The sequence below is a fragment of the Trichogramma pretiosum genome, unplaced genomic scaffold (assembly GCF_000599845.2).
Source record: "Trichogramma pretiosum strain Unisexual culture from Peru unplaced genomic scaffold, Tpre_2.0 scaffold3, whole genome shotgun sequence".
Taxonomy (NCBI): domain Eukaryota; kingdom Metazoa; phylum Arthropoda; class Insecta; order Hymenoptera; family Trichogrammatidae; genus Trichogramma; species Trichogramma pretiosum.
This window is the reverse complement of record NW_019641698.1, coordinates 2,737,592-2,881,770: the sequence shown is the minus strand read 5'-3', so window position 1 is coordinate 2,881,770 and position 144,179 is coordinate 2,737,592. Positions and strand designations below refer to the sequence as shown.

The 144,179-nt window shown below is 39.2% G+C and overlaps 12 protein-coding genes across 14 annotated transcripts; 3 read left to right on the top strand and 9 right to left on the bottom strand.

Annotated features, from left to right (window-relative positions):
- Window positions 1-4,543: 4,543 nt before the first annotated feature.
- On the bottom strand, window positions 4,544-6,372 carry LOC111694397. The gene is made up of 2 exons (XM_023462425.1): window positions 6,185-6,372; window positions 4,544-6,112 (listed from the first exon to the last, which is right to left on the bottom strand). Exon 2 carries the CDS (start codon window positions 6,023-6,025, stop codon window positions 5,054-5,056), a length of 972 nt encoding a protein of 323 aa, XP_023318193.1. The 5' UTR covers window positions 6,026-6,112; window positions 6,185-6,372; the 3' UTR covers window positions 4,544-5,053.
- Window positions 6,373-25,814: 19,442 nt separating this feature from the next.
- On the bottom strand, window positions 25,815-60,530 carry LOC106650314 (BMP-binding endothelial regulator protein). Its single transcript, XM_014368243.2, has 10 exons — window positions 59,951-60,530; window positions 37,589-37,756; window positions 35,053-35,138; window positions 32,920-33,019; window positions 31,112-31,471; window positions 30,776-31,035; window positions 28,124-28,283; window positions 27,473-28,049; window positions 26,784-27,382; window positions 25,815-26,695 (listed from the first exon to the last, which is right to left on the bottom strand). Exons 2-9 carry the CDS (start codon window positions 37,686-37,688, stop codon window positions 27,043-27,045), a joined length of 1,983 nt encoding a protein of 660 aa, XP_014223729.2. The 5' UTR covers window positions 37,689-37,756; window positions 59,951-60,530; the 3' UTR covers window positions 25,815-26,695; window positions 26,784-27,042.
- A 6,891-nt stretch (window positions 60,531-67,421) lies between these two features.
- Window positions 67,422-67,961, top strand: LOC106650313. The gene is made up of 2 exons (XM_014368242.1): window positions 67,422-67,511; window positions 67,587-67,961. The coding sequence occupies exons 1-2, from the start codon at window positions 67,422-67,424 to the stop codon at window positions 67,959-67,961; spliced, it is 465 nt and encodes a 154-aa protein (XP_014223728.1).
- A 12,051-nt stretch (window positions 67,962-80,012) lies between these two features.
- Window positions 80,013-111,125, bottom strand: LOC106650312 (protein PTHB1). The gene is made up of 10 exons (XM_014368241.2): window positions 110,587-111,125; window positions 106,693-106,781; window positions 87,527-88,078; window positions 85,743-85,873; window positions 83,277-83,745; window positions 82,951-83,196; window positions 81,657-81,961; window positions 81,035-81,205; window positions 80,797-80,937; window positions 80,013-80,306 (listed from the first exon to the last, which is right to left on the bottom strand). The coding sequence occupies exons 1-10, from the start codon at window positions 110,922-110,924 to the stop codon at window positions 80,070-80,072; spliced, it is 2,679 nt and encodes an 892-aa protein (XP_014223727.1). The 5' UTR covers window positions 110,925-111,125; the 3' UTR covers window positions 80,013-80,069.
- On the top strand, window positions 92,487-100,704 carry LOC111694393 (glucose dehydrogenase [FAD, quinone]-like). Of its 2 annotated transcripts, none has more exons than XM_023462382.1 (2): window positions 92,487-92,571; window positions 98,789-100,704. In XM_023462382.1, the coding sequence occupies exon 2, from the start codon at window positions 98,806-98,808 to the stop codon at window positions 100,702-100,704; it is 1,899 nt and encodes a 632-aa protein (XP_023318150.1). In that variant the 5' UTR covers window positions 92,487-92,571; window positions 98,789-98,805. The 2 variants fall into 2 exon arrangements, 1 of the variants encoding a protein (XP_023318150.1); XR_002763617.1 differs by lacking the exon at window positions 98,789-100,704 and adding an exon at window positions 94,318-94,403 and having other exon boundaries at window positions 92,491-92,571.
- A 1,707-nt stretch (window positions 111,126-112,832) lies between the features above and the next one.
- LOC106650311 (glutamate receptor U1-like) lies at window positions 112,833-115,869 on the bottom strand. Its single transcript, XM_014368239.2, has 9 exons — window positions 115,783-115,869; window positions 115,391-115,705; window positions 114,723-114,838; window positions 114,471-114,644; window positions 113,975-114,198; window positions 113,687-113,895; window positions 113,268-113,542; window positions 112,955-113,149; window positions 112,833-112,879 (listed from the first exon to the last, which is right to left on the bottom strand). The coding sequence occupies exons 2-9, from the start codon at window positions 115,520-115,522 to the stop codon at window positions 112,849-112,851; spliced, it is 1,356 nt and encodes a 451-aa protein (XP_014223725.1). The 5' UTR covers window positions 115,523-115,705; window positions 115,783-115,869; the 3' UTR covers window positions 112,833-112,848.
- Window positions 115,735-116,570, bottom strand: LOC111694378. Its single transcript, XM_023462324.1, has 2 exons — window positions 116,202-116,570; window positions 115,735-115,943 (listed from the first exon to the last, which is right to left on the bottom strand). The coding sequence occupies exons 1-2, from the start codon at window positions 116,356-116,358 to the stop codon at window positions 115,735-115,737; spliced, it is 366 nt and encodes a 121-aa protein (XP_023318092.1). The 5' UTR covers window positions 116,359-116,570.
- LOC106650310 (60S ribosomal protein L14-like) lies at window positions 116,423-119,771 on the top strand. The gene is made up of 4 exons (XM_014368238.1): window positions 116,423-116,434; window positions 118,981-119,081; window positions 119,280-119,475; window positions 119,550-119,771. The coding sequence occupies exons 1-4, from the start codon at window positions 116,423-116,425 to the stop codon at window positions 119,769-119,771; spliced, it is 531 nt and encodes a 176-aa protein (XP_014223724.1).
- An 875-nt stretch (window positions 119,772-120,646) lies between these two features.
- LOC106650592 (cyclin-A1) lies at window positions 120,647-126,695 on the bottom strand. Of its 2 annotated transcripts, none has more exons than XM_014368702.2 (6): window positions 125,490-126,695; window positions 123,325-123,804; window positions 123,032-123,255; window positions 122,757-122,961; window positions 122,439-122,686; window positions 120,647-122,349 (listed from the first exon to the last, which is right to left on the bottom strand). In XM_014368702.2, the coding sequence occupies exons 1-6, from the start codon at window positions 125,658-125,660 to the stop codon at window positions 122,277-122,279; spliced, it is 1,401 nt and encodes a 466-aa protein (XP_014224188.1). In that variant the 5' UTR covers window positions 125,661-126,695; the 3' UTR covers window positions 120,647-122,276. The 2 variants fall into 2 exon arrangements, with proteins under 2 accessions (XP_014224188.1, XP_023318144.1); XM_023462376.1 differs by lacking the exon at window positions 125,490-126,695 and adding an exon at window positions 124,716-124,950.
- Window positions 126,696-128,806: 2,111 nt separating this feature from the next.
- On the bottom strand, window positions 128,807-133,140 carry LOC106650378 (rab proteins geranylgeranyltransferase component A 1). The gene is made up of 11 exons (XM_014368339.2): window positions 132,626-133,140; window positions 132,027-132,093; window positions 131,768-131,959; window positions 131,522-131,696; window positions 131,221-131,458; window positions 130,788-131,010; window positions 130,506-130,712; window positions 130,312-130,436; window positions 130,071-130,234; window positions 129,819-129,998; window positions 128,807-129,752 (listed from the first exon to the last, which is right to left on the bottom strand). The coding sequence occupies exons 1-11, from the start codon at window positions 132,672-132,674 to the stop codon at window positions 129,579-129,581; spliced, it is 1,794 nt and encodes a 597-aa protein (XP_014223825.1). The 5' UTR covers window positions 132,675-133,140; the 3' UTR covers window positions 128,807-129,578.
- A 788-nt stretch (window positions 133,141-133,928) lies between these two features.
- On the bottom strand, window positions 133,929-136,809 carry LOC106650325 (RNA 3'-terminal phosphate cyclase). Its single transcript, XM_014368254.1, has one exon. It carries the CDS (start codon window positions 135,048-135,050, stop codon window positions 133,929-133,931), a length of 1,122 nt encoding a protein of 373 aa, XP_014223740.1. The 5' UTR covers window positions 135,051-136,809.
- Window positions 136,805-139,792, bottom strand: LOC106650324 (lipase 3-like). The gene is made up of 6 exons (XM_014368253.1): window positions 139,293-139,792; window positions 138,119-138,347; window positions 137,896-138,010; window positions 137,571-137,817; window positions 137,245-137,494; window positions 136,805-137,154 (listed from the first exon to the last, which is right to left on the bottom strand). The coding sequence occupies exons 1-6, from the start codon at window positions 139,395-139,397 to the stop codon at window positions 136,859-136,861; spliced, it is 1,242 nt and encodes a 413-aa protein (XP_014223739.1). The 5' UTR covers window positions 139,398-139,792; the 3' UTR covers window positions 136,805-136,858.
- Between the last annotated feature and the right edge of the window lie 4,387 nt (window positions 139,793-144,179).

Here is a 144,179-nt window from a genome sequence, read left to right as displayed (position 1 = left end):
ACGTAAAAATTTGGTATTTTTAACTTTTTTTCAAGGAGCCGAAAACTGCTATGTTACACTTGAAAGATTAAATTATGTTTTAAATAGTTTGGGACTTTTATAAATTGCAAACAAAATTTAGCAGGAGATACACGATGTATCACCAACAATCCGCTCACTGATCGCGACCGATCATAATACAATTCAAGACTTGTATTGTTTGTTTTTTATCGCTCTATATTGTTATCAGGCAAATAATTGATTGTCTGTGCGGAAGTGGGAATCCGCAAACCTCAAGTAGTGTCGTTATAACATTGCTTAGTGGATAACTCGAGGATTACTTTGTCGCTTCAATGAACTTATTCATATCTTTCGACGGCTTTATATCGCCGCCATTATGATTTCTTTTTCATTAATATTTAAAAAAATTAATGAGAAATTTTTTTGACTTCTTGGACAACGAGGCCATGTTGTGGGGGCGTCAAATTTTAGAATCATGTTAAATAGTACATTTTGCACCTAGGGAGTGAAAAACTGGAAAGTCTCAGAGCACGTGTAATACCATGAAGGTGTTCCTCCTAGTGGAATTTGTTGGAGAAATTAGCGGTCGTTGATGAACGAACTCGGCATCTGCGCGAGAAACTGTCGGGAAGATTTTTCCAGCAATGGGCCGTGGAATCTTTCTCCGAGCTGATATGCCACCGCCTGACAATCGAGTGAGCTGTGATATCATCATCGATGGATTAATGAACCAAGATCTGTTGAATATTTGCTTCGCGGCTTGTTGAAACCAAAACTTGCGATGACTCTTGCATTTCGTGTAACCGCATTACTATGAGAATAACGAAAAATTGTATACACGTTGGTAAAAAGGCATTGCAGCAAGGCTAATATGCGTATCCGTATACGTATGGATGATTGAAAAAAAATCATTGATATAAACTTGAGCTTCGATTACATAAGTTGGTATTGAAATATAACATTAATAATAACAATCGGACCGATGAGTTTTACAAAAAAAAAAATATGTAAATACAAAATAACTGCTTGTGATATTTCTTAATTTATAATGATATTTTTTCATAAAACAAGCCTTATTATTGTTAATGGCAATCCAGACGCTTTTAATCAATAGATGGAATAACTCGATAAATAATGCACTGATAATATATATAATAGGCCTATTTTTCGTTTAAAAAAGCTACATGTCTTATAAGTTTCATTATACTGTAGCTTCGCTTATTGCAAACTCATATGCAATTGAAAAAATAGCCGTATTATTTTTTTTTTTTTTTTAATTATCGGATAAAGAAATGTACTCATACCAAAGTTATCTAGTCATCTCAAAGTATATCTCCCATTTTCTTTCAAACGGATTGCTCATTAGAAAAAATATACACGGGAAAAGGTTTTGCTCTCGAAACGCGATGCAGAGTACACGCCAAAACCCGGTTCGAAAATAACCCACAAATAATATTTAACACGTCTTTTTGTAAACTCATTGTGCTTATAAACATATAATGGAGTAAATGCAGTTGAATAAAAACCAAACGTGTTGCTCTGAAATTACAAGAGTTTTATTTACAATATTTACAACTTACAATCTAAATAACAAATTAATCTAAAAATTACCTGAAATTACAAGAGAAACAACATTTCAAGCCTTTATCTCGCTTACTAAACGCTCTTCTCTCGTTCATTCAATCGTACACTCATACCTCCCCTCTCCACACTCTATTTACCATCACTCATACTACTTTCAGTACGCGGTAGGGAAACCGTTAAAGGAAAGTCCTGACAAATACACACTTGTCAGGCTTTTCTTTACATCTCCCCCCCTCGAAGAAAAACAATTGCATATATACAATTGTTTAATTTACACCCGCAACAGGACTTAACTTTGTAATATGAAATTTGTTTGATTCAGGTTTCTTGTGTCCTGTATCTATTTCATATATCGATTTTGATATTCGTTTGAGTACCTTATATGGTCCAATTCTCAATTCTTCCAATTTTTTCCTGTTTAACTTATTTCCATTTTCAACATATACTTGATCTCCAACCTTAAGTTCCAATATTTTCCTGTTTTTGTCAAATCTTTCCTTGTTGCTATTATGTGATTTAATTGTATTTAAAAACGCTATTTCTCTATCTTTTTCTAAATTTTCACCTGAGAATATAGGCTCTAACTCCGGTGGTAAAATTTCCAACTGTTTTCCTTCCAACAAATATCTAGGTGTAAACTTTGTAACCGTGTGTTCTGTATTGTTATACATTTCTACGCATTGTTTCGCTATCGTTGTCCAAGCCAATTTCTGGTCCTTTTCATTAATCTTACACCTAATTTTATTCACTAGTGTTTGGTTTAGCCTTTCATTTATGCCATTTGAAAACGGTGCATCCACAGCAGTAAAAATTAATTCTATTCCCTCACTATTCACATATTCCTTGAATTCCTTAGAATTTATACCTGGGTATTGATCTGTTAAAATTGTTTGTATCTTATAGCTTGTTAATACTTTGTTAATTAATTTTTTAAAATCTCCTGCGTTTTGTGTTTTCGATGTCAAAATATAAGCGAATCTCGTAAAATGATCGACCAGCAAGTGTAAGTATTTTTTTGTTGATCTTGATCCGCCACAACCGCCAATAGTATCTATCGACACTATCTCAAATGGTTTTTCAGGTGGTCCCAATTGAGACATTAAACCATATTTAGGTTTCCTCCTCGTTTTATTTCTTATGCAGACTTCACAATTTTCACAGAATTTTTTTATATTTGTTAATACATTTTTCCCACAATAAACTTCTGTTATTTTATTTTGCATCTGAGTCTTCCCTAAATGACAAAATAGTTTGTGTACATCTTCAATTATCTTCTTACCTAATTTCTCTGATACAATAATTTTTTCTTTCTTTTTCGATTTTTTCATATAAATCCCTTCTCGTACTATCATTCTATTATTATTCCTTTTGATATCTTGATTTTCATCTTGATCCTTTTTTATCTCTTGAATAGTAGTCATATTTACAACTTTTAAACAATCTTCTTCATTTTCATGTGGTTCTAAGACAGGGTTCCTACTTAAACAATCCGCTTCTTGATTAAATTTTCCTGGATTATATATTATTTTAAAATTATACTGAGATAAGTAGAACATAAGATCCCCCAACTCTTCATCTGGTCTAGCCTTTATATTCATATTCTCGAGTGGTCTATGATCTGAATATATCACAAACTCTCTACCCATAAGCCAATGCTGCCAATATTTGACTGCCTCTTTAATCGCTAAACATTCTAAATAAATAGCTTTTCTTTTCTTTTGATAATCTTTCAATTTTTTCGAAAAATAAGCTACAGGTCTACTTATTTCTTTTTCATCTTTTTGCTTTAATACAGCTCCTAGCCCTTCAATACTCGCATCCGTGAAAATTTCAATCTTCTTTTCTGGATCAAATATTTTTAGTATCGGTTCTGCACACATTAACTCTCTGATTTTTTTAAATGCTTCCTGACATTCTTGCGTCCAATTAAAACGTACATCTTTTCTTAACAAATTATGCAAAGGATCCAAAATAATAGCATTCCGTGGTATAAACTTATTATGAAAATTTATCTTTCCCAAGAATTGCCGTACGTTTTTCTTTGTCTTCGGCGTTGGGAACTCTTTCACAGCTGCTAGATAATCTTTCAATGGTTTTATTGAATTATCACTTATTATGTGACCCAGATACTTTGCATAATTTCTCGCAAATTTGCACTTCGTAAATTTCAATCTGAAACCTTCCTCAAGAATAGCTTCTAATAGTCCCGATATATGCTTTAGATGATCATTGAAAGTTTTTGAAAATATTATTATATCATCGATAAAATTAACTGCGTTATCATTAAGTTTATATTTTCTTATTATGTTACTCAGAATCCTCTGAAATATCGCTGGTGAAGTTTTTAAACCAAAAGGAAGACAAGTCCATTGAAAATGTCCCTCCTGAGTAACAAATGCTGTTTTATATCTATCTTGTATTTTTAAGGGAATCGACCAGAATGCAGAATTTATATCCAATGTCGTGAAATACTTACAATTTACTGTTTTTACCATCAGATCTTCTATGAGTGGGAATGGTTGAGATTGTGGCACGACTATTTTATTCAATTCTCTGAAGTCTATACACAATCTTGATTTTCTATTATCTTCTTTCTTGTAAGCTAAAGTTATTGGAGCTGCAAATGGACTATAGGAATCCTCAATTAAACCTCTATCTAGTAATTTATCTATTTGACTTTCAATTTCTCTTCTATCCTCAATTGTGCATCTGTATGGGCGTTTATAACAATATTTATCTAAAATTAATTCAATATGTGCTTCGTAGTCTCTTACTGTACCAACATCGTATTTGTCCTTTGCAAACACCGTTTTGTATTTTTCTATTAATTTTCTAATCTCTGCTTTTTCCTGTATATTTAAATGACCATATTCTGCATCAAAAGTATTATTATTTATATTTTCATTAAAATTCACTTCATATTTGTTCTTTTCCGTAATTCTATTTCTTTCTTTCTTTTCCTGATTTTCTTCATTCTCATTTTGACTTATTCTTCCATTTTCATCTTGTCTTAATTTAAACTTATAAATACAATCCAGACCGATTAAAAATTCATAGAGGAAATCTTTATCATCCACCACAAAAACATTAATAACTTTTTCTAAATTAAAAATTTTGACCTTTAACTTTACCATACCTCTCGTCCTTTTTACACCATTAATAGTTTTTAGTTTTACCTCTTGTACCTTTTTCTTTTTTATTATTTTTATTAACCTCCTGTTTATCAAGGATACGTTGGCACCAGGATCATACACTCCTGACACTTGCAGCTTATCATTTAGCAAAACTTTAATTTTTATTAATGGTGGCGGTACTAGTTTTTTTGGTCTTCTTCACTTAATTCTACCTCCAATTGAGCGCTATTTACCGTTCTTGCTTGTTTGTTTCTTCTGAATCTCTCGGTTTTTTCTTTAAACCAACATTCTGTCTCCGGATGAAATCTTTTACCTCTGTTTGCTTTCTCACAAATTTAACATGGTTTCTTCTCTTCGATCTTTGTAAATTTGCTGGTTACGTAATTTCTTCCTTTCTTCTCACTCATATTTTTTCCAGCTAAATTTTCTAATCGCCCTATTTCATTATATAGATCATGCGTCTTTCTTATATTTTCTCGGTTTATTTTATCCGCTATGTAATTTGGCAAACCTATTGCAATAAGATCAATTAGTGTTTCTTCATCAATTTCCTTTCTCACCTGAAGTAATAATTTTTCTTTTTTTAACGCATAATCTAACAATGATCCTGTTTGGTATCTGAAGGTAAAGGCATATCTTATCGGAGCCCATCCTTTATTTCCAAAGGTCTCACAAAACTTCTTCTTCCATTCTGTCCAAACCGACTGCACCGTAAATTTTATAAGCATGCAGCTATACCAATCCGCGCTGGCTCTCTCAAGAAAAAACTTCAATATTTCAATTTTTCTCCTATCTTCCACCACCACACACCTTTCACATTCTTCTTCAAACTCCTCCATCCATTGATTTGCGTTCAAATTCCTCCCATCAAATTTCTCAATCATAAAATCCTGAGCTATTTTGCTCAGATTCCGAACTTCAGAGTTACTTGATTTTTCTTCCATCACCTTTTCCAATAATTTTTTTAGAGAATCATCTGCTTCACTCACACTTTCTTTATCTTCTATCCACTCCTCCAAAAGGATATCATCGAAAATTACATTCTCTTCTTTATCCAAGTATACCTCTTTCAAATTTTCCTCCAATGTTATCCAAACTTTCCTGTATTGGCCTCTTTTCTTCAGTGAATTTTTTACTCTTCCGTATGCTGCTGTTTCACATAACACGCTGTGTAGTTGGGCCGATTGATATTCTGTTGGCAATACAAACGTCTCTCCCTTCTCCGTGCCAATCGAGACTAGCCATATTATTGTTGACTTCTGGTCTGCTGTACTCTTTGCTTTAAAATCAAATCTCAATTTCTCCATCCTTCCTTCGTCTCTCTACTTCTTATTGGCAAAAATGTTGTTTTATAATGGAGTAAATGCAGTTGAATAAAAACCAAACGTGTTGCTCTGAAATTACAAGAGTTTTATTTACAATATTTACAACTTACAATCTAAATAACAAATTAATCTAAAAATTACCTGAAATTACAAGAGAAACAACATTTCAAGCCTTTATCTCGCTTACTAAACGCTCTTCTCTCGTTCATTCAATCGTACACTCATACCTCCCCTCTCCACACTCTATTTACCATCACTCATACTACTTTCAGTACGCGGTAGGGAAACCGTTAAAGGAAAGTCCTGACAAATACACACTTGTCAGGCTTTTCTTTACAAACAAATAAATATTTAAGAATTGAACGAATTATAGAAAATTTATTTTTCGGGTAAGATACGCGCTTTTTTTGTTAATCCCAATGATGCACCCAACAAATCAGCCTGACGTTTAGCTACATTTTTTCTAATTTTACGAAAGAAATAGATGTTTGTTTGGATAAAGGTCCAAACATACGCGCACCCTACTGGATATGGTATTTGTAAAACTAACATAAACTTAAAATTAAAGTCTATGGCCTCAATCAAAAACGTAAAAGAGTATATATTTTTTTTATCACTGCGTGATAACACGTTATTTCTCTCAATTTTCCGCAAATAACTACATACGGCTGAGGGCTGTTGATACCGTTAGCAGTGTATTCTTCGGCACACTTGTCGACTAATATGGGCAATTTATCATGACTCTGAAAATATATTTAAATATAAAACATGTACTTTACTAAAAAAAATAAATAATTAAACGATTAAACGAACTTACTTGTAAGTGAAGTTCTATCGTGATTGTATAAGCGCCTCTTCCGAAATGATCAAACATGTAGTACCCCCGCTTCTGCCGATGTCGCCACAATATTCAAAGTATAAAACAAAAGTTAGGCCCCTTGGCCGCACGTTGGCGCTCTCGCGCTGGTGTCCGTCTACCGGCCCTTCTTTCGTCATTTATTTGAAGTATCGTCGTAACATAATTTAATACTCATAGGGTTTCAATTGAAAATGGGAGAATTAGGGTGGGATTGATCATTTCAGAAGAGGCGCTTATACAATCACGATAGAACTTCACTTACAAGTAAGTTCGTTTAATCGTTTAATTGTATTTCGCGCCTCTTCCTTTATGATCAAACATGTAGATGTTCAAAGTTAATTATGTTACGTTAATAAATAATCGAATTTTTTGTAGATCTATTTATTATTAAACGTAAAGAGAGAACAATTAAGTGACATTTATTTTTTAAACTGTCATTACAGATTGATACATTTTGATTTTTATTTAATTACAGCTTTGGCAAATGATTCTCTTTGATCTTTTAGTTTTAAGTTATAGAATTTGGCAAATACTTCCGAATTTTTTGACCAACCTGCCGTCTGGCGCAAAGTGTCAATATCGACACCGTTTCGGTTTGCTGTCGATGTCGATGCGTGACGTGTGGAGTGTGCACTAAAAATATTAGTGTCAATTCCACTGTTATGGAGCGATTCTTTGACCCAACGTCCCAATGTCTGCGACGTTACGGCGCGGTATGGTTGTTTTAAAGATATAAAAAGTTGGAGTATTTCCAAGCGAATATTTTTTGTTTGATTAAGATAGCAGCATAGAGTTGAAGCTGCACAAATCTTTTTATTTTTCTTAAAATAGGGCAAAACAAGGACTGGCTGAGTCCGTCCTGGAGCTGACGTTTTGATCTGTTCTGGAATTTTTATTTCTATTCCTGATTTTTCATATTCTATGTTCTTCACATTTATTTTTGAAAAAGTTTGCATCCTGTGGCCCGTGGTCAAAGCTAGTAGTGTTATTAGCTTTATCGCCAATTGCTTGATAGATAATTCTTCATTTTTTGGCAATGATGAAAAATAGTCCAAAACTATCTTGGGGTCCCATGTTGAATTGTATTTCGGTCTTGGCGGTCTTAGTTTTGATACGCCTTTAAAAAATCGTTTGATGTTGTCATCCTCGCCTAGTTCTGATCCAATAAGCAACGCAATTGCAGACCGGTGACAATTTAAAGAACTATATGCCGCTCCTTCGTTATATAAGTCGTTCAAATGTTTTAAAACATGGCTAATCGACTTTTCGAATGGGTCTTGATTATTGCTTAAACAGTACCTCCACCATTTCTTGAAGCATGTGTTGTACTGTTTGAGCGATGAGCTGCATAGCGAGGACAATGAGACTTCTATACATTCTTCTGGGACTCCTCGATTACTTAGAGCTTTGGCGATAAGATCGCGGCCACCAGGGTAGTTTTGCTCCATACCAGGTCTGTTTTGTTGCTGCAAAAAATAATACCATTTTTAGCCTCAAATTCAAATGTTTCTGATCTTATAAGGCTTGTAAATAAAGGATACCATGGTTGTGATGGCCATTTAGGTACAACCATGATTCCTTTGGCTTGCTCATTTTTTATTTTTTGTAAGGTTTTTAAAATGACTGAACATGGTGGAAAGGCATAGAAATAGAATGAATCCCAACGAACTGTAAATGCGTCGATTGCTATCGAGTTTGGATCTCTTTTCCATGAGATATACTTTTCACATTTCGAGTTTTTTCTACTCGCAAATAAGTCTATCTCTGGACTTCCAAAGATCTGGCAAATTTTTGTAAAAATCGACTCTTGTAGCTCTATTTCGGTATTTGGTTCCAATCGGCGTGATTCTTTATCAGCCATCACGTTTTCCTTCGAGGGTATATATGTGGCAAAAATCCAAATCTCTCGTTGTTCGCACCACTGCCATATTTGTCTGGCAATTTCATTTAAGTTCTTATATTGAACACCCCCCATACGATTTATGTATGAGATGGCAGTGGTGTTGTCAATGTGAAGAAGGATTTGGCAATTTTGCAGGTCGTTGGCAAATATTTTTAAACCGAAAAATGCTGCAGTGAGTTCTAGATGATTAATAGAGTACGATTTTTCGCATTGTTTCCAGTGCCCGTTTACGGATTTTCCATTCGAGTAAGCTCCCCAGCCACTTTTCGAAGCGTCACTAAATATTTCTAAGCAGTAAGAAGTATTTCTTATTGGTAGTGCAGCTCGTTTATCGATTTGCTTCCACCAGTTCAGTTCATTTATGACCTCTTCAGATAGTAACATATTTTTATTGTAATCATCATTGTTGGCTAAGAGAGCTAAAAACTTTTCTCTTTCCGAGATCTTTGTATAAAGCCAGCCATAGTTAACTGCTGCACAACAGGATACTATAAAGCCTAGTATTTTTGCAAATTGTCTTATCTTAATAGATTGTTTAGGTTTAAAATTAATAATCTGTTTTAGTTTTTCCTTCTTTTCTATAGGCAATTCAACTTTCATTTTTGACGAATCATAAATCATTCCCAAGTAAAGCTGCCTTTGACTTGGAATTAATTTGCTTTTTTCATAGTTGATAATAAAGCCTAAGTCTTCCAGCAAAGATATTGTTGTCTCTGTGTTGATCATGCAACATCTTTGTGTATCTCCAAACAGTAGGAGATCATCCAAATAGATTACTGAAAGTAAACCTGTTTTGCGCAAATAACACATGACTGGCTTCAAAATTTTTGTAAAAATTAGTGGTGCAGTGTTTAATCCAAAGGGGAGACACGCGAACTGAAACATGTCTCCATTGAAGAGAAATCGAAGATATTTTCGAGATTGTTCATGTATAGGTACTAGATAATAAGCATCTTTTAGATCTACCGTTGACATGAAACAGTTTTTTGTCATGAGTTTTACAACTGTCCTTCCATCCTCCAATTTGAAATGATTAGCATTTATGAATTTATTTAATTCTTTTAAGTTCAGAATAAGCCTACTAGATCCGTTTGGTTTGGGAATTAGAAAAATATCAGAGATAAATTGATCTCTAGAGTGATTGCATTTTTCAATTGCCCCTTTAATTAAGAGATCATTTATTAGAGTAGGAATTTCAGTCAGCTCGTGTTCACTCCAATGTCTCTCCTTTGGAGTAGATGTTTGTACTGGATTGTTTATAAATGATATTTTGTATCCTTTAATCCAAGAGTGGATCGTCGAATCAGTCGTAATTCTTTTCCATTTTTCGGAAAAAAAACTTAATCGACCAGCGATAAAACTTACATTTTCTTTTAGCGCCGATGGTGTCGATTCTCTGCATCCTTCTTCTTGTCGTTCCGGTTCGACGGTTTCCGTGATTTCTGCCCGCCCGACGTCGGGTAATTTCTCCTCGGAGGCTGACGGGGCGGGTTGTTCAAGTTTTTTGGTTTTGGTGTAATTTTCTTTGGCATACGTAAGTCCTTGACCGTTGCCTCTACAGCCTTTGCAGTTTTAATGATCTCGTCCAGTTTTTCACCAAATAAAAATTCGCCGCATTTTGTGTTTGTGATTGTGTCTCGCAGAGAGGTATTTATGTTTGCTATTATTAGCGAACGACGAATCATTGATTCATCTCTGAGTGTATCAGCAAGAAGTTTTAAAGTATCACTCAAACACTCAATAGCGGGAAGATCCTGGAGGTCTCTGCCATCTTTGGTTAAAAGGCCGAACAGTTTTGAAATTGCTGATAAACAGGCTACTATTTTATGCTGTTTGACCACAATACGGGTATCTCTGCTGATAATCGTTTGAGGAACCACCGTTTTAATTTCGGCATTAATTTTTGGTGGGTCACTGAACTTGCAGTTCTCTGGGAGGTTATATTTTTTCATTATATCCTCTTTTTCCTTGTCAGGTAGGCCCTCGTCAATAACATCCTTCCACCGCGAAACTATTTCTTCGCGCAGTGGTGCCGCAAAAACTCGTTCTTGATTTAAACGCTTTCCAATTGCGTTTAAGAAATCTTGATCTTTCTCGGCATCCTTGGTATTGGTGGAGTCTTTTAAAGGCGTCCGATTATCGTGCCTTGAACGAGATGCGCTTCGACTGCGACTATCTTCGCTTTCGTCATGGCTGCGACTGCGACTGCCACTGCGACTGCGACTGGCACTACGACTGCGACGATGCCTGCAGCTCTGACTGCGATTTCGACTGCGATTCCGACTGCGACTGCGACTGCGACTTTTTCCTGTTCAATCAGGGCACAATTAGTTATTTTGAGTTAGAGCTCAAAAATAATTTATTGTGTAACTATTTAATGTTAATCATATGATTATATTAGAGGTTAGCGCCTTCTAATAACATTGATTGATATGATGCCTTGTGTGCGCATCAGTCGCGTCATAGTTGCATGCGTTTTCGTAAATATACGAAAAAGAATGTTTTCAGGTTAGACCTTCGAACATAAAATGCGCTAGCAGGTTACTCGCGTATGCGTGTGTATTACACCACTTTGTTACAGGTTAGAGCCTGTGCAAAGATTTTTAGCATACTTGGCGTATGTGTGTGCATTGATACCACTTTGTTACAGGTTAGGGCCTGTACAAAGATTTTTCGGTATACTTGGCATATGTGTGTAATATACACATTCGCCATTACACGAAATCTATACAGGTTAGAGCCTGTATGAGATTCTTATGCACTCGCTCATCGCTATATGCGACCGTCTTGGGAGTTGGTTAGAGCCAACTCACCATTTTGCATGTTTGAGAAACAAAAAACCATTGCTTACGTGCAGTAATCTCTGATGCCGTTGAGCTGCTAGACTCGCTGCTGTAATGGCGTCTTCGCCTCCTGATGCGTTTCTTCTTATCTCTGTAGCTTTTACATTTGAGACGTTTCAAACGTTTCTTCAATTCTTCTACCTCCGAATAATCGTCATCGCTCGATTGACTCTGCTCACGACGTCTTTTCCGACTCATAATTAATTTTCACTTAAACACTTGATTGTTCTCGATGTGGCTTTGTCGGCACAAAGCGAAAGAATGACGAAAGAAGGGCCGGTAGACGGACACCAGCGCGAGAGCGCCAACGTGCGGCCAAGGGGCCTAACTTTTGTTTTATACTTTGAATATTGTGGCGACATCGGCAGAAGCGGGGGTACTACATGTTTGATCATAAAGGAAGAGGCGCGAAATACAATTTGTGACTTTTACCAGAACATGTTGAAGAAAAGAAGTAATTTTATCATTTTTAGAAATTGTCCAGGTTCATCCCTTCGGATGCTCCGTTTTGCGAATAGAATGATCAATAGTCCAAGGTAAACAGAATGCGGCAATTGAAAATTTGGCAGCTGCGTTAAAACAATTTTACATTTATAACAATTGAAACAATGATATAATGGATTTCTAAGGAGTAAAATAAAAATTAACAATTTAATATTATCATACCTGAATCCGTTGGAAAAACGTCCGAACTTATCAAAATATTTACAAATGACTTTGGGTCGAGTAATGAATTCTCAAAGTCATAGCTTTGGGAAGTAGTTCCTTCTGTAATTTTGGCGTTATTTTTTGCTGCGATTATAATTCCTTCCTGAATTGATTGCCACTTCGAGTTCAATAGCTGGATGGTCGGAATTTCATGACCTGAGTATTTTTTATGAAAATCTAAATTAATCTGAAAAGTATAAAATACACATGTAATCAATAATTTTAACAAATATATTGTTTAACAAAAATATGTTCAAAATCGATCAAAAAACTCACAAATTCAGGACATATAAAAGTTGTCAAAATGCAGTAATCATCTAAAAACTGAATCCCATTCTTTGAAAATTGAGCTTGTCTGTAATCAAAGCTTAATTCCCAAGCTTTTCGTACTTCCGTCAAATCTTCATCAGGTTTAACAATTTTTTTTAAACAAGATAAGTCAACAGTAACCTCTGATGTAGTCAAATCTGAAAAACGATTTCGATTAATGTAACAATTATTGTCACCAATACATTCTATAATTAAATACCTTCGGCAGGCTTTGGGTTTTTCTGTGCAATTTCCAATAGGTATGCTATATGAATCAATGTATTATGTTTTTTTAGATACGTTCGATAAAGAATGCCTGTTGTGTTGACTCTCTCTTCACTATCAGTGTTATGTCCGTGTTCATAGTATAAAAATTCGGGCTCGTCTGTAAATATCTCTAGTATTTCTTGGTTTAATCGTTCGAATTTTGCGGTACTTATGCTGGAAAAAAGTCATATTAAATTAGATCGAAAAAGAATAAAATAAAGTATGTGATGTACACTTATGAGAAATATTTAGAGAATTTTTTTACTCATGTTGACATTTAGTGATCTAACTAGAGTCTATCTCGAGTCTTTTAAAACCTAATTCTCGACTATAACGATGTATGAAACAATTTAACTGACTGACTTCTGCTTTTTTATTATTTTGAACATCTCAAAATTGTGGAAATAGAAAAATTGTCTTCTGCACTTACGAGAAAGGATTTGGGGATTTATAATTAAGAGCAAATTCTTCGTCTATTATAATGCTGCATAACATGTTTCTGAAATTAGTGAGATCTTGATAATAAGCCCATCGGTATAAAATAACATTACCCCAAAAGCATTTTCTGTCATCTAGCAATCGAAAAAGTCTTTTGTTTTTTGTAACTAAATACAAAGGAAATACAAAGAAACGTTTTTAAGTTTAGAACATATATTCAGAAACAGGAAGTTTCAATAAATTTGTTTACTTTCGGTGTATTTTTCTTGATAACTAGATAAATTTTTTAAATTTTGCTTAACATCATTAGAAGGATTAGTTTCATTAACTTCGACTAAACTTATTATTTTCTCTATATCTAGATCTTGAAATTCATCCATATTTACTTCTGAACTTAAGTTTACTTCCTCGACCTCTACTGTAGAGATAGTGCTCAAACTGAGTTTATAAAATTTAAAAAATTCTTTAAATTTATTTCGAGCCTCATTCTCATCTATAATTTTGTTTATTTCTTCCTCCGTCAATATAATAAAATTTTCATAAGTTACATTATTTTCCAAAATAAATAAAAATATTAATCATTAAAGTAGATCATATAAATTATTTTTATTCATTTATAAAATTTTGAACTTGAAATAATTTTTTTCGTGAGTAATTAAATAATTAGAATTTATGTTTAGCAAATTTTGATAACTTCAAAAATTAATGCAATTGTATATACGAAATATGAATGTAAATAATAATCACTTTTTTGTACGTAAAAACCATATCAAACTTCATTGTCGACTTCAAAATTTCACGAAAATAATAAAATAGTAGTAGCAATAGATAAAAGTTAAAGACTCAGAATAAAAAATTGTTTGAATTCTCTGATCACGAAAATTACTAATAGATAATATTGATACATAAAATAAGGAATTATTGTTGTTTTTCCCTTCCATTGAAATAATTCAATTCGAGTTCGACTTAAAAGAGTTGTCATAAGTGAGATTTCTATATTAATATAGTTATAACCATCAACAAAATGTTGACTACACCTCTTCTCTTTTTTCATTACAATTCATTAGCATAATTATCAACTGTTAACACTCTCACATTCTATCAACGATTTCATTAACTACTTAACGTTATCAAACGATTTTTTCTAGTATAGATCTCGCTACATCGACAATTTTACTCTCTCCACTTTCGATCGCTTTAGTTACAAAGGTCAATGTTTTTGGCTAAGTTAGGTTAATATCTTAATACTTTCAGCAATTGCACTCATTAATTCTACAAATAAAAGTGGCATCAATACCTACCATAAAACTTGTAGCAAAGGTGTTCTAATTTCCAGTTGATTAACAAGGCATTCACTTGAGGGTCCATTGCAAATGCTTTATAACGTACAAGTAGCCAACTATTCGTTCGAACGTGCACGACAAAAGACGGTGCACGCACAGAAATGCGTGATGCCGAGAGCATCGAAAAACATAGAGCGGCGACGCATCAAGTCGTAACGTGCATGCTACGCGAACGCTGGTGCGCGCGCGCCCTCTTACGACGCCTCAATATCGTGCACGACGTTTTGTGAGCAAAACCTTTCCCCGTGTACTTTTGCTGCGCATGTCTAATGCGCCGAATCTAGTGAGCGATGCCTAACTTTCTCTTTCATCTTGGGAAGGCATCAAGCTTCGATATCTAATAGAATCTAAGCAGTTCAACTCCACACGTTGCGTCGTTCAAATCATTTTACGAATACATAACCTATAAAAGAGGTCTCATCGACACGTGTTTTCAAATTAGTGAAAAAATATTAAAATTTGTAATTTTTAGTGTTTTTTTGGCGTTCGCGAGTGCGTATAAACATGTCCAACAACGATTCCAGTGTAAGCTATAATAATAGAAAATATTTAGAAGTGTACGGACACTCGTCGAAAAATGTCGCGGGAGATTCAAGAGGATCAACGTGAAATTCTTTATCAACTCGATGCCGTCATCAAAAATTGGAAAGGCCAACTTCCAAATCTTCTAGACTTCTTCCGGAAAGAAGTGATTTATTGGCTTTTGATGGAATCCGCCACAGACGCAGATGAAGAGCGCTTTTCGAGACCGCTTTGCAGGAACACGCTTGTTTCCTTTCGCCGAAGCACTACCTCGAACACCATTGTTCAGTCCTCACCGAACGCGCATACACATGTACAACTGCCAAACATGAGACAATCGCGAACGGGCGAGCACGCGCGCGAAGTAACTTCAATTCTCAGAAATACGATATGCCAGCCGGCTCGCGTTTAGTGTAGCATACGTACGATGCCCAGTTCGCTCATGGTTTAGATCAACACAATGATTCACGCACACTCCCCTCTACTTCGCAGTTGTACAGTGTATGCGTGATTCCCAGCATCAACAGGCGCTGTCGTTCGGCGGCTCTGAGCTGCACTTACAATTCGCACAGCGCACGGGGTGTAACACATTCATTCACACAGTGCACGGCGTGTAACATATTCATTCGCAACGAACATAGCGTGCATATACACAACCATCCAATTTTTGATTCAGTTTTAATAAACAGAGGTTTTTTTACATACTTTTCCTCTTAATTCTGAGTGTTTTGTTTTTCATACATCCATATTTTTAAATTACGAGATTTCATATGTAAATGCGAAATTCTCGACGAAACAACCATTATCACTGTGGACACTATTGTTTTTAGCAATTTTCTCTGTTTCTGGCACATTTTCACTGACCCCGCGAATTTTAACAATTTTTTGCCACGAGAACTTTTCTCGGACGACATTTCGACGTTGCAAGCAGAAAAGAGAGAAGAACGGGCAACGTGTTGCACTGAGCAAGGACCAACGACGACTGAAACGTGAAATTGCGTAATACCTTACGGATATTTGCGACCTCATCGTCAATAACAATATATGGTCGCAACGTATTGTTAGTACAATTGGTACAAAAATTTTCGCATGGCAAAGCAATATGGCCAGCATTTGCAAAATATGTTTCAATATAATGAATACACGTTGTTCTATTTTCAATCAAAGCTATAAATTCGAAAAATTCTGTCGTACAAAACAATCTCCTTTGCATATGAATACCTCGATCGATACGTTTTGCGAATTTATCACATCGAGGCTTCAGTAACAACATCTTGCATTGTTGATAATCGCTAAAACTATAAAGAAGAACAGCACTAGAAAGTTGACCTGCACGGCTGCATCGACCTATCATCTGTGCATATAAACTAATTGAATCCGTTAAATCAAAATGAATAATCAGAAAAATAACCGAATTGTCAACCCCCTAATCCGAATGCACTAGTTGCAAAAATTATTGTTTTTATTCCGACCATCCATTTGGACATTGAAGCTCTGTTTTCATCCTTCGACTGAGTACCTGTTTTTTGTGTGACTGCGATTTGATGTCGAATGATCAGTGCGAACTTTGATTAGTGAGAGATCCTACGTGGAGAAACTATAAATATCGTTCAGCGAATCGATGGGGCGTTACACACCCGACGGGCGTTTTATCAATTTGTCTTATAGTCTTACCATTAAAGAACTTAATATTAACAATAATATGTATCTAGTACATTTTGTTCCGCATATTGTTTCTAATATCAATAATGTAAGAATCTTAAACTGTTATGCTTAGCTTGAGGTTGCGTTGATGGATAATGATCCATCAAAGAAAATGAAATGACATACAACTTAGTCGTGTCATGCAATCACTTAGAATCTTACGGCAAATAGTTTTGATATCCTCAATGCTCATCGCTGAAGGGTTATAGGCTGATATAAGTTAATTTAAGTGTTTGTAAGTATTTAACTGGACAAAGTACTTTCAAATGGGGTATTGAAAAAGGCTCTTATGCCTGTTTTCTGAATAAAATTTTTTTCCATTTTTTCAGCTTAATACTATAAATAGAAATATATAATTACTTAAGCCCCCTTTGAGCAGCTGTATATAGTTAGCAACCGTTAATTAAACATCTCTATCGTCTTCTATCGCTTTCTATCTTCTGAAAATTAAAAATTTGTGGGTCGTTACTAGGGAGTGTGAAAAAATGAGATTATATAGTTTTTTAAAGGATTAATTCAATTAATTACAAATCGCTATTATTTCATCCGGATAGTCTCGGTGAAAGTCCTAATACGCAGTAATATTTGTCGTCACAAAATGCTCTGATAAGTGCGACATAGATAGCAGACTACAACTACGCGAGTTTGTTGATATTCTTCCTGAGTTTGCAATTTTGTTTTGTAAAATGAAACGATACAATTGCATACAATTGCAATATATAACACTCAACGTGAGTATTAGTAAACAGGTAAGTTTTTGTTTTCATCTTTAATTTAAGGAAACTATTCGTTCTTTACTTTCTTTTGATTGATATGTTTTACGTGGAAATTGGAGAGGTTAATAATTAACCACTTTACAAAAATCGTATCATCATTTATTTATAATAATACAATCTTTTCAATTTTTCACGTCTAGGTAGAAAGAAATATTATACGCGAGTCTGTTACATATAATTCAATGTAAAATGTGATAACTTTACAAGTCGTGAAATGGAATGAAACTTGAGCCACATGAATTTGAAACATGTAAGTTTTAAACACGTAATTTATAATATTATGCAATAATGCAATATAAGGACTGGAAAAAAATTTAACTTTCTAACTATATACAGTATAACTTCGATAATTCGAAATCCTAAATACAGGCTATAATTTCGAGTTATCGAGAATTTCGAATTAACGAAGTTCGAATTAACGAAGTAAAAGAAAGGCCAAATTAAATGAATTTCGAATTATAGAAAAACGCAGGTATTTTTATTTATTTAATATGTTAACACAATTCTAATTAAAATAAGAAGTCATTTTAGATTGAACTAACAGCTTTTGTTTTTTTTATTAGAAAGGATTCAACTTTTTGCATTACTTCACTCGATACAGGAAGGATTTCTCTGGTACTTTTTTCTCCTTCTTCGTCATCATCATCAGATGATTCCTCATTCAATTTCCGTATCTTATTAATAATATCAGCAATTATTTCTTGCTCACTTAATATTAATACTCCAAATGTTGATACATTATCATCAACAGAAACATATTCTTCCCAATCCCAATTTTCATAAATTTCTTCAATTATCTGAATGAACGGTTCAAATGTAATTGTAAATCCAGCCTTTCCGAAACAATGACGTATCGTTTAAGGCTGGACTTAATGCGGCCGATTTATAGTTCACACTACCACTTTCTCCGTAAAATATTGATTGAACTCAACATCAGTTCGAATTATCGAAGTAAATTTATATGGTATCTAGACTCTAAATGCAAAATTTCATTTCGAATTTTCAAAATTTCGAATTATGATATTGTTCGAATTATCGAGGTAAATTAACATTGAATTTATATCGAAAACGCTAAAAACAGAGCTTGAATTCGAATTATCGAGAATTTCGAATTATTAAAGTTCGAATTATCGAAGTTTTACTGTACAGCTCCTTTGAGCTCTTAAAAACGCACTATTACCGACGAGATTTACAATTTTTGATGCTCGGGTAGAACAGCAACCTTTAGAAGACACGCTCAACTGTGGCATTCATGCCATTCTGAATTTGATGGATATTTGAAGATACCCGAAGAAAGAACAACAGAAAAACCGTGAGGCAGTTGCTGCAACTATGAGCAAGAAAGATGCCAGGCAACGAATTTTAACTCAAGGTGGCCAAGAAACTTTCGAATCTTATCGTATAGAGTTTGCCGAGGTATTGGAAAATTCTCCGGCCTACGACATTGGCTCAGGCTTCGTAAATACGGAGGTGTAATGCTTTTTTAATTACTTATCAATCATGAATCTTTGAAACTTAGAGCTGATAATTTATATTCTAATTGCGCTTTAGCATCGGTAAAAAATCGTCTGCCCCATCGAGTTCACTGCTGACAGCTTGACTTCATCTGAAGAAAAATTGCTCGATTTTGAACCACCTACGCTGACGGTTGCACGGCCAGACGAGTTCAAGCCAACTTCGGCCGAGATGTCGATGAGCCGCCAGGCTTCGTCATCTTCCACACCTCAAGTGGACAAAAATAAAAACACCAATGAGTAGGTTCTTTGAATGCCTCTGTTGACGTTGACTTATCTCCTTTTTTTTGTGCCAAGACCTCGAACGCTACACATCCCCACCGGCCTCCCCCCTCCGCTATTTATTTCACGTTCTTTGATGGTTACCACGTTACCCCCACTTGGCGTCGCTATGGCAACGAACAAAGTTGCTGGTGGAGACGGAAAAGAAGGGGAGCAGAATAGTATAAATACGGCGGTCTTCGCGCAAAGAGCATCAGTCACTCGCAGCAGCTCAACCATGGATGACTTCTTGAAGACTTGGCATCTAACGAAATTGGAAGCTCTACTAGAAAAGGCCCACTTACCACTAAGTGGCATCGGGACTTTCGCCTTCGCTTACTAGTATGACAACCAACATCACCGCAAGTTTTACTCCATTAAAGTCGAGGACGTCTGTAATTATTACGCCACATGGCGAGACCGCTACATGTACGAACTCGTTTTCAATCGTACTTGCATCTATTTGGATATAGAATACGATAAAACCAAACATCAAATCGGAACTTCCAACGTTGGCGACATTGTCTTGGAGCAATATCTATACAGTCACGAGGAATATCCCGGCTTAACATTAAAGTCCTGCATTTCGGACCCAAGTAACGACTTCAAATTTTCACAGCATATTATCGTTCGCTTATTCAAAGAAGAAACTGAATACATTTTCGCCGATCCTGACGGTAGACCACTGCAGTGGTTTATGCGCGGTTTTAAGGACTATCTGCAAACAGTCGCCGCAGATCAAGAACATCCGCTCTATATATTGGTTGGATCCTTAAGTAAATATTTAAGAAATCAAGTTTTCTACGCGGACGACGACGATTGAAATTTGGAAGAAGTTGAAAATAAAATTTGTAAGTAACGACTTCGAAATTTGTAATAAACTTCTCTTGTAAAGAAGTAGACGGCCAGTACAGGGTCCGGCGGTGCTCCTTCCTTTTACCCTTATCCTGGACCCGGGTCGAGAGAGAGAAATACGAGTATCGCGAGCCCGATATGAAACTTGGGTCGGCGCCGTTTACAAGAGCGCCGAATCTGTAGCGAGAGACGCGCGACCCGTGTGTAAGATCCGCGCGCCTGCCGAGGAGAGCAGACGAAAAGCTGTCACAGAAGGGAGGCCTGATTTGACTGACGGGCCAACGTGTGAGAGACAGCGCGAGCACTCTGTGCTGGTCCGCGCTTAGCGACGCTTCTACTGTGGTTCTGCGTCGAGTTCGGTTGTGTGTGTGCGTACGAGCTACCTGTTGCGGATCTGTGTCGCCTGGCTTTCCTCTCGTCTGCCCTCGCTTCTTCTGCAATCAATTTGGCCTGCGTTACCTGCCCAACAATCATCGTCAGCAAATGTAAGTCGCCAACACCTCTCTCGACGTCGTACCCGCTTAGCCTAAACTCACGACCGCCGTATTTGCCGTGTCTAGCCGCGGTGGCCTAATCTCGTGTGCCTATTGTAACGAAAGGATATCCTATGTCAAACGCATGTTCGAAACCCCTTTAATTGTAATTCGTCGATTCATTTAATGTACAATATATTCAGGCGTCACATTCGTGACTGGCGCCCTTTCCTATAATAAATTCAGCCTCATTGTATTGTTACTGTTATACATGATCGAGTGGATTCTTTCGACACCCAGACTTTCCTCCTTCTTTACAGCACATAAAGATCTCGCCGAATCATTTGCTCGCGTCCCGAGGGCGAACGGTTACACTCTATAATCGCTCATATTACTTTAGGTAACCACGCGCTAGAACGTTGGGAGGAGGCTCACACGCCCTTGTTACTGTTACTACCGAACAACTTGATAATAGATTTCGAGGTTTACAAAGCTGCACAACAATTTCGGATATATGGTTCGAAGAAGCGAATTAGTGATAGACCATTGGAATTCAAGTGGGCAAACTGCAACATAGAAAATATCTTGCACTTTACATTTATTACGATTCCCCAATCGAACAACAAGATATATATATATATATCACGGAGTTAGCGATATAAAAGTCAGCGCCGAACTACAACCATTTTATCGAAGACCAGCAATCGAAGGCGTAATTTTGAACTCGCGTGGTTTCGGCATCGGAACCACGTTGACCAATCATAAAATGTCTTGAATTTCTTTCAATAACCCGTATTTTTAATTATTTGAGAAAATTCCCGAAGGTGCAAACCTGGGTGGAATGGAGCCTATTTAATTTTGGTGACGATACAATCTATGTCCTGTTTGGAATGCAGGCTAATTTTAGGGGATTTAAACTAGTATCAAGATATAGAACCATAATCCACAAGGCTGCCGAGTTGATGGATACCAGCACCACAACCTACAAGAGGGGCAATGATGACCCTTTGACGGAAAAAAAAAGATCTATCAATGAACACTTAACGATATGTCCATTACTTATCAGCATTGGGATTAAAAATTTTTTCAGATTTACAAGAATGACTACAAAGAATTCATTACCAATTTAAAAGTGCTGACTAAGCAGTATTTGGCGGATAAGCACCAGTACGTACTGGAGGTTATGTTCTATAAAGTCGTCCATGGTAGCAAGGGCAAAGTCAAGGATGGGTTGATAAAGTTGGGAGGCTGTCTCATCCAGAAACCGAAATCCATCGTGTCCATTCAGATACACCATGGATGCACAATCAAGGCCCTGAAGGGATCGTACACAGTGCTGAATTATGACCGCGTGTCCAAGGTATTGGGGAATGGTTACGTTTCACACCACTAGGTGGCGCCTGCCTGCGAGCGTCGCTCCCATAAGCGACCGAGCGCTGGTGAGCGTATATAGGCAGGCGTCTCCTACCGTGTGATCGATTGATGCAACAGCTTCTAAGAAGCAGAGTTGACACTCATATGAGCGAGTAGTGGTCGGTGAGCCATCACAGGTCGCCACGAAGCTCAACGAATAGCCGGTCGTGGGTCTACCCTAGGTCGCCGTGCTATTTGGAGAGAAAGACGGTCGCGAAGCAATAGTTTTGGTCGCCGTCGCTCGTCATAGGAGTGATCAGCTCTACTTAGCGCTGTTTTTTGTTATAAACAATTTGAGGATTCGAAGAGTCCAAGACAGTTGTATATAATCGGCAGTTCCGACAATAGAAGTTTATTGTCATTGAAGAGAGTCTGCCACATAACTTATAAAAGTTGTAAAAGTTATTGTGGTAAGACAAAGATAATTTTTTGGTTTTGTTAATTTTTGAACTTAAAGCAATTGTTAATTATTTTTTTGATTGAGTCCCCTTTGACTGCCATATTAAATTATTGATATTATATTATTGAAATCTATACTTATTAATAAAGACTTGTATATATATTTTAATCACTTTCTTTTGATTTTTTCACCCTTCCAACAACACAAGCAGATCAAGTAAAATATTTGAACGAGGTTTATGTTTTTGATTCGTATTGCAAAAAACAGGGAAACAGTTTGTGAAAGAAAATTAGTATTTTCTGAAACAAGTTGGTTTCTTTCACGGCTGCAGATGCCCGAGAGGATACCCGAGAGTTGCGTACGTTCACATCGACTCAAGTAAGAATCTACATATATTACTATGTATCTTTTTTAACCACTATTTTGAATTGTTTACCTAGTTCTTTTATACAGGCTTCTCGAGGCATAGCAGAAACCATTTATTGCTCGGATATTTTCTGACCGACAAATTTGCCTACGAAGGACAAATCTCGGAAGAAAGGAAGAGCAGCGAAAGGCATATTGCCCAACTAGCTACCTGGCTCGATAAGAGTCAGACATCGATGGACTGCAGGTTGGAGATCGTTCAGGTCATCGACAGTCACGAAGACCTATCGGTGTCCAATCATGTAATTCGGCGATGGTGATGCATGAAGGGGGAATGTGATTAAACAAGACTCGGAGACAAGAGAGCACTAGGCGGGGACATGTGGCACATTATGCGCGATTTGGCTCACGAGAGCTTCTTTCTTCTGATTCGAGGTTGGGAGAGATATGTGGACGTAATCATGCGTCCACTGGTAAATGTCCTCATCAATATGAAGAAACACTCTGTGCTGGGGTTGCTCCGTGAATACTTTGCTCTGGCGTACGGGTGCAAAATACTTTCAGCGTGCTTCGTGGAGGGTATGACCGAATGCTACGATCGCCGATACATCAATTCTCTATTGGAAAAAGACGACGGAGTAGTACGTACGTACAAATTAAAAAGTCACCTGCCAAACGACTTTTTCCAAGAACACAAGTACTACTTTTTATACATACATGGTACCGGGCCTGAGTTGCTGAGCTTTTTGTATTACAGCTTGATAATTTCTCTTTTGGATAGACACATGACATCTGGCGGTCGATTCGTGAACCAATACTACTCATGCTCGACGAGCTTGACTAATTTCACGATCGGTCGCTTGTACGTCCCTTTAGCGGTTGCAACGGTAACAGTGCGTACCAATCCATCACTGCCAGGGTGTACTCCAGCTACTCTGGCGAGTGGCCAGCGAGAGCAGGGGAGAATCTCGTCCTTTACTAGAACGATATCTCCTAGGACGAGGTTCTTATTTACTCTTAGCCACTTGGCTCTTTTTTGTAGCGTGAGTAAACATTCTGGGCACCAACGTTCCCAGAAGGCTTGAGTAATATGAGTTACTCGCTTCCATCGCTCCAAAGGGCCCAATTTTTTGTCTTTGAGCGAGGGTTCGTTGAGCACGATCGACGATTCACCGATGAAGGGATGAGCTGGTAAAAACACAGTGTTAGGCTCGAATCCATCAGGCGACGGAGTGAGCGGTGGCGGATTCAAGATAGCTTCGATCTGGGCCAGCAAAGTCGAAAACTCTTCGTATGTGAACAAATTATCACCAACCATTTGTTCAAGTAGTATATGACCGACTTGACTCCCGACTCCCACAAGCCACCAAAGAACGGCGCGCTTGGTGGATTGAAATGCCATGCGGTGCCGTGCTTATCACGCAGTTGAGCGCATATTAAATTGTAGAAACCAGAACCTTGACAGTGTAGTCATCTGAGTTCAGCATCGGCTCCCACGAAATTCGTGCCCCAGTCGCTGTACAGATGTCAACAAGGACCTCTTCGAGAGATGAAGCGGCGAAAAGCTGCTGGTTGGCCCCGAAGGTCCAGCACTTTTGCTCACTTTTATGATAGTGAAATCATCCCATCACGAGAGAGTTTTACTAAAGCTATTCAAGATTAATAATATTTTATATCATATGTTTGTTTTCTACTATTTGCAACTATTGGTGTGTGAATAAATCATATTTACTTCATCTCAATCGCAGTGTAAAAGTTTAACATTTGATCTCAAGAAGGTGACGTGAAATACAATTATTGAATAGAACCAACTTTGCAAGTGAAGTTCGATTCCAATTGTATGAACGTTGTCTTCGAAGAGATCAGTCCCACCCCTAGATGCCAAGACACTTGTAGATACCTTTAACCCTGAAGCTACGGTGATTCTTTAAAATAAATGAACACTCAGCGCACGCCAAGCGACGAGGAAGATGGAATTGTTAGTTTTTAGCTTTCAAAATTCAAAATTTGTGGCAGCACTAGCACAGAGCAGAATACTACCATTTGATCTCTTCAAAGGTGACATTCATACAATTGGAATCGAACTTCACTTGGTAAGTTCGTTCTATTCAATAAAAGCTAGGAACCTTACATCTAATCCCATCGGGTGTAAGGTCTTTTCAGATAATACCAGAGTTAGCATTGGCTCAGCCACGATTCAGAGGCGCTATTCCGCAGTCATATTCCAATAAAGACATACCATTCACCTTCACTCGGAGCTTGCTTTTTTTACGCCTTTTAGCCCTTTCCATCATTGACGAACGCGTGGGACGTCGCCGGGAACTCGGACGCAACGGAGCATCCCGGGAGTCTCCAACAGATGGGTTACAAACTCCGGAGAGATAGAGCCTGTTTTCGTTACTAAATAAAGTTCTTTTGTTTCAACTTATCATAGTCTACGGTTATTTGGAAGAAACCCGAGCAATCTCTAACGGTTTCGAAAAGTTTAAAAAAGCTCATTGAATAATCAAGAAGTTCATTATGATCAGTTTTCTCTTGAGCAAGATTGAGACTTTTTGCATGTCTTTTTTAGTTTCAAAGATTCACAATTGCGTTCATCGCAACTTACGGTATCACTTTCCTCGTTTACTGCCTACTACTAAAAAGCATAAGTTTGATTCCAATTTTTATTATCCAACTTATAAATCAAAGCCCACAGGAGGGGTGAGGTAACATTTTTTTTACATTGGAATTCTTCGTGTAAAGCTCATGTCCAAAACAGGCTTTAGGCTCGATCATACAAATGAAATCTATGGTACGAGAAGACTTGCAGCTTTTTTAGCTTTTTAAAATTTGTTCGTTGGGAATGAAATTCATATTAATTCATATTTTATTTCATTTATTTCAAAATGTCTATATATGTTCTAAGGATAACACTCATTACAGGAACAATTTATATTTTTTTCCTAAAAAAATGTACAATATATACGAGCAAGTACAACTTGTATCGGTATCTATAAGATCCATTAAGTCATTCATGATAATAATAATAATACTATACACTACAAAGAGAAAAGAAACATTAATTTTACATAATAACAGAAATATTTTATGAATACATGCATATATCGCGAATTTATTGTATTCATCATGCACGAGATTTATATGCTGTCCTGACACAGTATTCTAAATAAGCTTCCATTAGAAAATGATCATTCACTAGTTTCATATCAAATTACTAAAACAGTTTACTATAAATGAGCGCCAAATATCGCAGATCATGCATGACTATGCCTTTAACATAAAATGAACACCATCTCAAGTCAAAAGTTCAAAATTTAATATTAGAATCGGTTGAAAAAATGAAGGAACTATAATTCTTTTGCATTGCTGCAATGATTCGTGCTAGTTTTCATTTCTAAAACAGTACTTTTGTACTCATTTTTTCAGTTTCAACACGAACATTTTTTTTTACAATAAAATTGTTATTACTGTTATTGTAAATCCCCTACACTTATCATCAAATTAAAAAACTACAACATCAGACAGTAGCAAGTAGACTTTATCAGTAAATTCATCGAAATCCTTATTCAAGTAAGAATAACGATGATCAGCTGTGTGTAGCAATAGATTTTCTGTACAAGAAGTGTGCATTGCAATATGCTTGCCGAGAGAGCCTGCTCTTCGGCTAAAATACTGAAAGGTGTCCTCGAAATAATCTGCAAAAAAAAGAAAGAGAATACAAATTTGCAAAAGATCGGGTCAACAGCACGCTTGGTGCATTGTATTCCTTAAATTGATGCTCACTGTGAAGGCAATAATTGTGCGCAGAGGCGCCGGCAACGTACGGGCCGACCATCGTCTGTATTGTACGTGTAAACGTATTGAATAAAATGACTAGCAGTGATATAGAATAAATCTCTCCTACGCATCAATCGGCCGTGGGTCCTCGTCCTGAGTTTCGTCGTCGTCGCCGTCGGCCGCTGACTCTCTTTGCGCGAGTGTAACCGCGCGACGATTCGAGCGATGATTCCACCGTATAAATGACACATGACTCGTCGGGACACTAGCCCGAGCGCCTGCGATGCGTCAAACTACCACTATTGCTGTGATTGGCCGGTGACATTGGAGCGACGGCATCGTCGAAAAAGATCAGCGGCAGCTCCGAGTGATGATGAAAGACCGGCGTCGTGTCCCAGACCGTGCGGCACCGAGTCGATTTGCGCCAGTGCGGAAGCTGAATACCAAGACGCTGACAATCATGCGCGTACGCCATAAAAGATTCGCAGTAGCAGTTCTCGCTCGGACACTCGCACATGTCCTGCAGGCAGGCTTTGTAGTACATGGCTGGATTGACCTTCCGATGACAGGATTCGAAGATCGTTGAACGCAGCCGGTTGCACAATCTATCGATGCAATGAAAGTATGTAAGTGGACGTGACTGGTAATAACAAAGGCAAAATAATCGATCCAATCGAAGTGTAAGAGATACTAACCGGTGGTCCTTTCGTAGCTTGCATCCCCTTTGCACTGTGTGATGCTTAGTCCTCGAGCAAACCCTCTTGGTACCGACGGCCCAGGAATTTCCGAAATTCACCGGATCCGTCATGAGCTTGCCCTTACGATTCAGCATGTCGTCCTTTGGTACAGAATTGAAATTACCGCACAGGCCGCAGAGCTTGTTTCTGTAGGTGGTGGGCGCCGAGACCTCCAGAAAGCTGATGCCATCCCACAGTATCTTGATGCCCAGGAACGTGCTGACAACGATCGAATCGAGGGTGCGGTTTATGTCCACGCGATTGTTCATACGGTAGGGCACCTCGACTCGCTGTCCGTTCACCTTGACTCTCATTTTTTGACCGAGATTGACCTTGAGATCACCGATTTTCAACGATATCGTCTTGGTCCAGGCCGAAAGCCGAGTCGATCGAGCGTCGTTCGTCACTCGTATGCTGAACGTCTGATTCGCGCAGTCGCTCACCAACTGGTACTTGCAGCTGCCTCGAAACGTGAAAAATTTGCCGTCGAACGTACGGTAATGCGGATCGCCGAAAACCGTGCAAACTCCGTCGCCTAAAATTCAGATGAATGAGAATAATCATAATGTAACTGGTACTATATTGACTTTATGAAAATAATGAGCTTACTTTCAACGCATCTGGGACAGCACTGGCCTTCGGGCAGCTCCAGTCGTGAATTCGGTGGACAAGGCGTCGATAGAGGCGGACACATGGACATGGCACAGCGCACCTTGCCCTGCTGGCAAGCGCACGACTTGCACGCGTCTAACTTCCAAGTCTCGCCATCCTGCCTAGGAGAAATTCAAACGTTTAAACCCCGCTCGTCGATTCAATTCGTTCCCTTCTTTTTTTTTTCTCATTTTTTTTGTGTGTTTCAACGTTAGTATTTAAGCATGAGTTTTATGAGACATTGAGTAATACAAATACAAGGGAATGAGATGCTGTTCATTATACTTTATTAACATTAAAATGTTTTGTGCTTGTTAGGTGACATGGATGATTCGAGCGAATTGTTCATGTTTTTTTTTAGTATTTATCGGTTTATTTTTCAAAGTTCAGAATGAAAGAACTAAATTAGTTGCTGGGAAGCATGCTTATCAATAATGCTAAGTACAACTTTGTAGGAACAAAATTTAAGGAATTGATTTCATACATTTAGCTTATACTTAAACTTATCAGTTATCAGTATTGTGTTATGCAAGTTCTAAATACCCTATATCAAATTCATTATCCTACATAAATTTTTGTACTTAATGATCAAAAAAGAATTTCTCAATATACAATCATTATTTCGAAAAACGTATCCATTTGTTCTTGCAACATTTTAATAATTTTATATAAATATATCTATATATCAATATATTTGCAGTGATTTATAATCTTGTGATGTCATTCAAAATATATTCAAATAAATACACAAAAAATACCATGAAATTATAATACTGTATGAAATTTATCGGTTCTACTGTCATGATTGTAACCGATTTGCGGTGCAGATCATATTAGTGATGTTATTTATTGTTTAAATTCTATTAGTAAACATAAGTATACGCAGTAAATTTTTATTTTCTAATATATCAAATATTCACAACCTCAGGTTTGAACGCTTTCGTGCACATTAATCCGCTGATACGGAGTCATTGGCTCATCTCGACGTACGTGACATCATCGTTCGAAAAAAATCAGTCTAAGTTTTGTACTCATACACGTATATCTAATTTTTATGACACTTGGGGTCACAAATAAGTACAATATATACATCTCGTATAAAATTTCAATAGTATTTATAGAAATTATTATTTTAAATAAAACAATAACACATAAAATGACCTAATCGTACATCATAGCGCCTATATCTTACAAAGCTCTAAATATCAATTGCATTCAGTTATTTATCATTTATCAAAGGCTTGAAGTGGATAAAGCATTGAGATTTGCTTACACCAAAAGTTGCTGAGAGAAAATAAAATTTGATGAGCCTGGAAGACTGTAACAAGAACGTACTCGAAATATTTTACATGAAATTACAGCTAAAAATACTGGCACTGTAAGATAACGTGTCCGGTGTCACATGAAGTAATAAGCTAATAGTATAAACAAAAAAAAACTAATTCATCGAAAGCTTATTTGTGGGTCGCATCGTATTAACTATGATGGAATCAAAATTGAAGTTCATCTGAATACTTTACATTCAAAATGTAGAGAAATGTAAAGATTCTTACAGTTTTAAAGTTATTTTTTTAAATAAATTTGTTGCATACATCGTGAGAAAAATTGTGAAATTTACATTTTTCAAATTTAAAAAATTTTTTATAATCTTAAAAACAGGCTTTTTAAGCGATCAAACTAAAGATAACGAGTAAATGGCTCTTACTCGTCAAGTGCTTGAGCCAAAAGAAATCGTTAATTTAAAAGGAACAATGAAACTTTTTTTACAATGACATCAAAATCCGATTTGAATTTTCTTTAATGTTCATTTGTTTGCTCTATTATTTCAAAATAACAATGGGGTTCGTGCTATTTCTTGTTTTGCTAAAAAAACCCATAACTGTAATCGTTGAAAAATATACTATTTCCCGATTTTGAAAAAAGTTATTTTAAGCTTGTTTGGATTTTACATTATTCGAAAGAGGTTCAAAGCAGTCTTAAATCTAGCTCGTAATTTTGAATTTTCATCGTATCAATTTTAAATCTTTCATAGTTTACGCGCTACCAGCCATAAACAAATCGATATACAGCATATATAAGGATTATTAATAAGCTACATGAACATCGGAAGAAAGTCACATTTGGATGGATTTGAGATTCTTAAGTAACTTGACGATTTTACTAGTGCATTGACCATTGAAATGGAACTACTTTCATTGTAAGCCATGTACGCTCAGAAGCACGCATCACGAGCTCGAGTCAAATCGGCAGCACCGTGACCACATGTACGCTCACCCAATCACGCGCAATAACATACACACGTTACATATGAAACAAATGAATTAATGATGCAATCTTGAATGAGGCATATGTGAGTGCAGCGTGTAAGTGTATGTGTCGAATGAAGCAGGTGTTAAATGTATGTAGGTGTTACGATGATGATAATGATGATGATGATGATGATGATGATGATGATAGCGATGATGAACGAAACTATGGCATTGATTAATTGCTGTTTACTGCCCGTTGGCATAAATTTGTTGTTGTTGTTTTTTATTCTGATTAAGCGCGAAATAGGTACGCAGCAGCCGAGACGTGCAGAAGCAGCAAGAGCGCGATAAAAGTACTCGCCCCGTAAGTTTTGCCGGCGTAGGTGCAGGCCGCTCGGCTCTCCTCGATCAGCGGGCACTGGGGACAGCAGCGACCCGGCAGCTTGGTCTGGTACTCGCTGGCGCACTCGAGCACCGGGCAGGTCTCCTTGGCGCAGTGTATGGCCGCGTCCTTGCAGCTGCAGCGCGTGCACTCGTCCAGATTGAACTTGGAGCCGGTGTTGTGCAGGGCCGTGCCGAGCATGCAGGCGCCCCGCGGCGGCAGCAGATACTTGCCGAAACCTGCGATTCGTTCATTCGTTCGTTGCAGTTTTTGAAATGTATGAGACGCGCGTAATACGAATTGCCTTGCGCTTACCTTTGCACTTGGGACAGCAGTCGCCCGGCACGTACTGTATCCTCGAGGCCGGGCAATGGAGCACGGGGCAGGCCTTCTTGGCGCAGGTGAGCCGGCCGTTGTTGCACTTGCACGTGACGCAGGGATCCTCGGCGGTCATGACCGAGCGCTCCTCCGTGACTTTTTGGCCGTTGACGCGGCAGCCCGAGCAGGTCGAGCAGCACTGGCCGGGCTGGGGTGGCGTCGGGTTTGAGCACGGCGTGTAGCAGCGCAGCCTCGACTCCGTGATGACGCCGGCGTTGCACGAGTATATTCGGCACGGGTCGTTCGGCTCGGCCCACTCCGTACCCGACGGATGGTGAATGTTGTTTTTCACGCAACCTGCGACCAATCAAATTTATGAATTACCTGCGATGCTTCAATGCTTAAAGTAACTTCGATGTGCCGACGAAATGCATCGAACGTTAAAGTGCTTACTGCAGTTCGATCAAACTTTTCTTAAGCTCGAATATTGGATTATTTTTTTATAATTGCTTCGACTAGTCGAAACTGTCACCAGTCATTTAAGTCAACGTGACGTCAAGGGCTCGTATGAAAAGAGAAGAAACATATATCAAGAAAATTTTTCCTGTTAATGTATAAACTTGCATCTGGATTTAAGCTGCTTCTAATAACTATTCTCGTGATTTTATTGAGCGATTTTGGTCAAATTGGTATTGGTTAATAATTAAAATATGACCATAAAAACGCAGTACCAATTAATTTTTTCAACAAATGTGTATGATTAGAACCACTTTAAATACAATAATACCACTTTAGGCCTCTACCACTAGATGGCGAATTAATTTATCTTCAAATGTACCAGTAACAAGTAAAAATTATTTTATCGGTCAACGCCCGGTTTTAAATTACAATACAGATTAAATCCTTTTATATTTCTACTCTAAAACTAGATCCATGGTTTTTTCATGCTACTCTATTGTATTTATGATATATTTTTCCTATGATCCAAAAAATTCCTCGTGTTTAAAGTTGTTGGTGAAGCGTTTACTTTTTAAGTTAAAATTTGCTAAAATAAAATAATTTTAACCGTCGATAGGTTAGAGCGTTCAAAAAAATTTATGGGGGGAACCAATAAAATGTAAATCAATTAAGGGACACACTTAATACAGTATTTATATATCATCATTGGTTTATTCGCTCTTCTCTTTCTATCTCTCTCTTTCTCTCGTAAATACCCAGCTGTCTACGTCACAAGGTCGTTCAAAGGCCAGTCCTCTTTTTCATCTCTCTCTCTCCTTCTCTCTCTCGCACTTTTCTCTGTCCCTTCGCGAGGGAACTTGTATGTTTGTATGTATACTCATGCGCGTAGATCCGAGGCTTCCAATACGATTACTCGGTAAACAAAGTAAAAAAAAAAAGAAGGAAAAATAACCACCCGTACGGAGTAGGTAAGTACGTATACGCGTATATATTCTATTGCCTCATCTTGTGTTTCATCATCATTATCGTTATCTTCGTGATCTTCTCTTGGCATTGCAAGCGCGAGCGAAAGAGAGAAAGAAGAAAAGACTACAGACCACGCGGCGAATGAAAAACAAAATGAAAGAGGGAAAAGTAGTCGTTGACTATATAAATGTACGTTTGATCCAGCTGTGCAAGGCGACAAGGCGCCATGCTGGGCACGTGCTCATATAGGCATGTAGAAGCAAATACCACCCGATACGAAGTGTGACTCTATTAGTTTTTATTATTTTAATTATTTTGGACTTTCCTTCTATCGCTTCGCCACTGCAAATTATTATAGAAGTCAGTGTTGAAAAACTCACCCTTGCATTTTTGGCAGCAATCGTCCTTTCTTGGATCAAGGAGCATGTAGCACCCCTCGATGCTTGGGCACTGCTGCTTCAGACATTCCACAAAGCCATTCTGCAAATTATATTAAAAGAAGTGAATGAAGAGTATGAATAAATACATGAGGAATCATTTACTCGAGACTTTTCGACCACATCCATCAAATTCCAACTATAGTTTAACGGTCGCTATGAATTTTTTATCAACTTATTGGTAAAGTACACGCGAATCACGTATTTTTCGGAGGACACGTATTTCTTCAGACCACCGCTAAAACCACGATTTTAGCTGCGTTGCAATGAGCTCGTACGTGAAAAAAAACGATATTCGTAATAATTGAAATGCAAAAATTAACGACGATCCTTGAAAAATCGGTCATTATTATCGTCTCTACGGAGTTTCCAACCATAAACGAGCGTAATCAGAAATCTATGCAAAGGCAAGTTTTTAATTACGTATTTGCTCGATGTTTATGGTCTTTGGTTGCGCACAACACACCAGTAGCAGCTATATAGCAATATTTTTTGCTAAGAAAAATATTAGCAATGCGGTTATTTTATGCTTCTATTTTCTCTCTCTTTCTCTCTTTCTAAGCCTGCGTGTCTTTTAACTTTGTAGCCGCTTAATATACGCACGTTTTACACTTTGTTGACGAAGTAATAAAAATTTCCTCGACCACCGTCGGGTTTACAACAATGTTTTAATGTATAAGCTTTATGCGTCTCACGCGTTTGTTTGTCTTTTAATTTCACAAGCTCCCGTCGCGAAGTCTAGCGCGAGCGTAAGCAAATATTGTAATAGTCCTCGTGCGTGCGCACGCCGAGATCAAGTCAATCGAGACGTCAAAGTCGCGCGCGGTCGAAATCGAAAAACATCGAGCGAGCTAGCGAGAAAAAAAATCAGGTTGCGCGTCCTGAAAAAGCCAACGATCATTCGTATGCATGAATTATGTCACGAGTCGCGTGTCTGAAATATATATAAATGCGAACGATTCGCAAAAGTCGATCGGGTACGATCGTTAGTGGCAGCTGATCGGCTGCAATGGGATGCGCTTGGCAGCTGACGATACATGAACTATAAACGACCAGTTATTGTTCGCTATATAGCTGCGCCTCGTTCTCGTTCTCATCAATTCATATCTGCAAAAGCCACGTACATGTATATCGTAGAGGTGAAGCACATGTACAAGCAGTTCGTTCGAGATGCAGAAGTTCAAGGTCGTATATACCGATGAGAGCCGAGCCGCTTCTCGCTTGGCTTGTCCCTCTTCTGGCAACCAGAGAGAATACTCAATTCTTACGCTTGCACGTCGTAGGTGGAGTAATGATGTCTATATAATAGATTACTCGCGAGGATAAGCAGTTTGATTTTCTCCGTCAATAAGTTTAGTAAACTTCTTCTCTTATTTTCTTTTAATCGTGTTACTTTATATATTGTAAAATAAAGCTCGGGCTTTGAGCTCAAAATTATGAAAAATGAATTTTGTAAACTTTCTCTCTTATATGAAGAGATTTTAGAACCAAAGGAGTTTGAACGCTCGAAAACAAATGCACATGTCTTGACTTACAGACGCGTTGAAACCTCCCAGCGGCACAATTATAAGTATGCAAAAGATGCGGTGATTCGCGCGCTTTTATGGTTCACACTCGAGTCACAAAGACGATCCGCGATCGATGCTCGCATGTGTTATCATCTCGCACGAGGCGGCACAGCAATACTACAGAGAGTGAGAGATGATGAGTCTCGAAAACAAATCTTCATCTGTGTATTTATATGTAGGCTCGATAAATCTCGATCTTTGACATCGTTTTCCATTGTGTCAGAGTGCCGCGAAGGAGAAAAAAAATCACGCGTTGCGCTAGTTTCGCCCGACTCTCGTGTATAGCCATATCGCGATTCGTATACGTAATATATTTTTGTGTTTGTATAATCAATTTAAACGGAGCTTTGCTCACGCACTATTTGCATTGAAATTTGTTTCTCTATCTCGGTTACAAGACGAGAAAGAGGAAGATTTAGAGAATTCCGGTTTTGTCCTGTCCAATGGCAATTATTCACGCGCGCGAAAATTCAAATTAAGATAAATGATGCAAATGTTTGTCTTTTACCTTGCATATACAGTTGAAGCATTTGGTATTTGGAATTTTGTCGACGGTAAAGTCCTCGCCTTCAACGTCGCAGGTCTCTCGGCTACCTGTAAAGAATCAGCGACAAAAAAGCGATAAGTCATCTATTTATTGAAATACACTAAAGGTTTCAAAAGTATGAATAATTACGATCGCGATTCAATTGTCAATAGCTTAACGCTCTTGCACCTGCGAGCATACAGACTAGAGTACATGAGAGAACGTGCCTCGTGCATATGTATATAATGCAGCGATCGCCTCTACATAAACGCATTTGCGCGCGTGGTATACACAAATGTACTGTACGAGGCAAAAGAGCGCGCAGTAGCGGTAGCGGTGACATTTTGTTTGAGATTCTTATCTAGCATACGACGTATTTAAGGCGTATACAGCGGAGATTAGAATGTGTTTCAGTGCATATATACACAGAGCTCGAGGATTACTGTCACGTGCAGTCTGTGTCATGTACGCGCCCGTTTAAAGTGCTAATGTTGCAGCAGGTAACTTGCAGCACGAGTCGTGCACACACGTATATGTACTTGCGCGCGTTATTTCTCTCGCAGGTTCGTAAACGCCTGGGCAGATTATAACGAGTTCTTATGTACGCATCGTTACGCAGTATACGTGTTATTAAAGCCAGCCACGAAGAATGTTACCCGAAAATCTATGTGGCATGAATCGACAGATCTCGCCTCGATTCGTGTATGACCAATATAACTTAATGACTTTTCGTCGAGTTATCGTAGCAATTATAACAAAAAAAAAAATAAAAACAAATTCCTCGCGACAATATCTTCTCGTTTCGATCAATCAGCAATTGATTCGACTCGTTAAGATCATCATTAACGACGCATATTTGGATTTGACTCGAATTAACGTAACGCTGGACATGACACACGAAACTGCATCTGCGAGCACCAATAAATTGCAACTTTTTTAACTCATTGTGCAACTTTTTTCGAGTCTAAAGGAATATGTTAAAATTCTTAGTTATTCGTATGTGTATGTATGAATTGCGAAATTGCATCGTTCGAATAAAATATTTTACGCAGTGTGATAAGCGATTATCGCGTACGAAATCAATTGAAGTGCTCATCATTGTGTACATATAGACGTGCATTTCATTCCATTGTGATGTAAATAGAAATTTCGTTGAGAGAGAACCTCATTGAAATAAAATATCTTGTTTACCGTACTGAACCATGCGACGGTATTTAAGATAATTCGATTTGAATAATTTTCAAGTTTGATAATCGGAATTTGATTTTGATTTGCCAATCAAAAAATTATTCTTTATGAAGATATCACATACTCAGCTCCAAGCTCATTTTATAATTAATTTATTGTTTTACTAGCGATCAGTCTAGAATCAAAGCTAAGGTATACAACGACCTCTCGTTATCTAATGTAATTAATTGCAATTTTGTATATGAAGGCCCGCTAATTAAACGATATATACAAACTGCACCCATCACAAAGTTTCATAACGCTGATAGCGTGCGAAAGCTCGTGTTTATGTATGCGCGATTGTGCTTATAAAGTACGTAATAAGAGAATCCAGAAATGTATATAAATAAAAAAATAATTTTGAATTTAAGGGGACCTTACACCTCAAAACTGAAAAACCTCAACGGATAATGCAATGAACAAATGAGCTCAAAATTCAACCCATATTAGATCTTGAATACTGCCGTGTATATGTGCAGTTGCTGCCGAGTCAAAATATATTATACAATATATCTTCACATAGGACCAATTCTCTGTCAACGCACCAGGTCAAAACTTTTTTCGTGTATCTGAAATGATGAATATTATTTTTGTTAAGTACACGTACAATTTTTGAATCTCTATGAGTTGACAAAGAATCAGCCATATATATTATAAATGCTTATGAACATACATTAATAATAACAACGCAAATTAACAATAATAATAACATGTGAAAAACATGTCCACATATTGCACATGTTCGTGTACTCGAGTGTAGCAAATGAATATAATTATTATCATCAGTATCGTCGTCGTCGTCGTCGTCGCCGAGGCAGCATAAATCGAGCGCAAGCCTTTCATATTATTATACCTGTCGTAATAATGACAATTATGAATTTCAGCTTAAAGCAAGTCGAGTGCGTGTGTACGTGTGCAACGATTCTGCTTGTAGTATTATGCTATATATGCTCATGCGCACGCGCGCGCATATTATATGTATAAGCAACGCATTTATTGAATCAAGTTGCTGCTGCGTACCTGCGCGCAAATATGTATGAATACAGTGGCTCAATTGTCGAGGACGAGAAAAGCGCGAGAGCTCGTTTGCAATTCGCTGCACCGTATAGCACACCAACACACGCGAACTCGATGAAATACGAAAAATTGTTCAGCTGTTTATCTGCGCTTACGAAACAGGTCGATTTAACTAATCTATCACGACTGGATCAGCTCGTGTCTCACTTGGAGCTTGTGCAGAAAATCAAAAGTTTTACCAAATACACAAGATGTTTTGATGTTTGGTACGAACCTTTGATACTTTCGGAAGCTGCAACGGATGGCCGCGCGCGAAACGCGAGCAATAGCAGGATCAGGGCCAGATGTAACGTCATTCTGGCTGTTGGTTCCATTCTGCTGCTGCTGCTGCTGCTGCTCCAAAAACGCTTCCGAGCTCTTTCGTGGCATGTAATTCACTTATCTGTGAACAAGGAAAAATAAATTATTATATTATCCTTTATCTAATTCTTGCATTCATTGAGCTATTTATTTTCTTAGAGTAAGATTCTTGCACCTGTGCTTAGTCGAGTGAGCATTATATGCACTAGTGGACGCGTACGTAGGTACGAATAAATGTTATAATATGAAGTGCATAAATACATATCATAAATATCGCTGAAAGTGATTGTCACGAGAGAGAGAGAGAGAGAGAGAGGGCAAAAAATGTATCTCCGTCGTTAATAAACTAATTCAAATTTCAAAAATAACAACCGTATCGTATCTCAACGCGTTGCTTATAAACATGTATATATTAATGGAAAAAATGAGGTAATGTAGATTACGAAGTCTTGGCTCGTTTTGTATACACCATACGCTTGCGTAGGGTATAGGCTCGCGTGGAGCTCAAGTATAACACGAACACGACAGGCGCGATTCGATGCGAGTCGCACGTATTATAAACTGCACTGAGAATGCCAAACTGCATTATAGAATGACAAAGATTTATGATCTCGACAACGTGGGCTCGTGCACTGCCAGTGTGTCCATTGATTTGTGACAGATCAAATTGATCTCAGATGTGTACGCCTGCTTGGTTGCAACCGTCGATGCTGATTTTTGGTGAGTTTCGGCAGCTCTACAGGAGACTCGTGCGTGTAACAAAAAAATTGTATATCTTTCTCGCGATTGAGTAACTATTCGATTAGAATTAATGTTGAAGAAAGGAAGAGATCCTGTAATGAGTTTGAAATTAAAAATTTTACTCTGAGTAGACAGTGACGGTACGAGCCCTGATTCATTATCAGAGATGTTTCAATATACTTCTAATTATCCATGTGAGTGTGTATACGTGTGTGTGAGTGTGCCTTTCTATTATGAGCGTGTTTCCAGAAATTGTTTTTAAAATACGCACTCTGTGCGGGATATTTTACTTTGATAAAATCGCGTCTTGTATAATACAGCACGTTCGTTTATATATAAAATATTTTTTGGAGCGTCGAGAGAAGTGGATGAGCTCCAAGAAAGACGACTTTTGGAACAAGCTCACCCAAGAAGCTATGTTCCAAAAAAAAAATAACCGAACATCGGCAGGCCTCAAGCAGCATTTTGAGGTTTACCTTTTATACAGAGCATTCGAAGAACGAGCTAGTGGTAAAAGCATCTGGAAGGTAAAATTATAACTTGGATTTAATTTTCTTTAGATTAATTTTATATTGAATGTTTCAATTGAGTTCCAGGAAACCGTACACTGCAAATCTACAATCTATTATTGTTGACTACTTAAGCGCTCGCGGGCGCACTTTGCTTGCGGTTGCCGGCGCTGCGCCACCTAGTGGTCACTGGCGAAGCTTCTCAATGTAGAAGTGGGCGAGGAGGCTTGGAAGAGAACGAGAAATAAGAAGAGATTGTTTGCGGAGAAACAAAGTTAGTTTTTTATTAAAAGACTTAAAAGAAGAACTTTTCAGGTCCGGGTCATGGATTTGCTCCAAAATTTTTTTGCGGTCTCCTGAGACCCAATACTGAAGCTCACTGTGCTTAGTTTGATCCAATGGGCCTTAGGGCCCATTTATTAGAGGATTTTCCACATTATAAAAAAATCTTTGTTATTTTCTATATCGATATAGAAGTACTTAAACGAAAAAAATGCAATGATCAAAAGTTTTAAAATTTTTCAAAGAATCTGCTTGAATTATTTCAGAATTTTTGGGACCATCTATCTCTTAATTCAAGAAGCCCAAATTTGACGTTTTTTTTATAGATTCTAGGACTTCTTAAAGAGAGTGGTAGATGGTCCCAAAAATTCTGAAATAATTCAAGCAGATTCTTTGAAAAATTTAAAAATTTTTGATCGTTGCATTTTTTCGTTTAAGTACTTCTATATCGATATAGAAAATAACAACGATTTTTTTATAATGTTGAATTCCTCTAAAAAATGGGCCCTGAGGCCCATTGGATCAAACTAAGTACAGAAAGCTTTAGTAGTGGGTACCAGGAGACCGCAAAAAAATTTTGGAGCAAATCCATGACCCGGACCTGAAAAGCTCTCCTTGTTAGTCCCTATCCAGCCAACAACCTTGACAACTCGAACGCGTCGAGTTGTAGAACGTCTGGAAGTCAGAGAGATTTGTGTAAACTCTGAAGATCCGGGAGAGAACACGTCACTTGGGTCTTGGTGACTCTGGGTAAGAGTGCCGCAATTCTCCAGAGATAGCCGGGAGATGTGCTCAGCGCAAGAGCTCACGAGCGAAAGCGCGGGACGGCGACGGTGGTGGGGGCCGCCGCTTGAGTCACGTCTGAGAAGTGGCGCCGATCACAGCGAGGCTGAGAACCGGCGCCGATCCGCAAAGCTCGGCGTGATTTGGAGTGCGCATCTATAATACGCGACTTGGCGTACATCAATCGCTGAGACCGGCTCTCGAGAATAAAACGCGNGGGGGGGGGGGGGGGGGGGAGTTATGACGTGGTAAGTCATATAGGCCAGCGTGACGCGCCGAGTCAAAGCGGAGTCGAGCTCACAATCGGAGCAAAGCTTTCGCTTGAACCCGGCGATCTGCGGCGGGCCGAACGGGTAGCTCGCGCGTGGGCCGCAGAGAGGGGGAAGCGCGAGCGGCCTCGCGTGGAACCGCGATGCGAGTAGCAGTTGAGTAGTTGACCAAATGCGAAATCAATCGGACGGTAGCCCAAATCGAAGCGTAGAATTCATAAGCAAGTATGATAGCTCGATGGATGTTTAATAATTACTCACTTATGATTTTAATAAAATCCAATTCCACAAATTATTCAGATTATACACTACAAAATAACTCCCTTGTGATATTATATATTCAAATATAATATTTCTTTAAAACAATGTTTCAATTATTTCCTCGTTTGAAATTTTTTACTTGTCTAAGTTCGCACAGTGATGATACTTTTTTTTCAAAAAGTACATTTGTAAGCAAGTATGACAGTCTGATCCCTGTAGTTCAAATCATAATTATAACTATAAAATGTCATTATCACATGTACAAAATAACACTCTAATGATATAATTATTTTATTATTTACCTATGATTATTATTTTTATTATGTACATTATTTTATTTCGTACATCGGCTATTAAAGGATAGGAGTGAAATTACGTTATATATGTGACACATAATTAATGACCTATGGAATAAATGAAATCAAATGTTTTTTGTCAAGTATTCAAGCAAAATTTTTTTTTTACAAATTCATTTTCCCCGGTTTTATAGTCTAGTACATTAATTCAACTTAATAGGGGCCAACATGTAAAATTTTATCGTTACAATAAACAGACATTGACTAAATTTTAGTTCTAAGCTAGTGCATCGAGCGAGCCGTCCAGGGCTATTTTCGTACAGTGATATTGCCACTTCCTGGGGAATCATCATTGATATATGCCACATTTACGCGACAACGTGTATATCGATCGATATATTAATATATATTGAATATACACAAATGTGAGACTACAATAAACATGAGACTGCGAAAAACGTGAGACCACGGTAACTTGAGGCCTGTACTTCAATTACCATCTTCAGAAAATTCGATGATCCGATCTGACGATTGAGATAGCAAATTGCAGAGCGCTGTAGTATCAAAACACCAAAAAGTAGCAATGCCAGAAATAATAACACGCAGTGTAAGAACACAAAAACATGAGACTAACAAAAACGTGAGACTACCAAAAAAAAGTGAGCCCTGTTCTATAATTGCTATTCAGGCAGTCGACAGTTTGAATTTGTTATTTAATAATGCAAAATTGTCTATGAGTTGTACCTTCATAACACCAAAAATTCAAAACACCAGAAAATTATAACGCGTAAACACGCACCGTTAGAACACGGAAACGCGAGACTGCGAAAAAACGTGAGACCGCGGAGAACGTGAGAACTGGAACTATTTTACCTCTATATCATCCATAATGTGTATTATTCGGATACCCAAATACGTTATATCGATTGGATTTTTCCGACGAATCTAATAGTGCATTCAGATTTTCGATATCGCTTATCTATTTTCGAAGAAAACGTAAAAAAGAAAGTTAAGGTTCTGAAACACGAAGTATATAAGGAGAGCGTGTCAGCGCTGCTTTTTCTTGAGTTTTTTTGATTATATATGTTTTACAACTATACTTGCCATGTGGAGCGCGACACGAGCTCCTCGATATATTGAAATTCAGCTTTTTCTCTCGTGCTTCCCCTCTTAATATTTTATTATGACTTGGAGCCTCTATATCAATGAATGAATGAGAAGCGTCTGTTGCTGTCTCTTAAATGCGATGATTTGGTCGTTCGCTTGATTCACGCTTCTAATCTTTCTTGACAGCCTCTCGCTACTTCTCTGCCGAAAGATATTCCGTTCTTGTTTTTTTTTTTCTTAACATTCCTCATTAAATTGTCGAAATACGTTATTGTCTCTTTGTAAAATGTGTAGAAAACTACCATAATTTCACAAAAGCATTTTTATCTTCTCAAGCCAAAAACGCTATAACGTACGAATATAAATAAATAAATGTCTCTCGCGCCAGACGTTAAAATATTAAAGCTCGCAAAATCCACTCGACATGGAAAATTCTCCGGAGGACACCGTTGTGGCACAAAAAATCGACGTCCATACCATCGCGTTTTTATCCTCAAACGTGTTTAGCGTCTAGTCGAAAATTCACCAGCTGAATCCTTGCCAAAGCTCTAAGAGGTTTAGCTGGCTTTCACGCAAAAAACCGCAGTGCCGCATTTTTGCCTTTTGTTTATTTATACGCTCTCTGATGATAGCGTGAGCAGCTGTAACGTCTGCGTGCGGAGTAATACATTTAAGCGAATAATCGTGGAAAAGACGTTTATTGAACTGGTCATTAGAGTAATAAAAATTAAAAAAAAAAGAACTTCATAAAAATGAAAAATTCTCGTATACTTGCAAATTAATGAGCGCTTCGCGAGGTGATAAGTTAAATACGCCGTTGGTGCACCAGCATATATGCATGCAAGCGTGTATCTATAATTCGAAAACACGACCAACACAAGCAGAAATAAGAAAGAGAAGCAGTAAGCAAATCAAGAAAATGATGCTTAATCTTGTTCATATTAGCTAATTTATAAGCACAGATGTTTTGCGCTTGCGGGTTCATTGCAATGTATACTTCTAAGTAATTATGCATAATATTGAAAAGATCTACGAGACAATGGACAGAGAAAATAATACGAATGACGTTCAAAATTCAATAATTTCCAATTAATAATATGAAAATATTACTTAAAATGGTTTTTGTAAATAGCTGTGTGCTTTAAGACATATATTGTTAATTTCCAAATTAAATCTCTAATTTTTGCATTTTTGAATCTTTGAGTGATGTTACCCCTTGAGACTGAATCTATATCCAAATCAATTCTCCATTTAAATGCTAATAATAATACTACTGGTACACTATATAAGATGTTACTGTCATCGCATACAATCTTTATATTTAAAGACAAATGGTCGTTTACTGGCTGCAACCTATACACTATTTACGATCGCAAGCGAGCAACACGGTCGAGTATGGGCGATGAAGAAATCAATAAAAAATCAATTAGTTTTCAAATTGCCTATTCATTCATATGCTGTGGGCTAAATCACGTCAAATTATCTGACCGAAAAATAAAATGGCAACAGACACAGTTCTTAAACATTCTAAACACGAAACAATGTATTTTTGCTCATTTTCATAACTTTTACATTTTTTTTTCCATTCTTCGAATGCTCTCAAATTTTCGCTGTCATCTATTTAATTTTAACTATTTTTCATCTAAGAAAATAATGACGGTGGGGGCAAAATGCATAAAACGAGAAAATCAAAGAATCAGCCAAACAGTCCGTATCCGGAATTTTCCGAACAATTCCATCCATGAAAGTCATGTTGCAACATGACTTTCTCAACTAGCGAACGTTTGATTGACCATATTGAAGATTTTTAGCTGGCGAATTTTTTCACGTTTCATGATCAAGCAAACTGAGGAAAAAAATTTCATGCAACTTGGGAAACGAGGGACATCCTAATATATAGCTCAACGATCTGTGCAGTTGCAAGCACAATGCAATAAACGGCTTTCTGCTCGCGCGCGATTTTCGTGTCAAGATCTTTTGTCTTGCTCTCGAATTCGCGAAGGCATTTATAGACTCGAGCCGCGAGACAAAAGTAAATAAAAATAAAAAAGAAGGAAATAATGAAATAAAAGGAGCCCAAAACGGAAAAAGTAAGGAGGTGCGTTCAGTAGCCAAGAGTGTGTGTAAGAGTACGAATGCGCGAGAGGAAGGCGAAGGACGCTTTGGATATCCCCTCGAGGTCGATCGTCTCTCTTTCTCTCTCGCACACAGACACACACAGACACACACACACACACACACACACACACACACACACACACACACACACACACACACACACACACACACACAAATACAAGCAGACACAGAGACGCAAAACACAGAGGCACGAGAGAGGCTGAGGTGCTCGCGGGAATCTCTTTATATATGAGCCACGCGTACGTGTGTGTGTATGTGTGTGTGTGTGTGTGTGTGTGTATGTGTGTGCAACTCTGCAGCGCGCGGAGAGCACATAGTGTCCAATTAATGGCGCGGCGTGCATACGTCGATTGTCGGTATATAACGCGAGCGAGCGAGCGCGCGCGCCGACTCTTTTAATGACTGCATAGCTCTCCGCTCTCGATCGTGCTCCTTATACGAGCTCTCCTATATACAAACACACATGCATGTGCAAATTTTCTTCTTCTTCTTCTTCTTGCTTCTTACCTCGTTCTTTTTTTTTTTTTTTTTGTCAACTTTTATATGAGCTTTGTTTGAATTGCGCGACTTGACGATGGTTAGCCGCGATATAATACGAGTACATAGCGATGAGCCGCGCACTCCGAGGGATATAAAACGCAGATTGTCGTGTGCACTTACTAAATTGCCAATCGTTCTTTTCATCTTTTATTTTTCGACCATACAACTGGCTTACTGTTACAAAGATCCGATCTTTTAACTTGCAAAGCAGCGAGCCACGACTTTTATCGATTGATATTTCAATTGGCCTCCATGCCGCACAGCTATTACGCATGAAGCAGCGAAAATTATCCCCAAGTTTTTGCGCTTCATACCTCGCATGCAAACTTAAGAAAATGCCCCAACGTCACCAGGTGAACGCCTTGAAATCCGCAAAGCTTCTCGAGCACTCGTTGATCCTCGAGCGCGTAAATATATTAATTTATATAAATGTTGCAGGTCGTTTATTGTCGCGTTGGCAGCAGCAGCAGTTTTAATATTTAAAACGCGTACCTTGGAATGAGAATTCGAAATTTATCATCGTGGGCGAAAGGAGTGAGTGAGCAAGCAACTGCGCGCTAGAACCTGATAAACATTCCATACTCAGCTAAACTATATATTTATGTACACGACGCGTTCGACGAGCAATAGACTAAACAATTTTAACGAGGACATAAACAAATCTGCAGCATATTATTGTATATGTATTATATACGCGCACTACTTGGGGTGTGCTCGATCGTCGTGCGAATTGACGATTTGTCATCAAACTCGATTCACTTGCTACATATTTATGAAACTACATCAATTGTACCATAAATCCACAAATCGGATGCAATATTGCTTATATTTAAAGAGCTTTTCCTCAATATCGAGAATCAAATACGTTGTGATAAATATTCGAATGCTAATATTTTTGCCTGTAATGGGTCAGCAATTCAGTTGTGGCAATCAATTCGAGGGCAGCACGATTAAAATTATAATTTTCACCTTGTTGATTTAAAGTATATAACAGCTGGGGTTTTATAATGGCTCAAGACCTATAGGTTTCTTCGACACCATACATATGTAGTTGCAAATGAAGAAAATAAAGAAGGACAGAAAGTCTGATCTCTAGCTCTGCGACTAGATCAGCGCGACTGGTCTCACGCAACGACGACGCGTGTGCAGTGTGCACTGCAATGTATCATATTGTAGGTACGATATTGTGTCTGTGCATACGTATTATAGGCGCCATTCATACGCTCGTGCTCTTTTTTTTCAACTTGGTCTCGCATTATACATATGGGATTTATCGTGTCAACTGCGACAGCCCTAAAAATAGAATCTGATTTTTTTTAATTAAATTTTTTCGAGGTTTTAAATATAATTTTTACCATTATATTTGAGTTCATTTAAAAATTCCAAGCCTTTTCTGTTCATTGCCATTTTTCGTTCAAGCATTTCGTCTATTTCGAAATTAAAAATCGTAAAGATTCATTAATTATACAGAAAATTATCTTAAAAATAGGCTCCAAGAACAGGGAGCTTCATGGTGGTTCCCTTGTTAGTTTATATTTCAATTTTTGGACTATTACGCAGTTAACATAAAATACCCCGTATGTATGCAGAGCTGATGCAGCCGCGCGAACATGCATCAATGTGCAACGAGTCCAGCCATGCACGAAAAATGCAGAGAAGCGCGTGGTTTACATTGTCGTTACAGCGGCTATTGTATACATTTATGTACTGTGCACACGCGTGTCGTTTTAACGCGTTCATAAATATCTTTTATATCTATTTTTCGCGAGACAAGAGCTTGAATCGCGAGTAAATGTACATACTTCGAACATACGCTTTCTTTGAGAGTGCGCGTAACGACGTACACAAGTGACAGCGTGTCTAGCATCGGTGTAAAAAGTCAAAATTGTATACGGATCCTTTTTTTATACCCACATATCCGTCATATTTATTGCCTTCTTCTACGATTTCTTTCGAGCGTAATACCGAGACTCGGGGTATGTGTATCGTATGAGACGTGGGTATATCGAGCTCGAATCATCGAGTCAAGTGCGCACGCATTTATGTTTACAAGTGCACTTTTCGCTCGATCGACTATGGAGATCGTTTATGTGCTTGCGATCGGCAATACATTGAGCTTCAGACGTCTTCTTTCATTATTACATAATTTTGACCAAATATGGGCCATTTGAAGAAGCTGACTTTCACTCTTTGAATTAAAGAATCACGCGAGCGCTTAGGATCGGTACGCACCTGTCGTTGCGAGTTCATTACAAACGTGTACGAAACTGCAACACTGTGGGTCGCATATCGTGCCACACACAACACAGATACACATTCGTCGAGTCGTATATTTTAAAAAGTAAAATCAATTAATATATACGGCCGCACGCGCGCGCGAGCACAACTCGCTCATAATAACGCACACACACACACACACACACATACATATATTCTTATAACTCGCGATTATATCAATCAACGTGTGCATGTGCCCCGTGCCGATCGCGACTATAAATACGACAACAGCAAAATCCGGACTTTCCAGTCGTGTAATTGCCAACGATTGCAAGTTCAATCCAGCTTGCGCGCGCGTGTGCGCAACCGATCCTTCGGTGTATAATTCTTTTTTTTCAGTCCCTCTACCCCCTCCCTTCCTTTTTTTTCTTAACGCGCTGCGACCGCACGACACACCGCGCATGGCTACCTCTGGGGCTTTCACCCGTGCATACGTGCAGTACGCAAAATAGTTCGGCTTTTCTTTTTTTTTCAGTAGTTAAAATAATATAAGCATGCGTGCAAAGCGCACGGAAACGTGTTGAAAAATCGCGACGGACATTTTACTAAATTTGTAGCGCACGTTTATGAATGCCAAATTTTGTGGATGAATGCGTGGATGCTTACTTAACTTAAAGAGCTAGTTTAATATGTCAAATTGTTTCTGATGGTAAGCGATTACCAAAATTTATCAAATCTGTTATGGTCTTTCAATGACCAATGACCTTATTTCAATTCTAAACTATCCTAAGGTTAGACCTAGAAAGCTGAAATTTTTAGGATTATCATTTTCCAATGTATTCTTTAAGTGTAAGTAGTTGGTTTGTATTGTCTTCTTTTAACTGTCAACACTTTTATGATATGACCTACATTAAATTGCATTCGTTCAGATTTAGAGTACAAAAAAGAAATTATGTGGTATACGAGTGAAAAATTAGTCATCACAGATTACGCCGAAAATGTAATTAGCGTGCGATTTCCTCTTTTTCTCCCCTGTCAATTGTCACGTCAAATATGGCCTGTAGACAGACGTCCAAGATAGCTATATTCGCATCGTCGAAAAAATTTCCAAATATCTCGATCGTTAATACACTCTAAATTGAGTATATGAATAGAGACGTGTAACATATGCTCGCTCAAGCTAACAATGGTGGCATGTTATTAATTTAATGCTGCGCCTCTCGACTTTTTCATATTAATTAATCAAAAAAACGCCCTAAATGGAGACAGCCGTATGCGAGATAGGCGAAAAAATACACAAGGTATCATTTGAGTCATCTGCTTATCAGGCGCGCGCAGACTCGCTCCTGCAGAGCTTTTTTTGTACCCGCTCATACACGCAGCATTGTGTATATAGGGAACACATTGACATTTGCCGCGCGTTTGTCAGCACAAATATATGGACGACGAGTACGTCGATCGTCAGGTATGCAAAAAAAAATTTTTCTTGCAAGTACCTCGCAAGAAAGAGTATGTAACATACTGAAACTGCTAAGACAATGTCTCGCTCTGTTTGCAGAGGCGCGGAATATTTTCAAATATATATCGCAATTCCCCCGAGCATTTTTTATCCATAAAAGAGACGAGAGAGACGACCAAATTCGATCATCCTGGCAAAGACAATCTCACTTTTTGAGAACGTTCATTATCGCAGTCTCGCGTACACGCAGAAGCGTTGATTCAGTATCTTGTCGCGCGTATACCGACTACTCAGTTTTATGCGTCACACAGGCACAAGACACAAATTGATAATATGCCATTGGGTTTACGTAACTCGTCGTATTTTTTTTCTCTCGCGCAAATTAATAAATTCGATTGGTTCGCTCATCGATACCTTGAATTCCGCTAACAAATATAAGTATACGGTCGCGATCGGCAAGGACGAACTTTTGTATACGTGTACTGCATACAAACGTGCGCGCGTACACGCGTGGAAAGCCACGGCGTGCGTTACCATCGACGCCGATCGATATATAAACTCGTATCGTCGTATGAATTTTTTTTTTTCCTCGCGAAACCGCAAAAGCATCGATTTGAGAGCACACGTGTAACATGCAAGGATACGCCGTCAGCAGCGGCAGCAGCAGCAGCGTGACATTATTCAATACGTCCGTCAAGTCTTGACTTACTTCTATACGTCGTACACCTTTCGTTTTGCACTGGACCGCAGCACCTTCGGCTCCTATCCCCGTATATGAAATGTATCGAATGCAAGAAGAGAAACTCTCAAGTTGAGACCCGTACGTATCTTCGTACTCTTCGGCAACGTATCGTTTCTACTTTGTTATTTTTCAACACTCTACTTACTCTGCTGCTGCTGCTGCTGCTGCTGCTGCTGCTGCAGTTGCAGCTACCTCGAAATGAAGATTCCTATCCCTTCACTGCGAGGCACGCGCGCGCCTCACAGAGCAATAAAAGCAAAGGCAAGGGACAGCGAGGCGCCATACGAGTATACATACAAGCAGCCTGAGAACAAACTCGTATATATAGAGCATAAACCACGTGCAAAACGAGTATTAAGCCGAGTGGTAAATATAACGCGATCGATTGCGTTGATTTAACGTAAATTCAAGCAGGGATAGCAGCAAAAGTATCGGAAATTCCGATAAATATTGTAAATTTCGTTAGGCCGTTCCTAATATACGGTCCAGGCAGTTTATGCATTTTATTATGTATGCGTAGCCGTCGATAAAAAATTTTCAGATGGCGATAAAACGAGCCATTCATTTGTCGATTTCGATACGCGAGCACACACTTTATCTCGCACCCCTTCTTTTTTTTCCTTACGCTTTTTTGCACGCGTATTAAAGTCAAAAAGCCGTAAACGTGATGTTCTGTATATGTGCAGATCTTAATATAATAAAGCGCGCTCGCTTGGGTATATACAACATTCGCATTAATTCGCGTCTCGGATGAATTTGCCAAGTTAACTTTTGTACCTTTATTTTTTCATTAATTTTTTTGTTTTTGTTATTTTGATTCTTAATTCAAGAGAGCGAGAATTTCAGGAATGCACTATAGGCTTTTGAGAGCCGCGCGCGACATCGCCGCGCCGCACTGCAGTGATAAAACCGAGACTTTTAGATTACGGTATACGTTACAAGCTTATATTATACACGATAATTTATAACAATACAAACGAATTTGGCGTAAGTACGTATGTGTGTGTGTGTATGTTTGTTGCAAGCACAGACCACGTCGTCGCGTCCAGCGCACTCAAAGGCTCTCGCGTGTGAAATTAATATTCTAAATAAATGAAGCTCTCGCTCGCGGCCGCCTCTTATATGAGCCGCTGCGCACAGAGAGAAAGAAAGAGAGAGAGAGAGGAGAGATCGCGGCCGGGGGAAATACCCGTTGGTCCGTTGTCGTGACGAATATTGTACATAAATAGTCGCTACATACCCTGTCGCTCTTTCTCCCTGTACGCGCAGTGGATTTTCCGGCTCAAAGTGCACTTGGCTCGCGGCTTCTTTAATTTTTTTTTTCCTTTTCGAATTTTTCCCGATCGAGCTCTCTTTTTTTTTGTTTACCTATACGCGGTAGATAACAAAAAGCAAGCACCCTAAGTTTTGCATTACATGGACCCAATAAATACGAGAGCGAACATTGTATAAATCTCGCGTCTGATAAATATACTCGCGTATTCTTCAACACGTATAGTATAAGAAGATGATATAATATAAGCGAGTACAGAGAGCAAAACGGGAGCACGTACGTGCAAAACACATGGAAAACAGATTCGCGAGCTGCAGTTCAACTTGCGCCGAACTTGTAAACTACCCACAGCTCGAGCACACGATGAACTAACGGGTTTATTCGAGTGCAATCATAATTATTCATTAGAAAATTATAAAAAAAGGAAAAAAGGTTTATTACTGGCTTATGAGCCCGAACTTCACGTTGAATGTATCTTCTACCTTTGGGCCTCAAACAACATCTACTCAACTATTGGGGAGAAATCAAACCATCCATCGGTAATGTTTGCCCTGTTATCTATACGATTAAATTGCGATCGTTTAGCTGATTTTCCTTCAAGTATACGGACCGAAAAATGACAAATTTATAAGCCTCGAGTACATCAGTTAAGACAAAATTATCATTTTTTTTTCACCAACATCAATGATATATGTGACACGTTATAACTGGAAATCACATTTTAATGTCGAATATTCAAGCCGATCTAGCCTCAACGAATTTATGAAACCGATGACGAGATTAATTGGTGGTGTGCCTTATAAATTTAAGTTTTCAACGTGTTGGCAAGAATGAAAATAAATCGTATTAATGTTAAACACAAAAATACGATTTATATCTTACCGGATACGGGGCTTATCGAGTATAATTAATTAATCAATTTCGATCGTCGACACAAGCGCGGCCAAATTTTTGTTTCATTTTTTTTTTCTTCGAGCAATTTAGGTAGACGCGCGCGCGTACGTAGGGGCGCTAAAGAGGGTCGGTGTGCGAGCGAGCACGACTGTGCGCAGATCGAGAGTCAAAAACAAAGGTGCCGAAAAAGATACTCGCCAGTATACGGCGCTTTTAAAAGCCCTAATATAAGCATGCCATATCGCGCTGCCGCCCGCGTACATATAAATATATTAAAAAGGAAATGAAAAAAAGAGAGATACAGCGAGAGAGAGAGAGAGAGAGAGAGAGAGACGTATCAGGTAATGGAATAGGGCAAAAGAAAAAGAAAAACTTGGAAAGGACCGAGCGAGAGATATACGAAAACATTATAAAGAGCTATCGAAAGGCTATATCGTAAGCTTTTTTTCGCTCGATGCGGCCTGTGCTGCTGGCTTTATTTTATTTACCCAGACGTGCGTGCATCTCTCTTTCTCTCTCTTTTTCGCTCGCGCTCGAGCCTAATATTTCAAGTCCTCTCCAAGCGAGTACGCGTATCCTGCGTGTATCTTTCTCCGACCATCTACTTAACCATACATATCTAATGTGTAGCGCTTATGTGTGTGTGTATGCGAGTCTCTCTCCGGTCGAGGACTTCTTTCTCTATTTCACTGGCCGAAGCTTTGTAATATCTTAACTCTCTTTTTCTCTCTCTTTCATATGGTCATTCGACCAAAACGAGACAACTCTGTTATACAGACGCGCTTTCGACTTTGGCCTTTTGTTCTTTCCTCTTCGTGGCGCACGTATTCGCTGTAATACGGCGTAAATCCGCGACTTGCAGCCCGGTTCTAATCTCGATACCCGTAAATATAAATCAATCCGCGGTCTTTTGGGAGGCTCGACGATTTCGAGCGGCAATGATCGTCTTTATCTCTGCGCGTCTGCCCTTAACTTCATTTATTATATGCGTTTCTCGTACTATCGAACAATAATCGAGTGCCGTATGCGTAGTGTATACCTTGTGAACGCCACGACAATAACTCTGTCTTGACAATTTTAACGCACAACGGGGTTTAACGCGAACTCTCTATTTTTTTGCTTATTTGAATTATTAAAAAACATTTATATTTAATTCCGATTTAGCGTAAACTCTGATATCAAAATCAAAGCAACCGATACTGAATTTTATTTTTCATGAAATCTTCGTTGAAAACGAATGCATCAGTACATATGTTAATTTTAATGCCAACATGAACAAAACAATTTATATCTATAATTCAAAGTCAAATTAAACATTTCGATTGAATAATGATGTTTTAATATTAATTTACCTTTAACATTAATTAAGTAAAAAAATAATTCATGGAAATTCAAACATAATTAATACCATCCTTCACCACTAGATGGCGAATACCTATTATCTGTAAATCTGCAAGTGATAAAGTCAAAATAATTGTATAAGTCAATGCTAGATATTAAATACAAACTAAACGGGCAATTTTGCATTTTCCTATACGAAAATGATAATTCTATGGGGAAAACTAGTATCACCAGACCCCCTTTCTTGAGAGCCCAACCAATTTAATCTATACCACAAGAGAGCAAGATTTTTGGTCAATTATTTTATCGTAAAATCAAAAGATTCATCGCGTCGTTACGTTGTCACCCTTGCCGATCACGATGAACGAGGATAATACGCGAAAGACGTATTATCTTCCGAGGAAACATGTGTTCGCTCATTGAAAATGTATACGTGTATAGAGCATATAAAACGCTGAGCTTCAACAACCATTATCTTTAATAAACAAGTATAGAATAAAATATCCAGCTGAAGAATACACGATTACTTTTTTATTGACACGAGATTACGTCATTGAAGTACAGTGAAAAAATTGTTTTTCAACGGATCTTTGCCAAGTAATAATGGGAGGACATCCAAGCGCACCGAGAAAGGCGTCTACTACGAGCAAGTGCATCGTTCACTGGAACGTGACAAAATCGAAGAAACACCTTTGACAGAAGCAGTTCCGTGTGCATGTATCAGGTGATGAACGCGAGCGTACTCGTCCGTATACGCGACGAGCGAAGATCGGTTGCGTCGACGGAGCTATCAAACGTCGCAGACGAGATCCGTTGTCAAAGACTCTCTCAGCAGCAGCAAAAACGAAAGAAAGAAAAAAGAAGCGAATTCTGCGAAAACGAACCGTGTATATAGGGTGCCATTGCCCGGAGCTGCAGCGCGGTGCAGTTTCTTCGTCATTATTTGACACCCGATCTGTGTTATGGTCGATAATTCGCCAAGTGTCACGATCGACTTGTCGCCGTAGCTGCATATAATCGAGAGCCGTATAATGCACGACACTATTCCGAGTGCCGCTTGCGGATCTCGAGCGTAATCTGGACGAGACGTTTATTGGATGCAGACGCTCGTGTATGGCTACGATGCGGCATATTATTTGCGACGAGTACATTCGTCAAAAGTTTATCGCGACACGAGCGTCGAACTTACAATACGATGCCCGTAACACATTAGGGAGTAGCCACAAACGACGATGCGCTGGTCTATGTAATCTGCGTGCGATAGAATCCATCTCGAAGTAAAGTTTAAAAAAAACGCCCGCGAAGAAAAAATAATCTCTGCGCGCGACACGCAAATAATACTATCTGCCGTATGTATAATGTTCGTATTGATTTCGTTCATTTGGAAAAGGACGTCACTTACCCGGAATCTCTTTCTTTGGCTTCGCAGCTATTATATTATTAGGCGTGGACGCGCGTGCCGTTTGCGCGAGTATAAAATCTCCCCGCTGCTGCTGTTCATATTCAAATTATTCCCAATTGTGTGTTATTATAACAAAGGTGCAAGATTACGATTTTTTTCGCTGACACGACTGCAGGATCCCTCGACACACACACTGCTACGTAAACTCGAGCCTTATCAGCGCTGGCTATAATACGCGTGACTTGTGCTAAACTATATAACATTGTATACTTGTATATGTCACGTATCCAAAGGAAATGCTACAATAATATTCATGCCCGTGGAATATCAAAATATCGAGACCTTGTGCGTGTACGTATCGAGTTTAATAATGAAAAAGAATAAAAAACAAAACAAGAAAAAAACGAAGCAATAAAAAAATGTTTAAAGGATGTTGTGTGTAGCGCTACACGCGCCGATCGTGATGCAAGTGTGGAGGAGACTAAGTTAATAAAGGCGTACGCGTATGTGTGTGTGTGTATGCACGTATTACGTGCAATGTCGTGATTTTGCTCGCCGATCTCGACGTTCGCACACGCGCGATCATGAATCATTAAATACGATGCGAGAAGTAATAGCACAAAATCGCAGCAACAGCAGCGCAGTGTGGCACCGACGGCGCTGGTGACGGCTACGGAAAAAGATCTTTGCTCGCGCGCCTCTGTCTGTCTATAATATCTGCCTCTGTGTGTGTGTGTGCGCGCGCGTGCGTGTAGACTTACGCTGACATAATTATGGATTAACTAGCGGCTAATCCCTTACTGAATCGAGCTACCGATACACCTTATATTACCTCGCTTAAACGCGAATTTATAACGAGCACTGCTGTGGCGCGCGCGCAGATGAACGAGAAAAAGAGGATTACAAAAAATCAGCTTTATGTATATAACGCTTGCGACGCTTCGACTGTGCACCGACCGAGTGGAGGATGCAAAAAAAAAAGACAGAGACCATATCCGAGATATACGTGCCATATATGAGGCGTCGCGTGCTTCGATGTATATATCCTACGTATATAAAGATGGCACCAAAAACATACACTGCAGCAGCGATCGCGACGTATATATCGGTGTATAGTAATAATAATCCTTGGTCGAAAAACAAGATTTTTCGCAAACACGCGAAAAACCCCGATGGCGCCAGAGAAAATGTACACAACTGCATTGTGGATATGTGTGTGTGTGTGTGTGTGTGTGTGTGTGTGTGTGTGTGTGTGAGCACGTTTATATATGCATATTACACGAGAGAGCGACTCGAGTGAGTCAAATACCAAAAAAAGGAAACCAGAGTACTATACTCTTCTCTCTCTCGCATCTGTCTCTCTTGAGCATTGCATCGCGATGTGTGTATAATTAATCGACCAAGATTTTTTTTTCTTCTTCTGCTATCGCCGCGCACTGTGTCACACGACCGGGAGTTACATGTGTTTTATTTACACACACAGCACATACAAGTGATACGCAATATCCCAAATTTTTTTCTTCCTCTCTAGCCCACTTTCTTTAATTTGCGATTGGCCTACATGTAATAATTTACACGAAAAATGCACGCCGCGCTGCTCGGTTCTCTGAATGGATCCCATTCGCGAACGCGCGTAAAATATTTGCAATTTGAAATTGATAATACACGCTGTGCAACGGAGTATTTTTATAAAGCGTATGGATTAAAAGGGACGTTAGCTCGGCCAAAAAAATTCTTCGGACGCAAGAAAAGCACAACGGGAACTTGTCGCAGTATATCCCTCGCTGAGTTTACGATTCTCTATGTATATTTTTATATTTGAAAAAAAAATACAAAATTGTTCAAGAGCTGCACGGATGACAATCGGTATTTCATATACAAATTTTGCGTGAAGTATCAAGCCCCGATGGCTCGTCCGTAAAATCGTCGTTTCATTTAACAAATTGGGTGTACATTTTTTTTGACAAATTTTATAACTGCGGGCTCGAGATAAATTGTCCACCGGAGCCGTGTGTCCGATTGCCACCGAGTCGTGTGTATAGAGCGCGATTCCATATATTTTGTCTTTGCCGCGCGCGCAGAATTCGATTCGTCGAAAAAAATAATAAATAAAAAATGAGAAAAAGCTAGAATGAGAGACGGAGAGAGAAGGCATTTAAAATCGTATGAATCATTACCATATTGTTAGACGAGTAAACTTTTTTTAAACGGCCCAAAGACGATGTTTACGAATGATATAGAGAACCGAAACAAAAATATATGTGTACAGCACAGGGAGAAATAAGGAATTTATATCCACTTGGCAGCTCGCGCGCGTAACGCACTTCTTATAATATGGCCAGTTCCGATATTCCGGCAAATACGCCCGCCTATGCCATATATTAATACGATTTTTATCTAAAATCACGCCTGAGACAAATTGTAATTTTTGCTCGTACATTTACTCGTGTATGACATAATAACACTTACGTACTCGAACTTTTTTAACATACGCATTATTCCGAGTTCCTAAATTCCGTTATTTTCAGTTTGAGATGAGGATTGAGAATGAGACAAAACCTCGATCGAGTGTTTAAATAATTCGTCATCTGATAAAAAAATAAAACAGCCAAGAGATGAGTTGTTTCGCACGCGACACCCAACGATCGGTTGACTCGCGACTTGTGCAGCCAAGCTAGTATAGGTACATCAAAATATTCAAGTTGACTCTATAGACAAGTGTTTAGAAAGTTAATTTCTATAAAATCACATCGTAGTTAAGGGAAGCGATTCTCGCATTGATCGATCGATTTGTTCATCATCGTCTTTGTCATCAAACGTTAAGTAAATTCGCAATTTTAAGTACATTTATAATCCTGTAATAGTTATAGGCAACGCAGCCCGATTCCTGCTCTTTTTCTATCTTCACATCGCCATTCTATTAACATCATTGACAAAGCCATTTGTATACACAGACATTATTTTCGAGAGGCACTTCGATAAATCATGGCAAAGGTGGATTCGAAAGAAGCTTCGCTACGCTGTAGTGTACACGCGAGTCTGGTATATGAAAAGGTATCGACAGGAATGAGCCTATTAATTTACATGTACAGAGCCATAACAGGCCGTGCTCACGCGCGCGCGTTACGCGATGAGCTTTTTATCCTCCTTTTAATGTGTGTATATTTACACACAATCGTCAACAGATTATTCCATTTGCTGCAACTGCTACTGCTGCCGATGTTGCAGCACGACACAGCATCGTCGCGTGACTCTTCTTTTCTCTCCCTCAGTGTTATTTACTTTTTCGCTTTTTTTTTCTTTTCTCCATTGCAAGTATACTTTTTACGATACCTTCAATACGCCGCTTGCGAATCGAAGAATTCATATATCGTAATAAAGTATTGTTTTCCTCGCACGCATGAGCTTACAAAAAGGCAATGAAAAAATTAACGTGTTTATATAGGCAAATAGGAGAATGAACAGCGGAGCCGTGAGTATAATCGTAAGCTTTTTTTTCTTTCACTTTTGCTACGAACATCGAGCGTTAAACCGTATCTTTTGTTAGCCGCAAAGGCACGAGATGACAAAAGAAGACAAAATCCTGCAATTGTCTCGGTGTATTTACAAATTACGAACACAAGTACATCGGTCGAGCAGTCGATTTTCTCTTTTCAGTGTCATTTTACTCTAAATATCTTAAACCCAAAAGAAAAAAAAATAAAGATGTCGGTAGCAAGCGAATGACTGGTTTACTCTCGCCTAGCCTCTGAGTAAAATGTGACTACATCTACATCCTAGTCTAGGAGCATCGTTATACTCTTCGCGTATACGTCTTGTATTTTTCATTTCGTCGCCCCAGCGCAGGAAGGTATCTATTTCCAAGCTGCAGCAAGAAGGATACTTACTCGCGCGCAGAGGCAAAAAGGTATCTAACTCGAGCGCAGCGGCAAAAAGGTATCTAATTCGAGCGAGAAGCAAAAAAGTAGCTTATTCAAACGAAGTGGCAAGAAAGTTTTGACGCGCCGAATTTAGGTTGGCAACGGAGCCGTAAATGATAAAATTTTGTTTCAACATTCAACATTCAACGTTTAATTCAAAGCTATATGTAAAGCCGATAACTTCTACTACTCTCAGAACATAGAAAGTTCTCCATAAGAGGCATATTGAGTCGAAATCGCGGCGAGATTGATTTGTTTGCTCGCATTTCAAATAGATGAAACTCATTACACTAGCTCAAATGTTTTTCCTCTTTTTTGCTCTAATACAAAACAAAATTTTATCATTTACGGCTCCGTTGCCAACCTAAATTCGGCCCGTCAAAACTTTCTTGCCACTTCGTTTGAATAAGCTACTTTTTTGCTTCTCGCTCGAATTAGATACCTTTTTGCCGCTGCGCTCGAGTTAGATACCTTTTTGCCTCTGCGCGCGAGTAAGTATCCTTCTTGCTGCAGCTTGGAAATAGATACCTTCCTGCGCTGGGGCGACGATTTGAATTTTCTCGTTTCATTATAAAGTTCGACAGGATGATTTTTAGTCGCTCGCGAGCCCGTGAAATATGCAAGTGCGCACAATTCAACTCGCGGACGATTGTTCTCTTCTTTATTATTACAAATGTTAAAATTTTTATTTGTTAGCACCTCTTTTGATTCATACTGGATGAATCGTATTAAATAAACGCTTGGGCAGTCGCGTTCAAATCGATTACCGTGTATTCTGCATATTTCGGGATAGCTCGAGTGGGAAAAAACGATTTGCGTATGCGTATGTTTGACGGAAAAATTAGCTCACGCGTGAACATGGTTAAACTTTTGCGATACAACCTTAAAAATACACAACTCATATAGAGCTCGTATTATTTTACGTATAATACTTTGAAAATGTTCGGATTTTGTGGAACCAATCAGTCATCGTATTCGGCTCTGTCGCTAGTTTTTTTTTTTTTTTTTTCGAAAAAAAATCATGGATATATTACTTGAAATAGTTGGCTCGTGCCTATAAGCGATCTATGTGAAACAAATCCCCGTCTATTAGTATCGTGTCCCTCTGCACGATGACTGTATCGCGTCGCTGACTTTTATTATAATAATCTAATCTTTCCGAGAGTCGGTGAGCGAGCGCGCGCCAACAGATCGAAGATCGAAATCGCGGACAATATCAGCTGTAAATTGTTTCGAAGTTGGGCAGTTCTCTTTACACGCAATATCAATCAAGCCTCGTGAAACGACTCTGCAGCACATCTCTCTCGTTATACGCTTATGCGTGTATTATTTGCCCATACGCACGGAGGGCTATCGTCGATCTTTTTTTCGTTCGCTCGCTCGTTCGTTGGCTCGAAGCGATCACTTCAAGAAAGAAAGAGAAAGAGTGAGAAAACAATGAATCGTTCGATTCCTAGAGATCGTTAATGGCCGTGCTCGACGTTCGCTGCAAAATATCGTCACGTCTTATCATGCGAAAACAGAAGCATGTGTGTCTGAGCTGGTGGTGTGCGTGTACAATACACGTCTCGATCGGAGACGAACGTATCGCGTATCGGTTTTCAAGTATATAAGCGTATGCAATATTATATATTGTGTATTTGTAACATCGACAACAATACGCGGTGGCGTCGGTCTCTCGAGGTGCAGTGACACACACTTACGTATCGCACACTAACACACACACACACACACACACACGCGCGTAACGGCAACGGCGCGTCCAATAATCGGTATCAAAGATCGAGCGCTAAGAGGAGTGAGCGCTTAGACGTCGCTTCAACAAACATTTGTTATTATTCCGCCGATCGTCGGAAAGTTCCTTCCTCTCGCTGTACATTTTACGTGTAATGCGTTAATATGTACGCGCTTTTTAAAGAGATAAACGCGGTTTTAGCGTATAAGCCGTGGCACGCGCGTGCCGCAATCGACCCCGATGTCTTTTTTTTGCCGACAATAATAATCTCGCGTTACAAGCAGCAGCAGCAGCAACAACAACAAGAACAGCGAAGAAGAAGAAGAAGACGAAGAGGAAAAAATTGTTTCTCCGTCTCTCACTCACCCTGTCGAGTCGGCCGTCGGATTTGCCTCCGTCGCCCGCAGTTGTGTATCACTCCTTATAGCTGCACTTGCTGGAATTCAACCGATGATACTCACTATTAACGAAATTTTTCTACTCTCTTGAATCAAACAAAATAACTGGCTTTACACACGCGGATGCACTAAAAACCTCGATCGCAGTTACTACCACTGCAGCGCACGATTCTTAGTCAAATTGGATAATGATAATAAGAAATGACTGTCCGGCGCAGCGAAGCGATCGATCATGGCATCGATCGGCAACTAAATCAGCCTGGAACGATGAATGAATTCGTCAGGCTGTCTCTTGCCTAAATCGCATCAAGTGGTGTCGACTAGTAAATGCAGCGGCGGCGGCGTTGACGCGGCGCAGAGCGGCCTGATCATTGCACTCGCGCGGGGTGCGCATATACGAATGTGTGTACATACACTATACAAGCAGTTTTGCGTGCAGCGTTATGTATTTCTCTCTCTCTCGATATATGTGCGATATATAGTAGTAGTTGTATATATAGCACAACGACTGAGTGACTCCGGTTCCGCGAGTCGTGGCGCGCGCGCGCTCTCGCTCTCGCTACACGAGTAAGACTGCAACTCGGACGAGTTAAGAGAGACTATAATATACAAGCTCGATCGTCGTCGTCGTCGTCGTCGTTGCGTATGAGCGCCCGCCTCGCTGTGAGAGTGAGTGAGTGTGAGTGTGAGTGAGTGTATGTGTGTTTGTGTGTGAGCGCGCGAGTGGAGTGCGTGTGGCGGATCAAAGCTGCGCGTGCTCCGCTGCTACTGCTGCTGCTGCTGCTGCTCCATATAGATGTATATGGAAGTGTCTCGCGCGTCAGCTGCGCCTGCACTGGCATCGGCAACCAGCCACTGCGCCTTCTCCTAGTGTTTTTCTCTTTCTCTCTCTCTCTCTCGCTCTCGCTCTTGGCGCACACTTATACACAGACAGACACAGGCACACACTCGACGAAGCCGAGCTATCTACCGTTTGGAGCGCGTGCGGAGAGTTGCCGCCGCTGCTTGTTGCGCGATCCCGAGAGCGCGAGAGATCGAGAAAAAGAGAGGGAGGAAAATGTTTAATGTACCCGATCTCTCTTTCTTTCTCTCTCTTGCTCTTTCTCTGTCTCGTTCGATTCGAGGCTGATGCACGAGTTCTGCGCGAGACAGAGAAGAAGCTATACACACTTCCGTAAAGGGGCAAAAATCTTCTCTGTCTCTCTCTCTCTCCCACTCTTTCTTTTTAAAAATGACATTTGCTATGACTATATTCGACGGAGTATACGCAGTCCAATAAGATCCTTTCTGTGGCACGAGCGAATTATGTATACATGTTCGGGCGCGTGTATACAAGCGTACGACAATTTTCGGAGCAGGGGAGCGAATCCGGTGAAACGAGGGAGCAGAGTCGGGGAGCCGAGCCGATCGGAACGATGACGAAGATCGCACTTGATTGTGATATCCGCGCTTGGCTTTTATGCCAACGCATTACGTGTTCAACTTATTCATACATACATATAATAATGCAATCACACAACACGTTTCGTAAAGATCCGAGGGGGGTAAATTGTCGCTATCTGCGACACCGACTATTTTATCCCGCTGACTTGCTCGCGAGTTTCAAATGAGTCAAAAACTAACTTCAGTTGATCGATATAAAGCTAAAAAGTAAATTCAAAAAAAATGTATTGTCCTCTGAAAAAAACTATTTCAGTCAGATTTTTTACTTTGAATTTCTTGCTTTTTCTGAAAAAGTCAGTACTTGTGACATCGCAGCTCAAACTATAAGCTCTAAAAATTGCGACACAGTGAACGCATTTATAGAAAAACGTAAAATACCAGAAAACGCGAGTGAGGAAAAAATGCTTCACGCAGAGTATAAGAAAAAATCTGACTCCAACAATTTTCATTTTACGAAGAAGTAACATTTCTAATTTTAAGAAGAGATTTGAATATATTGTTAAAAAATTATTAAATTATAAAAAAAAATTCCTACAGCTTCATTATGAAAAATTTCCAAGCCAAAGGATGTTATTCATTGACAGTCATGCACTCGTTTCCTGGGGTGAATCTTCCCTCCGAAACGCACAGCACTACTTGTGTACATGTCAAAAGCGCTTGTCGCTCCAAAGTCATTCGTTGAGCTATAATCCTACTCACACTCTGGGTACATGCACGAGCATGCCCAATGCTTAATACATTTTCAGGCAGAACCAAAAAATTTATTTACTGACCGTATTCATTTAATGTATACAAAGACGCACCATACGAATATAATCACATGAATTAAGAGCAATACTTTTCGTAACTTATTATGAAATTTCGCACGGTTATAGTAACGAAAAGATAGAAGCTGCGATAATCATGAAAATTTTTTTGTGAAGATTCTATAGGTTATTTCGATCTCATACATAATTATATTCTTATTTTCGTTTGTTTATCCATGCACGTGAACTATAAAGAGTAAACATTTAAGTTACATTTCCTAGGGAGATATTTACTTATGCATCGAGATAGTAAAAAACAGAAGACCAACTAATTTTCTCCCAAATTCAACGACGAAAACATGTGAAGACTACGTAGTTTTATTTTTCTTGTATATTCACTGCAGATGTATTTTATTACTTGCGGGTTGACGATGCGACATCTGTAGACGATGAGCTAACTATAAAATGTATGGCTTAAGATATTGACGAGCACGAAATGCTGTGCGAATATGATTCTTCAAGTCGCTTTGTTTACTTTTACTCCTGTGCTAATCTCAAAATCTTGTAATAGACAGTGAAAGTAACGAACTCGTACGACAAGTCAAATTTTATAATAGTACATTACTTAGCTTCTCGTATTAGTAATAAAATGTGTTATACGCACCACATTTATTATTATGTTTTTTATTACATAATCAAGTACTAAAGAATTATTTTGCTATACGTATAAATTTGATTTTAAAATTATTATGAACAGAGGAATATTTGTTATGGTGTTATCATTATTTTTCAATGAAAAGGGTTCATTTTTTTCATTAGATGTTGCAATTCATCATAATCGTAATTTTTATTTTCACTACACAAATTTTTTCGTAAGAATTGAACCTCTTTAAATCAAAAGCCACTCGTATGTATATGGTATTCATATAGGTGCACTTGTATATGCAACACGAGTACGTTACAGAGAACTTCAACTATGACTACCCTACATTGAAAAAAATCTTAGGTGTACAAATCGAGCTGTCCATTATTGTTGGATTCGCATCTTCAATTTTTTCAGACGAAAACCATCAGATATACCGATAAATTGACCTTAACTCTGCGAGGTATAAATTATCAATCGTGTCACATTTATAAAAGTTTTATTTTTTTCATTTTATCACGTTTACGCTCATCGCGCGCATGCAGAAATCAAAGAAGTACTAAAATCAAATACACATAAATTATCCCTTAAAAAAAGTTGAAAACGCGACGCTGCAAAAATTTTTGCTGCTAACGCACGGTCTCCAAGGATCGCGCGACAAATTAATCGGGCGAGCGGGTACACGGGCGCTCGTGCCTGAGAGAGATATTAAAAATGCATCGATCGATCGAGGAGGATACCCATCTCTCGATGTAATTTATACGTTAAGGCAGCTCTCAGCGGCTGTACATCGATATGATGCAAGTATATACCGGTAGCTGCGACTCGTTCGCGCTTATAATTATTACGTCGATGCATTTTATGCACGCGTAAAATATTCTGCCACATGTAAAATCGGATCAATGTACATTTTGTCCTCGTGTACATCGATTCCGTCAATCGCGCGTATTATACTGGCGAAGTTTGGGACAGTCAATGGTATAGGTCGCCCTCGCGCCCTGTTAATTACAATTATAATCGCATGGACTCGATACGTCTCGAGTCCTCGTGGGACTTTTTTTTCATTATTAACACGTAATACGTTCTTCCTGTTTACACATCAAGAGTCTTATATAATGTATTCGTCCCGTACACGCATATACTTGAACTGCATTTATACGCAGCTGCAGCGGCACACGCACTACTGCGCCAAGCACAGAGAGAGAGAGAGAGAGAGAGAGAGAGAGATACTAGCTGCGCACTACTAAATCTCTCTCTCGCTCGCGCGAGATATAGTCGAGCATTTTTCCTTCTTCCTTCTCCCTACTTTTTTTTTTGCGTCTCTTTTGTCGTTGCGTTTACTTCGCTTATACAAAGCTAAAGTGCATTGGCACTCGAGAGGACACTTCTTCTTCTTCTCGTCGTCGTAGTCGTCGTCGTCTTCGTCTCGAGACTCGCGTACAGCACGCAAAGAGAGAGAGAGAGAGAGAGAGAGAGAGAGAGAGAGAGAGAGAGAAGGACAATTGCGCGAAGAAGCGCTCTCGTACGTATATATACCGAGGCGCTCCGCAGCGAATAATGCACACGCGAGAAAATGCATATATACGATCATCGACCATATAGCTGCGCGACGCAGCGACCGAGGCACGACGACGATGGCGGCGCATACGCACATACATACGCGCAAACGCACGCACACTTATGCACTTAAGCTCGCGAGACAAATCAAACGTCGATATATGCGCGTGCGTCTGTGGCCCGCGCGCAACTATGCTAACGCACGCGAGGCACTGACAACTTTACGCGCTCGTACAACGAAATTGAATTTATTCATGAGTCGCTGTGTGCAGCAGTGCAGCAGTGCTCGGCAGCTGCGCTTAAGCGAGTATGCGCGCGCGCGCGCGCGGAATACCAGATAGATCATGATTCATGCGCGCAATTCTGACCAAAGGGCCAATTTTCGCTTGATATATTGGTATACGGACATTTTCCCGAAGCGCTTTTCCCGAATAACTTTTTTCCCGAATGACTTTTTTCCACAATTTTTCCGAACGCGTATCCCATGTATCGAGCGCTTATCATATACATCGCTCATATATATTGATTGGTTACCTTGGCGACTCTGCGTGATCTGTCAAATTAGTCGCGACGCGAACATTCAGTTTACGAGTCCGCGTTTATTTACAAGTTCGTGTTGTATTGTGCGTGTTACTTTGTAAGTACGTGTTGGATTGTGCCATGTGTAAAAATTACAAGTGCGCGTTGTATTGTGCGTGTGTAAAAATTAATGCTAGGTTGTATGGACAAATCAGGAATTGTTTGACTCAGCTATTCTCCAAGAATTCGGTCATCAGGTCGTTACGAAATTCGGTTCCGTTGTCCGTCAATAGCACGTCAGGCACGCCGAACCTCATGAAAATTCGGCTGTATAGCCTTTGTGAAATGGTGGCTCCGTTTGCCTTCTGTATAGGTATGCTCTCGACGTATCTTGTGAACATATCCATAAAAATCAGAAGGTATTTATTTCCTGCCGAGCTGGGGGGAAAAGGGCCTGTTATGTCGGCCGCTATTATTTCCCACGGCTGCGTTATCTGCCTGCGGCCCAGCCGCCTGGTGCGAGCTGTTCTACTTTGCACTGTTGACAGATGAGACAGTTTTTCACATATTCATTGATGTCCTTTTGCATATTCGGCCAGAAGTATAATGCTACTATTCGCAGGTATTTTTTCCTGCTGCCCAAGTGCCCCGATGTGAGTTCATCGTGTCCCTCGTATAAAGCTTCTGCTCGCTTTTCTTTGAGTAATACGAGTTTCCACGCTTCTCCTTCGCCCATTTGCTAGTCATCGTCTCTGCTGGGCTTGTATCGGTATAATTTCTTGCCGATTATTTTCCAGTCTGGGTAGGCATTTGCTTGTTGCTGCACTACTGTGTACATTCTGTCGTACCATGGGTCATTGCTTTGCGGTTTTTCTCGAATTGCCGCGACTTCGCGAGATAGAAGTTACGTGCCAGAAGCCTATCAAACAGCGATGTTACCCGGTATCGCAGAGGATGGAAGAAATAATGTATGAGCAACTCGAGAATATGCTCAAACAAGGGATTGTTACGCCATCAACGAGCAGCTGGTCAAGCCCGATAGTAATGGTAAAGAAAGCCAACGGCGAATATAGATTCTGCATAGATTATCGGAAGCTTCGGCCGGTGCGAATGGATCACCTTGACCAAATTAATTTCATAAATAACGAGTCATCGTTAAATGTGTTAACACTAGATGACATAGAAAATCTGGAGAACACTCGATTTTTAAAAGTATCAAAAGCAGATGAAACCTTTTCCGTCCAAGATAATGTAAGGGATCAAGATGGATTCTATGAGAAATGGAGCATTTTTGATAAAGTCTCGAATATGAATATCCATTCTTGTTGTGAGTATTATCGGAAGATGCTTTAGAGGATAACCAAGCATTCGTTGAAGCAATTAGAAACAGATGTCATTCATCAATACAGGAAATTAATCGATATGAATCTTTTGAATTTAATTTAGAGATTGATGAAATTGCTCCAGCCCCATCTTATATCGCTTATATCCACCCAACTCAACTCACTCGCTTGCGGGTGCCGCCAAAGCGCCACGCCGCCACCTAGTGGCAAGAACGCGAACATTCAGCGAAAGGTCTTGCGAACGCCGGGTGTATACATAGGTAAACGAAAAATTCCGAGTCGCACGAACTGATATTGTATTAGGACGAATATCCGCACGGAGCTGTAAACCGATAAGTCAGACGTCGCGTCGCGAAGTATAGCAGAACACAGTCGATTCGTACATCGCGCGCGTACAACGACTGTATATATACCCAGTAATGCACAAGCTGCTCTCAAAGAAATTAAAATACACCAACCTCTGCTGCATGCGAGAAAATCCAATGACATCTTCGGCATAGCTGATAAAAGCTCTTGCCTGCACCGCTTATTATCAAGAACTAGGTAACAATATTCAATGACTTTGTCGATTATAATTCTTGCCTATATAGCAGCGACGGGCGGCGTTGAGAGGAAAAACGGACAAGTAGATGAGCGAGAGAGAAGGAAGAAGAGAATTTTTCGCGTGGCGTAAGGGATAGGAAAATAAATGCAAGCAAGCCGGACGCGACATGCTACGAGAAGCTTGCAAACATGGCTGTACCCACGCGCGCAGCGGGAGTACCAGCAGCCTAGTGCATAATGCTTACTACTAGCCGTTGCTGTGCACTATCAAGCGTCTACTCGAGCTCTCTCTCCTAGCTCTCTCCGCCTAAGCTGACGATGAAATTACGCGCAAGGAGGTAGCGTTTCCACTCGTGTATGCCCTATTGTCGTCAAAGGAAGAAAGCCAGTACACAGCCGTCCTGAGCGCAATCTTGGAGAGTGCAACAAATTTCAACATCCAATGCGGACCGGAAATCATCATGACGGATTTCGAGATGGCTATCATCAATTCATGTGAAGAAATATTTCCGGATGCAAGGATCGCGTGCTGCTTCTTCCACTTGGGACAATCTCTGTACCGGAAAGTCAAAGAGCTTGGATTTTCAGAGGCTTACTAGGACGAAGAAGATCGAAGCTTCAAGAAATTCGTGCTGATGCGTTCCTATGACTGATGTACCGAGTGCTATGCGGTCATTGAAAAAGTCGGATCCGAACTCATTACAGGCACTGTACCGATACTTCGATGAAACCTATGTAAATATCACAAACTTCGCTTTGTGTAGTATTACTATGATGTCGTTACTGTGCTAATTATTTTCCATTTTGTAGGTGTCTGGAAAACCACGTGCTTCACCTCCACGCTATCCCATCAAATTGTGGAATCAGTTCGTGGCGACCCAAAAGGGAACACACAGAACTAATAACATCAGCGAGGGATGGCACAATAGATTTTGTCTGATGATTGGCAAGAACCATCCGGACTTGTATTCGCTGCTTCTAGGAATCCGCGATGAACAAGCTGACACTGAGAGCATGGTGGTTGAATTAAGCATCGCGAAAGCGGTGAAAAATGCACCCAAGACAAAGTGGGTGCAGCATCAACAACGCTTGCGAAGCGTCACAAATGATTACCCGAGATACAAGCGGGAGAAGAACATCGTACAATACCTCTCAGATATAAGCAGCAACATAAAACTATCATAAAACCACTATCCCTGCCTCAATAAAACTTTTAAAAAAAAAATGCCTCCAAATTGAATTATTCGGGAAAAAAAGGTACTCGGGAAAAAAGGTATTCGGGAAAATGGCTTTTCGGTAGATAAGTCATTCGGGAAAATGACCAGTAATCGATATATTATACATATTTATTTGTGTGCGAGTGCGGTACAGCTAAAAATGATCACCTCCCAATAGAATCCGTATCGAGGCACTTGGAGTTTTTTCATCCGATTGATCATCCAACTGCGAAATCATCTCGTGACACGATGGAAAAATACCCAAGATATCCGTTAACTCGTACTTTTTGGCTTTCCAAAAGAGAATATTCGACCTTTTCGAGGTACTTTATTTTATGCCACTCGAGTATCGACATTTTCATACTTCATATAGCAACCGACTCATAGATCATGCGCGTTGTCAACGACGAAAAACCGGCGCCACTTGTTAATCAGATATTATATCGAATTTTGATTGGATAATTTCAACTTTGAAGCGCTGTAACGTGGCAATTATTCAGCGCTAAGACGCTTTATCATTCAGTGGCGCCAGACTCGATGCGCTCGCGCGCGCGCACGTTATTCGTGCACACGCGATCGTACCGCGCACAAAGTCGCAAATAGTTTTTCGTCATTGCGCGTGAAAAATCTTTAAAAAAATCCATACTAGATTTCCTTTTCATTTTCTTCTGCCAGCGAACAGCTTATTAACGTTTAGCGACGTACAAAAAGTATACCTGCACATGCGATCGAGGCATGGCGATTGACTTTTAAAGCTCGATGTCTTTATTGAATTTCGGAAAACATAATGTAGTATAATATATAAGGATCGGGCGAGCGATCGCTGCACGTAATTCGTTCAATTAGCGCGGATATCGTATATGATTACGTGGGACTGTAATTCCGAGGATAGCCGATTTTTAAGTACGTTTCTATGAAGAATCGTCGGCTTCACGAATTCCTCTGCTGCCCGCGCGAGCATGCACATATATGTAGGCTGCATCTACTCGCGCAGGCATTTCGGGTCAGGCACGCGTTTGGGCTAAAAATTTTGGTTTTAATAAAAACTTTGACTGGAACGACGCAGGGCAGCTTGCAGACGCGCGCGCTCGCTCGAGCATATAATTGAGCACTAAATACAAAATCAGCATACATATATAATACAGAAAAGAGGAATCCGCAAGAAAAGAGAGAAAGAGAGGCTAAGGGACCAAGAAGAAGAAGAAGAATAAGAAGATGGAGAGAGCAATTTCATAGTTTTGTGAGAAAAGAGTACTAGAGAGGTGCAGCTATATAAACTGAAAAGAGCGAAACCAACGAAAGCGAGTGAGTATAGGCAGCATGGGGATCGCAGGTAGAGCAGCAGCAGCAGCAGCCCCGGCATGCCATCTCAAATTAGTCCGGTGAATCGTTGCTTCGTCGATTTAGTCATCGATTATCAGTCATAACACGAGGCTTTTATGCACGCTTCGAAATATAATGCACGACACGGGCTGCGCGGAGAAAGAAAGAAAGAGGCCGAGAGAGAACTGCGCTGTATTAAAGCTCCCTCGAGTGGACTCGAAGAGAGGCCAAAAAAAAAGAAAACGAGGCAACGAGCAGAGGGGAGCTGGAAAAAAGTCAACAGCATCATTGTCGTGGTCGTCGTCGTCATCATGGTCATCATCATCATCATCAGCATCATCATCATCAGTATCGGAAGAAAAGAGAAGCGCAGTTGTCTCGAGCGAGCTCGAGAAAGAGAGAAAAACAATGCGAAAGTCGTCTTGGTCGTCTTGGTCGTCGTCGTCGGCGGCGGCGGCGGTTGCAGCAGCATCAGCAGCATCAGCAGCAGGTATACACGCACACAAGGAGCCGAAAAAAATGAGAAAGAGAGAAACAAGGTGGGCAGGGCTGCCGTGTGGCCTGACTCTGTGTGTGTATGCGGTTCGCCGCCAAAAACCAACGACCCGGGGGCAGTGGAATGTAAAAAGCTCGAGCAGCAGCAGCAGCAGCCGCTAAATCAAAGAACCTATATATATAGGCAGGTAGGTTGGTAGGTAGTCGGGCAGGGGCTGAGCGCAGCTAAGTATACGACGCATATCCTTCCCACGAGACTCTCTCTCCGTCTCTCTCGTACGAAATATCTTCTTCCCTCTCGTGCGGCCGAAGTAAAGCGCCTGGGCGCGCGTCCGAGTGATCAGTGCATGCTTTTGAACTCGTGCACGTATACGTACATATCCCTAAAGGTATGTGTGTGTGCGCGTTTGTATGTGTGGCTCGCGCGCCTCTCCTTGGGAGTCCGCTTCTCTCTCTCTCTCTCTCTCTCTCTCGTAACCCAGTGGACCACCGGCGAGTCGCAGTCTATGTAGCCGCGCGCGCGCTTCAGGATTGGGCCCGACGAGCCCGAGACCGTATATATATATGCTCCCCGATGTGTAGTATATATGCCTATATAGGCTTCCAGGAAAAGGATCGCGGAATACACACAACGCAACCGCAAAGTCGACGGCGCAGTCTATAAATGCCTCCTTATTGCTGCTCCATATGTATGCGCATCGCTCGCTCATTGTCTCCCGATTCTCTTCCTCTGTTGTACCTGCGCGCATATTATATGCTCGCGCCACACGCACGCGCCTCATTACGTGCATTCTCTCTCCGATGTTCGGTCTTCCGTATATACTTGCTCGCGCGCGAAAATTTATCAAGTTTAAAGTTTAAAGAGCAAAGCTCGTAAGTGCGTAGCAGCGCTCTGTATAGAGAAAAAGGAATGAGATAGCGATCGGACCCGCCCGAGATTTTTAACTGCCGAACAAACTTATGCCATTATACATTCGCCTCGCGATGACATTGCCCACTTGAGATCTCTCGAGCATCGGCACCGCATCGGCGCAAGAGGATTATCTCGTATAAGTTTGCGCCTCGTATATCCGGACCCTTTATTCTTCTCTTTCTATCTCAGTTCTCCGCGTCTATTTATGTCAATCACGGTATTTGTTCAAGCCTTCGCAAAGGAGACAGGTAATTGCAGGGGCCCTATACGCATATATGCTATTTACCCGCTCTCCTATAGGTCGATCCGGAAGCCATCAATTATATACACGAGAGACTCAAGATTCGTCTTTCTACGCGCGACTCGACTGCTGCGCGTATCCTACCACTAGCAGTATAAGTACGAGCTAAGCAGCAAATAACTCGAGCGAGAGCGTCAATGACTCGATCGAAACTCGTGTCTTTACCTCGAACACTCGTGTATATGTAAGCTTTGTAATATTGACACGCGACAACTGCATTTGCTTCGACGACTCTCGCCTCGCTAATAGCCTCTTTATAATAATGTCTTTATTTATAGACAAACGATAATTGATTTCTCTGAAATTCAACGCCTCGTGCACATTCGGCATTGGCGCATTCAGAAAACCACCGCCAACAGGTATATCCTGAAAAATAGAGCTATGGCCTTTTGAGACCAACGAGGCAGTTCGGTTCTTTTAATTGCGATCAATATTTGTATAAGCAACAGTTTATGGACCGAATCAAGTGCTTATTAGGCAGAAAAAAAATAAACTCTCGACTCTGATTAAAGCTCATTTTTAAAGCCATTTAGAAATTCATAAATCTTTTGTACAAACGATGTTGACTTCTCTTCTTCTTCTTCTTCTTCTCTCTCTCTCTCTCTCTCTCTCTCACCAAATTCAACTGTCATGTAAGATAAAAACGCGTCCCCCTGCTGTTGCTGTGCTGCGCTCGCAAACACAAAAAATATCATTTCTCCGATCGTGCGCGTATGTGTGAGTGTGTCTGTGCGTGTATTCGAGCGCGTGCTTATATATTATATTTTTGGCTAATAGACGTTGACGTGCTCTACACAAACACATTTAAAAAGACGCGATCAAGACTTATCTATGCCAAAAGCAACCGAAAAATCCACTCAGCCGTTGATGCTGCTGCTGCTGCTGCTGCGTTGTGGAGGGTACAAAAAAAACTCTAAAAGAAATAGTCAATTAAAAGACTTTTATACCCATAACTTAGGATACTTTAATGCTTATTAAGAGATCTTGATATAGTTGTAAGGTGGCTCGCGCGCAGGTGAGGGGAATAGAGCCGTGAGGCAGACTCTCGACGAGAGCAGCTCGAGAGCTGCGCGTTCTATACCCAAAAAACAAAGGCCTTGGGAGAGGCCAAAGCTAAATGAATTTGCCGTGTTTCGCTTCGCGGCAACAGCGCAGCTCGGCTAATACATAATATATATTATTCGTTCCGCTGCTGCCTCCTCCTCCACCTCCTGTATACATATAGGATATTTATCGTATAGCATATAACGTGCGTGCACTGTCGCGTCTCTCTCGTGCGCGCGATTCCTTATTAGTCATCCTGCGAGCCACCATTTGGCCAATACATTATTATTACAAACGAGCGCAAAGAATATACGCGTATATTTCTGCTTCAAACTTCTACTATGTATATATATATATATAGCTCACGAGAAAAAAAATCGTTACTTTGGTGCAGGAAGATCGATATTCGTCCCGCGCTAATTGACGCGCAGACCAAGCAAAGCTATACGCATACGATTCCTCGTGTGTACCAGAAATTCGTTCGAATTTATATATCTGACACGCGCTTAACAGGCCCTCGATAGTGATCTTGAAAAATGACAAAACGACGCGTGTAGATATACGCGTGTGCGTCTTTACCGCCACCATCTCCGCTGCTGGACGCGAGCAAATTTCTCCACCCCCATGATCGGCGTGCGTAGGGCCAGCCGCAGACTCGATATTCGTGCATGCCTGCAATTTGTCAGAATAAATATAAACTCGTGAAGCTTCGCGAAACACGATGTGATTCATTGATTTTCGTCGACTTGGCATCGCGCGTCCGATTCCAGTCATGCTACCCTTGATGAGAAATCCATCATTATCTGCGACATTTTGCCCAGCGCCGTTATACCCACGAATCGTCATCGCAACAATCAAAATCCAAGAGTCGTTACATTGGGATTTTCACACAGGCCCCTCTCGTGATCACGCTGTAACAACAGCGCAGTGTCATCGCGTCTTTGCGAGTCTGCGACTTTTCCAGGGATATGCTCCGCGCACAAGCGTGTAAATACGAAAAAATTTTCGAGATCTGTTTGAGGGCGAAACGTCGTCGATCGTCGACCTCGTTTTTCTTTTCTCTCCCTCTTCACAGCTCGTCGCGCGTACATAATCGATTGTTTTACTTCGTCTCGCACTCGTCGAGGCTTTTCTCGCAATCAAATATCTGTCCGAGCAATCGCCGATCTGCGAGCGGCGACTTTGTAAAGAGAAAGAGATGGAGAGCTGTCGTGCCTGGAAGGGATGCGCTTGTAACACATTCTACGCGATCCCTTATCACCCGTACGTTTATGCGTTATATAGTCGTGCGATCATTAGCGACACTATCCTTTGTGGCTCGCTTTTGATGATGTTCGCCACGGATCAGCGTACGCAGTGTAGAATTCACCTGCGAGCTGCTCGTAAACATTAAAATATATTCGAAATCCATATCACTTAGTCTGATCATTACGTATTATCGAATTCGTAATCCGAAATTCGAACTTTTATGAAACGCAAGATGTAATACTATGAACAATTTTTCACTTGCGAATTTGAAAGTGACATCTAGCGGTACAACTAAAATCTATACCGTTGCTATGGAGCATGGGGCCAGTTTGGTTGTACATTGGTAAAATTGTTAATTTTGCTAGGCTCCAAGCTTATCATTAACTTATCTGTAACAGTGATTCAAAGATAATCCTTTATAATATGTACTCCAAAACATGGCTAACTGATGATAATTATTAATTATCGTTCAAAATGTCTGAAAAGTCTTTTATTTTAAGTATATCCAATTAATAAGTTCTGCTGAAGCTCAAAAGCTCTAGGCCAATTTATTGGCAGAGGTTTTTACATTTCGTAGACGCTTTCCTTGCAAGCGCTTGCATTATACTCAAACTCCAAAAAAATACACATCGTGAGTACCTCGGCTCCTTTTGTCTCGCGTCAAAGATGCACAACGATATTAAAGTCTCGTATCATGCGCTCGGACTGCCGATTTCAAGAACTTTGCTTGCATATTAAGACGCGATTTTCGACGTCCCGCGCGACTTCCAGGAAAGAGGATGAACGTTGTTTGCTATGACGAATTTCTACGAAACGTATACACAAGTGCATACGTGCGAGTTAACTCAGGGTTATATAGAGCGAGTGAAAATTGGTTCCTTTTTTCACGTTATTATACCGCAGAAATGTTACTTCTACCGAACAATAAACACTGAATTTTTCATATTTCTTTCTCTTTTAATTTCAAAAATCATTGAGCTATATCCTTATGAAGAATGACTAGATATTTCCTTTAGCAAATAGATTAAAAAAAATAGTCGTACTTATCGAGTAATTTTTCGAGAACTAACGAGCCCTGACTCGTTCAAGGCAAAGCGCTGAAAGCACCGTGACCGGAAATGAGCGATTTTTGAGAAAATCTGTCTCATTGTTTTGAGATTCGTTTTTGATACTCGTGTACCGCGGGTGAGCAAAAAGTGCAAATGTATATAGGAGCGAGAAAAGACGAATCGAAAGCTGTACGACACTTGCAGAGGAAAATTATGAGAAAAGACGCCGAGGCACCGTTTATTTTTCAACGCTTTTGCGCAGCTTGTGTGCCTGTGTCTGTGTGCTTATAAAAGCGAAGCGGTAATAACCATCAAGTCCGGATAATCATCATAATTTTAATATACCTATATGGCACCCGGACAATATTTAATGATTCTTAGAAGACTCTCTTGAGATTGAAACAAACCAACGAAAAAAAAAGGAAAAAAATCGTCGTCGTAGTCGTCGTCGTCGTCGAGTGTACACATACCGCCGCGGTCGTTATATATTGTTATTATATAAAGAACGCATCGTTCGCGAGAGCAATGAGTGACAAATCATTTGCACTTCCACGGCAGCAGCACATGTCAAGTTTCAATATCTATCATAAGTACATGTTTTTCGTATATATATTATATTTATAGCGAGCATATGTCGCTTTTCTTGAGTTCCGCAGTCTCGTTCGTACAGATACGATTTTTACTCGGCTCGTTAGGATTACTTTTTTAGAAAGTCATGATTTTGTTTTGCTCACCCTCGTGAAAGGCCGTGTAAGTATGTATGTACAATATGCGTAACTCGGAGACACTCGATGAAACTATACATCGGCATGGAAATCTTTTCTCCTTGAGAGAGAGAGAGATTCGAATCCGCCCCTGAAGTGGTAATACTCGGAAGTATCGTCAATCGACGAGTCCGTACGCGCTTATTAGCGATAAGTGATCGGAAAGTTACGTATTTTTTTCAAAATAGGAATATAATTTTGCCAAAACCAAGTCTTCGAAATCTCTCATGAGATACGATAGACGCGAGTAAGTCAGTTGGCGCTCGGACTCGCTCTATCACTGCCGCAATCTTTATCATTCGTAAAATATTCGCTGTAATAAATGCCACTAAACGAACGACCACAATAATTAAAAGAGAGTGCGGTTACAAAGAAGTTTTGCTTGAGAGACGTGACACTGGAACCGCGCGGTCTCTGATGATATTTATGCAAGCACATCAGCACCTGTGCAAAGGTTCGTCGGATCGTCAACTTCATTTCTTTTTTACGATCTCGAGCCATTAGCCCACGTACATCATTTTATACAATATAATATACAATATATGCCGAGCAGTGAAAGAGGAAGAGAGAGAGAGATGAAGATCTATGGAGAGCGAAATTTCGATCTCTTTTGAAACGAGCTGCCTATGGAATTTTAACAACTCGATCATTCCTGCATATATTTCAATCGTCAATGTTCAAGGAAGGTAACAACTGCGTTCTGTAAAAGCACGCGTGTCAAATTTTTACGTCCTCCTCCTTTTCTGTGCCGTCGTCTTTTTTTCCTTTTTTTTTCTCTAACCATCATTCATATAGTCGCGATAGTAATCGAGATCTACGAGAAGACGATCGTGTACTACTACAAGTCCGATTTTACTCAACGTTGCGTTCGAATCGAAAAAAAATTCTAATTGCTTGATTCCACGAGAATCGTCATATATACATAATGTGTATATCTTACACACGGTGTGCATCGTGTCACTCGATAGAACCTGATTTATATTTTTCATTCAAATCGATATCGATGTAAAGTAATCTCGGCAGCTATATATACATGTAAGCGTCCATACACGAGTACACGATGTCAATTAATGAAAATAGCCGTGTAACGTACACATGTGATATACGTATTGAGTACTAGGAAATGATACGATACGCGATGCAAGCGCGCAGCAGCGATTGCCAATGCGAGAGAGACTGAATGATCGGAGAAGAAGAAAAAAAGGAAAAGAAAAAATGAACGGTAGCGATCGAGCGTATCGAGACTGAAGAAACCCGATCCATTTACGATATTGCGTAATTTTTCCTCTGAAACTCTCATAATAATACGCGTATTTACAATTTCGAGTGCATCGATAATGATAATTCAGGTGCGAGCCAATGTATAGTATCCACTGCATTTATACGAGGTAAAATAAAAATAAAACAAGAGAGCGAGAGAGTGAGCAACGAATGGAAACGGAAACGAGATGTAGGGGTGAAAATTATCGCGACGCTGGATCGACGCTACGTAACGCGCATTTTATCGATCCCAACCGTCGATTTTGATGACTCGTCGACACGGGCCGCGACTCGCGAGGCAAGTGTATAATATAATGTTTGTATACACGCGCGGATGTGGCGCACGTACCGCGTGACACTTTGATCGATCTCGCGGGCCACGTGCCACAATTAATCGCGCGTATAAATTCACACACGCGGGCAGCTATCGTCGTCGAGTGGCCCACGAATAAGCGACGATCGGAAACGCGGAGCACATCGATGCAATTCGACGGGGAGAAAAAAAACGAGGAAGCAGCCCGGCTAGATTCTGTGCAATGTGCTGCAGGCCGTATAATTTTTTGCTACTTGGATCATGTGCATAAAGGAGATAGGGCAAAAAGGAATGGGTCTATATACATAAAAATAATTGGCTCGACTGCGAAAGCTGCGCGGCCGGCACGACTCACGAGGTGTTGCACGCGGGTAGAAAGATCGACTCGGCGATCGGCGCGCCACGGCAATACATTATAATATATAGCTAATGGAAATGCGTCTAGAAAACGGATAAAGTATAACTACACCGTAGCGATACCTGTGCACCGATTGAAATGTATGCATTGGAATTAGATTCGCCGGAGCGCGAGACACGGCTCGACTCGCGCAACGCCGCGAGGACGCCGTATAAACACGACTCGAGAGAGCGACAAAAACAAAAAAATCCCCGCGCGCCGCATCGTCGACTTAATTAACGGCGTTTATTATGTATACGCCCGTGTGTACGTTAAGGAAATGCCAGACTACGTACGCCGTGCGTTATGTATATTTATATGTGTTTCAAGTGGCGAGATTAATTGGCAAATATGCGCATGGTCGCGCGTGCGCTACTATATATACACGCCATAATTATTTTATAAAATTTTCACATTGACAAAATATATATATATATCTATAATGTTTATCGGCGACCAATACGAGCTTGTATGGCCTATAAATTATTTCGCCTTTTCCGTCCAACTCGCGTGCGCGTTTTATATATACTGGATTTAAGTGAGCCGCAGTGCATATACGAATACATAGACAATGATCGATCGATCGCGCTAATGCTTAATTGAATCGGTATCGTATCGAGCGGTTTTATAACGTGTCTACGTAGCATTTCCCGATCCGCGACTCGTGATACCGCTCGATTAATGCAAAATTCTCATCGATCTAATTATATTAACTCGCCGTGGACGATCGAACCGATCGCCATATATATAAAATCTATATAATATGTAATCGGACGCGACGAGCTTCGATGGCGGCTAGCTTAAGACACGAGAAAATCGAACGCCGCTGCTTTTCCGATATATTATTGAATTATAAAAGTTGCCATGTCTATTTGCAGCCACGAATCGGAGGTCGCGACGACGGATCGAGTCGTTCGAGGAAAATCCTCGCTCGCTCGTTCGGAGCACGGACCCGCGCACGAGCGCGATTTTTCCAGCTGTCTCTTTCACGCGTTTGCGTTGCACGATTGAGCGAACGCGCGCTGCAGCCGCCCACGAGCCAAAGCGCAATTTTCTTCTCTGCTCTGATGTATGTACTTTTCTCTCCTGGCGCCACCGAGGCAGTGCGGTATGACGTACGTGCACCTATATAAACGCGCGCGATGATGTTTTTCCATCGTGCGGCCTTTTTATTTTCCTCGCTCGAGCGCACGCATTTTATACACTGTATGATGCGTTATATAGGCACTGGATCGTCGACGATATATAATATGAAAAACAGGGGAAATATCAGCGCGATCGATTCATTGTCATAATTTTCTCAGGTTATTATTACCGCGCGTAATGCATCTGCGCGATGATTAATAAATATATAGCCTCATTACGAATACGCAATTGAGAATCGTACGATCGGAGTCGCGAGGCGATCTTCCGCGCGAGAAGAAAAAAAGACAATAGCGGCCACTCGGACTTTAAACTACGCGCGCGCGCACATAATATAAACAATCAATCGAAATTCTTCGCGAACAATAAAAACAATCGCAATTTGCGCCGAAAGTCATTAAAGTGTAGTTTTATATATATGCAGCTGCCGCAGGCGCGCGCTGCAGTACGCGCGAGACAAAAGAGAGACCCGCTCGCAGCTATACGTATATAAGTGTACGCGCGTATACGCGTACACGCGTACAATGAAATAAAAGCAAATAAGCAGAGAATTTTCCTCCTTTTTGCGCGTTCGCTTCCTGCGGCGCCTAATATACTCGAAGCTGCCGCTGCTGCTGCATCGTTGGCGATTCCTATCGGCGCGATCATTCGAACCTTTCATTAGCGCACTGCACACGTGCAAGTATATATGGTCGTATTATATGTGTACGCGCCGGTGGAAGCAGCTCTTTTCTCTCTCTCTCTCTCTCTCTCTTCGCGTGTACGTGTCGGGCGTGGATGGAAAAGAAGGTGAAGGTTGGACGTAATCGGCCTCGATCGACCTTGACTATATACAATTTTTGCAATAAAATCAGCAGGAATTCGGTATGCGCTCGCAAAGAGATCGTCCAATATAATACTCGAGACTCGAGTTCGAGCTTGCTAGGCTTGCAGCGTATATAAAACGAACAGGTTGCCTGCTGCTTCTGCTGCTCACATGCACACATTGCCTTTAAAAGTCAAGCTTTTTATATACAATTTTCATGGTATATAATATGTTTTATGCATCGAGCGTGTTATCCTAGAGGACGATGATGCGCGCGCGTCGTTACGTGATCGAGAAAACGCAGTGTACTGCACACCTACAAACGGCTATAAGAAAAAGAGGGAGAGAGAGAGAGAGAGAGACAGACGCGGCTCTAGATGCGCCGCCGCCACCGCACGCAGCCTCTCTTTCCTCTTCTCGTTCGTTCGTAATCGCTGGAAGCTCCCAAAGATGACGTCGCGTAGCGCTTGTATATATTGCTGCTATAATAGTCGACGCGCGCGTCTTGTGATTTATTTATTTTTAATGGTGAAACTCGTTTTCGACGCTCGCGACGTTATAATAATCTGTACGCTCGGCGAGCATATATTCATGCGGTATGTTACAACTTTTAGAGCTGCACACATGCGCGCAAAAAGTTTTCGGTAACGTCAACTCGAAGCGACGAACGTCCCGAAAGACAAAGATACGTTACGCGCGCGGCCTGCGGTTTTATTGCTACTGGTCAATAAGCATAAAGCAGTATGGTGGGTACACATTTTTTTCCCGAAATTGATTCCAAGAAAATTTACTCAGACACTTCTGATCGTGAAAGTTTATTCGGATGAAGCGATCGACGAAAATGCAAATGTACAAACAATGTTATTAAATACGGAGCTGCCGCTCTTTGTGGCTTTCGAATCGCATGAATTTCATTCCTACGATCGTACAAACGATCCTTTTTTTATTAGCGATCGGTATACAAGATCGTCTCGCTCGATCGTTGCAGAAATGTAATCTTGGGCCGGGCGCGAGCGATCGACTATTCCTCGGCCAGGGACTCCTCTTGCACGCCACTGCTTGCCATCAGCAGCTCCAGCGCCATGCTCAGGTGCCTCTTGAGCTTTTCCAGATCGTCCCGCGTCTCGAACTTGATGTAGGAATAGTCGAGTCTGCGACGGCCGAGATCGTAGTTGGCGTCGTTCGCGCCTCCGTCGCGCTCCTGCTGCAGATGACGCATCAGCATCGCCAGTCCCATATCCGTGATCTCTTCCCAGTCCTGTGCACACATATTGAAACACTTTTTCATTTTTCGATACGTTCACGGCGCAGTCCCGAATATATGTAAATATCCCAGCGGCGCATTATAACGACGTTATCGCGAGAGCGTAGTTATTCATGTGCCATAGGCGATGATTCGTAATATAATGCTGCCGATGATTGATCGGTTGACTAAAGCACAATGCGCGGAGATCAAAAAGTCGCACCGCGGAAAGTTTGTGTAAGACATATTTAGATTAGCCCGAATATCGCGCAAAAAATTGCCGACGAGCGCCAATGCATGGCGGGGCCGCTGCTACAAGTGCGTGCGCACAAGAGCCAATGCAGCCGTACATAATGAATATTAATTATGTCGTATTATGTGCATCGACGTTTAGCGTAGACAAATAAAGAGAAAATAATACTCTGGGATGATTGCGCAACTTTTCACCGACCAAAAATCCGATTAAAAATTATTTTTGCCCTTTGCATATTATTATTATACGTACCAAATCATCGGCCCTCAATTGGGTCGTGTAATTGACGGCCGACTCAAAGAGTCTGCACTTGTCCTCGCCGACGTTGATCTTCAGCAGCAGTATAATCAATTTGAGGGCGGCCTGCAAGTCGTGCGCCGCTCGTTCTCGCTTCTACGCTCGAGTCATGGAGCACAAAAATTCAAATATAACAAACGAAATTCGACGCATACATAAAGAAATTGTAAAATGCTTGAAATGCCGGACGTACCTGCTGCGCAAGCTGCAACTTGTCCAATTGTCCAAAGTAAGCGTCGTAGGTAGCCTCGAGCAAGCTCAACAGTCCTGTGGACATGAGCGAGCGCGAGTTTCGCTCCTTGGTGGCGCGCAGCATTCTCTTCTCGATACTTCTCAATTGGGTCGTCAGTAATCCAATCTCCCTCTACATAGAGAAGCAAATATACGTACATATAATACCATGCGATGTGCAATATGCATTACAAGCAGAGTCGGAATTATCTATTGTAGCGGCTGTATGTGCAAATTAATATTAGCGCGCGCGTCGATCAACATGTTTGTTTGTGGCCGAGCTGCAATTGCCGACAGATTCGCGCCTCGCCTCGCCTATACGCGCGTCTTTTTTCGTATTAACGCGCAATTTGAATAAATGAATGTTGTGTATATAGCGGAGCGCACGCTGCACATTAGATAAGGCCCCCGATCGACCTCTCGCGGTTTCATTTAATGCTCCGATTCATCGTGTTTATGTGGCATTATTCGCGAGTATTATTGCCACGCAGCATCTCCCGGCTCTGTGCGCATTCGTCGATCGACGATCGTTTCATCGTCGCCCGTGGGCGCATATACAATAACGACAATAACACGGGGCTCACCATGGCGGCTTTGATGTCGAGCCTCGTCTCGAAGCAGGCGTCTATCCGGTCGTAGAGCAGCTGCAGGTGCTGCTGGGCCAGGGTACTGCTGAGCTTGAGCTTGGCGACCTTGGCCGAGCCGGACTTGTCCTCGAGGCGCTGGAGCAGCTGCTGCAGCACCAGCGGCAGGGCCAGCGGGTCGCTCGACTGCAGCCGGTAGCGATTCTGCATGAGGCCCGAGCTGACGCTCACCAGGCTGCCCGTGGCCACCTGCTCGATGCCCACCGAGTTGGTCATTTGGCGGGATTGCGAGTCGCCCACGAATTCTGTCGTTCAACGTTCAACGAAAATCCCAATATTCAAGATTATTGTTATCTTACAAAATTCTCCATATACTTTTCGTGTTTTATGCGCTCTACAGAAGCTGGCTAATATTGACAACTTTCAAATACATTTTCTGAGATTTCTATTCTAATTTTTTCTAAAAAAAAAATACTCTATTTACCCACACTGATTATATTTATAAAAATATTGGTAGAAATTTCAAAAATATGCGTTCGAAAATTTCCCTTTTTGCCCTGACCTCGATATCAGTGACCGCTCAAATGACTTTCGAGTGCGATGAAATGAATATAGTTTCGAGGAAATTTTAATTACTTTTTTCGTCGTACTAATTTCAAATTTTCGCACCCGCGCGACCTGATTAAATTTCGTACTTTGTCCGCTATACTCAAAAGTTGTAACGAGATGAAAAAATAATGACGTAATTTGTTTCTTTTGCCGTGTACGCGCGTATAATCTGTTATCGAAATCGTCAAGTTTTTTAAAGTAAAAAAATGATGATTCTCTAACTCGAGCTGGCTCGTTGTAAATCGCAAAATTGAGTCAGAGTTCAGGCGCTCGTCGCTCGAGAGTTGTAATATATGATTTGAAAAATCCACAAAGCCCGCAAAAGTCAAATCATCGGGTATTAAGCCGTCAAAAAAGAATTTCTCGTTTCTCTCCTGTTTTTTTTTTCTTTTACCCATCGAGTTTTCGGCACAAGATAATTACGGCGCACGAGCTCGGTAATGAATCTTCCTCTCATCCCTCTCTCTCTCGCTCTCCTGCATTTATTCCTTTTTTTTTGCTTCTCGTACCGCACACGGACCCACCGCAAACAATGATTATATAGAAAAATGAAAAAGCTCGAACCAGCAGCGTAGTCGAAAGTGCACATGCGTAATATCGCACGCGATGATGATGGACTGCGGATGGACCCGCGCGCGATGCTTAACAAGTCTATATACGTATATATGTAGGACGTGTATAATACCTGGAAAGAGTTGGCTGAAGCCGAGTACCGGCTCGCTGCTCTTGATGGTGATGACGTGCTGGGCCGTGCTCTCGGGCGGCGTCGGCTTCAGCAGCAGCCTCGCCGGCAGCTGTATCTGCTTGTAAACGACCCGCGTCTGGTCGGACTCGTTCTCGTAACTGGCGACGATTTGCACCCGGGATTCGAGCGCCACGCAGTCCGACGTGGCCCCGAGGTACACGAAGATGTCCCTGCTGTGCTTGTCACCTGTAACGATCCACCACTTTATTCTATACACATATTCCTCCGAGTCATTCGAGATAATAGTATAGTTGCCGAGCACTTACGCAGAGTCGGATACTGAAGAAAATCGTCGGAAAGCTTGAGCGGCTCCTCGACCTCCAGAATCACCTGCACGTCCCGCAGGCTCGTGTACGACGCCAACTCGAGACTGATCTTGCACATGCTCGATTGTCTGGCTTTGTTTTCCTCGTTGTTGTCATCGAGCGAGGAGGAGAATCGCGAGGGGCTGGCCTGCATCGGCAGCAGCTCCGGCGAGACGTACACCTGAATGGACAGCTCGGCCTCGAGCATCGCCTCGTCCAGGAGAGGATCGGCAGCACCGCCAGCAGCACCGCCACCGGCAGCCTCTTCCTTCAGCAAGTGGCGCATCTCGAGGAGCTCGCGCTCGGCCGCCACGTAGTCGAAGCCCCGACGATTGACCGGCGGCGCCACGAACAGAGTCGGCTCGGTGCCGAGGTAGCAGACCTCGAGGCGGCCCTCCTCCGACAGAGCGACTATCGCGCCGTCGAGGTTCTGCGCGCAAAAACGAGGTGCAGTGAGATGTATGCATGTAACGCGATGGAATATAATTTCATGAGATGGCGTAACGAGGGAATTTTGCAAACGATTCGCGCGGCAGCAGATCGATGAGGTCGCGTGAGCTGAAAAATGAGCGCATCGCGATCTGTTTTCAATTGGATATAGTGTCGGTGGCTACTACAGTAGTATAGGTCGTTATCGCGCGGCAAAATAAACCGCGACGCGCGCGTTGCCGCAGTACTTATTGTATATAATACCGCAGCGATCGTGTGTAATAATAACGAGCAACACACGTACAACTGCACACGAGCTCTGGGAGAAAACAATTATTTAAAATGCAGCATGGATATGTTTGCTGGCAGATGTATTTCTACGAAGAGCCGCCGCCGCCGCCGTCTTATCCGCACGACGAACTTAATATTGCCGCGGGCCGCGGCTCATACACATGCTATACTTATTTAATCATTAATATAGAGAGGCCTATCTGCAGGCGGCAAGTCGATCGAGTCTCGCGCTCTAGTGGATCGCAGCACGTGTCGGAAGCGTGCCTGCCCGCCCGAGTACACAAGTAGCCATGCACACTGCATTACGCGCGCGCGCGCACACACACACGATCTGTGGGCAATAATAAAATGCAGAGTTCGATCGTCGTCGCTTTATAATTGAGCAAAAATAATCGATGTATATTATATGCGCAGGCGGCACATGCAAACGCAGCCTCGGAGTCGCGCTGCAAATCATCGACGACGCGAATTCAATGATGCCAGCTACTTATATACTTAGCGCCCGCTTAGCGCTTACTAATGTACGATCTGGACCAGCTGATGAGTGAGATTAATTAACGATCGCGATAATAGGATCGCGGGGTCCTTCATATATAAACAATGTTTATTGTGTACGAAATCGATTAACGTTTTAGATCAAAGAGACTCGTTAGAACCGACTGTCGAGCGATGATTGATATACGCAGGCGCAGCAAGTGCTTCCTTCTTCAAACACAGCGAGACTTGACCGTCTTCTCTCCATCGCATATATCGCGTGTATAGTTGTAGAAAAAAATGGAACCATAAGTTTTTTTATACACTAGCTCAATACGAGAATCGTTTGAAAAACAAACGATACAGATCCTTCCCGAATAGCCGAGCGATGAATCACTACTGTGCGCGGCCTTTGAGTATGGACTTCTATTTATACGTAAATATGATGCGCGCAGCCGCACGATGATCTTTTAAGCAAACTTTATAATCCGATTGACCAGAGAAAGGGAAAACACGCGCGAGTACGCTTCATTGCGCATCGCCCGACGTATCCATTTCCCACGCGCTGTCATAACTCGAGATGCGTAACATTAATTCTCATAAAATCATATTTGGTTGGCGCGTAGTAAGCGATCCAAGTCGTGTACGTACAATGCTCTCGCGGTGCATAGCATTCCGATCGTGGTGGGCTCGCGCGATCAGGCGCCACGCGATCGAGCGCGCCAATACGCACAAAACATCATTATACAGGTATTACGAGGGAAATCCGAGAAATTGTGAATCTGCTCGAGTGAATTTAAAAGCGATCGCACACGAGACGAAGATACTTGCTTTATATATACTCATATTTACGCATTAGAATTGCAATGCTAAAAAAGAAGCGAAATGAAATAAAAGCAGAGGAGAGAGAACGATGACCACTGTACGCTCGCGAAAGAAGAGAAAGAGCCACGAGATACAGGCCCGAGATAAGAGTCGATGCACCGCGCGCGCGCACGATCGCTTTTCCTTCTTTTTTTCCGCAGCTGCCCCGGCGCTTGGCACGTATTACAGGGTACATACGTATAGCGCGTCTCGCGCACACACGCGCGTACAACCATACCACGTTCGCCCGGCGCGCGATGTTTTTCTCGAGCAAAAAAAAATAAAAAATAAAGGCAAGAAAAGAAGAAGAGGAGCAAAGAAAAAGAGCAAGAGAAGCTGCTGCTGCTGCTGCTGCTACACACGTCTCACCTTCAATCGAGCCCGAGCAACGGCCACAGGAGCGAATGGTAGCTGGGCCGTCCACTTGAGAGTCGTAGACTCGTAAATCATCATTGTGTTCGTATCGGCAACGAGCATCTCCATTAATTTACCGTCCGGCTCTGCAACATTTAATCGAGCAATGCCAAATGCGCGCAAAGCGATGCAAGCGAGCCATTTAATATCAACTATACGTATGGCTCACACACTCGTATACGATGCATGCACGCATCGAGAAACGAAAGAGAGAAAGAGAAATTCGCTCTTTCGTTTTTTCCTTTTCTTTTTTACTTCTTTTCCACGTTCCCTTGATTTACACGCGTTATTTTCCCGCTCTCGCTCACTCGAGATCGATTATAATCTCACTGTAATATCCGTGTAGGTATACAATAAGAGCTAATTTTCAAATCATTACCTACTCATTATGTATGTTTTCATATGAATGTGTTTTACAAAAATAAAGGAAAGTTTGAAAAATCATTCTCCCACAGCTGAAAGTTCAGTGCGGTAATATTAAAACAACAAAGTTGTTCGGTTGAACGTGGGCATGTTTTTTTTCCACCTTGAATCTCGAGAACTATTCGAGTTTCTAAATTTTGTAAAAATTTTACCGATGTCATAAAAAAATCACGTCAAAATGTATTACGAAGATTGTTTCGCTTTACCCAACAAGCAAAAACCTGACTGGAAATAAATTTTTTCCCTCGTTTGCTGCCTGTTTTATGTGATCCCGTCACGAAAGAAAATTTTCTATACCATATATTTATTAAAAATTTCATAAAAAGTTTTTGAAAAGTTTTTTTCACGCCTATAGAACTTTTTGACAAAAAATTTCCTCGATATAAAAGGGCCATTAGAAAGTCTCTCATTTTTTTATTATAATTTTTTTACTGTATATAACTCACGCATATTGCGCATTGAACACACTTTCAATAGTTCTTTATAATTTTCTACAATGGAAATTTGTTCGTTCACGTATGTTTGTTATTGTTTACGATTTGGTGAACGCTCATGTACGGCGGGAAAACTATGTGCGGGCCGAGAGAGACATTCAGTTAGTTCGTCGTACTCGCTTGAAACAGATGGTAAATCCAATTCGATTTTCTAGCATCGATCTGAATCTGAATTATTTCAGTCAAAATACATATTATTTAATATTTCCTGCTGTTAAATTTATTTTGTTTTAATGTAAACTATTGTTCTACTTGTTATTAATTTTTTAAAAGTATAGCCTATTTTTCGATCCACATTAAATAGATTACTTCCCTTTCCTTCAAAAATTTTCAAAATGCGAAATAATTGCCGGAGTTATTGATCAATTATTTCAAAAACTTGCGTCTACTTGTACAGTTATTTGCACTTTGCCACTTGCAGATTTACAGATTTAATTTTTAAAGCTATTCGCCATCTAGCGGTAAAGGCTCTAAGTGGTATTATTTAATTTAAAGTAGATAAAAACAAGTTTAATTAAACAAAAAAATTAATAATAAAATATTTTATATAGCGCTCTAAAACATAAAAATTGTACGTTTTCCTTTTGTTCTATGCTGTTCTGCAATGAAACATTCTGTGAAACACGAGTAAATACGCATTTTCAAAAAAATACCCGACAGCAAACACAGTAACCCCTTGTTTTGCCGAAAGAGCATGTCCACACCCATTTCCATCAGGGTTTCTATACTTAATGTTAAACTTATTGCAGACGTGTGTCGTTGATTTTTCAAACCGTTTTTTGAAATACCCCAAAGTCAATGATGATTTTTCATAAAAAGCACCTATGATGTAGGCGAAAAAGCAGAGCGGATTGAAGGCGAGTCGCTTGGAAAATTTGATGGACGTGCCGGCGTCGCCGAAGCAGTACAGCGTTCGCTCGCCGAGCACGACGATGCCGACCTCGAAGCTGCTGAGGGTGACGGCCGACAGACCGATCACGGCCTCGCCCAAATTGTAATTCCAATCGGGTCGGACGGCGGGTGCCGAGTCCGTTGCCGCCGCTCGTCTGCTGTCGCTTTCCGCCGCTGCCGCGTCGTCCTTTCGGCCGACCTCGGCGATGTTCTGGTAGCGGTAGCACTCGAGGCTCCAGTCGCTGCCCAGGGTCACGAAGACGTCGTTCTTGGCCACGTAAATCATCGGCTCGGGCAGGAGGCGAGCTTTGAGCGTCCGAGCGAAGGTGAAGACCTCCTGCTCGTAGAAGAGCAGGCTGCCGTCGAGGCACTGGACGCAGAGAAAGTCGCGGCCGCCGAGCCCGCCGAAGGGACCGACGACCAGCGAAGCCGGGAAACGCTTCAAGTGATGCTCGTAGGCGACCTTCAAGCTGCATCGGTCACCTGCAACACGATCATATATCGGTTCAAATCGCGACTCAAACTGGCGCATTATTTTATGGAGATAAATAAACATAAATGTCTCGGCAATTCAATCGCGGCATTCAATGTCAGCTATACTAATTGCCGCGCTCAAAGTCAAGATTAAGATATAAAATCGGTACGTATATAATCGAATGCAGTGCGCGCGCGATTGTAATGAAAATCTCGGTGGTCGCGCGGTGTTTACGATTGGCGGCAACGGCAGCCAATCGACGATCGTTTATCGGCTAATTCAGAATGACAAATTGATCGAGAGATTCTTGGGTCGTTTAGTGCGCGCATACCGATAGATACGGCTACGGGGCACACATTTATACAACAAAACGCTCGGCTCTAGCTTGTTATGTTATATTTCGGTACCTGCACCGCATTAATATTTATAAGTCCAATAAATCAATGCGTTCACGGCGAATCAACGTGTTTATATTCAAACATAGACGCTTTATTGAATATTAAACTCTTTTCGTCAAGGAGATACCAAACTGCCGATCCAAAATGAAAATTTTCGACACGTGCATTTTTTTATGATTCTACTGAAAATTGTGTCCAAGAAGCTACGCGGTTGTCATGGTGACATCGTCTTCAAGTGGAAATCTCAAAAGACGCGCGTTGAAAATGTTCACGTTTAGCTCGGCGCAGTTCGGTATCTCCTTAAAACGATTCCTCGCGCGAGCTCGCCTTTTACATAATATCGCGACTCCGGAGAGGCTATACAATGTTGCTGGAGGCTCGCATAATTTTTCGTTCTACGCTCGCACACGCGCACTACAGCTGTATTATAATTATATCACCTGCTGCTCGCTCGCTCGCGATCGGCAGCTATGTATACGTGTGTAATGTAGCGTCAATGCTGCGCGCTCGCCTCGATAAGCCTCTGCGTGTGCACGTATACACGAGCGCGAGATGATTTCGCAGCTCGTTTAAGGCGCTGCGCGCTCGAGTAATGGTAGCCGAGCGTTTGACGCGATTGCTTTGGCACACGTTACCTACACACACACACACACACACACACACATACATACACACATAAACACACGCGAGGCTTGAGAAACTTTATGAGGCGCCGTTGAAAAAGCGACAGCTCGTTACTTATGCAAATTGACGCTTTTATTTATAAAAGAAGAAGCAAAAAAAAGGTAACAAACAAGATCGCTCTCCTATACATACCTATATTCTACGTATATTATGCGATTTCGAGCGCGAGCGCACACGAGCTTGCTTGTTGAACGCGTCGATCTCTATTATAATGACGGATAGCGCCTGTGAGCGGTCGTATCTCTTTGCTCGCGAGCATTATTATATATCGTACTCGTCGCGCGCCGCTTCGACATGCGCTTGTATGTACACACTTGCGCATTTATGTATAAATTCGATTTCAATTACACACATCGCGTAATCTCTATCCCGGTCGTATGTGTAGCATGATATGCACCGATCTCGATCGAGATAAGTAGGTACACGATTTCAAAAATTTTGCTAAAAAAATTGTCCAAATCATTTAATGTTGAACAGACTGAATATTTTTTTTGTGCTCGTAAGTATGTATGTGAAACGATTTTCAGAGTATTTGTTGAAAGATGAGCAGTTACCGTAATAGAAATGCTCAACATTTATTATGTTTTGCTAACCAAAAAACGACCATTAATTGGCTTTTTTTGGCGATTTCCTGTTACAATTATGTTTAGTACATTACAGAAGTAAAGGAAGTTTTTATTTCCCGCAACTCGTGATAAAAAATAGTGTACAAATAAAAATAAATAATGTACTATTATGCAACTCGTTCGTCATCGAAAAGCTAGAACAACTATGTTTTCATCACTGCGTGCGGAAAGTGCTACTTTCGCGCACGGTTGGCGATTTTAAAATTTACTTTCCGTGCGTTGTAATGAAAATTAGAGTACGCAACTAGGGCGGTTGTCAATCTTGTACTCGCATCTATGCAACACTCGGGCTACTAACTTGACACTCGACAACCTCCCGACCCCGTTGCGTAATGTACTATCTACGCACAGAGTATTGAAAAAATGTTAAACGCGTGTTGATTGACCTGAAAACCAAAATTTAATTGTTTTCAAATATTTAGACTAGTTTTTGACCTCTTTAAGTACGATAATACTACTTCAGGTCTTTACTAGGGCTGTGCGAGTACTCGAAAAAACTCGACTCGTCGAGTTCGAGTTTTTTCCTCGAGTTCGAGTCGAGTACTCGATTTTTTGAGTACTCGAGTTTTTTCGGGTACTCGAGTTTTTTCGAGTAATCGAGTTTTTTCGAATACTCGCAATATATTTAAGTTTTAAGTGAATAAATGATGAATTAACAGTCTCTAGACCCCTCCTTTTGTGTGTACGTGATTGTAAGTGTGATGAAGTGCGGTACAATTAAATTATTTTCTTCTTCCAATCCAATCCACTGCGAATATCAAACTTATAAGCATGTACACACAAAGAGAGGTGGTCTAGAAACTGTTGATTCACCATTTATTTACTTAAAAATTAAATACATGGCGAGTACTCGAAAAAAATCGATTATTCGAAAAAACTCGAGTACTCGAATTTTCCCGACTCGACTCGAACTCGACTCGAACTCGGCGAGTCGAGTTCGAGTCGAGTAAAACTCGAAAAATCGGATACTCGCACAGCCCTAGTCGTTACCACTAGGTGTCCAGTGCATATATTTAAATCTAAAAGCGTTATGAAATTATTGGATATTTTAAAAGTTACACCCTGGAAATAAAATAGGGCATTTTCTTTAGTTACATTTTTGAAAAATATAGGTAAAATATTTTTTCACTCCAATTTCGATTCAGTTTTAATGACATGCCAGTGCCCATGTCGGCGCTGCTAATAAATGTAAATAAAATCCATTTCAAATTAAAATACTCAATGTGGCTGCTAATTATAGCTCGTCAAAGTCGAACTATGGATTATCAAATCATTGAAAATATATCACGAACTCGCAACACAATGTGTGTCAATTATATCACCAAAAAATCAATTAGCTTACCTAGTCGATTTGTCAGAAAATTGGCCGTTTATTAATTATGTATGCAGTTGTACATCGAGTTGACGATACGCCAAAAAATCACGCACGAGGAATGTACGCGCGAATATCTAAGATAATGCAAATTATTCGGGAAGGCTCGCTATTCGAGTTTTTTTCACTTTATTTTTCTTATTTTGTTTGGTTTATAGCCTGCGTCAAATTCAATTATTTACGACGCCATATCGGAGCGGGATATATACATTTATTCGCGTGTAAGCGCGCGCGCGCAATATAGATATAGGCTCCGAGCGGTCGCGTTACGTACCTTGTCTTCCTTTTTTCGGAGCGTCTCTTTTCCGATATGCATATAACACATTCGTTAATGTACGAATACGATCCCGTTGATTGGATTTTCTTGCAGCCGCACGAGGTAAGACGAAACAAAAAAAAAAAAATTCGTCACCTCGTGCGCGTCTACGATGCAGCGTATCGATAAGTGAAACAGTTATGTGCTGAAAAATGTCGCGACTCTGCAAAATTATGCATTCATCGGATTCTAATGTTGTTTTGGCTCGAACGATCGGAAAACGAGTCGCGTGTATAGGCATATAGTCATTCCGAACGAACGAGTACAATCGTGATAGATGTGAGCGATCGATCCTTCGGCGCGAGCTCGTTATCGAGAATCAGTAGCCACGCTCAACCGATCAGTGAAACTAGTGTATTTAAAGACAGATAACTAGATGAACGATCGCGTAGGTACAATTACGAGTAGCCATGAAAATGTTAAAACTATTGGAAACGCACTGTACGTTCTCTATGTACGAGCATGTACGACGTATCCGATGCTTCGATCGATCCGAGACATTTCATAATTTCGAATTTCTTCACGCGTACAAAATTACATACATTATGTAGATCGTTTACGCAAAAGTTGCCATCTGCATAAAATAAACGTAACTGCTTGTCTATATAATGATAACATGAGATCGTACGATAAGCGCTGCGTCTTATCATCGTTTGCCAGTATTATAATAATGTGCGTATGATGATTAGTCAAGGCGTTTTAATCGGTGTAACATCGAGAGGATAAAGCGACGCAGAGAGAGAGAGAGAGAGAGGTAGGTGCAAGAAGCGGCCACCTGCGACACACGCACACATTATTGCACGCATTAAGACGCGATCGCGAGCGCCCGCACATACGCAGCGAGAGCATTAGAGAGTGAGAAAGAGCGATAATTGTTCGAGAGAGAGAGAGAGAGAGAGAGAGAGAAATCTCGCGAAACGTTCGCGACGCTCGTCGAGATATGCACGCGCGATCAGTTGCGCTGCGGGTATATACCTGGTAGAGCACACCGCTGCCGCCGCTGCAACAGCGGCGCGACGACGACAAGGACCTTTGTCACGGATAGATCGACTGTTCAATTTATATATAAAGGATATTAAGCCATTAACAAGCAGCTGAATTCGAGGTAAGTTGAAAATTTTGCACGAATTTCGCACGAGTTCGTAACGCGAGTCTCTTCGCTTCAGCTGGCCAAATTATCGCTATCCAACAAACGCGGCGAATGATCGATTCGCCGGCTGTACGCAACCTCACGAATCAAGAAAATATCGCTTTTTTTTTAACTCTTCGCGATCGAAATCAGATGCAAAGCGAAAATAGGAGTCGCGCGTTCGGATCAATCATTTTCGCCTGAATAAGCACATAATCCATGAAATTAACGATCGTAACAGCTATGAATACATAATTAATAAAGACGTACACTGAAACGGCGAACGAGTGAGCCGCACACAGCGTCGTGAATACGACACTCAAACTGCCGTGGCGCTGCTAACTAAACGTCATCGTGTGCTAGATACTCGATGGTCGAGTAACCGTCCCGCGCCACACGTGTGATTCTCCCGCTTTAAAGACAAAGCACGACACACACTTTTGCAAGAGTTTTAAAGACTCTGAAGTATCGTGCAAAAACATACGATTGTATCGTGAGTTGCATTTCTGCAAATCTTTATCGCACTGCTGTTATTATTGTTGCTATATACGTGTATATATACGTGTATACATAATCATCGTGTATAATTATTAAGTTTATTCAGTGCCGCGTGCGTTATTTATAAATCTAACCAACAACTTCGATCTGAATTGGTGATTGTTTCAAAATACTCCTGTATTAGTCTCCAGCATGGATTCTTTTGAAAAAGAATATCCAGATTTGGCAGATGTTTGCAAACACTTTTGGGGTAAGTAAGCATAAATATAGGACTAAACTTCTTACATCTATAGCCTTTATTTTTTTCATTTTAATCTTTCTTAGATTGCGGAATAGAGTCAGAGCAATTTTACACAGTTGAAATTTCAAATATTGAGTCACTTTTAAAGCCTTTCTCAATAAGTAAAAAAAATTCATTTATCTCATCTTATTTTTTTGAGAAAAATTTACATTTGGATAGAAATAGTGAATCCTCTTCAAATACTAACAATAATATTATAAATAATAAGAGACCACATTCACCAGAAGATACTATTGTAGCAGAAATTGATAATCCCTGTAAGCGATCAAATTTAGAAACACCAGTGGAAGGTTTTAATTTTTTTTTCCATCTCTATAGATTATTTTTAATTTTTGTTGTTGATCTGATTAAAGTATGTATTACAGAACCATTTACTTTTAAAAAAAATGAAATTTATTATTTAATTGAGGGCAGTGACCAAGGGAATTTTATTTTGAGAAAATATGAAAAATTTGGAAAAGTCGACTTTTCTAAAGTTATTCCCATTGTTATATACAGATACATTAATAAAGACCCTCTGTTTTATATGTAAGTCACTCCAGGCATTATATATTTAAATGTTGTCACTAACGTAAAGAAAATAAACTTATTTTAAAGTTTATATTAAATGTTTAATATTTATTAGCAGTATTTTTCTTAATACTTGACAGGATTTCAAGTCAAGTATGTAAAACCAAGGGATGCTTTGCCAAATCAACAACTTTGAAATTTACTCTTCAACTACTTTATGTTAAAAATAGACCTTTTCTTACTAATTGTAGATTAAGAGTTTCATTTCTATGTGTACTCTCTATTATTTAACTGTGATTTTTATGCTTTAATTCTATGTAAATTATAATGTATGTGTAGAAAACTTTTGTAGTGATTTGAACTTACAAATTTGTTCATGTTTAATAAAATAGTTTTAATGTAATCAATTGCAGAATAACTACTCCTGTTTTCGTGTGGTTGCGTGATCAACTGGCTGAAGTTTTCCCAACCACTGAAAAAGATTTGTGGTACATAGAACACGCCAAAAGCACCAGCACCACCTTGGAAGTATCTGAGGGAGGAAAATTGTATTGGTCCTATAAAGAAGTTAGAAGAAAGTATCGAAAAGTAGGAATTATCGTCGACGACGACGACGACATTGAAGAAAATGCCACTGATAAAGCAGCTTCAATAAGTACAGAGTCTGCCAAAAAACGTAAGTTTTAAAAATTGGTCATGTACTTCAAATTGTTACATGAATATTTTGTATCTTTAGTTTGCTAATATACATGCATTTATTTTTATCTAATTTTTATCTAATATTTTCAAACACGCATAAAAATGACAATGTATAATAAATTAATATTTTATTATGTATTTTACAGAGCTTTTTGCTTCATTTTACGACTGCTTGATTGATGCCGATCGAGAAAAGTATAACGACGTTATAGTTTCAGCAAGGTGGACAGACACTTTCAAGCAGAGGATCGATTTGTTGTGTAAAAAAGAAGGAAAAAATTTCCTATTAACACCGACACTTTATGTTCATTCGTTTAAATGCCTTCTAGATCACTCGTCAATATCATTGGTAATCTACCACTTTATAAAATATAGATCTTTGAATTGTTTACAAATATTATAATTATTATTATGTTACATGGTCTCTTGCAGTTGGTATCTGATTTTGAGACTATAATTAACGAATTTTATATTTCTACTAAAATAACTACCGAGTTTTATGCAAGAAGTGAAACTTTTTTTGAAACTCAATGGCCAATCATCGCTGAAAAATTTATGGCAATTGTGAAAGTTGCCTCTGGCCAAAACATAAAAAATTTCAAGAAAAAGCACCAACCTTTAATAGATGCAGGTAATTAATTTATTTCATGTAAATATTTGATAATCGATGTCAGTGCATCTTTATAATTATATCTGTTTGCTTCATTTGTACAGGTAAACATGACAATCTATTGGCTCTTTTCGCTTTGCCATGGTACTTGAACAACACTCACGAAGGGATCACTAGAAAGCAAGCTGCAGATGCTTTTTTTCTACATCTTAAGGTAAGCTTCTCTACCCATACTTTATTCTAATTTTCTTCATTCTTATTTTTAATTACACAAATACTTTTTTACAGGATGATTCAAATTTAGCTGTAGATAGGGAGAATCACGAAAAAACTCTAGAAAAACTTTCTATTAGGATACCTTTGTATGTAATTTTATGTGGAACGATTGAATCAATTTCAAAATCTTATCTTGTATTTAATGGAACTATTATAAGTTATTCTAATCCGTTCAAAGCTATTTTAACTTGCATTAAGTGTCAAGCAGCTCTGCGTTCATGGCCCATTGCCTGTGAGCCAATTCATGCTTTTTTTCAATTTATTATCTATAAGATACCGATGAATAAGAGCTTATTTTTTGTCTATAAGACTCATGCTGTGACAAAAAACTTAATTGAAAAATTGCAAATAAATAAGAAATAAGGTTTTTTTTCAAATGTTAATTAATTTTTAAATTAAACATCACATCCTTTTGAAACATATGTACAGATATAATAATACAGATTTGTATTTTATCAGATGTAAATTTCATTTTTAAGTAAAAATCACGTATTTGTTAAATACAATACAAAAATAATACAAATTTGTATTCTATTGTTATTATTTATAGCCCTATCTTTGAATCTTTATTATCATGGATCTTTTTTTCTTAATCAAAGAACTTTTAATTTTTATTTTAAATATTTATGCAGATTCTAACTTGCCTAGATCGGTTGTTGATACCGTGATTGATTTTTTTGATAAATTTAATCAAAATCATTTCATACCATCTCTTCGAGCAGATATTTTAGAAGCATTAGAAAATGAACAATTGTCAGAGAGAACTAAAATGAAGTTAAATTCCGTTTTTGACGATTATAAAACGTTGTTTGTTCCACTTAATACAGAGGATAATAGATTCAATTTATTACGTAAAATCAATTATCGTAATCCGCAGGTTCCTGAGATAGGAAATGTATTAGAAAAAAAATCGGAAGGGAATCACACTTATGTTAGTTTCGACCCAGTATTTGCTCTTGTGATGCCTTTAAAGATCACTTTAAAACATTTTCTGGAAATTCCAAATGTTTTTAATTCCATAATGGAATATAGATCCAAATTACTTGAGGAAAATAATCCCCTTATTATAAAAAATATTATTCAAGCTGATTTATTCAGGCAAAAATATATCCCAAAACATTGTCAAGATATTGTGATTCCATATTTCATTTATTTTGATGAATGTGAATGCGGAAATGCACTGGGCAGCTGTGCAGGTAAAAATAAAATGTCAGCGGTCTACTCTCAAATAGCGTGTCTACCTCCTAGTATTGCTTCTCGTCTATGTGCGATTTTTCTTAGCTTATTAATGCATTCTAAACAGCAGAAAAAGCTTTCGAACAGGGAGACCTTCCATAAATTGGTCGATGAGGCTAATGACCTCAGGCAAAATGGAGTGAAAATCTGTGTTGATTCTAAATCGTTCGTAGTTAAATTTGAATTGCTATTGGTGTTAGGTGATAATTTAGGCTTGAATGATATTTTTGGTTTTACGAAATCATTCACAACCGATTTTTACTGCAGAATTTGTAAACTCACTAATGAAGAAGCTAGCCTCGCAACTATTGAAGTAAAATCAAAAATTCGAAAACGTGATGATTATGATTTAGACGCTAAAATAAAAAATGTCAATGAATCCGGAATAAGAGAAGCTTGTATTTTCCACGAAATTCAAAACTTTCACATCACGGAAAATACAAGCATAGACATTTTGCACGATTTCTTGGAGGGCGTGTGCTCTTATGATATACATCAAATTTTAAAAGTTTTTATCTTCGATAAAAAAATTTTTAAATTGAACGACCTCAATGAACAAATAGAATGTTTTGAATATAAACACACTGGTTGTAACAAACCACCACCAATAAAAGAGAATCATCTAAAACAACGGTTCAATTTAAAAATGTCCGCTTCCGAAATTTCATGCCTCACACGATACTTACCTTTATTTATTGGACATTTCGTGGAAGAGGAAGATGAGCATTGGCAATTATTTATTTTACTTCGCCGAATTTTTGATATTTTAGCATGCCATTTTGTTCGACGAGATAATGAAAGTTATTTGCAATCATTGATCGAAGAACATCATGAGCTTTACATTAAATTATTCGGTCCTTTAAAGCCCAAACATCATTTTTTAATACACTATCCTCGATTATTGACACTATTAGGACCATGTGTCAATTACTCGACCATGCGTTTCGAGTCACGTCATCGACCGATCAAATCCGTAGTAACTTCTACAAGCTGCAAAAAAAATCTGTTGTACACAATTGGAGTAAAAGAGCAATTGCGTCTGTGCCAAATCATAAATAATCAGATTTTTATAGAAAATGAATCAGATAGAGAAGATTGCTTCAATATGCTAAAAATTGAGTTAGAAGGCATTAACTATGAAGTAGGAATGTTTTTACCAATTAATATACAACAGCATAATAAATTATTTGGTAAAATCATAAATATCGTAAGAATCAATAAAAAATGTTATTTTACTATGGAAACTTACGAGGAAAAAGATTTTGATTCGCACTACTATGCGTACGTGGTGCGGAGAGTGAACGAAGATCTGTCAATTTTTTCCAAGAAAATATGTTCCGAAACTACCGGAATATTATTTAAAAAATACTGCGGTGAAAAGTATGAAAAATTACTATGTTTCCCATCTGCTATTTAAATTAATTTTTCTATGTATGACTAAATGTAAGATTTCGAAATAAAGATCTAAAATTCTACAGTAAGATTGAAAAAAGGGGTTTGTTTATTTACAACTAAAATTTATGCATAAATACATATTTATGTAATATTAATATTCATAATGTATTAGCCGATGAACTACATATAAATACTTAAACAATATGCGTCTAACATAATAAATTTTAAGTATTTAAAAGAGCAAACTCAAGGCTCTCCGGTAATATCGCATCCTCCTTGTATACACCGTTTGGTACTCGATTCATCGTGTGTACAGCACACGACGCAACGAGGGAACAGTCCCGCCACCAGTCCGAGTGACCTATACTCGAATTATGACGAGACAACACTCGATATCGATGTTCCGAAACTCGAGAGTGCTCGAGTATCTGCGCGCTGATCGTCGCGTGACTAGTGCTCGTTCGCCGTTTCAGTGTACATCACTGATATCTCAATTGTCGCTTATCGCGCGCAGCTGTAAATAGGTCAATCGCTCTTCTTCAAACTCTCGACTCGCGACTAATTCTCGGCACGTTTCGTACGCGCGTGAGCACATCGCGTAGTAAATCGCAGCTGAAATTTTAAAACGATTACGATCTCTCAGCTTCTCGACGTTTGTCTGCATACAGATATATCCAAGGACGATATGACGATGAGCTCGACGTGCCCGCTGGACACTTGCTTGAGCGCTGCATCGGCCAACGCCAGCAGCGGCTCGCTGATCTTCACCCAACTGCTGCAGACGCTGCTGGTGTCCCATTGCGCCCTGCAGAGCGAGCGATTCTCCTATCCGCAAGACCGCAGCCGAGAGATCGTCGACGAAAATCCGGACTTTGACTTCATCGTGGTCGGTGGGGGCTCGGCCGGTTCGGTGCTGGCCAGTCGACTGTCCGAGCTGGCCCGCTGGCGGGTCCTGCTGATCGAGCGGGGCACCGATCCCTCCCCCATGAGCGATGTGCCGGCCATGTTTTACAATCTGCTCGGCACGACCGAGGACTACGGCTACAGGGCCGAGCCCGACTCGAGATTCTGCCGCGGCACGAGGAGCAAAGCCTGCCCCTGGCCACGGGGCAAGGCCCTCGGGGGCAGCTCCGCGATCAACGCCATGCTCTGGATACGCGGCAACGATCGCGACTTCGACACCTGGGCCGAGTTGGGCAACCGAGGCTGGAGCTACCGCGACGTGCTGCCGTATTTCAAGAAGGCCGAGAATTACGACCCGCGACTGGCCGACGAGTTTGGCCGCGAGCTCTTCGGCGTGGGGGGTCCTCTCAACGTCAGATCGTACAATTACTCCGAGACGGCTTTTCAGGACGTTTTCTTGCGGGCCGCCAAGGAGGCTGGACTGCCGATCGCGCCCATGTTCAATGGGGAGCAGTGGCTGGGTTACGGTCGAGCTTTCGGTACCCTCGACAACGGCGTGCGCCAAAATGCGGCCAGAGCCTACCTCAAGGTGGCGAAGGATCGCAAGAATCTCTACGTCATGAAATCCGCGAGGGTCGACAAGATAACTTTTAGCGGAAAAAGAGCCACGGGTGTACGAGTCACTCTGGAAAACGGCGAAAAAGTCGAGCTGCGAACCAAAAAGGAAGTGATCCTGTCGGCGGGTAGCATCAACAGTCCGCAGATTTTGATGTTGTCGGGAATCGGTCCTCGCGAACACCTTCGCGAGCTCGGCATCGACATAATCGCCGATTTACCGGTGGGCAAACATCTCGAGGATCACATCATGTGGCCGGGCGTCCTTTTGAAATTCCAAAACAAGACCTCGTCGCCGATAGCTCCGAGCCTCGTCTTCGACTGGGCCTATCGTTACCTGCTCGAACGCAAGGGAGAGTTCGCGTCGACGGGCGGTCTGGACTTTCTCGGATTTTTCAATACGAAAAACGCCTCGGACGATTATCCGGACATTCAGTTCCATCACTCGCTGATACCTCGGTATCAAGATTTCAAGATCGATACCGTCGCCGCTGCCTTAGATTTTAACCAGCATCTATCCAATGAACTAAAGAAACTCCTTCGAGACAGCGATCTCATTTTCGTTTGTCCAACGCTGATCAATCCCAAAAGTGTGGGCTACTTGAAGCTGAAATCGAGCGAGCCCGAGGACGACGTGAGCATATTCGCCAATTACTTCGATCGCAGCGACGACGTGGAAACGATGCTGGATTCGATGAAAATCGTGCGAGCTTTACTAAGCACGGAGACCTTCGAGAAATTGGGAATAGAACTCGTTCAGCTGGAAATTCCGGAATGCTCGACGCACCCAGTCGATTCGAGGGAGTACTGGGAGTGCAATTTGCGCTACACCAGCGGCACCCTCTATCATCCGGTGGGCACGTGCAGAATGGGACCCGCCAACGGCAACGATTCGGTCGTCGATTCGGCCAACTTGAAGGTTCACGGCGTCGAGGGCTTGAGAGTCATCGACGCCTCCGTCATGCCAAAGATTACGAGTGGAAACACAAACGCGCCTACGATCATGATCGGGGAAAAGGGCGCCGATCTCATCAAGCTCGACTGGTTAGCTAAAGATGAATTATAATGTAAATGATTTTGTATAGTTATCTATTTCATAGTACCTGTTATATGTCATTGATGATTTTTTTCATTTCAAGTGCATTCGTTTCATGTAAATAGTTTTCCACAATAAAGTCATATTTTTTAACCAAGTAAATATAAGAAAGTTATCCGATTTTCAGGACTACATAAATAAATTTGATTCACCGTATCAATCATGCACTTTCGTAACTCTTTCTCTCCCAGTAGATGCAGAGCACGCTATTATATTCGTATGAATGTTTTCTATTCTTCTTTTATTTTTTTTCCTGGACTAACTCCTATAAAACATTTTTTGCGGTAGCTTGGGGTATTTTTTCATTTCCTTTGCGAGAAAATATCGTTTGCTGACAGTTTGGTCAAACATAGTCACCGCAAGAAGCATAGGCAAGTATTTCTTCGCAATAATTATGCGCGTGTGTGTGCGCGCCTTCGCAATAAAATGCGCAATTTCATTATACCCCTTGTGCAGTCCATTTGCAATGTATGTGCACAACAGTTGCGAAGTTCGCAGAGACCTTGCTCTGTTCAGCAAAAAAGAGCTCTACTCTGCTCAAGAGTGAGAGTAATGTCAAGGCATATTCTATTGGTATACGTATTGCGAATTCACGCATGGGTCATTATATTGATAGAACAGCTTACTCGACGATCATTTTGCATTTTTCAAATTCCTCGTTTTTCTCTTGAGCCGATGATCTAATTCTTGTGTGCAAAACGTTGATTTATTTGTTAAATTTTTACTTATTAATTTTTATTTGTTAACAAAATCATTAAAAAAGGGGAGAGTGTGGCTCATTTTAAACAACTTTTTTCCTTTTTTAAGATTTCTAGTTTTTAGTACAATAAAAATAATATTACTGATTGTAAGTTCAAAAATGTAAAAGTACGTAATTTCAAGAGTATTTGAAGTTTTCATCAAAAAATTTTTATATATACACCTTTGATGTAACTTTTAACAAGATTATCTCATACTGAAAATTCAAAATGCCATCATTATAGTTTATTAGTTTCTTACGGTACTGATGTAAAGGAATCATTTAAGGAATTTCAAAAACTACTTTTTTCAATAAAAATTAAAATTTTGAAATTTCTCGTTTCGAAAGCTGAGAATATCGAGAAACGATACAAGAAATTGAGAAATTGTACACTATAGAAAATGTTCTTAATTTTAAGAATTTTCCTATTCGCGTATACCAGAGAAAAAATTGAAAATTTAGAGCAAAATTTAAAGCAATGTTCCATTTCAATTCAAATAATAAATGATTGATATATTGAAGCACGCAACACGCACTTCTTTCTTAGTCCTAGAGAAGTATTAGCTTTCAAATTTACCTGAGAACGATAATTCTTAAGACGTAAAATACTCTTGGAAGTACCAGATTAATGTATTATCTTGGTTACGTAAGTAACATTTAATAAAGACACTTTGGCCGCTAGGTGGTCAGGGAACGCTGAGAGCGTTCCCTCAAGTGAGTTGGTATGGCTAGGGTTTAAAAGTCGGGTCAGTACATCTTCTACCTATGGTCTGATACGTCATATACTGAAATAGCTGGAGACGATTGAATGATGATATTTTAATTTTGAATTAGAAGTATGAAAAATTATTGGAAACGACTAAAGGATTTTAAAAAAGAGAGACTTCAATGTTTGCACACGATTAACTTTCTTACTAATAAATACCTCAGTTCCTTGCAATACGTTCAATGCAATACATTGTTTGCCCGTGCATACAAAAATTCGACAGAAGTAATGTGGTTTTTTGTCGTGAGCTGTAAACTAGTTCTTCTTGCACCACATTTTAGATTAGCGCCAATACCGTCACATGCCCCCTTTGTCATGAGCAGTAACAAAATGATGTCATTCTGCTGGAATACCGAAGTCTGCTTTGTGATGAAGTAGATTTTCAAAATGAGTTTTGTTCTTAAAATGTTGAGCAGCTCCATCGTTAAAGTAATATATTCGTTTGGGATCGAAACAATTTTTCAAGTCCCGCGTAAAAAAAATTAAGTATGGGCCAAAAGATAATGTAATATTCCAAAATACTCTTCACCGTCAACTACATATTTAACACAAATTCGTTCCTTTTTGGTTTAACATACACATCAGTTTCATAATAATTTCCATTTTTCAATATCCTAAGAAATATGTAACACTTAGAAATGAGTTCAAGATCTGAATCACGTGAAAATTCAAGAGTTTCTAAAACATCATTGGGAAGTAATTTCATTTTTTTATAAGCTCCCACGATGTAAAATTTATCATCAAGAGGTGTCATTTTATATCTAAGCGTTCCAGAAATACTAATTTTTTTACATTTTGCTTTTGTGACTCTCATGGCCGAGGTTTGGGCCAAACGTATACTAAACTTAAGTTTGTCCCAAGTTTATCCCAAGTTTGGCCCATACCTAATTTTTTTTACGAGGAGTTTTCTATTATTTTTTTCTTTTTGATACCCATGAATCGCTACCGTATCGTGTGTGACAAGTTATCTGAAATAATCGCCATACTTTTGTGCTTCTCCTCATTATTTTCTCTTCAAAATAGACTAAGACTGTAAATACAGTTGCTTGTTTATTGTTCCAATGGAATGATTGCGAAGTATTTTGAACCACAAAAGCATAATTTTTGGCCAAGTCACGGCTAAGAAGAAATTATCCATCATTTAAATTCTCCTTGATATTTTTAAAATATTAGGATTGATTTTCGGAAAAATAATCATGAGTTTTTAGTTTCTTTAAATTGTTACAGAATAGTTCAGTGAATTCATGCGTATATCGTCGCCCCAGCGCAGGAAGGTATCTATTTGCAAGCTGTAGCAAGAAGGATACTTACTCGCGCGCAGAGGCAAAAAGGTATCTAACTCGAGCGCAGCGGCAAAAAGGTATCTAATTCGAGCGAGAAGCAAAAAAGTAGCTTATTCAAACGAAGTGGCAAGAAAGTTTTGACGCGCTGAATTTAGGTTGGCAACGGAGCCGTAAATGATAAAATTTTGTTTTGTATTAGAGCAAAAAAGAGGAAAAACATTTGAGCTAGTGTAATGAGTTTCATCTATTTGAAATGCGAGCAAACAAATCAATCTCGCCGCGATTTCGACTCAATATGCCTCTTATGGAGAACTTTCTATGTTCTGAGAGGAGTAGAAGTTATCGGCTTTACATATAGCTTTGAATTAAACGTTGAATGTTGAATGTTGAAATAAAATTTTATCATTTACGGCTCCGTTGCCAACCTAAATTCGGCGCGTCAAAACTTTCTTGCCACTTCGTTTGAATAAGCTACTTTTTTGCTTCTCGCTCGAATTAGATACCTTTTTGCCGCTGCGCTCGAGTTAGATACCTTTTTGCCTCTGCGCGCGAGTAAGTATCCTTCTTGCTGCAGCTTGGAAATAGATACCTTCCTGCGCTGGGGCGACGATATAATGTTTGCGGTGGAATATTACATCGATCAGTTTGTCACCAATTGTAATTTTTTTAAGGGATCGATTAAAATTAACATACCGTTATTGATACCATGTTCCAAACAATATGGAGCATGTATGTTATTGCTTAATTTAAAGCAACGATAAAATTTGTAAGAAGGGGTGAAAGGATACAAGTGAGGAGTGAGGAAGGCCAACAGTGGTGGTCGTTCAACTTACGCAAGTATGCATTGATATAATTAGAGTCTCATTTGCGTGGTGCGTAGCAAGACATGACGGGGCGTTATTACCGGTCGCCTGAAACGAGGTATCGTATAGAGCCATATTAGCATCATACAGAGGTACACTTGTATAATATATAAAATATATTATATACTAAATCGATCAAGCCAAGGTATTGCAATCGGCAGGTACTCATTTCACGTATGAATGCTCTGCGTAAAGCAAGGGATGCAGCACTTGTTCAATCTGTGAATGTATAAACATGCACTTCGCGCACTGTGCCTACACTACATAAATATTGTCGTATGTGCTCGACGCAGCCTAGTGCACATGTTCGCGTTGTTTCATATTATTATCATTACGAGACGCGCTGAATGCATGTAGTATATACATATACAAGTGTGGATCACAGCACATGGCGTATCGTCGCAATAAGTGCCACATACGTGTATGTACTTATATGCACATTGAAAACCGCTTAGCTGAGCCGCAGCCAGAAGTAATTGCTCGTTTTAACGTGTCTCTGCGTGTGTGTCTGCGCAGATAGTGTTAATTGAAGGCTTCGTAGGCAAATTACGATTGGCGCCACCGATTCACGTATGTATAGATGAATATAACGTACAATTTCAATACGGGTGCCTCGTGCACCGGAATATCGACGAGCTGCATTTAATGATTTGTTATATAAAATTAGATCGCCAATGCCTTTTTTTTAGACATATTTTTGCTCCACGTATCCTGCATTCAATGCCAGTTTTATTTTTTTTTTTACTTGCGTTTCTCTAGTTTTGCACCAATCGATTATTTTCTAATTTCGTCATAATCTACAAATAAAAGGTAAATAAATGACCCATCAATCATTGCTCTAACTTCTATACGAGCTGAGAAAAGGTAAGAAATGAAGCGAAAAATTTGAAATTGCAAATTATTAAAGCATGAAGCCACCTCAAGTAAAAATAATGCCAGGGACAATTTGCGCAAGTAAAAGGTAAATATTTGAGCCATTTTCGGAATTGAAAAATTTAAATAATATAATTATTTTCGCTTACTTAATAAGTTTCTAATGCCATTACCACACGTTTCTCTACTAATTCAGCACACATGAATTCGTTGTCAAATAACGCATTTTTGAAATGAAATATTCTAACAATTATGTAGCCAAGGGTTTCTTTTAAGCAATTGAGGTAAAGTTGTCAACTAAAGTATTACCATACAGGGTGCGGCAAAAGTATGGAGACACCTGAAAATTTCACATAATAAGCGTAGAAAAAAAATCAAAAACCTCATAACCGACGTATTTTTCGACGAGGAATTTAATGGTGACCTTGAATTTGACCTTGAACATAACCTTCAAGCTCCAGCGACCCAAAAATCGATTTTTCAAATGGAACCCCCATTTTTTATTGCAGATTTGAAAAGAGCACAAAATTTTACGTTGAAACATGTATTTTGTTTTTTTTTTCAAGGTCATTTTAAGGGCGTTATAGACGCAAATAAAACCCCAATTTAACCTAAAATTAAGTACAAGTAAGGGCTTTTTTTCTAATTGTACTGCCTCCAAAATGACCTTAAAAAACATACCAGACTGCCAGACACTGTACAGTGTGTGGAAAAAACACACACTCGTGCCCAAAAACACCTTTTGGGCACTTGTTACATAAATAACTATTATGTAACAAGGTCCCAAAAGGCGTTTTTGCGCACACTGTGCGCAAAAAGCTGGGCACGTGTTGCATACAAAATTTTATGCAATAGTAAGCAAAAAATACTTTTTGTGCTCTAAAAAATGTGCGAAAAAAGACATTTTTCGTCACGCTATTGCATAATAGTTATTTATGTAACAAGTGCCCAAAAGGCGCTTTTGGGCCCGAGTGTGCGGAAAAAAACACGAGTGCTGGCTATGCCGGCACGAGTGGGCGATTTTTGCGCACACTGTGCGCAAAAAGCTGGGCACGTGTTGCATACAAAATTTTATGCAATAGTAGGCGAAAAATACGTTCATTTAAATGAGGCGTTTTACCGCACACCCGTGTCCAAAATGGGACATTTTACCGCACACAAGTGTCCAAAAACGCTTTTTGCGCACTAAAAAATGTGCGAAAAAAGACATTTTTCGTCATACTATTGCATAAATAAATATAACTCCATTAGTTATTGTTAATAAACAATGCAGTGTACTAGCAGTTATACAAATAAAGATAAATAAAAATAAAGATGCTATTGTTTATAGGTAGAAGTAGGATTAAGGGACCTTACAAGAGAGACCATTGCATTTTTTCGTGTACAGTATAAGTAATAATGTTTCGTGATTTTTATGATTGCAATTTGACTCACCGTGTTCGATGGCGCCCTTTATAAGACTCACTGCGTAAACGACTAATTTTGTGGGTGTCAAAATGGCCAAATGCGTAGCCTGAGAACCACTGCATGCGTATGAAAAATTAAAACTTCTGTATGTTCAGATTATGTAAAAAGAGGAAATTTAGGGCAATTTCAAAAAATATTAAGATCGCTTTTTAATATTTTCCATGAAAACGGCACGTTTTGTTTTTGACAAAATCTTGCTGTTTCAAACAACTCGAAAACGTTGTAATATAGTATATTTTGTAACAAGTGTGCGAAGCAATTGATGCATCCAGGAGTTGTTTTCACCCGAGCGTAGCGAGGGTGCAAAGACTCCTGGGTGAGTCAACTTCCTCGCGGACTAGTTGCAAACGATATTTTTTAACTCTGCTTGCGAGAAATTAGGGTTTTCTGACGCTTAGGAGGTTAGAAAACCCGTGTTTTGCGCACGCAGTGTTAAAAAAAGAAATTTTTTCAGTTATCTTACGCTGTCAGGTGCATGATTTTATAATATTGGTCATTCTAAAAATAATCATAACTACGGGTTCAATCATTCTAATTATGCTAAATAAGAAAAGGCTCACAGAAGCAGCTGTATCTTAGTAAAAAATAAAAAAGTTGGAATTTGAAAATTCACCGGAAAGGGGAAGAAAATATTCGAAAACATTTCATAATTTTTCAATTCCCTCAATTTCATGAATTTTTCTCAGACTTATTATTTTTACTTAGTTTCAGGAGGTCAAAAAATTCCTCATAGTAATCTTCGCTAAGTTAAAATTTTAAACTGATTTAAATATTGTAAAGAAAATACAGGGTAGTCAGACCAATCAATGACCGGGTACCAGTAAATGACCATTTTGGAAAATATCATAGGAAAAACAATTAAAAATATATTTGTATGTACGTTATTTAATTCTTTAGTGAACGATCTATCTTGTTTTCCATGTTCGATCATAATTTAACAAGGAAAAACAATAGTTATTGCACATCCAAAAGTAGTAATTTACTGGTCGAAAGCGGTCAATCAATGGTATAAGTACCCTACAAATAGATAAATCAGTATCTTATTTGTAAACAATATAATCATAAACGATTTTGACTTCGTCTCTTAAACACTGATCATGTTCATAGTAAAAATAAATTAGTTTGAACGTTGTTGTTCTCGATGAAACAAACTGTAATACCAAAAGATAAATTTTACTCATTCAATTTCCGTGACACTTAATAGATTGATCCATCGTTAAATTCAGGCACCAAAATGGATAAAAGTGAAAAGAAATCCGAGGAATTAGTCTCGAAAGATAACTCAAGTGAACTCGACATTGTAGTTTCAGATGACAAAAAATACGTTTGTGATATTTGTCAAGAGGAATTTACACTAGAATCAAACATGTTAACACACCGAGACACGATTCACAATGAACAAAAAGATTTCGCATGCGACGAGTGCGAAAAAAAATTTGAGTTCCGAAGTCATTTGAGTAGACATCAAATATCGGTACACAAAAACCGCAAAGATTTTGCATGTGACCAGTGCGAGAAAAAATTTGTGAAAAAATCGAGTTTATGTACGCACCAAAAATTAGTACACAAAAATCGCGAAGATTACTCGTGCAAAAAGTGCAAGAGGAAATTTGAAAATAGATTAACTTTACTCAAGCACAAAAGAATATTCCACGAAGTTTTCAAAACTTACTTATGTGAAAAGTGTGCGAAGAGATTTGGTAATAAACATAGTTTGCTCGTGCACATAAAGACAGTACACGATGGTTATAAAGATTTTGCAGGTGACAATTGCGAGGAGAAATTTGGAAGAAAATCACATTTTCTCTTTAAATTGAAGACTGTACATAATGGTGGGAAAGATTTCACCTTCAAATTCCAAAAAGATTACTTATGTCACAATTGCGGGAAAAAATTTGTAAATAAACGGAGATTACTCCTGCATATCAAAACAGTCCATAACGGTGAGAAAGATTACGCATGTGACCAATGCCAGAAAAAATTTGGAGAACGAGGCAATTTAATAAAACACCAAAAAACTGTCCACGAAGGTAACAAAGATTTCACATGTGACATTTGCGAAAAGAAATTTGGGCGAAAACAAGAATTGCTAAGACACCAAAAAATATTCCACGAGATTCGCAAAGATTATGCATGTAAAAAATGCGAGTGGAAATTTGGTCGTAAATCGAGCTTGTTTTTGCATATGAAAACAGTACATGAAGGTCGGAAAGATTTCGAATGTGACACGTGTGAAAAGAAATTCGGACAAAAATCAAATTTGTTAAAACACCAAAGGACAGTACACTACGGTCACAAAGATTTTGCTTGCGACAAATGCGAAAAAAAATTTGGGCAAAAATCAGATTTGTTGAAGCACCAAAGGACAGTGCACGAAGGTCGAAAAGATTTTGAATGCGACAAATGTGAAAAAAAATTTGGATTAAAATCCACTTTGCTCGGACACCAAAGGACAGTACACGAAGATCGGAAAGATTTCGCATGTGACGTGTGCGAGAAAAAATTTGGACGAAAATTAGATTTGTTGAAACACCGAAAGACAGTACACTAAGGTCGCAAAGATTACGTATGTGACAAATGCGAGAGTAAATTTGGGTTAAAATCGTATTTGCTCACACATCAAAAAACAATCCATGAAGGTCGCAAAGATTATGCATGCGCGACTGTTGCGGGAAGAAATTCGGACAAAAACAAAATTTGCTCACTCACCAACAAACAGTACACGAAGGTCGCAAAGATTTCGTATGTGATCATTGCGAGAAAAAATTCGGAGGTCGAAGTAATTTGAACAAACACCAAAAAACTGTCCATGAAGGTCGCAAAGATTATGCATGTGACAGGTGCGAGAAGAAATTTGGGGAAAAATCGACAATGCTTTTTCACCAAAAAACAGTCCATGAAGGTCGTAAAGATTTCGCATGTGGCAAATGTGAGAAAAAGTTTGGACATAAACCGCATTTGCTAATCCACCAAAGGACAGTCCATGAAGGTCGTAAAGATTTCGCATGCGACATGTGCGAGCAAAAATTTGGACTAAAATCAAATTTTCAAACCCACTTAAAGACAGTACATGAAAGTTGCAAAGATTTTGCATGCGATAGATCGAGAAGAAATTTGGACTTGCACCAAAATACAGTACATGAGGATCGCAAAAATCACGTATGCGACAAGTGTGTAAAGAAATGATGATTGACAATTGTAATTATGTATAGATACCCATACATACATATATTTTTCGAAAATTTCCATAAAAATTGCATGGAAATTTTTGTGTATTACCTGAACCTGCGCGTTCAACTATCATTATAATTTCTACTCTTCGTGCAGTTTTCGTCTAATTTGTTTCTGTATCTCTTCATGCAACGATCAGCTAAGAGTTTTTTTTCACATCTTGATTGAACTATGAATGGGACAGTTGGTTACTGAACTTTCGAAAAACCTCGCGAAATGATACGCAACCCTGAATTGATCAAACCCGCGTTAATGGATGGCTTCGATAAATTTGCTTATAGACTGATTATTTTTGCTACGAAAAACGTGATCAGTAATAAAAATATGTTCTATTTAAAAAACCAACGTGGAAACCATTTAATGATTAAATTTGAATCAAAAAATATTTTCTAAAGTTCTTCAAAATTAGGAAAAGCTTTCATGCGAATTCCGTGAATGGCGAATGAAAATTTGAGTGGGTGCCATTATATCCGCCATTACATGTCACACTATCTATTTAAATTAGAATAGTATACTTGAGTATAATACAATTATCGCCAAAAAAGTCCGCGCAATAAAAAGTGCAGGGTGTAAGCTATACAAACACAAGAACTAAAGTGAAAAAGCGCAATAACAGAAGGATCGACTCACGAGACGAATCGGCCATCCCTGCAGTCGAGTATGGAATCGGCGAGCTTGGCCTCGATCACGAGATCAGTCGATCTGTAGGGGCCGGGCGCCTGGCCTTCCTCGTCCCATTCGTTGTGGGGTGCGTAGATGCGCAGGTAGCCGGCATGGCTGACCACGACAATGACATCGTGGACGGCCTCTGCCTCGAACAAGCCACGCACCAGTAGCAAACTTTGGCCATCGAACGTCTCCCGTTGATGTTGCTGCTGCGGCTGCTGCTGTTGTTGATTATTGTCGTTGCTGCCACTGCTACTGGAGCACTCGGTTTTCCACCACTCTTTTGTCTTGAACAGCGACATGTCGATGACGCTGCTGCTTATAGCTCGTTTAGGTTACTCGGGTGCGAGGGAAAAACCAGGGCCCTCGTTTCGGCACAGGTCCACAAGTTTGTACGCGTATACATATACATACATTTATGTGTATTTAACGTGTATACGCCAAGTACATGACAACGACGAATAAGACCACCCTGAATATGAGAGAAAGAGAGGCACAAAAAATTGCCGCTCGGCAGACGGCACTGTGCGCGCGCGAGCCGGGAACCGGTTACCACGGGAGACCCTATCCTCAAAACAATGGCCCCCTCCCGCGCGCGCGTGTGAGCTGCACCGATACAAGTATTATAATACGTCGACGTATGTATAGCGTTCGGCTTTTACCTTAATTTCCTATAGCGATGCTCTTGACACTCATATCTGTATTATAAACTTGCGATGTGATGATATTTTTTTTACGCCACAATTTTAGCCGCATAAAAATGACGACGATGACGACGACATTGTATTGGAGACAGATTTCAATATTATATTGCGAAAAACTACACTGCGATCGCTCATGACATGCTTTTTTAATGTTAAATTAAAACGATCACCGATGCGTCTGTTAACAGTGATAAATGCTGGATTGGATTGCGACCACCCTTAAACGTGGAATATACTACAACCAGATCCTATGCATAGGATTCTATTGTGCAAAAATTGCACTAATATCAAGAGATAAAATTTAAACAAAATTAATTTTGTTAATAATTAGTATCGAAAATTTGTTATGTTTGTACTTATTAAAAAAAATTGCCGCTTGCGAATATACAATACTACATTTATCAATGGAACATTCATAGTTAAATATGATCCCTTTAATTATCATAAATCTTGTAACAATAAAAAATGAATTTTGAAATATTAATCCTTACATTTTCCTGCATTACATCTACAATTTTTCAATGGGAATGTGGAATTTGTAATAGCTAAATTATACGTTAATGCTTGTATAACTGCGCGTATATTTTTTGATAAATATGCGTATTATAGGTCAGCCAATTCAATAATATATTAATTAAAAATTATTTCAAATTAGGGAAAATGTAGGAAAAATGTCTCATATACGAGGCGAAAATACACTTGAATCAATTGTCGAGTCAAGATCAAATATGAAAGAGAAAGAAAAGAACATGACCCTTGAACACATGAAACACAATGACTAATTCGCTCGCAGCACAAGCCGAAGCATCTTTGGCGTCTACGCGTCTCACTTCTCCGATTTATACATACGTATGCTCCTCGCGGTTATTACTTCCAAGACGAGAGATGGATTCTCGCGATCGCTCTTGGCTTGCAGCGCAATGAAAAAGATGGGCCACGTTTGATATAGAGAAGAGACTGTATGCGCACGCGGAAAAAAGATTAAATTGCCATGCTATGCTAATTTTACAAGGGGGCATGCTCGTGGCGTGCCCGTGCAGCTTCCCCCCTCCCACCCTTCTCTCACCCACGTTTCTTATCGTCTTTTATTGTATTTTTAGTTGCACCGCTCGCCGGACTTTTACTGCCTCGGCTGCGCTCGTATTCTGCGAGGGAGATTAAGCTCGCGCGTGCGACGCATATTACTGCACGCGTACGCAGTCAACTATGATTCAGCCTGCTTACAGAACAAGGGCAAAAAAGAAGAGAGAGAGAGAGAGAGAGAGAGCATTGGGTTATTCAAGGTATTCCGGAAGCCTGAAACTCCGGATTCGCCACGTGCCTTTACGGCAAACGCACGCACGCGTCATCTCGAAAAGATACGATAGATGCTCACGCGAGATGTGTGATACTTCTTGTTAAAACAGGTGCACTTGAGGTACAAAAAAAAATGTTCTCTACACGTTTAGTCGTAATCGTGACGTGAAATTTATAGACAAGAATGTCAATTACAATGCTGAATTATTTCAGCAGTCGGGTCGTGTCACTCGCTGATTTTACGCTGCACCGATCCCCTGCAAAAACCAGAGAGGGGCCTCCGAGCACATGCTTGACATAATATATTATTGTTATGCACGTAATTCTCGTACCATTTCATCCAGAGCAACTCGAGGACAAGGAGACCGAGAGCGAGAAGCAAACCGCAGGCTATTGTGTAGAATGCAAAGTAACACTCGTTTAGGCCGACGCTGATGAATTTGCTGCGCCCGTTGCAGGGTGGTCGCTTCGTGTAAAATTTCGACATCTCTCGTGACTTGAGGCCCGACTCCTCGATTTTCAAGGCGCTGTGGCATTTCATGGTATGTATATTATATGTGTATGGTGCGCGTCTCGCTTTGTCGTACTTTAACGTACAATACAATCCAAACTACATAATATACAATTCGTGCATGCATGTTTTACTTGACTCGGATGATCTCCAGATAAGGCGACTGCTTGATCACCGTGAACATGGGATCGAAGTGCTCGATGAAGTACATCTCGCGGAAGCCGCACTTCTCGTCCTCCTCGAACGTCTCCTGTATGATCCTGTAAGCGGGCCCGATCTCCATGAAGAAGGCGAAGAAGCCCCGCCTCACTTCACCGATGCCCTCCTCGGCCGTCATCCAGTTGGACTTGCCGCTCTTCGGGACGATTTTCTGATCGATGATGCGCCGCCTGATCGGGTCCCTTTCCAGCTACTCATACCAACGGGAGTCAATGAGCAACGCTCGTTTATGGGAGGGAACCAATGAACAATAATTTTTTAGGGGGACTGTTCAGGGGCTCAACGAAAAACGGTTGTTCATCGAATACATTTTATCAAAGACGCAATTGTAAACCTTGAAGTAGTGACGATTGTAGACGATATCTTGAGCGCCGCATTTGATCGGGCTCTCCAGTAGGTCCCTGAGCGTTTGTATGGAATTGGTGGTGGACTGCAGCAAGGCGACTATGTTGGCCGTGTACGAGGCGTAGAGATTCAGCACCGCCAGCAGCAGCATCAACAAGACGATCCTCGACGGTACGGTGAGCGGATTGAATCCGAAACCTGCGATCGTGATTCGGCTCGCTCGAAATTGTAACTATGCACGAAGAGGCGAGAGAAGCAATTTTATTTATTCGTGTACCCTGTTGAGCCACAGCACCGATCACGAGCAGCAGATTGTCGCTGAGGGTCGGCTCGCTGGCGTGCGTCTGCTTGGTCAACCATTCCCAGCGAGAGGCCAGCAGCAGCATCAGCACGATGACCGACAGCAAAATCCCAATGGCTATCCAGACGGATCGACGGAACGGCAGAGTGAACAGGTTGCTCACGAACGACAGGGGTGGTTGACGAAATATGAAAGCCAGCCTGTGCGCGAGACAATCTTTTACTCGAAAATAACGGACAGGATACGTGGCTCCTTTCATAAAAATTGAAAATTTAATTTTATCAAAATAAGCGTATAACATAATTACGCTAGGGAAAAATGACTTTTCGAATGAGATCGTCTCCGACTATTTCGTTAAAGATAAAACAACATCGACGTCAAGAGATTTACTCTGAAGCACTTTGTCGTTTCGAGATTGCCTTCGTCGCCACATCGCGGCAATACATTAAACGAGTTGAAAGCTTTGTTTTACCTGGTCGGCGTGGCCAGGGGTATGTACGTGACATTGTCCATTCGGTCGGCCGTGAGAAACATGCAGGTGCCGCCAATGTCGATCTCTTTGCGGCTCAAGTGGCCCATCATGCCGCTCCAAGAGCCGTTGCTCTTGTCGCGGTAGCCCCAGCTGTTTACCACATTATAAGCCAGCCTGTGTGTATAGAAACGATTGCATTGACGTAAACCCGAATATGATATTTATGTATTAATAAACACTGGGTGCGCTTACGTAGCGTTCATAGCCGAAGCGAGATGATTGAGCCAGAAGTAATTCGACTTGGTGATCGTGTCCACGTGTACGTCACGATAATCCGTCAAATGATTCAGCGTGTCGGGATTCGTTACCTGTGCTCGCATTACAAAGTAAAATTTTAAAAAGAATAAGTGTATAAAAACGCGAGTCTTTTCTCAATGCTTTTTTACAGAAGAACTTTGTCTCGAGGTTATATTCAGTTTCATTTATTTCACAAGATCATATCATTCAAATTATCAAAAATGCTTCAACGGTTTTTTCTAACACGGTAACTGAAAATTTTTTTTAAAGCTTCATAAAAAAGCGTGATTAAAAATTTTTACATTTACTTTCTATCCAGTGATTTATTAATAACTTTTGATTCAGAGAGCATTTTTCCTGTGATTAAAAATTTTTACATTTACTTTCTATCCAGTGATTTATTAATAACTTTTGATTCAGAGAGCATTTTTCCTGTAATTTTTAAAATAATTGCAATTAAAAATTGTACACTCAATAATTATCAAAGATCAAAATTCAATTCGTATCGTGTATTACAAAGATCTTCAAGAGTCGCCTTTTCATTCATCGATTTTAACGAAAAAAAAAAACAAAAAAGCAAAAGTTTATCTCATTCACTGGATCATTGCAAGCAGCGGGCTTACAACAATCGTCGTCTTCAGTTGGATCTTCTGCAGATCTCTACGTCTGAGCGAAGCGACGTGACGATCGTACACGCGAATTCCCTCGCCACTTATCCAGTTTCCGCGACTCTCCACCTTGATGCCTCGCGCCATGCTTGGTCTGTAAAGCGACGAAATCGACGCTCGATCGTCCGATATCCTCTGGAGAATCAAGATCTCGCTGTCGGCGAAAACGCCCAAGTCACCGAAAATTTCGGACAAGTCGTACTCCTCGCTTCCTATGTCTCGAAAGATTAACCACTTGATGGGTCCGGAGAAGAGTCCGGAATCGTTTGCCTGCGTGACAAAAATTTCTCGATGCATCATCATGTGTGCGTTACGCTAAAACGAACAGCTCGCTTCGTCGATCGTACTTTTTTCAAAACGTCTGATGCCTCTGAACAATTCAAATCGAGGAAAAACGTCAATTTGTGCCACGTAGATTTGTCAATTTCATTGGAAAATCGGTCAAACTCCACTCTATTATTAGCTATGCCATTTTTTGATAATATTTTGGATAAAACAACGGCGTTCTCTAAAATTTCAATGGATAAGATTTACTTATGTTATTAGATTGTGCTATTTGTGATTGAAATGTTTTTCTCTGCATGCGAAAATCAATAATGCCTAGTTTACTTTACAAGCTCGAAAAATATATAATTTCGCATCAGTACCGACCTACGCACTGATCGACTTTTCGCATTAAACTATCAATATACACATGAACACTACAGTCTGAATTCGAAAATTTAAAGTAATTTTAAGTTATGTTATTTCCTCACGAGTCGTATACCTGTTTTAGCACACATTATGGTACTAAGAGTCGTGGCAGGAAATAAGAAGGCGGCAATGGTGTCCACAACGAGGTGAGCAATCGATTCGGTGATTTCGTGGGCACCAACCAAACTCGTGAAAATTCCGATAACGATAAGCGTCCAAGACAACGACATAGTTCTTCGCTAGATTAATTTTTTTATCTATTTCACAGTAAAATCCTAGTTATATTTTTCGAAAATGGTGTTCAGGGTAAACATTCAAAGATACCCGGTCAATTTTTTGCGTACATGCGACTCGCACGCGATTACCGCGCAAAAACTCGACGAGACTCGAGATAATGAATGGGTCCGACCGTAATATCTGGTTTATCGAGACTATCGTGGAAAATAATGGATCTGATACGATACGTCAACGAAGCGTTCGCATAATAATAATAAGCGACGATTGCTAACTGGCCTTTTTTATTCTTACATACACTTTTCCATGTTATTACGATGCAACGAGTCGTTATAACTGCGCGCCACAAGGTAAACATTTTTCAATTACTCTGAATAGCTGCATTTTTTATCCGAATCGTCTATTCAGATTTAGCGATACGCTTCATTATATTCAAAAAGCAAAATAATTCGTGTTATTATCGACGGTAACGTTTATTTTTATCAGATAGATGGATATTTTCCCAATCGAATCTATTTTAATTTTTCGTCATTGAAAAAGTCACCAATGATAGAAATATATTCCCAATGAATATGAAAAATTACTGACCTAAAGTATTTGAACCTATTCCTGTGTTTGTGAAGTACACCGTCAGTATCTACCCTAGCACTTGAACAATAGAAATTCAAACTTGCTCTTCTTCCAATTATCTCAATTGCTTTGCATAAAATGTGAAGATGAAGATATTGAACCAAAGATTATCGTGAGCCATCATTGAGCTCACACGCATCAAATTTGTGTTCTTCATTATAAATGTACAAATGCTTTTTCTGTGACAAAAGCTATAGCTTATTTAACTGCCTTATTTGAATGCCAAAGCTATCTCAAACGTCGAGTAAACATACTGCATAATTGGAGCAAATCCTTTAAATGTGACAATTGACACTAATTTTTTCATATAAGTGACTTCAATAGATACATAAATGAAGTATACATTATCGGAGTAAACCCTTCGAGTGTATGCCATTTTTCTTCAAGTATACCTGTGACAAATCATTTTGAGATACGAGTAATCTCAATTAAAACATAAAATTGGTACATGATCGTATTAAAGCCCTCGAGTTGTCACAAACCATTTGTTCACAATGAAGACTTCTGCAATTATCGGAGTATGCTACGAAATTTAAAAAACTCTTTTCCTCACCTTTTATACACAAACTCCGTCAATATTTTACGATTTCACCTAAATTCAAATTAATGCTATATTGCACATCAGCATCCCATTTATCGGTAGAACCTTTGTTCAAGCATATGTCCCCGATGTGCCCTATATCCGGTGATTAAACGTAGATTAAAATTGAGTTCTCGATAATGTTCACGTCGATGACTTGAAGGGTATGTTACTATTTTAATTCATTACTATTTCAATAGTAAACCTTAGCAGTTATCGACTAGTTAGTGACCGATGGTTAAAACTCAGAATTTTAACTTTCGCCAAGTTATTGGACACTATAACGTAAAACTGTATTTTTTACATTTTAATGATTATTAACGTTCTAAGTCTAATTAATCATGAAAACTAACAATAATTACTATTTGGTATTTGCTGTATTTTAGTATATGCTGAATTGATTTATCTAAGAAAGTATTTTTACAAGCATGTTTTAATTTTAATTCGTGACCGACATCAATCTGGTGTTTGGTTTTACCCTAAGTTTTTAGAACAAATGATGCAAAAATCTATTTAACAGATAGAATTTCATCAGTTGTACATTAAAGCGCGAAACATAAGTTTTTTGAAGTGTGACTGTACTTGGAGCTAATTACCTTCAGAAAAATACGCCATTTTCAACAGTCGTCACAGATGACAAATAACTGTTTTTTCTTTTAGCAACTTGGAAAATGGTAATTTTTGCGCTCCTGTTTTTGAATAATAATAAGCCCAATTTATATACTGTGCAAGTTTTAAATAGCATGACTTTTTGAACTAAAATTAACGAATTTAGCTATAAATATTGATGCAAAAAACGGAAAAAATCTTTATATCATTAAACTCACTGTTCCTTATTTTTCACCCATTTCTGACTCTTAATTGAAGTGATTTCCATATGTTTTGAATGTCAGATTACCTCATCAATGATGATGTATCAAAGACTTTTTTTAACATCTTTTGCATCAATATTTATCGTAAAGTTCGTTAATTTTAGCTCAAAAAGTTACGGTCTTTAAAACTTATACAGTATACCAATTGCACCAGAGTGTTTATTTTTTAAACAAGTATTCAAGATTTAAAAAAGCTAAAGTACCAATACTTTTCAGTCAGTTAGACTTGACTGTTTTAACCTGATACCATAATACGCTATTATATGGTATTTATTAACATTAAATAATATTAAAAACTATGTCATGCTTAAAAATGTTGTTGAAGGGCCCATTGGATCAAACTAACTATCGGTGATCTGGAGATGAAAGGCTCTCCTTGTTAGTTGGTTCAATAATTGTTATTTCATTATTTTTGTGTATTATACAAATTGCATTCATTACGTATTAATTCAGTACACACGATATCAACTAATTCATATTATCATTATAAAAGTACATATTGGGGAATAATTAATGTTTTGATTGTGTCTGAACAGCCTTTCAAACGATTTGTTCAAAGTGGCAGGGTGGCCTATGTTAGCAATGGGCCCAACAAAGGCAAGCTTGTTGGCATTGTTGATGTCATCGACCAGAACAGAAAGAGCAGAATTTTATGATTTTATGATACAACTGTAACCGATTATTGTAATCATTTTATTCAAAAACACAGCATTATGATGATACCAAATTCTTGACAGGAATTGCCAGCTGATACTTAACGATGCTTTTTTTCTAAAATTCAATTTTAAAATTGAATATTTATTCTTGTTCCGTATGCATTAATGAGATTTTTACAGGTTTTAGTTGATGGGCCAGCAGCTAAAATTCCAAGAGGTCAAATGTGTTTGAACGATTTGCACCTCACCAAATTTAGATTGAAGATCCTATTCACTGGACCTACACGAGTGGTAAGAAAGGCTTGGGAAAGGGAGAAAATTGAAAAAAAGTGGCAAGTCACTGTGTGGGCCAAAAAAGTAGCTGCCAAAGAAAAGGTTTTATCAATATTTCAATCACTCTCGTTATAGCTTCTCAATTAACAAATTAATTTTTGGATCATTAATTTCAGCGAGCTGTCCTTAGCGATTATGATCGCTTTAAATTGAGAAAAGCGAAACGTGTGAGAAATGCACTTCGTACAGAAGCTTCCTACGAATTAAAGAAGGGTACTAAGAAGTTCAAATCAAATAAAAAATTAGCTAAAAAACAATTGTTTCGTAGATATGAAGATGATAGTATATTATGCAACGAGTTCGATGATTATCCTGGAGTTTATTTTTTATGTGATTGAAAAATTGAGATGATTTCATAAAGAAATCAATAAATGTTATTAAAACTATATAACAATTATTATAATAATTATAGTTCTACTAACAGCTATAATAAATTTCTCACGTGATTTTAGAAATTACTTTCACTATTTATTTTGATGTTCATTATTTTAACTAAAATTTATTATAGACAATACAAATTGAAATTTATCAATGTACCAGTTGAAATTTTGATTAAGCGAATGTGTGTAAAGAATCATAGTATTAATAATCCAAGAAGTAGCATCTGTCTTGGCATTCATGGCTAACCAATAGCCACGTAATTGTATTGCTTTTTTTAAAATATTTTTTCACTTTTGTATACTAGTTTTAAATTTTTAATTTGAAACACTGATTTTAAATTTGAAAATCAGTTTTCAAAAATAATTGAAAACTGATTTCTATTATATTATTGAAATGAGCAAAGCAAAAATAGTAATTTTGAATAAATAATTTCATCTAAAACAGTGCTGCATCACTGTTAAATTAGTTTTAATCTTTTATTTCAATGAAGAACACCATTTTAGTTTGTCTGAAAATTCTATTAATGTAGACAATGTGTGAGTAATTGTCAATAGTCCATAAAAATATTGGTCTGATCTAAAAATTGTTTCCTAACACAGTATCTATAATAGATTATAAATGAATGTAGAAACAAGTTCCTGTAGAAGCAAATCGCTTTTTCGCTGGACGACCATAATAAGTTGCTACTTCGCACTGGCTAATTTGTTAAATGAAGCGCTAGGCACTCTTCTCTATGTTACAAGTGTACGTAAAATTGATACATGATAATAGTAAAACATAACTTATTGTTAAAGTGTGAAGGGTTTTGAACGTTAACAAAAAAATTAACTTATTTCCAAATTCCAATGAAATAGTTCATTATATTTCGTCGGGACAGACTTTGGTATACACAATTTTTTCTCAATTTTTCAAACAAACGTCACTTACATTAACTTTATTTTAAAACGTGATTCCCTTCTATAATAGATTACAAATCCTTATTTAATCAACTAATAAACGAAGGGAAGTCTGTCGTTCGTAAATTTTTTATTGATTTTAAGATTCAAATTTATACTTACATAGTAAAAAAACATTCATGCGATTTCAGTTAGACTCAACAGATACCGTTCATTTATACAATTTTTCAGGCACGTCTCAAAACTTACAAGTTTACAGGACTATAAAAGACCTATTTAATAATAAAAAATATTAATACGCGAGATAGTAAGATTAAGATTTGTATGTATAAAAATAAAAATGAATCACATACTATCTACTGATGGCTATAGCAATATGACTGTAAACAGTAAGTTCCTTAATGAACATAAAGTTTAAAGATATGTTTATTCATATCATATCCATATGTTTAAATTCATTAAGATGGCATTTCATATAAAATATTACAAAAAGTATCAACAAAAGAAAGAAATGGCATATAATAATCAAGGGTATCTTATAAATAATTTAAGTATTCAAATTTCACAAAAGTAAAATGTTCAAGTGTCCTAAAAATAATCGTTACAAATTTCTTGTGATTGCAACATAACTCAATGCAAGCAGTTCATTACTAATAAAAATCTCAGTTTTAACTGCAGGCTTCAAGAGTAAAATTTTTCTACGTTTTACAAGATAATCTACATACAAAATTACTAATTGTATAATTTTCATATCAAATTATGCAGTTGAAATGCATCTTATTAATCAATAAAACGATTCGATTTGACTGGAAGTACATTAAATTTCAGTTACATTCGGCATACTGAAAATCTACAAAATTTGAGTTTGAAAATACATATAAAATTTAGAGAATGTGAAACTCTCCATGGATTTTAAGTGAAATTTTGAGTCAATTGATAAAACTTTTTAGATATTCAAATTAGTTTTTTGGATAATATCTGACATATTTTTATCACAAAAACTTTAAAATACTTCACAAAAATCTCGACTGTCATGTACAAATACAAAACATACATTTTGTTCTATCTTAATGCTTGTCAAAATAAGCTAAAAAATTTACTGGGCACTAATTTTGAATGTTTGAGTATTAATATCAACCTAAAATAATTCGACTTTAACCATATGTAGTAAAAAGTCGTAACCATGAAAAAATCCAACAAATTTCAATCTGAGTTACACAAACGAGCTTCTCTCGTTAATGTAATGATGAAGCCCTGTATAAGATTTAAAATTTGTTCTGACAACTACACTCACACCTTAGTCTTATTTAGAGAGAATTCCATAAATAAAAATCGATCTAATATGTTATTACTCTTTTGCAATGATCGACTTTGATTACTAAAATTGTGCTAAGAATTCTGCACCATGTTTCAAGTAAAATAGGAATAGTTTTTCAGTCTTCCCTGGATCCCCTCCTATAATAAATCTGGCACGAACTCTTGACTTTTTTCAGTGGAGGTTCGTTATCATCACTACGATCGATGAAATTACAAGTAGACTATTCCAATTTTAATTACATACTAGACTTAGGCACTTTCAGAATCTTCCCAATCAAATGGCTCAGTATTTCTCGGCAATATCATAGATACGTGTCCATACCTGAAATATAATTTAAGATTTGCCATTGAATTATCATACTCAAATAAAAATAATAATGTAACCTAGTAAAAAAATAGAAATATACTGACTTGGCATGTTTATATTTTTCTTGAATGGCTGTTTGTGGCCGATGCGGGGCCGTTTTGAATGAAGTATGAAGAAATCTGATACAACGTTTCAATTCATCTAATTCATAGCCTGTTGATAACTGAAGTTCATGAGGCCAAATTTCTTGGCGCATAGTGTGTCTTGCCAAAGCAATTGATGCTGCTGCTAAATGACTGGGTACAAACTGAAGGAATGGATCAGCGTCCAGTAAGGACAATTCACAAATGTACTATAAAAGAAATTATCAAGTTAACATTGAAATATATAACAGCAATAAAGCAAAAAATTTTATATCTCACCATTGCTAGGTGTTGAACTTTATCAGAAAGATTATTGCTTAAACAATAGTCCATTAAAAATGCCAGAGGAGTAGGTACTGTCAAATCAAATGACAATACTCTTAAAATTAAATGCTCCATTCTTAATACTTGCTTTTTAGTGTAAGTATCATCAGTGATGTATACAAATTCCGTTACTTCAGGGGGATATATTTCTTCATATTTGCTGGAGAAAATTATTTCTATTAATTGATGCAAATTTCAACTGCTTAAACATAAAGATTTAGCAAACTTACGCAGCAATAAACAATGCAGCTGTGCCAACAAGTTGTAATTTGGCTCTAACAACACTCATGTATGATAAGAATCTATCTATATAGGAGACAGCCAAGTACAATGTTTCTGTATGTAAACGATATTCTTCAGAAACTTCTACAAGCCAATCAACTAGAATTGTTCGCATCGAATGATTAATATCAGGTTGTTTTTTCATGTAACCAGGTTTTGGCCTATGTAGAACCTAATAAAAATTTACACATTATTAAGAATATTATTTTTTTCTGAGAATCAAAGTAAAAAATAAATTTACTTCAACATCCCGGAAATATTGATAAATATCAGCCCTGTATTCATCAACATCGTAAAAGTTACTGTTACTTGATTTTTCTTTCTTGTCTGTTGAGCATTCTGAACTCACTGACATTGGAGTATCTTTTTGTACAAATGCATTTCCTTGCGATTCTTCAATTTCTTGAATAGCGGGTCGAAATTCTTGTACAACATCTTGTATGGAAGATTGTTTGTAACACCCAAATCCTTCTCTTTGGAGAACTTTGACAGTTGGTTCAGTTGCTTTCAGAACAACAAGCTCTTCATCGTCTTCAAGATCTTGTTTATCAGTATTTATTTCAGTGACTTCATTTTGCTGTGTGTCATCATATATTTCAAATGCTGGTTCTTCCTTCTTTTCCACATAAGCTTGATAGGGTTCAGTGTAAACTTGAAAAGGTTCAGAATATGCGGACACACTGGGTGCTTTTGATTTTCCAAATGGTTTTTCATCTTTGTCCTACAAAAAAAAATCATAAGTCACATTTTGCTTTCTAATTATGAGCAAGACGTTGAACTCGATTGCGTGAAATCCAAAAACTTTCTTAATTGCGCAACGGCAAACCGATAATAATGACGTAAAAATTTCAGCATTAGTATACTCATTTAATTATAACGAGGTGATGAAAAAAATAATCTGACGCTACGAAAAAAAAAAAATTGATAACACCTGGTCTACGTAATTCTATTGAAGGAGGTAGAAAAGCATCGTTCTTCGCGCGTAAAAGTACAGGAGTTTCACACCGACGACAGGCCGAGGGGAGTTGTTCCCTCCAAGCTTTGGCAGTTTCTCACGGCTCGCGTAAATATTGCGCATGAGGGGGAATACGTAATCATTAACCAGTTAGAAAATTTCAATTTCAGCATGTTCCCTAAAAGAGAGTCTCGCGAAGCAGACGCACTTTTTTTCTCCAGGATTTTCTACCGATTAGTTACATTATCTATGCGTTTATAAATAGAATTGACTCTCGTGCGTTGATTCGACGAAGAGCGCGACACATCATTTTTGAATCCTCAACGGTCGCGACGCGCTGCACATGTATAATACGTGCACGAGCGTGTGCATATCCTCGCGCTCCCAGCGAGCTATATCGAATTTCTTTCGTATCATCTGCGCTCCGAAATAGTTTAGAGTTTAGACTTCTTACGTGTCTACGCGGATGCCTGTCTGCATGAAAATGTCGAGTCAAGTACGATGCGTACATATTTATATGCGAGTGAGCGTCATTACGAGATAAATTAATTTTAGTTTTTTTTTTGCGAATAAACGAACTAATAAACTAGCCTACGAACGTTGATCGAGAGAAAAAAAGTAGCGCCAATTCTTTTTCTCTCTTTTTTTCTCTTTCAGCATATATTACTAGTGTTTACCTCCTGCTTAGTCCAACAACCACCACTACTACCACCAACAACACCACCACCACCACTACCACTACCAGCGGCGCTGTTGAAATCTTTCTTGTCTCTCTCTTTCGAGGCAGTCACATGCCATGACTCGTTAGCCAATACTACCAGATAGTCCATTTTCCAAAATGGCTACTCGCTGGTTCGAAGATTTAAAAGCAGCTCCGAATTAGCGAGATAATTTTGGCAGACGAGTCTCCGGATTACGATGTTATGGTGGTTTACCCGATATGTCACATAAAATGCCCCTCGATTTTCCCGGTCGCGTTCGCCAGGCAAGAGTCCGCGATCCGTATCATGACTCGACTCGCTTGTAGCTTGCCGCGGGCCTAATCATTGTTGCACTCGCGACGAAAAAAAGAGTTTCACACAGTGCCCAACGTGAAACGTGTAATGTGCGAAACACGGGCGCTCCGCGTATTTAAGCAACCGTCTTTTCGACGAAACTATTGTGTCGCAAACTTGCCGACTCGATGAAGACTACCAGACAAGACAAGATACACAGTGGCTGTATAGAGGCCGTATATCTCTGGCGTAATCGCCGATGCCAGTTCGACAATCAATAAACAGATAAGCAGGGAAAAGAAATGTAATATATCTGTTAGTATCGCGGTTAATGGGAGAAGTCTATTCTCGGGCTAATACAAGCAAGGTACGCGGAGGCCAAAAGTAGATAGGTCACTGAAACTAAACCCGCTAAACGTTGCCTTTCATCGAGGACTCTCGAGCTCGTTTACTCACCGCTGTAGGCTTGCCATTCCGCACGAAGTTGTTGGAGAGCACACCGAGCACGGCACGTTGCTTCAGCTGGGGCTGTTGTTGTTGATGAGGCTTGTTGTTCTCTTTGTTGACACCCTGGATCCTGCGGTTTTCCTGGTCTTCGTGCAGCCGCATCGCATTCGTGGTTGCCATTGCTGTAGTTGGATATTGTTATGAATGTTTATTTTTTCGTGCCTATCTGTCCAGCTTGTTGGTCGGTCGATGCGTGCGTGTGTGTGCGCGCGCGTCTGTGTTGAGTGGGTAGGTGTGTGTGTGTGTGTGCCGGAGTACCGATAAAGGAGAGGATCAACTTTTGGTGCAGGCGCGACCAACGACGTTGTTTTTCTAATACTGGAACAGGTCGGGCCCTCTCGCACGCCGTGATGCTGACTTCGGAGCGAGAGCAGAGAGGCCGCGAGAAGATTATACACGCACGACAGACTGGCACAGCAGTAGCAGTAGCAGCAGCAACAGCACGATTTTGCTATAGTTCAACAGGCTCTCGTCTGGTACTCACACATGCTACGCGAGAATGTGCGACAAAGCGAGAGCGAGAGCGAAAAAGAGAGAGAGAGAGAGAAGAATATTGAAAGTGTAGCGAGCGAGAGTCTGCGTCCAAAAAGTTTGACGTGCTCAATAACGTATCATGACGAGGGTAAACAGGCGCGCTCGTATGTATTAAAAATCTAGGTTAAAGTGTCTCTGAAATAGACGAGGGACGATCTTTCAGAGGACTGATACATGGGTATATTTATCGCGGATGAATCCTTGTTGCGGCACAACGACATCAACGAACTCTAAATAAACGGCGTCGACGTTGACGATGACGATACTACAGGCAGCACACGAATTATATATTATGTACACACACACAACACAACGATGATGAGAGGCAGCCCTGCGAGATGACACACTGACTACACAGCAGCGATAGCAGTAGCAGCAGCAGCAGCAGCAGCAGCACAATCTTTTTATAACGTATATAGTGGCTTCCTCGACGAGTCCTCTCTGCTCCGTCGTCACGCGCGCGCGTTTTTATCTATATAAAACTATATTTTACAATAAGTTAAATGCTATATGTTAACCGGACGATGTATACGACGACGACTGGAAACGGCGCAATTCCCGCGGCGACAGTTGGCCCCGTGCTGCAGCAGCGGCCCGTCCTTACTTCACAGTTTGACTGTTAAACTGCTGTGTGAGCCCGCGCGCGCCCCGCGCGTTGCACGCATATGTGTGTGTGCTTTATATATGTATATGCCCTTTGAAAATGCACAGACGACTCGCAGCTGTCCGTTGCGGTTACATTTTGAATCCTCGGCCAATGAGACGGGGCGTCTGCCTTTAAATGGGCCAATGGAGCGCCGATCGCCCCTCACCTCTCTCGCGCTCGCTTTTTCTCGCTCGTTCGTTCGCTGCGCGCCACACTCTCTACATAGGGGTAAAACATTGCGATGGACTATACACATTATGTTCCTTCTTTGCTACGCACGTCTGCTGCTGCTGCTGCTGCTGTGCAGCTATGCATCGTGTATATGGGTATGATGTTCAACGAGGAGGGGTGCATAGCCCCGCGACGTATAATCATAACAATAATAATAATAACAACAAGGGCAATAATCATAATAATGTGTATAAAGCCAACTCGGATGTATACGCACGCATTTAGGCTTTTCTGGGCCGGTTGCCGGTGTGTACCTACATATACTGTGCAATGCTCCTGTAAAGGTATACGATATGTGTGTAGCAACTAAATGCAGCAGCGGTAGGGCCGTTTGGGGGTTCCTTCCGAGGTTGTTGACATCGCTCCGTTTTGGCCTTTTTTTGATTTTGCTCCTTCTCTCCTTTTACCGAGTCCTACGGTCTGTATGTGTATGCGAGTTCGATGATGATACTGGATACGCCGATGGTACGCACGGATACACTGGCTGCGATCTGCAATTTACACTGGTACCGAGAAGACCGACTTGAGGTCAAAATATACTTGGATGGGTGAATTTAACTGCATATGGGTTTGCGTAAGAGACATGACGCTTGGATCTATACAGGTATAACATATATAGGTTGACCGCAACGTATATAACTGTTATGATTTTATGATATAATAAGTGAAGGGGACAGCGATGTTTTTAACCCAATGATATACACGGGGATGCTCAATTGTTTGACGTTCCTACATATATACCTATACACATTGTATATTTACCTTTATTATGCGCATAAGATGTAGGCCTCCTTATCATTGCACACTTCTCAGCGCTTACGAACGTATGATGTAAAAATACTCGTATGCTATTACGTATTCCGACGCCTCGCGTGCACTTGAAATCGGAGTTCTATATATAAAACGTCAACAAATGATACATAAGTGGAACGATGATACATAGCTGGGGCACCAAATGTATGGGCGGAATTCGTTTCAGCGGGGAAGTAGCGAGTCATTCTCAAATTTCCCGATCGAAGTATGAAGTTCAAATTTTTTTACTAGAAACTCCGACTTCACATTTTGAAGATCTTCATTAGTGCTTTATTATACTTCATTATTATATTCAATTTATACAGTGAAAAGCTTTATTATGTTTTTATTCACACATTCTTTTGAAGTTCAAACTCCGATTAAACGAGGCATTTATCGAAGTAAAATCGGGCGTGGATTTATATCCGCATGAATGAATCGGATTGTTTCATTGCATACCTAATGCATGCGCTACTTTCACGTGTGAGGCCATTCCCACGCGGCTTCGCGATACGAAATCACGAGACTTCGATGATATCTAAATGTTCAGAACAATACTTCAAGCTTACTTCAAAAAGGCGAGTCGAAGTAAAAGAAAGTGATTCACATTTTTTTTATTTACCTTTATTGAATAAAAAAGCAGTAAAAAATATTTTTTTGTAATGAAAATTATCAATAATAATATAAATAAAACCAATAAAATTTTTATAAAAACATATATAACGTAGATATAAATGTTTCTTTCAATCGGTATAAAATTTAAATAAAGATATCGATGCACGCAAAATCCATATAAAAGTAAACTGTGCATACTACATGGATAATAATCACAGAAAAAAATCAAGAATATCTTAGAAATTAAATGAGCATGAGAGTATATGCATATTCAAGTGCAATGATTGCTTTGCCAATTACGTTTTTGAAACATCATTAATGAAACATTCAGTTCCTTGTGAACATAAATGATACACAATATAATTTCAACAAAAACTGATGACTCAAACATCTGTACTTGGAGTATAAATCTTCTTGACCAATGGAGTAATAAATTGTAATTACAGAATTATTTTCATTTTATTTATTGAAAGCACATTGTTTCTTGCCTATGAAATATTATGAGTTGTACATTTGAGTACAATTGAAATTTGAAAAAATACTAAAAGATCAATGTCCATGGATTTAAAATTTTTCCTCGGATTTTTAATCGTTTAGTTAAGCCAGGAAAAACAATTTTTTCGTAACTTCTTAATTACATTTAAAATTTAATTATATTTGTTTGATTTAGAAAATTTACATAAATCAATTTTTTTCATAAAACAAATACTATGCTTTGACACTGATTAATTCTTTAAAATAAGCCTACTTGTTCTACATTTTCTGTAGAATATTTGTATCAAATAGATTTTTTGCAGTCTTAATAATGATTATTTTTAATTTAATGGAAAAATTGCGGTTATACAACACCAATCATAATTTCAGTGAATGTGAAATGTACATTTGAATGAATGAGGAAAAATTGAATGATATTATGACTTAAATTGAATTGGTCTCAAATGCTAATTTTTTATACTAAAACACTTAGATGTAGTGCAATAAATGATCTTTGAGAATATACATTTATGCCAGCACATGAAAAAACGTGTTTTCTTTAAAAATTTCAAATACATTAAATTTATGCAATTTTCAGCTGCTATAAAATCACAAAAGCTATAATATATAAATGCAGTATAAATGTATTAAAAACTTTCTTCTTTTTCCAACAAATATTTAGTGAAACACAAAGATTTGTGAATAAAAAATTAAAAAAAAACATACTTAAAACGTGATTCACACAATTACTCTTCTTTTTCTGCTTTTTCATTATCTTGCTTTTCATTTTCACCATTTGAATTATCACCTTCAAATTTTGGTCCTGGTGCCTCTTCACCCTCTAAAATAATTTCTTCTGGATCAGGAGCTCTCGGCAGAAAATCTTCGTCCGGATACATAGATTTAAATATTTCTTTTGCCTAAAAATAATAATTAAGTATTAATTAAGTTTTACAAAAAAATCTTTTTATCAAAAGGAAATTTACCTGGTTAACAGCAAAGTCAAAATCTAAATTTAAGTCTGGACCAGAGCAAAGATGAATGTTATTTGGAGCTGATTCCGAAAGTTTAATATCACTAGCTGGCAAATTGAGATATAGTGACCATAATACTTGTGGCATTGTATTGCTGGAATTTTCATCATCAGGATTTTTTGATTCAATGTCCTAAAAATATAATCATTCATATAAATATACTAATTTTGCTTTATTTTATAACACCAAAAATTATTAAATTACCTTAGAAACTGATTCACCACCAGCAATACTTGTTTGAGTTTGAGAATCAGTTGGTGTACGTGAAACATTTTTTTCAAGTTTTTCAGCTTTCAAAAACTTCTTTACAACATATGCTAAATCTTCTTTAGCTGTTTTTGTTCGCTTGCAGGTCATGTGAACTATAACTATATTTTTTTCAAGGTATTAAAAAATACTAATAAATAATAAAAATAATTCATTTGTAAATATGATAGTTTCTTACATAGTCCTTGAGGACAAGCATTTGTTAAAGGTCCCAACTCAATAATTGTAACTGCTTCTTGACCAGCTTCTTCAGGTGGATAATATAATAATGTCAAGTTTTCTTTTTCTCCTTTCATAATTGATCTAAAAGTTATTACAGAATTATTGAAAAGTGAATGTAACATGCAAAAAAGTCATAAAATATTCATTTACCTGTCAGTTATAAAAATACCACGAGATATTTTATTTTCTCCCGTAGAAGCTACGATTTCAGGAGGTAAGTGACCCTGGCCGACTACTAAATGCTCAAGAGTGAGTCTTTGTTTTCCACTTAAAATGGCTTTACATTTGTCTCCGCTGGTCACGACGCCATCCAGATGACGTTTTAAACAATAAACTCCACCAAAAACAGCACACAATCTATTAAATAAAGAATTTTTACATTATACTCCATTTAAACATGAAAAAATATATCAAGTGCGCTTATAAATCTACCTGCAGAAACATTGTGGCAGTTCACCACTTCCATACATAGGCCACAAAAATGGGGTATTGCCATAACGGCCAAGGCTGTTGAGAAAATGCTTTGTATTGTTGACACCATCTCGACATGATGTTTTATCAGTAGCCATTGCAATAGCTTGCATAACATAATGTTTTACTATTGGTGTTAATTTTTTCGTGTTCAAATATTCCACAAAAGGTTTATCACGATATCCTACAAATAAATCAGAATCATTAAGAATTGAATAGCTTTATAAATGACTTATTCAGTTCAAACAGTAAGTACCAAGTATAAATATGTAAAATGATTGATACAATTATCATCATTTTTCATAGGATTTTTAATATAGATAGTTATACATTTACTATTAATATATTGCATTTAACAGAGAAGATGATGTACATGGTATTAAATGTTATTTACCATCAAATTCAGGGCTGTCAGCCCCTTGATCCATGCATGAAGTGAGCAGCTGCATCAACATTCTCTTTTCAATAACACTCACTGTTTTATTGGCAAATACATCAGCTCGTGAACAAGGAACCTGAGTCAGCTTGCCATTCATACAAGTTGCGACCCTAGATACAGCACGGAACTCTGCATATCGAGCAATGTTACTTGATATAAGGAGCTCTACAAGTTCTCCTCTGGCAAAAAGGAGCTGCAAAGAATTAATTACTGTAATTGATTGAAGATTTACAATTTTTTCATATTACACAATTACCTTGGGAGCTAAATCAATATTAAATCTTCTGTATTCCTTTTTAATGCGATCAATGCTCCAATGTTTGGTATCTTTTTTATCACTTTTATCATCATCAACTTTTTCAGCAACAGATGGTTCTTCAGAACTTTCAGTTTGTGTATCTTTTGCTAGTACTGCAGGCAGATCTTCATCACTGAAAAATTCAAATCGCAAAGTTTTGGTTGAAAATAATTATATTTTTTAACTTATGAAATAGTTACTTACTTAGAAATGAACCAATCTTCAACAATATTTTCAATTGTAGAATACTGATTACTGGCTTGTAAAAATTGTTCACCATCTTGTAGGTCAGGTTTAAAATCTTTATTTTCAGATGCTCCGGATTTTAAATCTTCCATCCATTTTTGTAATCCATCAAAATTGAATGTTGCCCACAGTCCTCCATAATATTCATTGCTAAAAGTATTATTTTTCCAGTAAACTATTCAACAGTGTAGATGAAAGGGTATTGGAAAAAATTTACCTGTCAAGATGTAAAACCTTTTTACCAATTCTGCTTGCTGCAGCAGCAACAATTGATTCAGTCATTCCTGCAAAAGTAATTATCTTTTTAAAAAAATGACTAAAAGATGAATAAAAAATTCTAGAAGCATTCTTAGAGCTGTTGTTACGAATATTTTTAGTACACGTAAAAAATATGGATCATTGTAAATGACTGCAATTTAGTATAATGCTAATTTCTCTAAAATAAAGATACGAAAATCGCAACTTTTACAAGACACATAATAGGTGCAAGTAAAAGTTCAAGTGGAAATCATAAAAAAAGTGAAAGTTGTCGTAAAAACAACAATGCAGCAGAACAACGGCGATCGTGTAAGAAGGAAAAAGAGGAAATAATCGATAAGCGGTGAGAGTATAATAGGAGGTAGGTGTACTCCGCGTTCCATTCTAATAATCCCCAATGGCATACACCAAACATACAATCGCAAGTCGTCCGAAAAATCGCTACGCCATGGGCAATTTCTCGTTCGAAGTAAAGCGCGGAAAGGACAAAGGCAACTCATATAAACGTGCTTGCATTCAAAGAAGACGAGTTGTGCATACGTAAAATAAAACACACACCTGTGCCTACGACAATGACATCGTACTCGGTGGGTAGGTCGTCCTCCATGGTGGCGTTCGGTCGAACGTTTTTCGCGTAAGCTCACTTCAACGCTAGAACGAGACTCGAGCAAAGATCGCCCCCCGTGTCCTCGATGATATCACTCCACCAAATCTACGTACGAAAAGCACCAAAGAGCGTGGCGGAAATTTGCTATCCGAGAGCAGCTGCGCGATGCCTATTACTTCTGATAACAATTCATGTGGGGCTTAGATATATTCAGCTCTGCGTCAAGTCTGCTGGTCGGAGCAGTGATCGGAGCAACGGCGGCGGCTGTATAGCTGTCAGCTGCGCTAAAACTTTTGCAACACAATAACATACAACAGAAAAGCCGCAGCACCACAAAGCGTCAGCGGCAGCGATCGCATAAAATGTGAACTGTGTGCGGCACCTCCTCCACTTCGCTTGGTTCGGACTATCTGTCTCTTTCTCTCTCTCGGGCAGTAGGCACTCGGCACTCTCCCAAAGTCCCGGCGCTGACTCCCGCAGCATTGCGAAGTATGCGCGTATACATAAACAGAAACACACCTGTCAGTGTATGTGTACAGTACGTGCCGTTCGCATCAAAGTATGCAGTAACTCTGCTATCCAAGAAAGGGTGTGTATCGCACCGATGACGCCCTTGCCCTTATCCTAATAATAATGTGGATTTAACAATCGCAATGCACTCTTGCTAAACTTTATAACGTGGATCACACCTTACTCTTTTCGACTCACCTCTTTCGTGAACAAAAATTTTATAGTTCTATCGGCGAAATAATAACTTGTCCTTTTTTAAAAACTTACAATACAATAAAATAGATGTTTCACATCAAAAAAGTAAACAAAGGCAGGAACGTTTTCTCATTTTTTTGACAGCCCATTTGCTCAATATGATTTACCAGTTATTCTGTAGTTACCATTTTCTATTATTTTTGCCAAAAAAGCTTTAGAATATCGATAAGATTATGATAGAATTATCAAAATTAGGAATTTACTCAACTTATATTTCCGCTATGTCGATATGGCATGAAAGCAAATTTTTAAAACAAAAGTTATGAGTGATAAAAAAAAGAAAAAAAGATAATATAAATTCAAATTCAAAACTGTAATATATTCTTGATTAAAATTTAAACTACGTTAATTTAGAACGGGAATAATAAGCATAATATCACTTTATAATTATAAAGGATTTGTTTTATCTATTTTATTTGATAATTTTTTTTACAAACTTATAAAAATATGTATTAACAAATATTTTTTATAATTGTGAATTTTTTAATATTAGTCAAGAAATTCATTTTGTAATCCTAAGCCATTGCACTCAAGAATATTAGAACCATTAGTATCTTGGTTCATGGTAAATAATAATCCTCTACTTCCAAGCATAATTTCAGCAACTTGTTTTGCAGTTGCTGCATGACAAGTGAGATCATTTTTGCCAATTCTTATTTTAGATAATCCTTTGGCAAGCACCATTAATATAATCATCTGATCTTGTAAATGCTCATCTACACAAGCATCTGCTAATATTGGATACAATAATTGATTAGCAGCTTCGATCCCAGGAGGGGTTGGGGTTCTTTGTTTAGAGCCAAGACCAGATCCTCCAAATACACAATCTCGTGATGTTTTGCACATAATATTGATACCAGATCCGTGTCCTACAGCACTATTTCTAGGCTCTTTATATGTTATAATTTCTACAGGTGGTGTAGTAATGTCACATTTTTTTAATTCTTGAATAATTTTTGTCTTTGCATCATTCGTCATTTTTTGTGCCTCAATTATATTGACTGAACCAGCGACAAATGACCAACCTCTTACATCAATTGGAATACCTGGGTCTAACAAATGAACAGCTTTGAGATTACGAACAGGAGTTACTCTCATGTGTACTTCTCCTCCTCCTTGAGGGTAATATCCTCTTCTCAATATATCAAGTTCAAAAAATCCTCCAAATTTTTTCAGTAAAGGTCTAAAAACATTCTTAAAATATTCAATTTGAGGACCAAATGGGACATTAGTACCACCCTTGAGAATGTATGTACCTGCTTTAGATGCAAAAAGAGCACAAGGAAGAGCAACTTGTATGAGTAAGCAAATGCAACCTGCAGTTTTTGTATCAGCTGTCAATTCGTGCTTTTTATGCAGCATTGATCCAGGTTTGAATTTTAAATTTGTTGAACCTAATTCAGCTCCAGTGACTTCTGCATTACACATTTTTGTTACTAGCTCTACTCCCTTCAGATGTTGTGCAGATAATCCTGGCTTTGGACGTCCAGCTCTAATATTATCTATTTCAATGGGAATTTTATACAAAGCACTCAAACATAAAGCTACTCTTAATACTTGACCACCACCTTCACCCAAACTCCCATCAATTTTCAAATATTCATCACCCATTGCTATTGGAAAAAGCTCTACTTAGTAAATACACAAAGTAATTTGAATTAATATACTTCAAACTCGATGATATTTGACTTCGCCAAATATAAATTGTTTTAAACTGTGCGTTGAATATATGTTGCATTTAAACAAGTTATCGGCACTGTTTATATTTCGTACTGTAGATGAGTTACAGTACTATGAGTGAGAAGTAAACAAACTTTGTTCACCTTTATAAGGTTACGACGCTACTTTAATTGTTTGTCATCAAGACGTGAGTCGGTAAAGTCGCACTCGAATGGTAAATGAAATGACAGCTTTTATAACATAAAGTTCCAAATGTTGACATGAAATGAAGTTTAAAGTATTCGTTAATAAATGAAATAAAGAATTACTAGATTACCTAATATTCCCTAAACCTGATTAGCACCTAATAATCTTCATAATATTTAAAACACACGAAAAAAAAGAAGTTTACTAATTGTATGCCGAACACATTCGGAAATGCCGTAAATCTTTAAATGTAATTTTGGCGTTTTGACTAGAATTGCACTAAACTATACATTTAAGAGAATTATATTAGCTTGGATAAGATTTGATAATTTATGTTTGCATAAATTTAATTGTTTCTCAGTGTGAGCTAGTAAAGAATATCTTGAACAATTGGTTTTTCCTACAGAGCAAATTGTAATGATTGTAAAACACCGAAAAATAACTCATATTTCTTTACAACGAATTTCGCTTTTATTTATAAAAAAAAAAAACTATTTTATACAGTTTTCATAATTTCATAACATATGATATTTAATTTATAAACAACTTTTACTGTACATTTTCTAGTTCCTATCATTATCATTAGCTCAGATGTATCACATACAGGTACAGTTTATAAATCATTAATTTAATGTTATAGTAAAAGCACTCCAAAGTAGATTGTTTTTATAACGTTAATTTTTATCTTATATTTTACAGTAAGCACTAATCTTCATTGCACCAATCAACTTTTTGGACATAGTAAAGCTTAGCTTTATACCTCAACAAAGGTCGATATTCATGTCAGTTCGCAGTAAAAAATATTCATTTCATTACTATTAAAATTAATATCAGATTTCATCATATTTTTAGCTTATAAGCGTATAGTTTTAACTACGAAATCAGACGACTTAAATCGAACATTTCCGCGACTTCACTTCTCTTTGCTTCGCTCTCCACATACATATTATTCACGTAGATTTGTATCACAGAGTCAAAACGATAGACTCGTTCTCTCTGTTGCCACTAATTGAACAGAGATTCAAACCAATTTTATTAGTTTGTAACGAGCTGACATTTATTATCAGTCGCTTTTGTTAACATGCTTTATAATACTGATTCCTATTCTATAATTATACCTAATAGGTACAAAGTAAGCATTTATCTTAGCTTGTCCTTTTAGGACATGTACATACTTTTCTAACTCCGTAAATTCAACTAGTAGCTTTAAATTTACGTTTTTTCAAATATCTATACTATATCTTTCAAATTATTAATATGTAAACAATTTAATTTTAATTGCGTTTTTTTAAATAGAAAACGTCGCTGCTCTCAGAAGTCTAAAATGAAAAAAAATTATAGCACGGAAACATTCTCTTCTACACATAACTTGAAAAATAACAATTTTAAAGCACATTTCTTTAGGCTTAAAGGTCGAGTTTTACTTTCTTATATAAAAATTAAAATTTAAACTAAATAAAGCATTTGTTCAATTTATAAAAGAATACTACAAATGAAGACATTTTATAAATAATTTATACGTAACTCAATAATTTTTGATATTTAAAAACTATTCAATCATATTTTTTAATGAAGTTTATGATATGATCATATAGGTAAAATTTAGCATCTCGACCCCACAAATAATCGATATGATTGAACTTTGAGTACTCTATCTTATGTTTCAACTGAATATTTGGTAACAGATTAACTAGCCTCTGAATATCTGCCGGTTGTGTTAGACAATCATTTTCACTGTAAAATACCGCCGTTGGACAAGTTGCTCGTTCAAAGGAGTACTTAGGTGGTCGTGTGCTTCCATACAGCTTCAAGTTTATCGCAGTTCCATGATCAAATTTTCGGAAAGAGTCTAATAAACAAGAAAATGAAGAAAATTAGATTCAAATAAAATTAAAATCAAATTTTTCATTAAAAATAATGAATTCATAAATAAAATTACCAGTGAGTATTGTCTGACTGTAGTGAATTATTTGTTTTGCAGAAGAACCTCCAGGAAAATGACTAAATATAAGAGGTAACATGGATTTGTCTAATTGATTGCTACCAAATCCAGCAATCAAACAAAACCAACAACTGTAAAGGCTTTTTGTAACTGTTCCTGGTGTATTTCTAATTAATGTTCGTAATGCTTTGGCTTGTAATTTGTTGCGTGGAAACCACTCATGAATATTGCAATACATGGAACCCCACTAAACATAATAGAACAAAGAACAAAAGTTAAAAAAATTCAGACACTACATTAAAATTTGTACAATCAATACTTACTTCCATGATAACATAGAGACGTGTTACAAGTTTTAATAAAGGACTCTTATGATTAGAAATAAATGCTATCGGAGCTAAGTTGACAAGTGATTTAATTTTTTTTACATATTCTGGTCTTTCACTGCTCATCACAAAGAAAGTAGATGTTCCTTGACTATAACCAATGTAATGTAAACTTGTTTGTTGAGTCTTTTCAAGAATGTAGTCTATCATAGCAGGTATATCATAAACTCCAATTTCATGCCAACTGTAAAGAGAAATTTACTGTTAGCAAAAAATGTATTAAGATAAATTTTTAACTTGAAAAAAGATGTAATCACATTACCTGAAGTTCCAAAATTCTCTATCTTTTGTTGTATATTGTTTGTGGCATTGTGAATATGTGTTTCCTCTTACATTAGCTAACCATACATCATACCCACAATCACATAACAAGTAAGCTGAAAAAAGTTGAAAAAAATGTTTATATTTACTATGGAAAAACTTAATTGAATTGATGAATAATTTAAACTTGTTTTTTGGAAATTAATGCAGTGCATAATAAATACCTAAGGCTTTACGTGGTCCAAGTAACACCCAGTCTGCAGAGCTTGATAATAGTCCATGGTTGATGAGTATTGGTATTTTAACTTTTTGTTCTTTTTTCACATTTAAATCATCATTTACATCTTCATATATTGCTTTCCTTACAACTCGATGCAATTCCAATCTATATCCATCTTCAGTCCATGCATGATGAGTTTCAGCAATATAGCCATGTTTTGTGATCAGTTCAGGCTGAAAACAATATTCAAGTTTCAATTATTATGATTAAACAATCAGTCATTGATTCCAACAAAATCAAAACAAAATGAATCATATAAGAGATAGAAACTCATGATTATTCTTATCCACTTTTAAGTGAATGAAGCAAAAAAGTGTTTATCTTTGAATATGAAAGTTTATTTGCTTAATCAGTAAAAGTTATAAATATGTATGCAATATTTATAGACGAATGTCTAAACGAATTGTGCATTCAAAATTCAAATGCAACTAAGTTGCGAATCGAACGCAACACGAGAAGATTTTTTTTTCGGAAATCGACAGTCCGAGCTAATGGAATATTAAAATAGTGAAGGTGACACACATTCAAAAAATATAATGATCAACTCGGAGCGCGACAAAAAAGAAAGAGCAATCAAAGAGCCAATTTAGAAAAGATTTTTCTCGAAGGTTTGGGAATCGCAAATTCAATGCGGTGCATTGGAGTTTTTCAAAGCGATCGCGGCACATCGAATTACCGGGCACATCATAATATATAGTACTCGTTTGACGTGTGCTGTGCGCGCACGATCGTGAAAAAAAAACAACGAAATGATTTAATCATCCGCGTGCGTGTGTCATTCGTGAGCCGCGCGCAAATGACCGATTGCTCCTAAATGCTGTTTATTTCTTTGCAACGAGCGTCCGAGCGCTTCTTCGCGTGCGACCTTGAACTTGAGCAAATTGCAATCGCAAATATATTCTCATACGTATAGTCGACATATAATATTATACATTTATGAAAGTTTACATTATATACAAGTGGACTAATAAATGTATGTGCAGTACGTATATGACGATACAAATCAATGTTTCGCGTTATTCACAATGCGGGGAAACACGTGCCACTATCAAGGCGAAAAATTTGAGAAAAGCAATCGCGTTTTTTTCGCTTCTCCGGCACTTTGAGATGACACTCACCGTTGAAAAATGAATCTCGTCGTGCAAATCGTGCGATGGCTTGTCGTCCACGATCGCGATCTCGTTGCTGCTCCGTTGCTGCAGCTCTTGGCCATCGGTGATCATCAGCTGTTGCTCCTGCTGCTGGCGAAACTGATCGTTGGCCAGCGTCAGAGCGTACGACAGCTCGGGCTTGATGAGCGACAGTACGGAGTTGGCCTGGTAGAGGATCTTGTTGACGAGCGGCGCCAGCGGCTGGGGCAGTTGGGCATGGGCGCGCCAGAAACTGCCCACGAGCCAGGCCGCGACCCCCGTGTCAGCGAGCGACGCCAGGGTGAGGCCGTGTATGGATCGAACAGCGACGAATTTCTTCAACACACTACCGCACCGACACCGAATGACACTCTAGGCCAAGTCCGCAACGAGCACGCGGCTGACGCAGCGAATCGATTTGTTTCGCAGAACTTTCAACTTACGCTGTCTGATGACATGAATTTACCTTTATTTATATTCTAAAGAGAAAGCGGTGCTACGCGCGTGTGTATATTGGCCGCGGGATATATATAATTTCTCGACGCACACTCGCGCACGTCCGGGGGAATCGATGGTTAAAACTGTCAAACTTTGATTGTTTATCATGCGAACGAAGAAGGTAGCGTCGCGCTAGTTGCGTTCGCTCCTACATTAGGCGTATACAGGTATGTATTTATTTCTAAAACGCAGAGATTTTTCAGAGAACAACGGTGAACGGTGGCACTGCAACGACGACGGCAGCGTCGAAGTCAGACTCGATGCTCGCCGTGAGCCAGCTGTCAGCGTACTGCTGGCTGCTATATGCGCCGTCGACTCACACGCGAGCGCGAGATGCTGACGACGCTAAACGTCAATTCTCAGCTGGGCGAGCGTGTGTCGTGTGTGTGTATGTGTGTGTATATAGCCTACTACATAGTACCACACTGGAACACACGAACACACAAAGGCTCGTGTTCGGATCGGGAGCTCTCTCGGCTCTCTGGAAAAGTAGTAGGGAGTGGATGGACTTACTGTCAAAACCTATTCAGGCACCACACATAGAGCCAACGACGTTAATGTATATGGCATACGAGGGGCTCTACGAATCGTACGATCAACGAGGCTTGCCTATTGGCTGGTTTTACAATGGAATTGCTCGGCCGCCGCCACACCGCCGCACCTATTCAACGACTACTCATTATATATATAGTCGATGACTTTCAGCACCGATTAAACCCACACTGTATAAGTATATCGCTAACTATTTCATCTTATAAAATGTTTATTCTTTCTTTGTTGTACTTATCGTTATTGTTTAATTTTTACGACCATGAAACGCGAATGTTAGAGTTTTACGACACTGAAAGGCTAATTTTTATCGATCAAAATCTGGATAAATGATTTTTGTACACGCTTTGACTAGAAATTGAGAATTTTATTGAATAAAACTATGTCGCTATCCGTGTACTATCAAAGAATGAAAAAAAATCAAAAAGACAAAGAACACGTTACGGTTAAATCAAAAAATTTCGGAGCAATAGAATGCTATTTCAGTTGTTCTCGAATCATCTGCAGTCGTACTATGCAAATTTACGTATCATCACAAAAAGAATGTTCGTATAAAAACTCGTAGCTAGTCGAAGCTAAAGTGGAATTTAAAAAATTCGAGGAATTATCGTAAAAAAAGGCGTGCTTATATCGGATCAAAATCGTTCCTTATCACTCGTCTCGGTCCGAGTCTGACTAAAAAGATCGTTTCCCTATGGACACAATGCAACTCGTAGAAAATCGAGTCGACGAAACATTTGTCCATGCAGCAGCGGAAGCACACGATGCACCGCGAATTTCCTCGCACGTGCGAATACATGCATCGCAGCTCTCGATTGTAGGTAGAGGCCTGAAAAGCCCGCTGAAAATTTTTGCGCGCGGACTGCGCATCGGTGAGCGGCGCAGAGCGAAGAAAAGTCGCAGCGAATAGAAGGCGAAAGGCGCTCCGATGCACATTAATATATATGTATACAGGCGCGCACACGTTGCGATACGTTATGCAGCAGCGCAATTGCCGAGAGAGTAGGGGATTAACCGATCAGCGATTGTGATTTCTGACGCTCGGCCGTGCCGAGACGTGTCCAGCGCTTATAATAACGTACGAATTTGCTCTTTCAAAACAACGACGTAACGTTTATCACTCCTCGGTCTCTCTTTTTTTTTTGCCCGTCTGTCTCTCTTTCTCCGTGTCTAAAGCTGTAGCTCATGAGCGCCGAGTGCGCAGCGATTGCATCGCGAGACGATGCGATCATTTTCAAGTGCTGCAGCCAGCAGCATGTAATAGCACGCGTTCGACGGCCGGTCTCTTACTCGGCTCTCGCGGGTTCCAGAGAGGGCGAGAAAAAAACAACTCGAGCTCTGTATAAATATATAAAATTAAATTGCACGCACGGCGCGAGATTTCGCGATGAACGCGAGGGAGAGAATTGCGAGGAAAAGTACAAATTTAAATGTATATAGCTGAACAGCGAGTCATGCTTATTGGCCAATCGTGTGCCGCGCTGCTTATGTTATGCACAGAAAGAAGATTCTGGTGCGAAACCTCACCGCGCTGCCGCCTGATTATGATGTTTTCACGGCGCGTCTCCGTGAGTCTCGTGCTAAAGCGCGTGGGTTATATTACTCACGGCGCTCGCACCAGAATCTGCCTTCAGTGTGACGAGACGAGCCCCCGCGCGCACGACCGACGTATATCTCTCACGTATAACATACGTATACTATGCGCATCTCTTTATACAGAAGCCTATACTACGGAGCTATTTACCTCTCCCAAAAGTCGCGCGATTCGCTCCGCTCGCTTGCTCGAGCTTTGACTAATGTACAATCAGTCGTATAAAGCGGTTGACGGGTCGACGGCTTTTTCCATACGCTTTATAATAAGAAATTAACAAAGACGTTCTCGATCGTCCGTTCACCTAAAAACGATGACCATCGCGCTATAATTGGCACGAGCGCATAATAAAGGTCGCGTACCGCAGTGGTTTATGATGTAATCCTCGTATTAATTAACAGGTGAAAGTCAGAACTGGTTCATTTTTTTTTCTCATGCTTTGTTTCCTTTCCCGCGAGGACTCGACGAGTCGAGTGGCAAAGTTATGACGAATGTCGAACATGCAGCTCTCGTATGTATAGTACATCCCGCGATTTTCCGGTATACGCAGCCGTGAGTCGTGACTCGCACATATTATACACGCGCCGCCGCACAACTATTATAAAGTTTACCGAGAAAAATGCTTGACGTTGCCAAATGGACACTTTTTTCGTCTTTTTGTTACCTTATTATTATACACGCGAGTGTGAGCGTGTGCGGCTGTGTGCAAGTGTGTGCAGACCATTGCTGCAACGAAACTCGCTTTGTACGCGAAATCGGACAAGTTGGAAATTATGCAACGTAATGCGCGCGCTCGCGGTCAGCTGTGCATTAGTGCTGTGCATGATCGACGACTCTTTAAAAATGGAAAAGTCGAACCACGAGAAGAAGGCCACACCCTTCGATGCAAACGAAGCTTATATCTAGCTTTTATTCGATTGACGCATCCACCAAAAATCCAGATAGATCAAGAGAACATAATATATGCGCAGAGAAAAAAGTAGACTCTAAATCACTGTACGCTTTATCGAAATCGTTTCTCGGTTAATGCGCCTCGGCGCTCGATCGTGTTTTGGAAAATATTGTCGCGCGGTGCACTTGTCCAAGTCAACAACTACTTTAATACGACTTAGCTCAATAACAAGTTTTTCGATGCGTAGGTACGCTCGTACTCTATACGTCTCTCGCACGAGTTTCAGTCATCCATGTGCGCGCGTCGTTGGAGTACACTTGTTTTTATCGCGGCGCGAAGTAACTGTTACTTTCTGCACGGCTCGGGAAAAATGTCAAAATCTATTTAGCGCACGCCACGATAAAGAATACTTTAATTCGAGTTTATTACGTCGATAAACGATGTATAAGCGGAAAAATACGCACGCGACTAATCGTAAAAGGTTCCATTCGGCTCGTCAATTTGCACGAATTAGAGATAACGCGGAAATCTCGATTAGTAACGAAATAACTTGTAGCGACGTTTCTAGCGAGTCGATGATTCATTTGTGAACAATTATGCAGTAGAACATTTTATTTTTGACTTCGTCATCTCCTCAAGTAAATAAGTTTATAGAAAAGTTGCGGGAAATTCGGGGAAGATCTTATGGCATGTTATATCGTCTCCCTGAAGTAATAATATATCTCTTCAAACTTGAAGGTAAAAAGGTATCCAAGTCCCACATTATAAGATAGGAACTTGACATCTTCTTGTCTCTGAGTTTAAAGAGATACCTTTCTACCCCACGGTGACGATATGCAAACGCGTCAGAAACTTCGCTACAACCTGCAGTCCATTAAGACATATTTTCGATAAAAATTTCTGAGACGGTTACGGAAACTTCAATGGAACCTTTTGTAAAGCAAATCATATCCACTATGAAAATGTCAAGGAAAATTACTGGAACTACACCGCGATAGAACCGCCAACGTTTTAAAAACGTAGCTGAAATTTTAATTGGGCCATTTTTTAATTTTCTATAACTTTGCTGGAACATTCATGACTCTGAGACGCGGAATACAAAATTGTTGCAACGTAGCGCGACTTTCCGCGTCATGTATTAAATCATGTATAAAGGCGTTTAGATCGAACTGTGACGTAATCAAATGCGCGACAATTCAAAAAATTAGCAAACGAATCGAGCGAATATTAGCTGCCCCTATATGATACGTTTTACGTTATCTCTTTTATTGTGCCGCATTTTTCAGCGAAATAATTCTATTTCGCCAAAAAAGCCCCTAAAAAATTTTGATTTTCTCAAGATATT

Excerpts from the sequence above, each read along its gene's own strand:
- LOC106650592 (XM_014368702.2), bottom strand. The coding sequence starts at position 125,660 with ATGGCAACCACGAATGCGATGCGGCTGCACGAAGACCAGGAAAACCGC. Across the intron at positions 122,962-123,031 it reads GCTGCATTGTTTATTGCTGC|CAAATATGAAGAAATATATC; the intron begins GTAAGTTTGCTA and ends AATTTTCTCCAG. Across the intron at positions 122,350-122,438 it reads GAAAAATATAAACATGCCAA|GTATGGACACGTATCTATGA; the intron begins GTCAGTATATTT and ends ATTATATTTCAG.
- LOC111694378 (XM_023462324.1), bottom strand. The coding sequence starts at position 116,358 with ATGTCGTTGTCTTGGACGCTTATCGTTATCGGAATTTTCACGAGTTTG. Across the intron at positions 115,944-116,201 it reads CATAATGTGTGCTAAAACAG|AGAACGCCGTTGTTTTATCC; the intron begins GTATACGACTCG and ends TTGAAATTTTAG.
- LOC106650314 (XM_014368243.2), bottom strand. The coding sequence starts at position 37,688 with ATGGAACCAACAGCCAGAATGACGTTACATCTGGCCCTGATCCTGCTA. Across the intron at positions 33,020-35,052 it reads GCTTCAACTGTATATGCAAG|AATGGCTTTGTGGAATGTCT; the intron begins GTAAAAGACAAA and ends TATAATTTGCAG. Across the intron at positions 28,284-30,775 it reads ACGCCGGCAAAACTTACGGG|GATGGCGAGACTTGGAAGTT; the intron begins GCGAGTACTTTT and ends TCTCCTAGGCAG.
- LOC111694397 (XM_023462425.1), bottom strand. The coding sequence starts at position 6,025 with ATGGAGAAATTGAGATTTGATTTTAAAGCAAAGAGTACAGCAGACCAG.
- LOC111694393 (XM_023462382.1), top strand. The coding sequence starts at position 98,806 with ATGACGATGAGCTCGACGTGCCCGCTGGACACTTGCTTGAGCGCTGCA.
- LOC106650325 (XM_014368254.1), bottom strand. The coding sequence starts at position 135,050 with ATGGGTGATGAATATTTGAAAATTGATGGGAGTTTGGGTGAAGGTGGT.
- LOC106650311 (XM_014368239.2), bottom strand. The coding sequence starts at position 115,522 with ATGGCGCGAGGCATCAAGGTGGAGAGTCGCGGAAACTGGATAAGTGGC. Across the intron at positions 113,896-113,974 it reads CGGTGCTGTGGCTCAACAGG|GTTTCGGATTCAATCCGCTC; the intron begins GTACACGAATAA and ends TCACGATCGCAG. Across the intron at positions 112,880-112,954 it reads GAGTTGCTCTGGATGAAATG|GGGATCGGTGCAGCGTAAAA; the intron begins GTACGAGAATTA and ends TGGTTTTTGCAG.
- LOC106650313 (XM_014368242.1), top strand. The coding sequence starts at position 67,422 with ATGACTGATGTACCGAGTGCTATGCGGTCATTGAAAAAGTCGGATCCG. Across the intron at positions 67,512-67,586 it reads GATACTTCGATGAAACCTAT|GTGTCTGGAAAACCACGTGC; the intron begins GTAAATATCACA and ends TCCATTTTGTAG.
- LOC106650378 (XM_014368339.2), bottom strand. The coding sequence starts at position 132,674 with ATGGAGGACGACCTACCCACCGAGTACGATGTCATTGTCGTAGGCACA. Across the intron at positions 130,235-130,311 it reads TGCTTGTCCTCAAGGACTAT|TTATAGTTCACATGACCTGC; the intron begins GTAAGAAACTAT and ends AAAAAAATATAG. Across the intron at positions 129,999-130,070 it reads GTGGTGAATCAGTTTCTAAG|GACATTGAATCAAAAAATCC; the intron begins GTAATTTAATAA and ends TTATATTTTTAG.
- LOC106650312 (XM_014368241.2), bottom strand. The coding sequence starts at position 110,924 with ATGTCGCTGTTCAAGACAAAAGAGTGGTGGAAAACCGAGTGCTCCAGT. Across the intron at positions 85,874-87,526 it reads CTTTTTCGCCTACATCATAG|AGCCGGACGGTAAATTAATG; the intron begins GTGCTTTTTATG and ends TAAATGTTGCAG. Across the intron at positions 80,307-80,796 it reads AATTGAGGGCCGATGATTTG|GACTGGGAAGAGATCACGGA; the intron begins GTACGTATAATA and ends ATGTGTGCACAG.
- LOC106650310 (XM_014368238.1), top strand. Across the intron at positions 119,082-119,279 it reads GATGTCATCGACCAGAACAG|GGTTTTAGTTGATGGGCCAG; the intron begins AAAGAGCAGAAT and ends GAGATTTTTACA. Across the intron at positions 119,476-119,549 it reads AAGTAGCTGCCAAAGAAAAG|CGAGCTGTCCTTAGCGATTA; the intron begins GTTTTATCAATA and ends CATTAATTTCAG.
- LOC106650324 (XM_014368253.1), bottom strand. The coding sequence starts at position 139,397 with ATGATCACCGATGGCCAAGAGCTGCAGCAACGGAGCAGCAACGAGATC. Across the intron at positions 137,495-137,570 it reads GTCTCTATGTTATCATGGAA|TGGGGTTCCATGTATTGCAA; the intron begins GTAAGTATTGAT and ends TATTATGTTTAG. Across the intron at positions 137,155-137,244 it reads CAGTCAGACAATACTCACTG|ACTCTTTCCGAAAATTTGAT; the intron begins GTAATTTTATTT and ends CTTGTTTATTAG.